Source organism: Thunnus thynnus, chromosome 22 (genome assembly GCF_963924715.1).
Source record: "Thunnus thynnus chromosome 22, fThuThy2.1, whole genome shotgun sequence".
NCBI classification, from domain to species: Eukaryota; Metazoa; Chordata; class Actinopteri; order Scombriformes; family Scombridae; genus Thunnus; species Thunnus thynnus.
The window spans coordinates 235,506-357,745 of NC_089538.1; the positions used below are offsets into that span (position 1 = coordinate 235,506).

General features: G+C 38.7%; 6 protein-coding genes and 1 non-coding gene across 8 annotated transcripts; 5 read left to right on the forward strand and 2 right to left on the reverse strand.

Moving 5' to 3' along the window:
* Positions 1-24,413: 24,413 nt before the first annotated feature.
* sox19b (SRY-box transcription factor 19b) lies at positions 24,414-32,001 on the forward strand. Its single transcript, XM_067580107.1, has 2 exons — positions 24,414-25,518; positions 29,703-32,001. The coding sequence occupies exons 1-2, from the start codon at positions 24,854-24,856 to the stop codon at positions 29,962-29,964; spliced, it is 927 nt and encodes a 308-aa protein (XP_067436208.1). The 5' UTR covers positions 24,414-24,853; the 3' UTR covers positions 29,965-32,001.
* A 14,964-nt stretch (positions 32,002-46,965) lies between these two features.
* Positions 46,966-55,737, reverse strand: mpdu1b (mannose-P-dolichol utilization defect 1b). The gene is made up of 7 exons (XM_067579644.1): positions 55,572-55,737; positions 52,451-52,516; positions 50,646-50,778; positions 50,374-50,459; positions 49,440-49,558; positions 49,051-49,161; positions 46,966-47,623 (listed from the first exon to the last, which is right to left on the reverse strand). Exons 1-7 carry the CDS (start codon positions 55,696-55,698, stop codon positions 47,489-47,491), a joined length of 777 nt encoding a protein of 258 aa, XP_067435745.1. The 5' UTR covers positions 55,699-55,737; the 3' UTR covers positions 46,966-47,488.
* Positions 55,738-57,408: 1,671 nt separating this feature from the next.
* On the forward strand, positions 57,409-62,751 carry mblac1 (metallo-beta-lactamase domain containing 1). Its single transcript, XM_067580014.1, has 2 exons — positions 57,409-58,024; positions 62,084-62,751. Exons 1-2 carry the CDS (start codon positions 57,602-57,604, stop codon positions 62,321-62,323), a joined length of 663 nt encoding a protein of 220 aa, XP_067436115.1. The 5' UTR covers positions 57,409-57,601; the 3' UTR covers positions 62,324-62,751.
* A 10,272-nt stretch (positions 62,752-73,023) lies between these two features.
* tm4sf21b (transmembrane 4 L six family member 21b) lies at positions 73,024-77,296 on the forward strand. The gene is made up of 6 exons (XM_067580258.1): positions 73,024-73,167; positions 73,259-73,455; positions 74,392-74,457; positions 74,804-74,955; positions 75,122-75,308; positions 76,450-77,296. Exons 2-6 carry the CDS (start codon positions 73,264-73,266, stop codon positions 76,450-76,452), a joined length of 600 nt encoding a protein of 199 aa, XP_067436359.1. The 5' UTR covers positions 73,024-73,167; positions 73,259-73,263; the 3' UTR covers positions 76,453-77,296.
* Positions 77,297-79,214: 1,918 nt separating this feature from the next.
* On the reverse strand, positions 79,215-79,286 carry trnaw-cca (transfer RNA tryptophan (anticodon CCA)). Its single transcript has one exon. It is a non-coding gene; the product is annotated as a tRNA-Trp (tRNA).
* Positions 79,287-82,435: 3,149 nt separating this feature from the next.
* si:dkey-3k24.8 (lysophosphatidic acid receptor 6) lies at positions 82,436-87,892 on the forward strand. Of its 2 annotated transcripts, none has more exons than XM_067579526.1 (2): positions 82,436-82,540; positions 85,622-87,890. In XM_067579526.1, the coding sequence occupies exon 2, from the start codon at positions 85,628-85,630 to the stop codon at positions 86,585-86,587; it is 960 nt and encodes a 319-aa protein (XP_067435627.1). In that variant the 5' UTR covers positions 82,436-82,540; positions 85,622-85,627; the 3' UTR covers positions 86,588-87,890. The 2 variants fall into 2 exon arrangements, with proteins under 2 accessions (XP_067435627.1, XP_067435628.1); XM_067579527.1 differs by having other exon boundaries at positions 82,455-82,553; positions 85,622-87,892.
* Positions 87,893-101,491: 13,599 nt separating this feature from the next.
* Positions 101,492-102,653, forward strand: LOC137174917 (uncharacterized). The gene is made up of 2 exons (XM_067580453.1): positions 101,492-102,012; positions 102,129-102,653. Exons 1-2 carry the CDS (start codon positions 101,578-101,580, stop codon positions 102,603-102,605), a joined length of 912 nt encoding a protein of 303 aa, XP_067436554.1. The 5' UTR covers positions 101,492-101,577; the 3' UTR covers positions 102,606-102,653.
* Positions 102,654-122,240: the final 19,587 nt, after the last annotated feature.

Below are 122,240 nucleotides of genomic sequence, written 5' to 3' on the forward strand. Positions count from 1 at the left end.
ATCATTCATTGCCAACAGAGTCAAGTACTCCAAGTATGTTGCAAAAGTGTTGTGGATAAGAACCACTTTCTTACGCTTGCTGAGGTTGATGAGTTCAGCTCTCCATACTTCAGGAGATTGAGACACAGGTACAGGATCATCGCTTGCCTCATCAGCTTGCGTTGCTGTCATCAGCTTGTGTTGACCGGGCTTTATTGGGCACCTTCAAATTAAGTAAGAAATCAAAAGGCTATTGAAAAATCTAAAAGGGATGTTTACTTTCAATATCAGGTTTAGAAGTAATTCCAATAATGTAGGCAAAAGATCATTTGTATACTCATCATTCCAATCAGTTTCCACCATATATTAACACTGTTTACCACAAAGAGCACTTTTTTCAGTTCAATTCAATTTTATTTACATAACACCAAATCGTAACAAAAGTTATCTCAGGGCATTTTTCACATAGAGTAGGTCTAGACCGTATTGTTAAATTTACAGAGACCCAACAATTCCCCCATGAGCAAGCACTTGGTGACAGCGGCAAGGAAAAACTCCCCTTTAACGGGAAGAAACCTCAAGCAGAACCAGGCTCTAGTTGGGCAGCCATTTGCCTTGACCGGCAGAGAGGGGAGAGAAAAAAGGAGGAAGGGGGAGAGGGGAAAATGTTTTATGGTACAATTTATGGTATATACTTTACTGGAACACCATTAGTTGGCCCACAAGAACATGTGTGACATTGTAAATCGGAAATAATTAGGTTGTACATCGGGTTATAATCTAAAGCATTACTAAGTACTTGTCTTAAAAGAGGACCAATTTTGGCTAGCAGGACTGATTTCCTACTCTTTTAATATGTGTCCCCTATACATTTTACTCATGTCCAACTGAAATCATATCTGATCCCCCTTTTTGTAGTCACAAATAATATCAAAATGATTTTGAATGTATTCACTGACTCCACTAGAGGGAGACATTGTTCTTTCTTCATTATGGCATGCTAATTAAGTTAATTGGCAGGGGGATCACAGTCTGAAAGCATCACAAATAGGAGGAAAATCTCCTTCATATCAAATATCATACAGGACAATCAGGAAGCATTTTGATTTGGTAGAACCTTTACATTTAGCATCATGAGAGCAAACAGGAGCCTAGCCTTGGAGCTCCATCCCAAAGTAAACAATCAACCACATTATGAGAATGTCTTCAAACACTAGATAGAGCTCTTCCCCAACATAAACACATATGGTCACAGTCACATATTACCATGGAGAAAAAAATACATAAAAAATGATTTCTTTTCTCCTTTCTGTCACATCAGACAGATCCTTTGTGAAACTTAATGAGTGTTTTTATATTGACAGTTTTTGACGCATTTCCAGAACAGATCTGGTGTTGATCTTGTAACATGCTTATTTTTTGTCCTGTTCCTGTTCTCTTCGTCTTTCAAGTTCATTCACAACGTCAATGTCCTCTTTCACTTTCAAGGAAGTTTATTTTGTGAATGTGGATAACTTAACATTTAACATATTTGTTCAGTTACCCTTTGACATATGTCAGCGTTGTTCATGTTTTATTCTGCCTCATCTTGTATAATTGGGATATTGCTTTCATTTCTTTCACTTGTTAATATGAATCATCCTTTTGATCTTCAGTGGAAAAACTTTATGTTTTTCAACATGATGATGTCTTGTTTAGCATTCCCATCTGTACAACTTTGCTGAATTTGGTTACCATGGAATATTACATTTAAGAGATATGGCAGTTAATAGGTAGTATGGTGGTGTTTCACTAATGGCCACATGGTGGGGCTATTGGTGCCGTGCTTCATTATGCCCTGCACATTCTCATGGAGAATTTGTATACCAAGTTTCATTTTATTAAAGACAACAGAACTGTAGAAATATCATTTTATAATATTACAGTAGCACCCCGAGGGTACAATTGTATCAAATGTTACACAATTGCGCAGCGTGGCTGTATGTACATCATTCCCAAACTTGGTGTCATTCCAGTTAAGTCCATCAATTCAATTCAATTCAATTTAGTTTTTATTTATATATTGCAAAATCATAACATAAGTTATCTCAGGGCACTTTTCACATAGAGCAGGTCTAGACTGTACTCTGAATTTTACAGAAACCGAGCATTCCCCCATGAGCAAGCACTTGGCAACAGCGGCAAGGAAACACTCCCCTTTGACGGGAAGAAACCTCAAGCAGAACTGGGCTCTAGGTGGGCGGCCATCTGCCTTGACTGGTTGGGTTGAGAGAGAAAGAGGGAGGAGGGAGACGGGAGAGGGGAGAAGGGAGAGAGGAGAGAGAGACACAGAGATGCATAACAACATAACAACAATAATAGTAGAAATATGATTAATAATAATAGGCTCTCTCTCAGTCCCCAGCACAAAAGCTGTCCAACTTTTTTGTGTTAAAATAAACTGCTATAAATAAAATATGTGCACACTAAAAAAAAAAAGTATGCTCTTACAGTAGTTACACAAGTGTATTAGAAATCAGCAGTTACAATAAAAGCAAAAATGAAAGTAATAATTGAGTAAAATGAATATCCACTGAAACAAAATTTAATGTAGAAAAAGATTTTCATGTTGTAAGGCTACTTATTCAATGCAGTCCCTCCATAAAAGTATACAAGAATATTACAAATAACAATTCAACACCATAACGTACCTATAAGAGTACCATGGGGCACAGTCAGTACACAGACACACAGTGGCACACTCTCTCTCAGTCCCCTGCAGCAAGTCAGAAAATATGCAAGTGAGGGAAAATCTCCAACAGATTTAACAGAAGTAACAGCCATTTTTGCTGACCAAAACCAGTGGAAAAACTCAAAAACATGTTAGCAATGATCTGTCTTTACATTTCCATACAGTTTAAGCTGGAATAAATTACTTTTAAACGTGCTAGTTACCCAAGGGAAAGAGAGCATCACAACACATCTTATCAGCACAAAAGTTGTCCAACTTTTGCCAGGAATTTCTAGCTACGTCATTCATGGGTCATTTGTTAAATTTTGAGGTTGACAATACACAGAAATTTTAACTTTATGGCAGAGAATATTGCACATAGGTTTTGAGAATGTTCACCAAAATAAAAATAACATGAACAACATATTGACTCGGCCGCAACAGGCATGGTCCAGAGGAGCTAGTGCCAGACCCTGATCCAAAGGACCCTGTAAGACTAGAAAGTACAAAAACTCCGGGGAAGAAGCCAAGTTAGTAACATACATTAATGGTACATGAATAAATACTGATGGAGAGGGGGAGGGGGAGAGAGCTCAGTGGTCCGGCAGTCTAGGCCTACAGCAGCATAACTAAGGGCTGGTCCAAGGCAAGCCTGGCTGGCCCTAACTATAAGCTTTATCAAAAAGTAAAGTTTTAAGCCTCCTCTTTAATGTAGAGAGGGTGTCTGCCCCCCAGACCGAATCTGGAAGATGGTTCCACAGGAGAGTGGCCTGATAGCTGAAGGATCTGCCTCCCATTCTACTTTTGGTGACTCAGGGAACCACAAGTAAGCCTGCATTCTGGGAATGCAGTATTCTAGTGGGATAATAGGGTTTTATGAGCTCTTTAAGATATGATGGTGCCTGACCATTAAGGGCCTTGTAGGTGAGGATTTTAAATTCTATTCTGGATTTTACAGGTAGCCAATGCAGTAAAGCTAAAATGGGAGAAATATGATCTCTCTTCCTAGTTTTGGTCAGTACACGTGCAGCTGCATTCTGGGCCAGCTGGAAAGTCTTTAGAGACTTGTCAGGGCAGCCTGATAATAAGGAATTGCAATAATCCAGCCTAGAAGTAACAAATGCGTAGACTAGTTTTCTGCATCTTTTTGAGGCAGGATGTGCCTGATTTTTGCGATATTACATAGGTGGAAAAAGGCAGTCCTTGAAATTTGTCTCGGTCTGGGGGGCAGACCCCCTCTCTACTTTGAGAGTAGGCTTAAAACTTTGCTTTTTGATAAAGCTTATAGTTAGGGCCAGCCCTTAGTTATGCTGCTTTAGGCCTAGACTGCTGGGGGATTTCTCATAATGCACTGAGCTCCTCTCTCCTCTTCCTCCTCTCCATCTGTATGCATTCATGTACCATTAATGCATGTTACTAACTTGGCTTCTTCCCCGGAGTCTTTGTGCTTTCTCGTCTCACAGGATGAGGTATTTCGACCCCCTGCATTGGGTTCCTGTAAAATCCGGAATCCAGGTTATGGACAGCGTGGCACCATCTAAAAGGGAAATAAACAGGCTTTCCAACAGTATAAGATTTATTGCTAAGAAGCTTTGTTACAACAAAGAAATAATCTACCAAACACAAATTTCCTTACTTTTTGTGCTAAGTTTATATGATATTGTATAATATAGTTAGGTAAAATAAATTTTCAGTTATCAAAAACTGAAAAATAATGTAAAAAGAAAGAAATTTTCAGGGATCAAGTAATAGGTTAACAACATACAGCTTTTCTGCTGCAATGGAAGTAAATAAAACCATGAAAGTTGATTCAAACAATTCCGACGGGTGTCCCAACTTTAGCTGATGACTTCCAAACCCTCTGTCTGTATAAAAGCATGGAGGAAGAAGCATGATGGTCTGGGGCTCTTTTGCTGGATCCAGAGTTCGTGACTTGCAAAGAGTGACTGGCATCCTGGACTAAAAGGACTACCCCAGCATCTTGCAGAGCCATGCAGTACCCTCTGGTCTACACCTAGCTGGTCAGGGGTACATCCTACAGCAAGATAATGATCCAAAAAAACCTCCAGGCTGTCAGAAATACTGTACCTTAGAAGAAAACCAGCAGAGTCATCAAGCTGGTTTGGGATGAACTGAAAAGCAAAGCAACATGAGAGTGCAACATATTTAACTTCTGCAACAGTATCGGGAAGAACTTTCCTGATAATATTTGATTTCCATTGTAGAAATAATGCCTTTTCGGCTGTTATATCTATAAATTTAGATTAAGGTTGATAGAGGACGCACATGCGTTGCCCCACCAGTCACAGGGCTCAGGGTCATTCAGGATCAACAAGCTTAAGAAATTATCGGATTTGAAATCAGTAAATACAGTATATACATATATACATATATACAGTATCTACAGTATGACATAAACAGCAAAAATGAATCTATATTGTGTTCTCTTTCCTAATGGGTGCCATCCCAGGCATGCAATACACACTAATTCACCACTACCCTCTTCCTGAGCCCACTTCAATCTATTACAAGTAAATGGGTGTAAAAGGGGCCCTTAAACCAAACCACAGGATTCATGAGTGATTAGCTGAGATGCCAATCAAGAACCTACACAAGGGAGGCTGTCCCTATTAGTATTTCTCATGCTATCAATAATTATAGTAAGAGAAGCAGAGACTTTAAGCTACTCTGTTCCACTTTTTTCAGAAATTAAGTATTTACATTAGGTTTGATATTAATCATTGCCAGCTCCTGTGGTCCAGCCCAGCGGATGGCAACAACATGACAAAGAAGGAGTAGTCAATGGCAAAATGGTATGGTAGCTGAACTTACAGGCTATTGCCACTTTTTTGCATATTAACATTGCTGTAACTATAACAGAAACAGTAGGCCTTAAAGCAGAAAAGCAGAATATGAGAGCAAAGCTGTGACCTTTCACAGGCGCATCACTGATGGATTTTAGAACTTATTTTGCTGTTTAAGCCTTAATTAGGCACAACTCCGCTTCTTACAGTGAATTCACTGATATTGTTCTTATTAATTATCATTTTGGCAGTATTATTAGAGAATTCTACTTCCTGTTTGTATAAAGTTTGACATTCACAATCATTTAATGACAGAGCATTAAGTTGGGATGCTCATTTAATTCCTATTAGCTCACATGCTGTGAGTTCTGCTGGAAGGAGAGAGTGCTGCTCATATTATTATTGTGGTTTTATGAGGGTTTTTTAACTTTGTTTTCCCCCATGTTTTCCCCCATCACACCACTAGGGGAAAATCATTTTTATAGAGGAGAAAAATCTCATCAACAAATTAAAATAGTTTCTCTCAAAGTTTAACCTATTTTTAACTTATTTTATTTTCTTTGTGCAAAAGAGATGATGATTGAGATAACAAATTCATTACAGTGATGGCGAAAGGCGAAACAAGACGTGTGCTCTCTCTTCATGTTTTATCTTGTGCTGCTGCAGCCTTTACGTTAATCTGACGGTATTCACTTTAGACTTGTACCATGTTCAAAGTGATATGATAATGCTGCTACGTGCTAAGTGCACCAACAACAACATTGCTAACGTGCAAACAGAAGCCCTTACTGCCTGTAGCCCCATTCAGGTAAATAATTGTCACCCACCACTGTCCATATATGTTATCTTATGGATCTGTACACAATCAGATTCACTAGTTTTTGTCATGTTCCTATTGTTTCACAGTAGGATGTAATGCTTATTCACTGATTTTACATGGGAATTTGTCATTGAGTCCAAATATCTTCAGTTAATTTCCTCTGCTTTTAGACAGTCCTCATCTTCAAATTATTAACATAGTTTGGTGATAGGAGGGACGATTTGTGTGAATGTGATTGCAAAAGATGAAAAGTGATCAAAATGATTGAGTTGTGTTAGTCTAAGTTTGGATGGAATTATATTAAATATGAGGCTTGCTAAAGGTATGCAAACGTGTAGCCTACATTACACTTCAGTCCTACAAATATTCCCTCCATTCAAGCCTGTGTTTTCTCTTTCACTGTGATCACCAGCTGCTCCAGTGGATTTGCAGGTGAGAGTTCACCTTTGTTCATCTTTGTCATTCACTTGGGATGTGTACAGTTGGCCAAGTGCTGCACTATGTTTGGAAATTTGGAAACTTATTACTTATTATTGGTGTGTTTCTGATCAATATTTTTTTATTACCCACATCATATACATTATATCAGGTCCCTTTTCAGGGCCGAATTTTGTTGAACAGAAACATAAAGTGACCGTACCACTACTGTTTTAATCTGAGACAAATAACAGAACAAATTCAGGTATAATGCCACTACCAAGTTTAGATTTGATTTGATTATCAATCTAGTAACAGTTCTTAGATTTGTGTTCTCTGTAGGTCTAATAAATGAAGCATAAACCAACTTTCACCATCATTTTTCTTTTCCATTTTAACCTGTGTCATGAATAATAATACAACCAGGGAGAGGAGGTGAGTCTGTAAACACATTTTAATTAAATCAGAATTTTTTATGAGGCTGAAGGAGACAAGATTGAATACTTTGATTTATGTATGTCTCAAATGCCAGTAATATGATTTTAAAGAGTAACTTAACATCAAGCTGAAAAGCAAATGTTTTGCTGTTCCAGCTCTGGTTGAAACTGTCAAGCATGTCTCCCCTCTGACCACACCCAGCACCACCGATGGGGGCGGTAGGGTGTGATCAGAAGTGTGCTCTGTTGCACTGTACCACTGGAGGTCAGCAAAAACAAGTTTTTCGGGAGATGTTCAGGCTTTTTAAAAAATGTGTCTTCTTTCAATGACTTGACATGGTACAGTTTTAACCTTTCCAAAAAGGTAAATCTAACATGTTGTACCATGGATTTGTTCAGTTGCTTTTTCACCCATTGTGTGTGTTATGCACCCTAACACACCCCCAACACACACACACACACACACACACACATTATTTGCTATACTGACCAAGGGAATGAGCCATGTTCCTCAAGGGGATTTGTGTTTTTTAACTGACACCAGTATCTTACACCAGTAAACGATATACATCAGGGCAAGCAGCACAAGCCTTCAAAAGCTTTCCAAATAAACTTCAGTTTTACAAACTCATTTCAAACACTTTTAGACTCTCTGAGTCCAAATGAAGTTAACACAGAAATTAGCCACTCAGCTGAGTGCCCAGGGATGTACATCCAGGGTAACTTCATGGTTAAAGGTGAAGGGGTATTTCTGCACCCAGTAGAACTTACGTCTCTGGGACCCTCACAGTGTTCTATCCTGATATGAAGGTGATTAAAGGCACAATTCCGGTTTATTTCAACATGGTGTATATTTTTCATAAATGTGGCCATTGTACCCCTATGGGTCGTGATAACTTTGCACTCCTCAACTCCATTATTGGGATTTGGGTAAACGAGGACTTACATAAAACAACATATATCGGGGCAAGCTTTCCAAATAATCATTTTAAATGATTTTTACATGAATCATTTAAAATGCTTGTCTCTGAGTCAGACCAAAAGTTAACACGGAAACTAGCTGCCTGTAGCAGCCTTCATGGCTAACTGCATAGGGATCTACTATCTATCCAGGGCAACTTGCCAGTTTACTGAACCATCCTGCAGATGAGGCTGACTTTCAGAATGGTAATACTGTATTCTGAACCATACTTGTTTGAGCTGAAGTACACAGATAGGTGCTATATCAAGTAGAAGAAGAAAAATGAAGAAGGCAACAGGACTGTCAGGAAAGACAACATACCTCAGGGAAACTGGTGGTGTTCCTGCAGTCACTGCTCTCCTGCCAAGTGAGAAGGAAAACTTTTGCTGCAGAGTGGAACTTGTTGATACCAAACTTGGAAAATATAGAATCTAGAATTATCCCAGCTGTGAACTACATCAAACATATTTGCAAGTGCTTATCAACATTCTTGCCCTGGAGACTTATGTTTCACCTCCCCAGAATCATCTGGAGGCCAAGCCGGCTGGACCAAACGCTCAGCTCTCCATTCGGTAAGAAAAAAAACATTACAACAGGTAAAACACTGTGTGAGAGATTATGATATGTACATCTCTATTGTCCAGCGATACTCCATGAAAACTGCACAGTGTCTATTTTGTAATTTTATTCTAGTAATTTGGACTCTTTTACTTCTCTAGAATGAACATGCTAAATGTTTTAGGCTGTACCCACAGCCATGTAAACAAACTGACGTGCAGTTGTAGATCCTAAGCAGTTGACCATGATGGCCATTCCAGGTAGCCAGTTTCTGTGTGTACTTTCAGTTAAACTCAGAGACAAGTGTTTGAAGTGATTCATGTAAAAATCATGTTTATTCAGAAAGCTGTAGAAGGCTTGTGTGGCTTGCCCCAATATACGTTGTCCTGTTTCCCTGAATCTCTAGACTTTCCCAAACCTTAATCATAATCATTACTTGCAAAACCTTTACTTGCCCTTAACCTTAAACCAAGTCTACACCCTAAAATGTAATGATTTACTTATTGAGACTTGCTTTCTGTGCCCAAAAGGGAGGCAAATCCCCACAATGTGACTGTGTTAACAGATTTATGTCCCCACAGCATGAGTAATTCCAGGTACTCACACACACACACACACACACACACACACACACACACACACACACACACACACAAACACATAACATATAAGCTGCATCACATGCATACACATGCTCTGATGGGCCCTGAACAGGCAAGCACAAATAACAAATAAAAACAGTGCTCCCTCCAGCTGTCCATGACATATAACTCCCTGCAGCAACACTTCCAATGACCCACCTGCCAAACACACACAGATACACACCCACCACATCCCAGTTTGGTTAAGTCCTCCTAACCCCCCAGTATCCCAATATGACATCCATCCAGCCTCAAAACATGCTGCATCTCTCTGTGTTTTTGTCCTGCTCTCAGCCTAGGTGGCCCTTCTTCCAAAGGTATTTTCTCTGTGGCCAAGATACCCATGCCCATCCCCCAACTGCCCAACACACATACACATCCCTGTCACCCACTCCACCCCCTGTTGGGTGCTGGATTGGGGGGATTATGCGAGTGGGAGGCTTGTAAAGGGCCTGCCATGGTCTTTCTGTTGTGTGACGGATGGCTGGGAGGCTGAACAGGCCTGTTTTGCATGAGAAGAGAAGCCAGCAGAGGGGAGAATAGAGGTCTATTCAATGAGGCCTGTCACCCAAAACCACCCTCATGCACCGAACCCTCACACCCCACCCCTTCATCATCCATCCCTTCATCCTTTCGTCCCACCTCCTCCTCCTCTTCCCTTGCTCTCCCTCTCTATTTCAGCCTCCTTTTCTTCCCTCATTTTGTGGCTTTCATTTGCCTGTCTTCACTGCTTCTTTTTCACCCTATAATCTACACCCCACCCCCACTCGGCTGCCCTCCTTACTTCTTGATTTCATCCCACTTAATTTCTGTTCATTCAGATTTCCCCTCCTTTCCATCAAGCTGTTTTTTGTACCCCTGTGAGTTCCATAACATTTGAATCCTCTCATTATTTTGCGGGTATTGTGAATGAGAAGCTATAATGGAAATGTCATGGTCAAAGCTCTTTAACACTAAAAGAAGTCATGTGACTTGACTCTGACATGCTGACTGAGTCCACATTTGAGTCAGCAGGAGATATTATGGCATAATTAGCTTAAAGCTGTGTTAAAATATTTTGAGCCACCAGGGGGCAGGAAAACACCAAAACAAGGCAAACATAAAGCACAAGCATGTCATATATGAAGTTGATATTACTAACATATTACATGTCTACTCTCTAATACCCGGTTCTTTAACTGCTAAATGCTGCACTATGTTCACCAGTCTCTCTGCAACACCCTCTCTGCAACAGACAGGATGTACAATGGGTTTATCAAAGCTTTTTTCTTTACCTGAATTGGCTTACGTGGATTGATGAGAGCTGTTGGACTTAAACCTTCCTGTAAATGTGTTAAACCAAACCAATAAGGTCAAAAGAGCTGAAAAGCTCAGCAGAGATGTAGAGTTGGGTGATAATTTTCTGTGATTTCGATACTGTGAAGGACTCATTCGCCCTTTCACATCAGTATTAATATGTGAAGACTGTCAGTACATATCCACTGAAGTCTCAGTTATGTTTTTAAAATGATTATGATCAATCTCAGTGTTTTGAGACATTTTGAAGAAATGAAAGAGACACTGCTAGAAAAAACCCTGAAAACAGTTTATTCTGAGATTGTATCAAAACTCTACAGTCCCTGGCATGTTTCAGGGCCCCTGTCTAACTATAGACCCCCTGAATAGTCATCATATAGCAGTGGCAATGAGAAGAGTGTCTTCATTTGCAGTCCCTAAATTGAGAGGTTCTACATGAATTTTACTTATGGATGGCACAGACGCAGTCACTTCATTCACTTTTTAAATCTCTCAACATGCTGACAGGGTCGGTGAGTAATGTTAGCTGATGTTCTGTTTTTTTGTAATCAGCAGACGTTAAGCCGTCACACACAGATACAGTCATTTGGAGTAGTATAGCCATCCTCAGATGGTTGCTGGCAAGATATTTCCTGCAAATGTTTCTCTTAAGAATCAAAATATTTTTACTGTCATGACAAGGGGATTAATACAGGAAGTTTTACTATTTGCAATCAAAACATTTGTAGCAGTGGCATTATATTGCACATGGAAGTGTATCCATATACTGACTGCATCCTCTGTTATTGTTTAATTTTGGTAAATAACAACAAAATAAGGCAGATTGTAATGATGGAAATGTTATGGGTCCCAAGCGTGAGCATCACAGAAACAAACTGTATTGTAGTTTTTGTGGTCATCTCATTGCACAGATAATCCTTTCATTGTGCATGGCCATGAATTTTAGTGTTTCCTGAAACATAAATTTAAGCGAAGAAAGGACATTATCCCTATATTTATATATTTATAATATTTATCCCTGACAGCATTAATATTTGTTATATTGTTTATCTGTGTTTTTGGATTGCACATGCTTTAGGCAAACCATTTTTCTCTTTCTCAGAGACCTCAGCATCTCTTCTCTCATCCTTTTTATCTGTCTGCTGCATTTGAAGGGGATGAGAGGAGCTTGCGGCCGTGATAACTTTCCAGAGTTGAAAAAAGTAAATGGTGTCAGCTTAATGAGAATAGGAATATAGTGCATACTAGGAGTGTGCCCAAATATAAATACATTATTCGGCAAAGCACAAGTAGTGTTTTTTTTTTTTTTAAATAATATTTGTTACATACAAATATTTTAAAAATTATTTGTTTTCAGGAAGAAAAAAAACATGTCAAATACCAGTGCGTGTCTCTCTCCTCTGCTCCGCTGTTACGTCTATCAGCAGGTCTCAACAAGGGGAGTGACATCCACCTGCTACATCACTCACATTTCCTAATTTGGACATCACTCCCAGAGTTGGGGCTGTTCCTCAGAGATAAAGCCGAGCTACTGACACACGCAAAGTGCTTCCAAGGGACTCTCTATAACCTGTTGTGTCCCCTTATCCTTTCCACAAAGTTAGATTGTAAAAAAAGGCAATACATGAAAAGTGCAAAGAAATAATTGCCTTTGAAGTTCTTCACTATACATTACATGGTGTGCTGTCTGTGTTATGGCTGTATAAATAGGTAGAGGTCTGTCTGCAATGAGGCAATGATAAGAGTTTAAGCTCAGTAGTCTGGGAGACTCCAGTTCGAGATCCAGTGTGGGGACCTCCTTTGTAAGGTAATTTATTCATGAACACTTACTGTAACACTTTAATTTTCTAAAATTAAAAGCATACCAAATATAGGATTTTTAATCCTTGTTCCACATTTATTCAACTACAAATACAAATAATTTTGCTGCCTCAACAAATACAGATATAAATACAAATACCGGGCTCTCTGCACATCCCTAGTACATACATGACGCAAGTGTACTGTTTTTTTTTCTAGCACGTGCAGTTGGTGCACTTTTAGTGCGTATGGTCCCTCACAGACATGGGCAAATGAGGAAATTTACGTCACACTGACCGTCCACCGTTTGGTGAGCTGCTACCTGTTTTTTTTCTTGAGAATGTGGCCAAATTGCTCAGATATCATTTGCACCTGGCTGAGATCTGATTACAGTGCTAGCCAGACAACCTCTGGATGTGATCTAGATGATGCATTCTAATAACAATTTGCACTGGTGCATTTATACCTGCATTAAATAACAAGTCCTCCAAATTAAACAATCAAATATGTGGGTTGACATAAAACTATTACAAATCACTGTTCAAAAATAATGATGTTTTGTGATGTGACAATACTGTGGTTAAGGTCTGGTTAGATTTAGGCACAAAAAACACTTGATTAGGGTTAGGGAAACATCAGGGTTTGGGTTAAAATGATCACTTTGTTAAGGTTAGAGAAACATGTGGTGTGGGTTAAAGTTACTATGTCCTTTAAGTTAGGCAACTTTCATTGTCATGGCTACAATAATAATCACAGGGTTAAAGTTAGGGGATGATTGCAGTTAAGTTTTTTTTAAAAAACTGTCCCAACTTGCAGCTGGAAATGGGAAATGAACAGCGGTCTCCTGTGTCCAAGTCCACCGTTTTATGGGATTTTTTTTTGTTTTAAATCGGCGAGTCCCTCGACTTAAGGAATCCTTAAGCTGTCTTTTAAAAAGGAGGCTTTTAGTTTCAAGTGGTATGTGTAAATCTGGCAGTAATGAGACTGAAAAGGTGGCGCTAGTTAAAAAATAATGATCTGTGTAGGTTGTCCCTCTACCAGCCACCTCAGCTACTGTTGTCATGGCCCATCACAATTTAACAGAAGTTTCAGTTTACCAGTGAGCTCCATCAGCCTCCCCACAAACTAATTTTTAACTCCAGCTAACAGAAATCTGAGGAGTGTTCACATGGACTCTTCCATGTGCAAAAAATAATAAACCTCAATGTGAACTTTGATACTGATTATGTCTAAGACATTTCATGAAGGCAGAAGAGTTATGTTACTCAGCAGGACTGTGTCAAACATTGAAAGCAGTATCAACAAATACTGCAACATTAAAAATGTAATACTAGTTCACTTACTTCCCTGGTCCAAGGCCCTGTAATCATATTCCTACAGTATAATATCCCGACAGTGACTTCGAACAGTCCTGGTAGGTAGCATACATAACATATTTGTATGTAATTGATGACATTAATATTTCTTTAAACATTCCTTATTTATCCCACAGCTTTCCGGTGTAGTGACTCAAAACTGAGTTTATGGTATTTTTGTCTCTCCAGATATCAGGGAACAGATTTATGAGCCAGATTTCTATCACAAGTGATACTGCAGCAGTCAAAGCTAACCAGAGAAGGGGGAATATTTACACCCACATTGGGTTCGACACACCCACCCTAGCAGTTTATACCACAAAAACAGGACAACACATGCACCACTGTGGCATTCCCAACTATTACAGCCAGTTTACTGCGGTGGACCTTGTGACCAAAGACTACATTTAATAGGATAAGAAAAACTCAGATGTAATTTACTGGAAAATATCTTAACACAACCCAAACACTAGCTGGACTGAAGGAAATCCGACACATAACTTTGAATGTATGACATCGCTTGTATAGGAGCGTACATGTGTGACTGTGCGAACAAAAACCCACTTGACAGGAAGGTAAGGAGAGGACTGGAACTGCTGCTGTCTTCACCTCAATTTTCCCAACTGTGACAACCAAGTAGATAATGAAGATTTTATAGCCATCAAACAAACAAACAAACAAACAAGCAAAACAAAACAAAACAAATCAAAACAAAAAAACAGAGAGAGCATGACTCTGATCGAGAGGAAGGTGGAAACCCACTACCATGTTGGCTTTTTCTGTGTCTGATGTGACACACACAAACACATGCAACAAGTGTAAAGATTGAGAGGGGACAGAAGGAGCTGAAAAAACTGCACTGCCATTCTATTCCCTCTGAAACCATAGATGAAGACAGACAGATGAAGAAAAGCAGAGAATGTGAGTGCTGGTGAGTTGTTTTTGAAAGAGGAAAGCCAGGGGAGGGAAGAGGAGGAGGGAGTGGAGGAGGGAGAGGGCTAGGTTTGCAAGGGATTCCACACAGTGTTGTCGTGGAGATGGAAATGGGAGACTGGAGCCTCACAACTTCTAATTAATCACAAACACATGGTCACAAATACACACCTGCAGCATGCACACACAAATCTGCATATTACACTGTCCAACTGACTCTCAAGGAAGCCCACTCTTATACACACTTCTGGTAAGATGCTGCACACACACACACACACACATACACAACACAAATCATGCTTTCATTCTCAGACACAGAAAAACATTATGTACAACCACCAGCCTTCAATCATCACTCACTGTCACACACACACACACACACACACACACACACACACAAATATGTTAGACAGGTAAGATTTCCTAGCACTTGACTGACAAATGCATAAATATGTGTGTGTGTGTGTGTGTGCGTGTGTGACAGTGATCTATCTGGCAGGGTTGTAGTGAGGGCTGAGGCACTGCTTGCTGTACTGGGTTACCACATAGCCTACTAACCAATGTAGGTTTACACTGTACAACTACAGTGTGCCTCTCCTAACAAGTGTAGTTACTAGGGGTGTGCCTGAATAAAAATACGTTATTCTGCAAAGCAAAATTGTTTGTTTTTTTTACAAATATTTATTCTATATAAATATTTTAAAAAAATATTTGTTTTCGAGAAGAAAAAAAAAGTCAAATACCAGTGCACAGGTCAGAAATTTTCCTAGAGTAGGCAAAGTTATAGTTGCAGTGCCAACACACACACACACACACACACACACACACCTCCCATTAACTTTCTAGGTAACGTTATTTCTGCCATGATCTGCTCCTCTCATTATGGTTAGGGGTTTAGCTGCAATAATAATTATGAATACAGTGCTATGAAAAGTCACATTTAACAATCTGCGACAAATACACAATATAACTTTACTTTGCCAACTTAAATGCCTGGTGAACAAGCAAGCTAGATTGCAAATTACGTAACATTAGGCTAATGATGTTAATGTTAAATATTTTCTCAGAGTTGGCAGGTCTGTGTTAATTTTAGTTAATTCAATTCACAATTTCAACTTTCCACATCCACCCCAGTCCATTTACATTTGCAAAGGAGTTAAAAGAACTTGATGAACCAACCAGCTGGAGTGAGGAGGGAAACGAGAGGGATAAAATCGATATTGTATTGCTGTTGACTTGCAGTCTCTTGAAATGACATTACGCATTTGTCAATCATGATCTTCCCTGCTGCTAGATATTTAGGTGAAGACAGGGGGAATGAATCCGGCACTCTGATAGGTGGAACCCTTCTTCTTTTGCTTTTCAGCAGGCTAGACACTGCTGCCTCTTGCTGTTTGACTTGACTACTGCATGTGAACAACTGAACTCATAGGCGTGACCAGTTTTCTGCGTAGTTTAGAGACAAATCGCACCAGCGTACTTTGATGTCAAAATGCATACCTGCTATGCAAGATGTCTACAGGTTGTATCCTCACTCTCAAAGATTGTGAGGTAAACAGTAGACTTACCATGTTTATGTAACAAAGAAATCTACCAGGAATGTGTTTGATTGGCCAATGCAGTATGTTGCTGGATGACACTGCATTGCCTTGTGGTGAACACGAAGAGGGATTCAACTTTTTGCCAAATGACCCTGGGTGGTTTTTGGCTTAAAGCCCACTATATCAGGGCAGTTGTTTCATTTAGCACATTTAAATACACACAAGAAATGAGGATACCCTGAGAAATCAGGTTACACAGGAAATCAGGAATCGTGTTTCTATGCACTGTGCTAACCTGGTTACTGTAAATCAATGTATACCTGTAGCGAGTGACTTATTTTGGAACCATGGCTCCCTGATTTTACTTTACTGATTTTACTGATTTTACATCAGGGCTAATGTTTCCAAACATCGTATAGCCTCTTTTGCAGGTAGATAGTTTTACATAGGTAGGTAGATAGTGAATAATTAATACAATGTTATGAGCAGTGGTGGAATAAGTATTTAGATCCTTTATTTAAGTAAAAGTACCAATATAACATTGTATAAGTATTCCATTACAAGTTTAAGGCATGCATGAAAAATCCTACTTAAGTGAAAGTACCTAAGTATCAGCAGCAAAATGTAGTTTAAGTATTGCAGTAAAAGTAGTGGTTTGGTCCCTCTGATATATTATTATATATGACATATGACATCATTAGATTATTAATACTGAAGCATCAGTGTGTAAGCAGCATGTCATTGTTGTGGGTAGTTTGGAGGTAGTTTGAACTACTTTAGACTTTTACTACTTTTATTTATTTATGTATGTATTTATTTATTTATTTATTTATTTATTGGGACCATGTACAGTGCTAAACACAAATGTTACCATTTGATGTACTGTACCAGAGTTAGCTTATAGCTAATTTTCATCTGCAGTCCCTTAGGCAGGTCACAATTAAAACATATAACAGCACAATAACAAAGAGTACAAAGCAAAAAACACACAGTGCACATAATACAAAATAAAGAGCTACACACAATAGCACATCACATACACTCACAATGACAACTATAAATGACTAATGTAAGCTTGTCAAATTAAAGCAAGATTATTTGCGTTCATTTGAAGACCATGAGATGAAATTTAGAGTCAGTGGTTACAGAGCTGAGCAGTTTTTAGCAGATTTTTTAATTTGGTTTTAACGTACTGGTGAAACTGCAGCTCTTCATACCATCAGGTAGGGCATTCCACTGAGTTGTGGCTTTCACGGATAAAGCTGATTGCCCAAATACAAACGAAATGGTATGGCACAATATTGTATAGAGGTTATTCTGGAGGATCTAATAAAACTTTCTGAGCAAGTATACACAAAGTCACGTAGGGGAGGAGGGGCCAAACCATTTAAATTTTTATAAACTAGGCACAAATTTGAGAATAATCTGAAATTCTCAAAGCTCAGTAAATTGTATTTCTCCAGTACCCTACAGTGATGGATATGCATTGGCTTTTTGTCCAGAGTTTTTAGAGTTTTTTTGTATGAGGACTCAACAGGTCTTATGGCTGTTTCTCCAGCCTGCCCCCAACATGTGATTCAATAAGACATATGGGAAAGAATCATAGCATGCATAAATATCTTGACTGAGTCCAAAGAGAGACAGTTTCTAATATGTTTAAAAGTTGCTAAATTGTTCTTTATGGTTTTAACTGTTTTTTTCTTAAAGTTCAAATTTGGATCCAGTGTCACACCAAGATGTTTAAAATCAGTGACTGTGTCAATCCTTTCAGTTTTTATGAGAATATCAGCATTAGGAGGTTGTACCATGGTTTTAGAGAAAAACATACCCTTTGTCTTGTTTACATTTAGACTCAGACATGATTGATCAAGCCAATGTGTGATCCTTTCCACTGCAATTGTTAGTTTAGCAGCAGCATGTGTGTACACAACAGTGTCATCTGCATACATTTGCAGTTCTACATCATGACACTGTTGAGGGAGATCATTAGTATATAGGCTAAATAATAGGGGACCTATCACTGACCCTTGTGGAACACCCATTGTGCACTTCATGTTACTGAACAGTGCATCACAAACTATAACACATTGTATCCTATTAGATAAATATGAAGACATCCATGCCAGTGCTCTAGATGAGAAGTTAAATCTAGAGAGTTTCAATATTAAAACATCATGATTGACTGTGTCGAATGCTTTACGCAGATCTAAAAATACAGCACCAAATACTCCTCCTTTATCAAGTCTTGATTTAATTTGTTCTATTAAGTGCAAGGTAGCAGTTTTGGTGGAATGATTTGCTCTAAAGACAAATTGCATACAATGTAGACCAAAACTGCTTGTATTAAGAAATGTTGTCGGTTGTTCAATGACAACTTTCTAAGCAACCTCTGACTACTGGAAGTATACTTATTGGTCTGTAGTTACAGGCTTCAAGGCGGTCTCCAGATTTAAAAATAGGCGTGATAATGGCACTTTTCCATTTTCCATCAGGAAAGGAGCTGACAAAAAGACAAGTTAATTAAATAAGCAATGGGGGTTAGTTAAAATATCTTTGTGTGATCTAACAAACATGGTGTCAAATTGGAAAGCATCTCTACTTTTGGAGCTTTTTAAGGAGCTGATGATTTTGTTAACTGTAACTCATTAGTCTCTACCAGCTCGAAAACCTGGCCTGTAGCATCTATAGGAACAATATCCAGTTTCCTTTTCATAAATTTTTTTCCTAACTCAAGTAAAAAAATATTAAAGACAGAAGCAACAATAAGATGATCTTCAATTAAGTTTTCCTGTACTTTGAGTTTAAAATCTCATAAAATTTTGGGTCCCTCCTCATGAGATTATCAATGTTTTTCCAGATCAATTTACTGTTGCCCTTTGCCTCATTCAATATATTGAGATACAAATGTGATTTAGCTTCTCTTAGCTCTTGGATAACTTTGTTCCTTAAACCTTTACAGTGTTTCCCCTAGAATTTTTTTCAGGCCTGGTGGTACGCACCAAAAAAACCCTAAAGAGATGAGGCACACTGAATGGCATGTTTGTGTGGTCAGATCAAAAGGAGAGAATGACTTAATAAGCTGCATTTATTGCATAAAAATAAGCTTGAGCTTCCACCTCCTATCTGCCCCTCTCACTTCTTCCACTTCTGTCAGTCTACCTTCTTCCCCATATGTATTTTTGCTTGGCTCCAGAGTTTTGGAGAAAACTGTAATATATTTGATTATTTGTGTCCTGTGTTAGAGCTTTTTCTCTTTAGGTGGTGCCATTAGCTAACCTGCATCCCATATGTTTGTGGTCTTACAGCAGTGGCACTCACAACACCTCAAAAGTTTCCCAGGCAATGACATAGAAGTGGACTCATGTTTCAGAACAGTGCTGTACAGACGTTCCTAACACAAATGATTATTGATTTCTGAATGAATGGATATTTGGCGTTATTTTTCGCATTAAAGAAATTATTTTTTGGCCCAGTGGGGCCTCTTGTTGGCCCGGTGGCCCTCCAGGCCCCTACAATTGTAGGGGAAACACTGCTTTATAAATTAGCATGTCAGTGTCTCTTCTAGTTTTAATCACCTTAGCCTTAGTCTTAGTTGCCATGGTCCTAAATCTATTTTTAGTCATTTTTCTTGCACATAGGGTTATAATCTGATAAGCTAGTGATTAAATTATTACTTTAAATTATTCTCTGTGGTTTTTAAGTAAATATCAGATCAATTTGTGTACTGGAGCATTTTGCAATCTTAGTTGGGCCTTTTACTAGTTGTTCTAATTGGAATTTCTCTGTGATCATTTTTAGTTTTTACCTCTTAGATTTATCCTCCCAGTTCACATTAAAATAACCCATAAATAATAATTCTTTATTGAGATTGCACTCTTTCAAGACTTCTGTGAGTTGATCATATGAAGTGTCATCTGCAGAAGGAGGCCTATAGACACCTATGATGTTAAAAGACATTTGTTGAGATAACACTATTTTTATCCCAACATATTCTAACGTGTTACCCACATTGTAAACCACATATTCACATCTGATATTGTCTCTCACATCAAAAAGCATCCCCCCCTCCTCTTCCATCAGGTCTGTCTCTTCTAAAACATTGGCATTTGGGCACCGTGAACACACTTGCAGGAGTTGTTTGTTTCAACCATGTTTCAGTCAGACAGAGAGAGTCCAGCTTTGAGTCAGACAGAAGATGAGTTAGCTGATTGCTCTTAGAAGTAATGCTTCTGATGTTAAAATGTCTACTAAATAAACGGTTTCAACTTTGGGTCCCACAAGACTTTTGCATGATTGACAGTTTGGAAGATTTTGAATAACCTCTTGCCTCCTCACTGCAGGGTTTCGACACACAGTGGTGTCAGCAGCAGGTTTGTGAGAGACACTGGACCTATCAAGGTCTCCACAGTCCGGGAGCGAAACGTTATTTATTGAGACATCATCATCATCATCATCATGATCATCATGCCTGGTGTTAACAAAGTTTAGTCTGTTAAGGGAAAAGCCTGGCTCAGAAGGTTGATGCTCACTCATCACTGGTACCAGAGGAGTCCTGGACACACTTGGTCACAAATCAGCACAGAAGTTCTGCAACGCTCCAGGGGTCAATGGTCCAGGATTTCGCTGAATATCTCCAGAGAGCAGGAGCAGCATGAAGAGGAGACCTGCTATTCTCCAAAACAGGGTGGCAGATGACCAGTCCACTGGATCAGTGATTCGCTCTAGTACCTGGGCTTGTCTGTGCCGCAGGACAGAGGAATAGATTGCAAAATATCCCAGTAAGTTATGATGAAAACTCAGTGAAGGAGCGTCAATTGGCAATTGTATTGCATTTATGGACAGTGTACAGTTTTAAACATAAATGTTAACATTTGATGCACTGCACCAGAGTAAGCTTAAAGCTAATTTTCATCTGCAGTCCCTTACAATTAAAACATATAACAGCACAATAACAAACAGTACCATGCAAAAAACACACAGGACACAGTATACAAAATACCACACTACACACAATAGCACATCACATACATCCACAATGTCAACTAGAAATTAATGATGCAAGCTTGTCAAATTAAAGTCACTCGGTGTTCCAGCTGTTTTCCGTCAATGTTGATGTCTTGCTCTGGCAAGACATCAACATTGACATTGACACAGTAGTCCAAAAAGAACTCCATGAAACACAGCCCAGGTCTTTTCACTGATGAAAAACTGCTCTGAACTTTTTTTTGACAGGCATGCTCTGGGGTATGATAAACGGCCGCGGAGGACAGTCCTAGGCAGCAATCCCATGCAGGATCTCTGTGGCCTGAGGGAAGAAGCCCCTCTTAAGTCCCTCAGCACTGGCCTGGTGCACTCGGAACCTCCTCTTGACCTCAGCGGGGGAGAAAAGGCCACCATCAGTTAGGATCCCCAAAAGATCCATGTGGCCAGGACCATTTCCTTTGATGTTGAGCTGGAATATTATTCACAAAAAGTTTACACAAGTGCATAAATTTAGTGAAGCTGACAGAGAGGTGACTGGATAGGTCCAGCATGTGTGGGTTACATTACCAGCAAGGATCCTTTAATTTTTCCTCTTGTTTTCATAAAATAACTCTTCTGTTAGCTTCTTTAGTGCTGTATCTCCTTTGGAATATTGGTAACAGCAGGTAGGTAAGATGATATTTTCTTTTCTGTTCTTGCTGATCAATGTTATGACTTCTTCTTTAGAGTCCTTTCTGAAGATTAGGAGGTTATTTTGAAAAATGTTCCACTTTTTTAGGTCCAAGTGTGAGATGTAATCAGGAGCTCACTCCCAGTGCAGCCGCTCCTCCGGAATTCTGACTTCATCATCTGGTCATTTAAACCATTGGATCACAACCTAGGGGTTGGACCCCTCAAAGGGGTCACCAGATAAAACTGAGGGGTTGTGAGATGACTAAAGGGAGAGGAAAGAAGAAAAAACAAAACTGAGGTTGAACTGTAGAAGCAGTTTATGGCCTTCCACTGGTTGATTTTGCTGCCAATCAAAGGTGTCTGTGCTACTATTGGCTAGTTTTATTGCCTCCGCCTCTGTTTTTTTCTCCTGTGTATGCTCGTTCGTCTCTCTCGGGCAGTTTAACTGAGTGGGGAATGTGCCTTTGTCCCGCTCAGCAAGTGAGAGCCCAGAAGCTCCACCCCACTGTGATGTGATGATGTTTATATCAAACAGTCCCCCATGCACTCAGACGTGGAGCTGAGTGGCTCGCTGTTCCCTGTTTTATTAAATTAATTAAATGTGTCGCGTGTCCAAACAACTTCACACTCTACACTGCATTTCCTTGGGTTCTCAGCAGTATACCCGCCAAGTGTGAAATTGATCAGATGAATGGTTTTCGAGATATTGAAAAGACACAAATACTGACAGACAAACAGACAGACAGACAGAGATTCCTTGTTTTTTAGTAAGATGAACTGCAGTGCCTGTTCAAAATGTGTCTGAGACATCCTGCAGTAAGTGTTGAACGTACATGCCAAGTTTTGTTCACAGTGCACAATTCAATAGTAGAGCTTAAGTCTCTTCAACTTTTTCAAGTCAGTAACATTACAAATGTAATCCCACTTTCGACCACAATGTTTGTTGCAATGGCAGAGTGGTGCTGTCCACATTTCTGCCTGTTGACTATATGGGCCGAAGAAAAAGCAAATCAAAGTTGTTTATGAGGTATTTTTATATATTTCTCAAGAACCGCTCATCCAGACAACTTCACACTTGACATTGCACTTCCTTGAGTCCCCAGACGTGTATATGTTTGTCCTTCACATATCTCGAAAACAGTTGATCCGATCTACTTAATACCTGGCGGATGTATTGCAAACAGAGATCCCTTGCTTTATAAAGAGGGAGCCCAAAAACAGTTTTGCCCTGGAGACCTCAAGGGAGTTAAAATGGCCCTAAACATAAACAACATTTTAAACAACATTTGTTTTTGTGGTACTTTACATTACATTATATATAGGAAGCTTTATGTAACTTAGAGTGAGACTAACTTTTGCTGAGCAGTGGCCTCTGCTGCTGCCACCAGTGACAATCACAGGACACTGGTGCATTTAAATCTGTTGATATCTGAGCGACAAGGGTACTGCACTTCTCTAACAGGGGCAACATATTTTGACACAAGAACAGGATGGAGAACAAAAGCAAGTCTTTTGGCATCTGAGAAGCCTTCAAATTCACAGATCTGTTACTCCAACTGGACCTCCTGGATCACATTTCATTTCTGACTGGTACCTGAGGCAACATACTGATCCTTTGCCAATTGAATTCTTTTCTTCTTACTTCTAATGGCTGTTGCATTTCCTCTGACATGTTTGTTGTGGTCACCTTTCTTCTTCTTTTTATATTTTATAGTGGCTGGCAAAACAATAGAGTGATGCACTGCCGCCACCCACTGCTATTGGTTGTGGCTTGATTTTCTCTCAGTTTACACCTTGTTGCCCAACTACAGGTTAGGAGGTTAGGGTGAATGTTGTACATCATTTTTATTTGAAATCTAACTTTTATTGTTTATGAAAATTTTGCAGTCTGTCAAGGCATTTGCAATAAAATACTATGAAAATATGTAGGGTTTATTAACAGACTTCCTGGAAAATAATCCTATGAAGGATTTCACCAAGTATAAAATTTCTAAATAATTCATTAAACTTTACTTTGAATATATTTTGTTGATGGTTTTTGTGTTATGTGATTTTATTCATATAATAATTACTAATGTTTTGTGTAATTTATTTTACTTTTATATATTTTGTTGTTTTATCCCTTTGCAATTTTAAACGTAAATATATTTATATTTAATATTTTGGTGTTTGTGTGTTTCGCCTGGCAAAAACGGAGTAAATTTAAAACAAGATAGACCTTCAAGTTTGTAGCAGTTTACACGTTCTCTCTCTCTCTCTCTCTCTCTCTCTCTCTCTCTCTCCCTGTGTGTGTGTATGTGTGTGTGTGTGTGTGTTATATACGCACACTTGACGAAGAGAACACTGGTAAAACACTGTTTAAATGTGAACAATCTGTTAAGTAGTCTATTGCTGATTAGAATTGATTATTAAGATTCCTCCCCTCTCTCCACCTCCGACATCACCAAGTATCTCGGGCACCATCGCAGCCTTTTCAGTTGCAAATGCACGCGCACAGGCTGAAGCTTTACGCTCTCCCATTGGTCCCCACCGGGCCGGCTGCACGAGAATAGGGGAAGTTTTGGAGTTAACAGGCAGCTGAGTTCAGTGTCTGAGCTGGCCGTCTGACAAGTGGTTTTCCGCTGAGAATTATAGTACTGAAAACGGGCAGTTGCTGCGTTTCTTCGCTGAATTTTGCATATTTTCTGTAAGTTTCAGTATCGAAGTAATGATTGCCACATTCAGACTTAAAAATTGAAAAAAAAGGTCAAATCGGTCGTCCGCTGCGGTTTGTTTTCTCTCCCGGGTGTGTCGTGAGTAATTAGTTAATTTGGATCACCCGGTGCTCCCGATTAAACCTGTGGAGAAACCTGGCCACAAGTCGCCAGGTGCACGGCGACAAAGGGCTGCTGCGCGCTTCATCGTTTCAACTGTTCTGTAACTCATCTTAACTCTGCCAGATCCAACATGTACAGCATAATGGAACACGAGCTGAAGCCGACCGGCCAGCCACCGTCTCATCAGACCTCCCAAGGAATGTCACCGGTCACCGGCAACATGACCGGGAACATGGGCACCAACGGCAACTCACACCCGAGCTCCAAAACGGCATTAGCACCTGGAGGCGACCCCATGGATAAAGTCAAGCGGCCCATGAACGCTTTCATGGTCTGGTCCAGGGGACAGAGGCGCAAGATGGCTCAAGAAAACCCCAAAATGCACAATTCTGAGATCAGCAAGCGGCTGGGAGCGGAGTGGAAACTTCTGACCGACGCCGAGAAACGGCCCTTCATCGACGAGGCCAAGCGGCTCCGGGCCGTCCACATGAAGGAGTACCCCGACTACAAGTACAAGCCACGCCGCAAGACAAAGCCACTGCTGAAGAAGGACACTCAGGTGGGTAAGTACCCGCTGTCAGCCGGTAACCTGCTGGCGGCTGCGGCTGCGCAAGGCCAAGGTGGAAGTCCGAGGATGGAGAGCTACGGCTGGGGCCCCACCGGTGGGTACGCCGGTATGCAGGGCGAGGCGCTCGGCTACACACAGCAGCTACACCGGTATGACCTGTCAGCTCTCCAGTACCCACCTGCAATGACGGCAGCACAGACGTACATGAACGGAGCCAACTCGTACAGGTGAGCTGCAGCTGTACGGGAACTACAGTGCAGTAAATTAAAGTACATTTTAGGATCACTTTTTGTTTTTACTGTGTCCCATTTTCGCTGTTTAACCAACAAAGGCAGTTTGGTCCGAATGTCCTTGCATTGATTGTTCAGCCTGTCCTCATTTCTCCAGTCAGTGCCAAAATGTATCAAAGTGTGGCCTGCTTTACAAATACTTTGGCCTATAGAAAGAGGATATAATAGATTTATCGTAATTTTTGTGACCCTTTTGTCCATCAAGCAAACCCTTCAGAACTTTCCCACAAGGATCAAAACTATTAAATTTGAGTGAATGGTGGTTTTCATTTCGCCTAATTTATCTGCAGTTTTTTTCCTTGAAGGCCGTTTTTGTTGCCTCCAAAGTAAATAATATCCCAAGAATTAGCCTAACATGCTTAATAAAATGATGAAATTAGGTGCCTCCTGTTTACAGCCTCCCAATAAGGTCTCCAGCACGCGCTGTAGGCCGATTATTGGTTGATTGCTGCGATCAGAAAAAACAGTTTTGTTGAAATGTACAAATTCTGGAATTACTGAACAAAAGGCAAACTGTATTAATCACGTGACTTGACAATAGCTCTCCAAAAAAGATGGATTTGAAGAAGGGAGCGCCTCTCAACGACAATCAGTTGAGGAGAGAGGTCTGCACAGAACACTTTCAAATCAAGTGGAGAGCATGGCAGAGATTAAATATTACGCACACGCATGAATCAGTTTATTTAGAATGAGGCGTTTAATAATTTTTTTTAAAATATGGATTTTTATTTAGATTGATCTTTTATTCTTATTGTAGTGGGTCCATGTCAGCAGTTCCAAACACAAAACAAAGACATAGTTACACTTGCATATACTGTATGCCTCTTCTATTCACATTCACAGAATAGTTGTATTTTCTTTCTTTCTTTTTTTTAACAAGATTGTGACTTGATCATTGGATAGAAAGACTCCCCATTTTATTTGTACTGCCCAAACCCCAGAAATGGTTTTAAATAGTTTTAGCAGCTAAAAAAAGTTAGTTATTTTTAAAATAAAAGTAGTCAACCAATATCATATTTAGATGCCACAACAGTGACAGACAATTAGCTTTATTAGTTGCTGAACTGGATTTGCTTGTCAGACATGAAGAGGGGTGCCTGAATTCTCACAGGGGACTGAGAATTCTGATGTTGATTTAGTGTTTTTTTTGTTTTTTTTTTTAACAATTTCTGAATAAAACTTTCAAACCAACGGACAAAAAACAAACAAGAAAGGAAAAAGTAATGTCAAATGACCTGAAATACACTGACACTGAAACCACTCAACTACTCAATCTTCAGAGTGAGAGATGTAAAATGGACCTGTAAGAGAGCACTTTAAAAATAAGACTTTAATCGGGAAGAAATGTTGAGATAAATTATTCAGTGCCATTGAGCCATTGAAAAACTCTGAGAAACAACAGGCTTCAGTCTGTTGCCTACTTGTTATGAGTGTGGCGTTCTGCTGTGGGCTGGGTCCTGTCTGGAATGTTGATCAGGATGACTTGATGGCAGGCAAGACTGCTCTGTGTGTGGTCCTCTACCCACAATCCCCTGTTCCTGCTAACCCTAAACTTGTGTCCGGATACACTTCTGGGTCTCTGCCTTCTGCCGTAGGTCTACTGCCCCCCAAACTACAGTAGATACAATTGAAAGATAGAACACTTTGACAAATGTTGAAGTGTGAATGATGCTGAACTTTATTCCAATATTTGATCATTTCGAAGTTCCTTTGACTGATTTGCAGTGTTATCATTTCAGACATCTTTGTTCTTACTGTTTTTTTTTCTCCCACAAATAAAAGTATCTTCCACGGAAGCTTACGTTTTAGAAGTCAAAAGTTTAGAGTCATGCTGGAGGCCAAGTCTGTTGATGTCCATCCTGTTCCTTTGTGGCATAGTAAATGGAATCTAACACAGGGAAGTTTGTAGTTAGGAAAAAAGAAACATCTTGTCAACTGACATAAATCTTTATAGGCTGTGAGTTTGAGAAATGGCAAAAATACAACTGATTAAGGGTTTTAAACATTTTCTTCATTATATTGTATAAGTAGGATGTTCTAACTATATAAAACTGGACCCAATTAGACTGGTATAAGATGGTTTAAAATAAGTTACTACTTTTTCAACACTTCAATGACATGCTTTTTGCAGAGAAACCATTTGAACTGAGTGGGATGTTGTCTGCTGGCAAGTTTCTACAGTGACACTTCAGTGCACATTTCCATGACTTCTGGGTGCATTGCACTCTTTCTCCTCATTTGGGATTACTGTCCTGTTGTTGTTTGTGAACTCGTTGCTATGATTGCTAGATGATGGATATTTTTTGCTTGTGTCAATTTTTAGTTCCACATGCAGGCTTGTGTGGATTCAGCATTAACCTCCACAAGGATGAGGAGCTCTGTTAAACTGAATTTGCTTCCAGCTGAATTATCCATAAATCAATTTTTAGCCTCCTGTGCTGGTCAGAATTATAATGGCAGCAGTGCAGCTCCAAATTCTTTGTTCTCCAGAATAGGAGCCCCCATACTGGATTAACTTTTCTTAACATATCCTAGCAAAAGTTTGCTAAGAGTGTTAAATGAGAAATGAATGTTCCCACTGAGACTCAGAATGAGAATTTTTTTTTTTTTTTTTGTGCTCAGGCTGGTGAATAGCAGAGGTGTTTCTGACTGAAGGCTTTCAGAGTTTGTAGGTGGGGTTGTAAACTAGGCCAGTGTTGATCTGTAGACCAAACATACAGTGGTTACTCTCCCTGATCCTGGCTCTGTCTCAACATGCAGGTGCTCATTATGAAAAATCTGTCGTAGTTTGAACACTGGTGTACTCTGACTCATTGCCTCTTGTAACAGTCCAAGCAGTGCAAGTGACAGTAGCAACACCACAATGTAAAATATTGCATTACAGGTAAAGTTTAGCATTGTCTGTATTACTTAAATATTTACACATCAATAAAATATGCTTAAATGTAAAGTCATTAAGAAGTACAAGCCCTCTGAGGTATTTTTGATCATATAAATTATATTTACATATGGAAAAAAGACACCTGCACACTTATTCACACTGCAAGCACCTAATTTATGAGTGTGTTAAGTGTTAATTTAGCTAGGTAAACACCACTAAGTTAATGATTTCTGAAGCTGTTTATGTTTAAAACCATATTCCAGGACCAAAAACCTATGAATAACTCATATTCATCTCTTAAAAATCCTCTAAATTTTAGTGATGGCAGGTTTCGAGACTATTTCAAATGGTTTTGGACTGGCCTACCCTTTTGTTCACTTGCACATGTAATACATGATTGATGCCTCAACTTCTTTAACCTAGAAACAGAGCAGTCACTGCTCAAATGGAAATTAAAGCTACAAAGCTACTTACACGTAATGATGATGATGTAATGTGAACATGGTTTCATTTTGGTAAAAGAGCATCTCTGTTGTGCAGTAAACAAGTAATCTGGAATTGTCCTACTGTCTACTGAACTTGTGCCTATATAACATTTAGATACAATTATTCCCAAGACTGAACTCAAGTAATACGATGATCATTTCCATCAAGTCCCAGTTCATTCATTTTAATGCTGCTGAACACTGATTCTCCTCTTGAAAGGATAACTCCTTTTAAAAGAAAACTTAAAAGTTAAGAAGACATTCAGAATATCAGTTGTTAGAAGTTGGAGCAAAGTTTGGCTTAATTTTTTATTTCCTCAAACGGCAAACTTGTTGTACTCTACAGTTGGAGACACTGAAATTGTGCAGTTTTCCTTTTCAAAGTGTCTAACAGATTACATCACACATGGCCCATTCTCTAATCATCACTGAATTAACATGACAGTCACCCAATTATCATTGGGTTTTTTTCAGTAACCTGATTATTAAATGTGAATGAGAAAGATGTTTTCTTAATCTGGAATCTTAATAAGAGAAGCCCTGTTAACATGGCTACATTTCTGCTACGTTTTTCTTTTTTATTAACTTGCGCATAAAGCGTAAGCATAAAGGACAGGGGCATGAAAACGTTATTGCAACAGTGCATCCTGAAATCAGACATAAACCCATAGTCTGATTTCTCCCAGTAACCAGATGTATTTATATTTTAAACTCTCAGATGAGGCATCTTACTTGTATGTCTTTTGCACCCACAGCCCCATGTCCTACAGTAGCAGTCCCCAGCAGCCGAGCCCTGTGACCATGTCCATGGTGAAAGCAGAACCTGTGTCCCACTCACCTCCGACGGGGACACCAAACCACCATCGGGGTCCTCTGCAGGGTGACCTCAGGGACATGATCAGCATGTACATCCCAGGACCAGGAGGGGATGCCGGTGACCCCACAGCAGCACAGAGGGGCTACAGCAGTGTCCAGCAGCACTACCTCACTGGAACCGTCCCACTCACACACATCTAGAATTGAACTGGGAATCATGGGGGAGGGGAGGGGAGGGGAGGGGTGGGTGAAGAAGTTGGAGTCCAGTGTGGTGGACTTTACTGGCAAAGAGACACAAGATGTGAAGAAAAAATACATTTTGTTCCTGCATTCAGGGCTCTTATAGTTCCACATGTGTCTGCAATTAAAGGCACAAGATCACTACATTTTTTTAATTTTATAAAGCAGTTTTTTCTACCTCTTTGGTGCCACATCTGTTCAGATAAATACCACACACACCTGCCACCACACGTACAGAACTGAGACTTCTTCCTGCCCACCGCCCTCCAGCAGACTTCTCTCCATGAAGGACTGCAGTGAAGACGGGGACAATGTCTGTTTATTGTGTACACATTAGGAAATGTTACTTTGCCTTTTTATATTTTTTAGAAGTTATCCGTAATAACTTAAAATCAAAGACTCCTTAATACCTCCCTAACTTGTGACACTGGCACTCATTACAGTTCCACCATACCCAGTCAGTGCCTGTAGACTGGTTCTGTTATTGGGTTTAGTCTTCCAGTGTTTGACCATACAGCCAGTCCCTGCCATGTACAACCACAGCACAGAGACAAATAAAATGCCAACTTGGTCCATGGATCAGAATCTCTCAGCTAGTGACAGACAAATCACTTGAGCTGAAGTGCTCTGGTTGTTGAATTGTTGTTGCTGTCCTAATGTGTGAGTGGAGCTGGAGAACAGCTGGGTGGGTAAAATGGGAAGGAAATGCACAACTTGAATAACAGAGGTGTTTTTTTTTAAAATGAACTCTTTGTGCCTTGGCTTTGGTTTAGTACTCTTGTATTTTTATATTTTTTTAATTGATGAAAATTTTGGATGACATGGAAAACACCTGTTGGACAATCAGCACTGCATTCACTGGAAATGAACATAAAACACTGGCTTCTATGATCTATGGTGTTGCTTAGAATGTAGAACCAGCCTGGTTCCTTCGTTCTCTATAAAGTGTACAAAATGCTGAACAGTAGGTCTAGTGAAAGTCTCCACACTCTCACCAGATCTCTGGATTTACAACTTTGAGTCTCAGAAGATGTGTGACACTGTTTTTGCTGCCTGTATGTTTTTATTCGCTATAATTAGTTTTAGATTGGACTTTTTTGATGTAAATGTTCAGTTGTGTTGTTCTGGCATTGTCCTGAGTTGCTCTGTGTATTCATTGTCACTTTGCTCTAGGCAATAGGCATTGTATAGGCTGATCATTTAAGTGAATGAAATTTGATATGAAAGGCTGTATTTCAGTTGAGTAGTTTTACTCCAAATAGCACATTAAGACTTGCAAGTTATATCTTCCAAGTACGCTGAACTGACAAAAAGCCTTCCAGGCATGTTTTTAATGGCCTTTCTAAGTGTTTTTACCACCAGCAAAGAGAATATATCAAATTAAATTTTCAGATTATATCTCTAACAAACCTTCCATTTTGTTTCTAAACTTTATTTCAGATAATTTTACCTGTGGATAATTAAATCATTCTATGAAAGAATAAACTACAGTGTTTTTAATCCTAGTTCTCTCAAACCGACAGTACTGTCATTGTCTGTTTTTCTGTCTGGTTACTAGTGCTGCTATGGACCTAAAGGGAGCTTTTTTTGTATATTTTCAACCTACAAAAACTGCGAATGCTGCATGTGGTAGACTATTTACAGTTCTTTAGTTTAAAGCATTCATTACTAACTACTGTAAACACGCACTAGAAACAGATGCCTGACTTATTTTTGAAAAGGGGGGAGAGCAGGTATATTTAAGTAATACGTGAATGTTTACATTGCTACCCGAGTATTTGAAAATTAACTGTTACACTGACTTGTATCTCTATTTTTAGAATGAATTCTCTTTTTGTAAATGCTGCCAGATACTAGAATTACTGTATGTAGCATTCATGTAAATAATGTATACATTTTTAGGCTCTTATACTAAGAGTCTTGATTCCTTTTTGATTAAAAAATCTTTGTTATGGCATTCATGACAATATTAATAAAAAGTACAAATCCTTTTTTTCATTTATGTTGCATGATAAATTTTGTCTGTGTGCTTTTAGTTCAAAGGCAGTATGTATATGATGGAATTAATAGAAATGGAATTAGTGAAGTCTTATTTTGCCCATGAACAGTTCCTTTTATGGAGGCCATTTTTATTCACATGGTGATTAATCAAGATAGTTAAAAGATAATAAAACTTAACACAAAATTGTTGTAGTAAACAGTAGTCTATATAAGAGTAATTCTTCCATCATTGTATCATAGAAATCTATAATGAGACCTTTTACATAAGTATATATCACAAAGAGAAGTCCTCAAACGTTCTGCATTCAAGTAGTACTGACAGCAAAATGGAATTAAAGTATCAAAAGTAAAAGTACTTATTATGCAAAATGGCCCTGGAGGGTTATGTTTATCATATATCATATATATCATATATATCATATATATTGGAATATTATTACTGATTTATTGATATGTACATGTAAGCATTTTAAGGTCGAAGCACAGCTAATTTTAAACACTTATAGCTTATTAGTTTTTTTCAAAATAAATTGCAACTTCATATAAAATCCCAATCTGAAAAGTAACTAATAACTATAGCTGTGAAACGAATCTAGTGGAGTAAAAAGTACAATATTTTCCTCTGAAATGAAATGGAGTAGAATTTACCATAAAGTAAAACTCAAGTAAAATTCAAGTTGCTCAAAATTGTTAACTCTAACATATAATAACATTGGTGCACCACTGATACTATATGTTAGCGAAATATGGACGCATTTAAAGGACAATACTCGTAATTTAGCAAGTTTTATTCAATTCAGTTCATGTATATATATTTTGTAAGCCTCCATTCAACCTTTCATAGTTTTTAATTTAGTTCTCCTATTGTTCTTGGCGGTTAGTTATTTTGTTCATATCTATGGGATATGAAAGCTTAAAATTAGCTTGAGTCCTGTAATTAAACTCGCTTTGAATACCAAGTCTTCATTAATTTGTGTCATAGTTATATTATCATTCTAAGTTAATGCAGAGTAGACTTCCCTCTAGGCAGCAGTAATCAAATTTAAAGAAAACCTTTGCAGATTTGACTTTCACTGTGATGGTTTAAACATTTGTAGCACATAGGCCTATTTAAAGATTTCGAATTTATTTTATATAGGCTATTCTTAAAAAATCTGAAGCTCTACAGCATGATTTGGAAAATGGTCAGCAGTTGTGTAAAATATAGACTGTTATAGGGAGATTAAACATTGGAATTTTCCTCTAAAGCGACACAGTGCTGTAGGCTTACAGTTTATAAATATACGTACTGCTAAGCATTACTTGTTACAGCCTAAATGTTATCATATTACATTAATGTGTTTTATTGATATTATTGCTGATAGATTTACAGTTTATTCTTTTGCTTATTATTTTCAAATAGGCTTTAACCAGTCTTTTTCCAGAAGGGCCAGATGAATAGTGGCCTAATATTTTTTTCTCCTCTGAATTGGAAAATCCAGTTATCTGAATGTCACCAGATGAGTGTTGGTGTTTCTCAGCTGTTGCTTCAAACATGACCTCATTCATCGACATCATTGCAGAATATAAGAATGGCATACCAGCAATCAAAACTGACCTTTTTTTCACTTTTTTCACAGCGTCTTCACAGGCGGAGCCATCAGCGCTGCCTGAGGCCGCTCAGAATAAAACTCCGGACAAAAGTGAACATTAGCGGGAGAACATGGGTGTCTTGCCGGGGTGGCAAGACGTGATGGGTGAGGGTGAATGGTGCCTAGAATGATTTAAAGCTCGATTATTTACTTTCTTATCTTTACCCTCTTTTAAAATTCACTTTCTCCTTTCCCCCCACCTCCCTTTCACTGTCTCCCTCCTCCCCTGCGTCTCTCAACAGAGAAAGCGGGTGGATAGCCCGTTCGTAATTGGCCGTTTCAGAGGCGCATTGTCCGCGGCTTTTCAGGCCGCAGGTGCATATAGTAAAGCCGGAGTCTCCGCTCCTCCCCCGGGCGTCTTTGTTCCCTTTCCCCGCCTCCCCCACTCTCCCGCTGGGCAGAAAATTAGGGCTGCTTTTTGCGGCTTCGTCCTCAAGCTTAACCCTTTCACCGACCGCCGCCTTTCTCATGGAAATGGGACAGAACCCCGCACCGGCTAATCGGTCAGTGAGGGGAGGGGAGGGGATGGGATGGTAGGGAAAGGGGGGAGAGAAAGATGAGGGAACCAGGATCAACAGGGGGAAAAGGATAACGGGGAACAAATGCAGGGAGGTCGGCGAAAATCAATAGCTTCTCAAATTTCCCAAACAGCACATATCCGAATACATTTCATAGGTAGTGCCATATTTTAGTTAGCCTTAGCCAAATGAAGAATTTAGTTGAGTTTTTAGAAAGCCCTGTGAGTTGCAACGGTCAATTGTGTACAGAGAGGTTTCTCGTGATGTAAAGTTTAATAAAATAATAGTGAAACTATTCTAATTTCTTATTTATTTGCTGCATGGGGACCTGTGGAACTCTGGTAAGGACCCCCTGAACTGAAACCGAACCCTCTGAAAGATTCCGAGACGCCCTCAAACCCATCTAAGCCCCCTGAGGATCCCTGGAACCCATGGGACTATCTCAAGGACGCATAGAACCATTTCAGGGACCACTTGGAGCCTTTCAGATTAAACATTGAGAATTAATCTAAATGTTATTCTTAAAGAACATACCTGTATTTTGTTTAAACATACACACACACACACACACACACACACACACACACACACACACACACATATACATACATATGGACCTTGTTAAAATGTACTTATTTAGTCATGCCATGGTTATTGATTAAGATCCCCCCTGAAACATTTATTTCAGTTGTTAAGAATCTCTTACATGTTGATTGGAACCATTGGAACGTATGGCCAAAAAGTGGAGTTTATAGAGCTGTATAAACCAAATCTAAAATTACTTTTTGATCTGTAAAAAAGAAATCTGTAAAAAACTGAGTGAAAAGCATTGGGCATGGTTCATGTAATACTGCTGCAATTCAAACATTCTTAGATAGTACCTAAACATAAGAACATATGGAGCATGTAGAACTTTGCTCTCCAGAAGAGATTAAAAGGTGCTTTTATAACTTTCGATAATTGACAGTGTATTTAAATACATGTTGATTTTGGCAAAGAATCAAAGGAGCATTTTTTGCCCTGTAACTAGCGGAAGTTAGAGCATATATGTGGGTTGTTTTGGCTGCGCTCCATGTGTGGGTGGGGATGGGGTAGGGAGTGGGAGAGGGGTGGGTGTGGAGAAGTGGGTGGAGGGAGTGTCAAAAGAGGGATTTTCTGGTCCAATACATCCCATCACTTAGCAACAAGCAGTGAGGCTTCAACAAGTGGTTGCCATGGATCTGCTGAGAGTGACTTAAAAGTCTCCACAAAGAGCTGTGGTCAGCCTGTGTGTGTGTGTGTGTGTGTGTGTGTGTGTGTGTGTGTGTGTGTGTGTGTGTGTGTGTGTGTGCGTGCGTGTGTGTGTGTGTGTGTGTGAGAGAGAGAGAGATAGAGAGAGAGACAGCGAGAGAGAGAGAATCAGGTGGTGAGTTTTAAGTGCAAATTGACATTCACTTTGCTTACACACAATCTAGTTGTAAGATCCACGTTTTTGCAGAAAATGAATTTGAATCCCAGCTTCTCTCCTGCAAGGTTAATTTACGCTCACTGACTGACAGGTCAAGCTCTCATTCACTGGCTGCTACTGTTGTCTCTCTCTTCAATGAACACTATGACAAGTAAATGGCGGAATTAGGAATTATATCAACACAGACAGGAATGAGTTCGGCAACATTACTCCAGGAAACCACCACTTCATGAGCAGTCATGGAAATGCTGCCTTGATTTTAATATAAAGTACCTGCTCCAGGAGCAGAGCGACAGCCCCTATTTGCATGCATACCAGGGCAAACACCATCGTATATACATGCGTTCCCATGCATTTTGTGCATGTAAGGCAGAGGAGGTTTGCAGATGTATGATCCCTATAGGTCTGTACATACACACAGATGTGTATTTTATCCTCTAATTCTTGCATGTACTCGCATGGTCCCTATATCAACTTGATCCCTCACCATTAGGGACTTATTGACATAATCAACAAAACTGTCTCCTCTCTTGGTTTTTAACAACAACCTGTTCCTTTTCTCCCCCCTGGTGGTTGGAATGATTTTACCCAATCAGAAACAACTATTTTGCATGGTCATGACATAACACTGAGTCAGTGCAGTAATTTTGATGTCAGTCTTGAGTGAAATCAAGACCACCTACTCAGCAAAATAACCCTGGGCACAATATTGACAGAACTGTGAGATTATACACCTCACCAGGAGAACTTGGAGAAAACCAGAGAAAAAATAAAATTCTGATGACCAGCCGATGACCCGGAAACATTTACCTCAGATCATTCTAGTCTAATTTAATTGTAGCATGTACATGTGACCAAATCTAATTGAATGCAACAGCATTCTTTTTTGAGGGGATGATATTTCTGAAATAAATCTAGTCTTGCATTCAGAGATAAATGTCCTTGATGGACAGGTCACCAGTGATTGGACACTTAATGGACACAATGTGGACAGTGTTTTCTGCTCCATCGGTGTCACAAAATGCACTGTTGTGGCGTGATGGGGGTGGAGTCATGGTGGAGCTGAGAAACACACATGTAAATATTTAATTAAAAATGCAACCACATTTAACAATTGCCTTAGTGGTTCACACACACAATACACTCAATTTAAATCCCCTTTGCGTGGACCACTCTTGGGCCATCTAGTGGTAATATCAAGAATGACACTATGAAAGACAGCAAAGCTGGCCTAGAGACAAACTTAGAAAAGACTGTCCTATATGATAGTTAAAAATGAAGAGGAGAGTGTAGATCAGTTACAGTTAGCAGGAAAATAATGTATGACACCTCAAATATGCAGCCAAAAGATAGCAAGTTTTTGGACATTATGTTTTCTTTCTGAAACAATGTAAAGCAAATGTAAAGTTATTTAGCTGTGTATTTAGCTTATCTTCAACTTTACAAAACTATTTTGCACATAGCTTGTTGCACATATGAATGTTAATAGCAGGTGTAGTTGGATGTGCTGTCATTGTCTTTGTGCAAATTACCTAGTGCTTAACCTGACCAGTAAGTTGATGACACTACCCTCCAGTTTATTTTTACTCGTGCATTTGGCAGGTTTTCATTTCAAGCTCTCTTGCTAAGGTGTGTAAATAAGTCATGTTGATATTGTGCCAAGGTGTGTCCACTGAGTAAGAGGTGAAGCAATGAAAAACTATAGAAATAATTTAGGTCTGTTCAAAAGTTAGTTTAACCACTGTTCTGAGTAAGTGCTTAAGGTATATTAAATTGCTCTAACTGTAAACATTGCTGGTGAAATGGATCTCACCACTAATTTAAAAAAAAAAAGGATTACAATTTGAACAAAGCCTCTCTTTCTGCCTGTGATAGGTGGTCATGGATGATAATGCGCTCCTGATATAGAAAATAATGGACTTTTCAGGGTCCTCATTATGTAGGAAGGAGACAGAGCCATTATTTAGACAACACTGATTGCATACAGAATTATTTATTATTGATGCTGTCAGGTGGAACAATGACGGCTTACCAATCATCCGTGTACATCATGCAAGTCCTGAAAGATGCCAAGCAATGATTGGTTAAGGTCCTCAGCCAAATCACAGAAAGAATTTATGACTATGATTGCCTAATCTGACACAGTGACATATGTTGGCACAGAACTGTTCTTGTGCCCTTCATGACAGGCCCATGAGCTACCCCAGATGCTGTTACAGTTTTTCAAACATTTTTAATTGAATTGCAGCCAAAAACTGGAAGTACTTGTAGATGGAGCACCTTGTGATGGGAAAAGATCAGTATCCAATCAGAGTGCAAATCAGAGGTCTTATTAGTATTCACAAACAAATGTCAAGTAACGTAATTTGTAAAACAGAATGCACAAATAAATGCAGAGTGATTTGTATCTGTAAATCTGTATATGTGCTTCTAATTTACCAGTCATATATCATCATTCGTACATCAATATAGCATTTTTAAATTGAAATATATTTGTGAATCTCAACCTATTAGTGTGGATCCCTTTGAGACTGTTGTACCGCACCGTGTGTCACACAAAATCCACAATTGCAGGGAAGACCAAGTGCTTTCCAGTAGATGGTGATAATGCAACATTTATGAATGCCAACTGCTGTTAAATTAAACACAAGAAGAAGAAGAAGAACAAGCCCAAAACCAAGACCAAGATCAAGACCAAGATCAAGACCAAGACTTGTGTGGTTGCCTGCTTGTGAGGTGAAGGGGCAGCAGCAGCATGGCTAACAGTGTTTCCCCCAAGGCAACTTTAATATGAAGGTAGATATGTTGCAAAATGCGAGTTTGTAGACTTCATGTGAGAACTTGTAGAACAAAAATTTTAACTTGTGTTGAAATATATGAAATATTCACACGTATGAGAGCTGAATTCGAAGACAAAATATTTACAAATGTGTAAACTGATATTTAGAGAAATAGAATGACAGCTACAAACTTGTAATCCAACGTTTACTCATATTCATTTATTTTTTTACTTGAGTCCATCTTCCTGTACAACCACAACTCAGTGATTACAACCTCTCGAATTGATCACTGCAACTTCACAACTTCACATCGGCAGTGTGAGTGTGAAGAGATAAACTATCAACCAATATTGAATTCTTTGCCATGTTAACTTGTAGACAAACATTCTGCAGGTTTCTTGTCAACAGATTGATAGTGTCACTTCTGCAAAATTAACTAGCTTTTCTATGGTGTTGTGAGTCAGAACTACATTCTTACCTGCTGATACTGGTTAGATCCTGGTGGCTCTCACTGTGGCAGATGAAGGAATCTGTTCAGCACAGATGATCAGATGTGATCAGATGACAGCAGAAAAACACACCATGGCTGCTTGTAGCTCACTCTAAATACAACACAGAAAAGGCTTTAGTGATCAGTTCACTGAAGGTTTCAGGTCCTAAATTCATATAACCACTACAGCAAATGTAACTGGTAAGGTACAAATGATGATATACGAGTGGTAAATTAGAGGCACAGATACAGATACAGCTTTACAGATACAAATCATTCTGCAATTATTTGTGCATTCTCTTTTGCAAGTTACATTACTTGACATTTGTTTGTGAATACTAATGAGACTGTTTCAATCTCATAACTGTCTCCCTCTCCACTTCTGATTTGGATACTGATCTTTTTCCTATCATAAGGTGCTCAAGTACTTCCAGTTTTGGGGACTGGATAAGACTGTTTTAATCCCACAGCAGTGGACAAGCCTGGTATCCTCTGTCTCTGTCAAAGATGGCCTCTGGTGTCAGTGAATGTCCTCCTTGATCTTTCTTTGAGTTATTTTTTTTGTGAAACTAGTTTGGCTTAGAAAGACCATGCATGGTCATGCTCTGGTTGCATGCAGGTAAACAATCCATGTGGGGGTGAAAGAGCCAGAATGCATTGGCTGAAATGTTGTCTGGACCTAAAACACCTATAAAAAGTATTGATGTTTGTGTACTATGTGGAGAAACGTAAACTGGCTACTTGTGAAACAATCCGGTCACAAACATTGTCTCTCAACTCCAACTCCATTCTCACATATCAAGTTGCTAATCAGACGGTAAACAATGACTGGCACACGGAAGAGGAAGTCTTGGCCCTTAAACATTCGCCATTGCCTCCAGAGGTTAAATTGTCATCAGACGATAGCTGATGGGTTTCGAGATCATGTTAGTCATAACATGATCTAAGTATGGCACTTTGGTTATGTGACAGGTGGTTGTGTATGGGGGATGATGGTACCCTCTGTCTCTGCCAAAAAATGGTCTATGGTGTCAGATGTGACTGTTGTCCTTCTTTCTTTGAGTTGAGATTTTTTGTGAAATTAATTTGGCTTAGAAAGACCATGGTCATACTTTGGCTGCATGCAGGTAAGCAGTCCCTGTGGGGAGTGAGAGAGGCAGAATGCATTGGCTGAAATGTCGTCTGGACCTAAAACACTTAAAAAAGTATTGATGTTTGTTTGTTGTGTGGAGAAACATAAACTGGCTACTTGTGAAACAATCTGATTATAGAGGTCGTCTCTCAACTCCAAGTCCATTCTTGCATCTCAAGTTGCTAATCTGACTATAAATAATGACCGGCGCCTGGATATCCAACAGTGATTGTTAGTAGGATACATGTTGCTAACAGTCATCTCCTATATAACACTTCCACTTTTAGATGTGAGAGACAGTCATTCCATTTCCGCCTGTCATAAACATAGGTCGCATTAGGCATTTGAACAAAACAACCGCTGCTGTTTTTTTTTCTGTTTAGGACAATCTGTAATGCTGAGTGCAGCAAAAGCCTGTTAATATAAAGGATAATGTTTATCTGAATATTTATCTAATCTTAAACAAAAACCCATGTCTTAATAATATCCCTGAGGTGGAAATCGATCAGGTTTTAGAGCTATCTTCATCTTCCTGTCTCTGTGATGACATGTGGCCCTCATGGACTGCACATAAAAATGCACACACCCTCCTCCGTAGGTGGTTGGGTGAGCTACAGTGTTGTTTGCTAGCATGCAAGTGAATGAGTGGGTGGCTGCTGCTTTGGCAGCTTGCCACTTCAGTTGCAATGAGCGTCACCCTAAACACGAGATCTACTGCATTTTTGAGTCAGCATCACGTTATGCAGCTGAACTGTCGGTGGCATGCAATACCTGGGTGGGACTAAGAGGGGGGTGGGGTAGGGAAGCTTGATGAAGACATATGAAAACACACACAAACACACACACACACACACACACAAGCCAGGTCGACTGGTGCTAAAGATATGATAAGGATCATTGTTTTGTCTGAAAACAGTACAAGTCACATCCTCCATTAGAAGAGAGGGAATATGTGCAAACAGCAATCCTCTATTTGAGTAAAGTTTTGCTGAATGATACTGGTGTGAAACTCCTAAATCAATATTAATGTTGTTGAATGGGATTTAAAAGGTCAGTTCACTCAAATAAATGAATAAATACATATTCTATCCTTTCCTCATGGTGTTATTGTTTTCAGTTAGATAGTCTTGGTTTTATTTATCCAGGTTCTGTGATATCTGTCTCTGAGATTTCTGCCTCATTTTCCTCCTCTGCCCAGATCTGTGAGGCTCTGGGCTCAGTCTGTCTTAATGACAGGATTGGCGAAGTGGACCTGCAATAATTGACACCCCTCTGAAGAATATAGTTTTGTGTATATTTTTTTTGAATATACACAGTCCTAAATGTACTGTATTTCCTCTGTTCAAGTAATCACTGGTTCAGAAATGGGAGTTTCCTCACATCAGTCAACTCTCTCTCTGAAACAGACGGACCACCATGGTGGCCAGCAAGGCTGTCAGCAGATACAGGCCTATTGCCACTAACAGAGAGAAGTGTGTTTCCTAGGTCATGAAAGACTTGACTGATAGGTTACTCTAATGTAGTGAAGTGAGAGGATGTATTGTGTGAGTGTGTGTGTGTCTGTGTATGGGGGGGGGTTAAAAGGTTCACAAAATACCACATGCATGTACTTAAACATACAGGCACATACGTTTGTACATTTGTAGGTATGTGTGCATGATTCTTTGAACGTATAACATGCATAATACGTATGTACACACGCATGTGGGGCTGAATATTTCCGGTCAGGAGGTTAGTGGACTGTTTCCTGCCGGCGGTGTGTATTTATTAAATTGTTCAAAAAGATGTTTGATTCCACATCAAATCTGTCACAAAGACTCTCAATACAACTGCTTGTCTGCACTGTGATCAACAGACAACAGTTAAATTAAATATTGGAAACATACTGATACAAGAACAAGGGGTGCACTGGAGCGCAGGTACCAAAAGCATCAGAGTTTGTGGGAAATGTGGTCCCTAATTGGAGAAAAAAGCATTAACTCCTTTCTGCAGTAGCAGTTTTGCACCTGAGTTTACTGTGTGAGATCTCCACCCTTTTGACATAGTTTTTGATAAACAGACCAAAGTATCAGAGTTCATATGACAGTAATACACTGATGCAAACAGTACCTTTTAAACACACATATAGACAATACTAATAAAATAGTAATATAATGGCTATAGAGGCAGAAATATTGTTAAAATAACAAATGACACACAGCCATGCGGGAGCATGGCTGTGTGTTATTTTCAACACTGCATTTCTAGATGCTCTGATAAACAGATTGAGAAATCAAAATATTTGCCACACTTATCATAAACCTTGGTGATAAAGCCTTATAAGCAGATGAAAGGAGTGTCGGCACACTTCATCTTCACTCATGTTTCCATTCTCCCTCACTCCTGACCCCCCCTTGACTCTGGTGTATTTAGCGTGGGTTGTGCAGATACTCTGAGGAGATGGAAAATGCAGCTTGTTGATGATTCTGATATGAACAGCCCACACATAGAAAATATTACAGGTGCAATACAGATCTAAAATCTGTCCCTCAAAGCTGAACAACGGTTACAACTGTTATAGTAGTCAAATTATTAAAAAAAGCTACTCATAGATGCCTCACAAGTCTGAAAAAATGTTAAAATACATCTTCTAAATTTTAGATTGGAAGGTATAACAACTTTTTCCCCCTGTTTAATCATACTAGCAGGTACCTTGGTGCAGTTTAGTGATTGGCAGTGTTCCATGCTCTTTCTTACTACACATTTGGCACATTCCATTTGTAATAATGAACCCCTCTTCTTTTGTTCCCCATTTCTAGTTTCAAGACAGAGTAGATCTGCTTATTCACACATATTGGTTTCAGCAGTTTGAGACATTATATTTTAGTGTGAAGATTGGTCTTCTATTTAGGTGTAATCAACAAATCTTTCAATTAGTACCTTACATGCACACTAGAACCCCTGTTAAGACTTACCTTGTATTTAATCACATTATATGACATGTAATATGCATATAATATATGTAACATAAGAAACCTTGTACGATTATAACATTATCCAGGTTTCTGATGATCTGTGCAGGAGTATATTTGACTTTGACTCAGTCATTTTTGTACTGGTGTTGGTATTGTCAGTATCTGAGTCTGACTTATTGATGTCCTGACCATGTGTTGTGGTTCAGTATTTACACTTGGTCCACAATAACCCTGCATTAAAATGAGTAGAGAATTTAGTTATGTCTAACAGCTTTCTCTTGATGGTTTCCCACAGTAATTTTGTTTAGTTTCCTCTAGTATTACTTATCCATAGAGAGATGATATCAGTGTGGATTTGGAATGAAGATTTAGACTGGATTTAGACAGACTGTTTTCAATATGAACATAACACTGTAGTTTTCAAGCTACAGCAGCACTGTAGAGGCGTACTTCACTAGCAAACTGTCACTGAAATATATGCAAAATGCTGCTCTGCTCACATCGTTGCCAAATCATTAATTGAAACTACTGGCTGCAGCTTTTTTTGTGGCTCAGCAGGTCACTCACTTAAATGCTGTGCAGTAGGCTACCAGTATTTTTAACAGCTGTTATCCCCAGGGCAAACGTGGATTTATAGTCAACACCTATCTATCAGCCTAGATTGGTCCTCATCTGGACATCCTCAATTTAATTTTCATATAGATAATGTAAATAATCTTGCTTTTGGTTTGACATGCTTGCATCGTTTATTTCTGGTTGACATTGTGGGTGTATGTGATGTGCTATTGTGTGTAGCTTTGTATTTTGTATAATGTGTTCTGTGTGCTTTTTGCTTTGCACTGTTTGTTGTGCTGTTGTATGTTTTGATTGTAGGGGACTACAGATGTAAATTAGCTTTGAGCTAATTCTGGTGCAGTGTATCATTCATATTAAAAACCCTACACTGTCCCAATAAATGAATAAATAAATACAATCATATCAAGGCAGAGATCATCATTTATCACATATCATTTAACTAACTATGGGACTCCAACTTAGAACTTATTTTATGATCTGATCTTATGAAAGACAACCTGTAGTCTGTGCCTACTTGCCAGCGCTAGTAGTAGTTAGTGTTTCTAATGAACTGGTAACTCAGTGTACACATCTAAAAACTGATAACTAGTCATGATAACTTCTCAGTTTTAAGAATACAGTAAATGTATGTAGTTAATGTTCCAGATGGAAACAATAACAAGCTTATACTAGAAGATGTATTTTTGGGAGAAAATGGTTTTGGTCACTGCAAGTTTATTTTCAAAGCATTCTAAAATAAACAGAAGCTAATCACTGCCCATAAAGCATTCAAAATTAAACTACAACAATTCTCTTTGGAAAATATTTGACTTTAACATTAATGTTGCTTATGTGTGCTGACACTTGCTAAACTCTGGTACAGTGCATTAACACAGACAGACAGAACAGCAGTGGAGCGTCCTAGTCTGTAGCTGAGTAGGGAAGGACCTCCCAAGATGAAAAGTGGCAGGTGATTGGGCCTAACAAACACACCAATCTCTACCATCTCTGTTCCACAATCAGATATGAGCTGGCCTGCTGCTATTCTGTGCTCCACTCCCACCCCTCACCCCGTTTCTATCTCATTAAAAGCAGTTTCCCTTTCTTTTCTCTTTCCTGAAATGCTGTTGTTGATTTCAGGCAGCCAACTTCCTCTGTCCCTTCCCTGCCGCCTGAAATGCATCTGATAGGATGGTAAAGAAAAGGTTGTTGAACAGAAGATAAAGTGGGGATGCAGGAAATGCAGCACACACTGTTGCATCCACATTGAAGCCCACATCTATATGGTTGTGAACAGTTTTTGTACACATGTGGGTCTTAAATAGACAAGCTTTTTAAGTTTTACTTGGATTTGGTTATTTAATCTGTGACATATGAGGTTTTGTGATCCTGCATATCTTGATTAAAAATCAAAGCTGATTTGTCAAACTAGATTTGTTAGTCATGTGAAAACAAGTTATGATGGCAGAAATGGAAAGTGACAGTTGAATTACTACTCAGTGAGTATAACTTGTATCGCCCAGACTTTTCAACTGTGAGTTGCAGAAGGCATAATGTATGCTGCGTGTGAAAAAAGAGAAAAAGAGAAAATTACAGGACAGAGAACAGTTTCAATTTGTTTATGTAATTATTAGAGTATTGAACTTATATATAGTACCAGTCAAAAGTCTGGACACACTTTCTCATTCAAGTGGATGGTAAAGTGTGTCCAAACTTTCCCAAACTTTTGACTAGTACTGTATAAAAATAACACTAAGTCAAAAACAATTAAAACACCTATGTTTATTTTTTAAATGATCAATTAATGAAATGTCTTGTGATTGCTTGTTAATTTTACTGTATATGTGCTTGTGTTTATTGATTTGTCTATACACCAAAAAACTTGATTAGAAACAATAAACAATAATAAAAAAAAAAAAAATTAACTTTCTGATGCTATCGACTTCACTCTTCCCGTAGATGGCATCAGTATGATTTCACTTCAGTATTAATCCATCCTCAGTATAGCTGGTTTTACTGCTGACACAAAGCCTGGTGACATCACAGTGCACACTATTGTATGTAGTAACAAACTTACATTGCAAAAAACCCACGAGTCCCAATCCTCCCTGCCCCTCGCTGGTTACCTGTGAGTTTTAGAAATGATTTTAAGATTAGCATGGTCGGGCTCCTGCCCATATCTGTGACCTACTCACTCCATATGAGTCTGATTGCTGCTTGAGATCTTTTAGCAGGGCCCTACTAATGGTGTTAAGTGTTTTTCTAGATCCCTGTTAACACTCAGGTAACATTACTGTAGGTAGAAAACCCCCAGTTTTCTCATCGGCTCTGCTTGGAGCTGTACTGAGGTCTATCACAGTTAAGTTTCTATTAATACAAACATTTACTGTCTCTGCTTCACAACTGAAGCTTTCCAATGACCAAGCATCTTAAAGCTTTTGTTGTGAAGCAGTCACAGTTTCCTGTGAGTTGACACTTGTAATCTGCAAAGTAAAGGACACGCCATAGGTCTAAACTCATAAATTTGGAACTTGTTCAGTGTCAGAGCCAGTTCTCACTATTACACCACTCTTCATTTCTCTCAGTGTTATGTTCAAGGATAGGTTCACAATTTTTCAAGCCTCTCTTACAACAATACTACACAAACACTTATGGGTCACCATTGATCTCTTCATGGCCTCTTCATACTGGCTGTGAAGCGATCCCTTCTCAACTTGTTTCCAATGAAAGTGATGGGGGGGAAAATGCATTCATATGTGAATTGAAGCTAATCGAAGCTGAGCCTTCATACTTCTCTCTTTTAGTTACAATCCCTCTGTTGCAGCTCGGTGAACAAACTGCCCGGTAAATGAACGTGATATGACATTGTTTGGTTCAAACTCATTTAGCTCCTGCAATCTTCCACTGGGTGACAAAATGGCGTGGTAGACCCGATGTTTCTGCTGGAAATACACTATATGCTAAACATATAAACGCTTTATAGGGATATGTTGTAATGTAGTTCACTGTTGTGTCAGCAGTGCATTACTTCCTGTCATTCTTACTTTGAGGTGGTTGATTCTATCACACAGATGGTGTGCTCCACCAACACAACACAGGCAGAGGGCAGTGTTGTTTCAGAACCAACATCAGAGGAGGGAGTGAAGGATGACGGGAGATGCTCAACAGCATGAACAGAATGTATTGGGCTTAATGGATGGCATGAAATCCAGATGATGTCCATGATGTCCTAATGACTCTGGTGATCTCCTGACTTTTCCTCTAGCACCATGGTCTTTCCTCTAACATATCCAATGAAATTTCTTAACATCTACTAGAGGGATTGGCAGAATATTTTGTCATGGACAGTCATGGTTCCCAGAGGATGGATTCTAATTTGCATTATATTGTACAAGTTTGCAAATGTCACCCATTAATGTTACCTCTAATACAGACCACATAATATACCATACAGTTACAGAGGCAAGTGAGGAATTATGTTTATGTGAAATGATAAAACAAAAAAAAATCATTTTACATGCATCCACAGCTAACAAAATGATCTGAATGATTAGATATGGACAATCAACAGACAGGTACACAAACTGTTTCAAAACATTTTAACTCGTCATTATGAACACAGCCTGCCTGAGGGAAACTGGATCAAGAGGAATATAATTACAGTGTATTGCACAGCAGCAGTCTGAACCCAGCAGCCCTGCTCAGAGCTATACACCAACAGAACCAGCTAACTGTCAATCATAAAGCCAGAGGGCCTACATGGGACTGATAGAAAACATTACTGAACATCTGATTGGCATGTTACACTCACAGCCTTATGTCAAAGCCAAGTTTTTGTCCAGCAGATTCAATGTCCCACACTTCCTCTGTACATACATTTCAAGTGTCAATTTGTTCTTTCAAGTTTTGAGGACACCTTGTTGGATATGGAAAGAAAAGTGTTGCTTTACGATTGAAATTTAGCGAATGTCCTTTGCCTACTCCTTCTTCTTTTTCTTCTTCTTCTTGCGTTCTGAGGAGCTGTTCCAGTAGTAGAGGACCTGCAGAGCAATGATGCCATTACAGGCGGAGGATATGACATAGGTGAGGGCCATCAGTGCATCTCCAGTTTCCTATAAAAAGGGGAAAAAAAGCTGAAAACCATATACCTGTCTGACATGTCAACAAAAACTGATAAGAAAATAACATGAAAGTTTCAAAGTAATGACACATCGCTGTCAGTCAGCATGTCCTGCTTTCTTTGTGTGGCTTCATTCATGACAGAGAAAGCTACATTAATACTGTTCCCCCTTGCAGTTTTAAGTGATGTAATAATAAACCATGAGTGCCCAATCTAAGTCAGATAGATAAAATGACGTAAATGTTGGCGGAACGTCAGCTGGGGGCAGTTGTTGATGAGGGAGTGTGTGTGCGTTGTATGGCCATGACAGAACAAACCATGCTCAATGTCGATACTGTCTGAAAATAGTTGTGTCTTCAAGAGGAAACACAAGCTACTGGTTTAAACCGCCAGAAAAACAACCATGTTGTACTACATGATGATTAAATGGGAGTAGCAGAAAACACAAGACTGGGACACGTTTCAGCCTCAGCTGTTGTTTAATGTAATGTGAGGTAATAAATGTATCAAGCTTTACTAATTAAAACCTTGTCTGTCCTGCTGACAAGATTGTTTGTTGTCCACAGGCGCATTAGCATCCAAGCTATGCCGCCCCCCCCCCCCCCCCCCCCCTCTCTCTCCCCTCATTTTCTCCTCCTTGTCCTCTCTTTTCTCTCAAGGGGTCTCTTTGCTGGACCATTGGCCGTCCTGGGACTGCTCTGCTTCCCTGGCTGTCGGATCCATTTCCAGAGGTTTTGGACCTGGCTACTCATCCTGCAGGAGATTCTATTCCTTCCCAATGTGATCCGAGGTCCTCATCTTTCTCTCCTTTCTCTCTGTGTGTGTGAATGGTGTGATGTGAGTTTCCTGTGTGTATGTGTAGTCTGTCCTCTTTTCAGGTCTCTAGGGTGATGGAGGTACTTGATGTCCTCCTGATCAGATTCTTTGTATATGTTATCAATCCATCTACAATTTTGTCATTCTGTCTGTTCTGCTCTATTTCTGTAATGTTGCTATCTGGTCTGTTCTGCACACACAACATCTATTGTATGTCTGTCTGTCCTGGGATAGTGATCTCTCCTATTCTGCTGTTCCTCAGCTTTTTTACAATTTTTTTTTGAGAGGGGGGTGGGGGGATCCTTGTCCAAATCAAGGGTGTAAAGACAGAAGCTACTGTATTGCTATACAGACTGTAAAGCCCCCTAAGGCTAATTTGTGATATTGGGCTATACAAATAGCATTGACTTGCCTATCAGGCAAGCGTTTTGTTTGTTAGTCACACAGTCCACACTGGCTGTGCAGTGAAAACAACATGTTAGCAGCAGCTTCAGTCCTTCAGTCCTCAATCAGTGTCCATAGGATGCATTCAGGCAATAATATAACAGCACTGATCAAAATGTCATCAATCATATATTACAGACAGACACACAGGCCTCTTACCTGTAGTGAGGTGAAGATGCGGGCAAGAGATCCAGCAAACAGCAGGAAGACAGAGACCGCAGACAGCTGGCCAGTGTGTCCATTACGAAAGTTAGTGGCTGCCTGGATTAACTGAGACAACCACACACACCGTCAGTCTTCTCTGTGTTGTGTGTGTTTTAGTATGGGCATTATTAACACTTCTTAATGTTGGTTGTTTCCTTTCTTTTTTAAACCTATATTTCTATACATTGTGATGAATCTGCGACATGAAAAAAATTAAACTGAATAAACGTATTAAATTGTATTAAACTTTACTACAAGTTCAAGAATCAACCACACTCATTCTTAAAAAAAAAAAATACAAGCATTATATCAGTGTGTATTAGACTTGTGTTGTCTTTTCCTACCCTGCCAATGATGATGGCTGGCATGTTAGAGGCCTGCATGGTGGTAACTACTGACATGGGAGTGATTGGAGACAACAGAAGAATCAGTAGGCCAAAGTACACAACCAGAAACAGGAGACCTGGGAAAGAAGAAGCAAACACTCAGTGCTGATCTGTCAAACCAATAAGAGATTTCTTTAAGACTGAATCAGTGTTTGTGTTTTTCCATTTTTATTTCACATATTAAACACCCATAACATGAAAACATCATATTAATGTGCTGAGGCACATTTTACATATAATATTTCACAAATAATCATATTTTAGCTACCACTGGATGTGTGTGTATATCTAGTTATTTTCAGTTCAAATTTTCTTACCCAGAGACTACTGGATACATACACCTTTCTGAGGCAGATGAGTATTTGACAACAAACAAGGGAAATCAAAAGCATACTAAAGACTGGCACATCTTCCCCCCCCCCCAACGTTTAGCCATGCTAGTGGCATGTCAGTCTGTCCGCCTGTCCACGTTGTCAGTGGTCCACTTTGGTCCAGAGTGAGCTCTTATCTTAAATATCGGACGGATTGCCATGACACTTCGTACAGACTTTCATGATCCCAAAAGGATGAATGCTACCAACTGATCATCTGACTTTTACTCTAGCACCAGTAGGTTGACAAAATACTTTGGTTTATGACCAAACTGCAAAACTTCCCAAAAGCCCCAGCTGTACTTTGTGTTTAATTAGCTAATTAAAAAATTTTAATATGCTAGCATGACATACTATGGGTGGGTTTTTGATTGATCAGAACTGATTTGTATGACATGGGGGTTATATCATTTAAACACGTGGTACATGGTAATGATGCATATTTTTTTTATCCTGGAAGGCATTTATAGTGTTGCACAGTGACTGAACTGAAAGACTGTTGAATGTGGATGCGATCTAACCTCTGCCTGTTCTCCCTCCGTAGTGCTGAATGAGGAGGCCGATGGTGACAGTCTGCAGCATGAGGAACAGAGCCTCGCCCCAGGCACTAAGATAACATTCAGCGCAGGTTATTAGTTAGGTACTCACATTTTTAAACAAAAAGGTGGAGCGCTTCGTCTAATTCAGCTTACAGTGCTGTTATACATAGATTACAGAAATAAAATAAAATAGATTCCACATGGTGCTCTGTGTACATTTAAACTTGACAGAGTTGATTTGAATATGGGCCGACCTGAAGGGGAACTTGTTGGCGATACTGTAGGCCATCGTTCCTGTGATGGCCAGCAGCTCTAGTATCACAGATTTGAAGCTCAGCCCCTCGGCACTCTTTGCTCCCATCAGCTTTAAGATCTGAGGCAGCTTCACTGTGAACAAGGAAGGAGGAGAGGTGAGATACACGGTGCAGGTTTCATACAATCACAGTAATAAAAAAAACACAGCGTTGAAAGCAAAGATCAAGAGAGAAACGCAGCGGTGAGATAGTTTTGTTCTTTCTCAGGTTGCATCACGGGATGGATTCAAAAACTTGATGAAGTATCAATTAATGACCCTGTTGTTTACACTGATATATTTTCACATCAATTTCCTCATTAGAGAGTGATTTCAGCTGCCGGTTTATAAAATTCAACACGCACAAGCATCGACAGGATGATAGGATGTTAAGTTGGGACTTTTTTCAAGACTGTTCGTCCCTCCACTTTCAGGTGTTATGAGGATAAAGAGGTAACGTCTACGCTACATTATTATGGTCACAGCGGTAATGTCTAAGCCTTCTATAAGATTTTGGACCTTTAAAGCCAATCATAATCAAAACACAGAGGACCGCGAGTAGCCTATAATGGCTGTCAGTTCAGACTACTTTAAATAATTTGACCACCAAATACAACATTGGGTCCTATTTTTTCGTGACGGTGCAACGACCAGTGCAAGCAGCAAACAGACAGTTTCGCATTTTCCTGACCTCGAAATTTGCTTTGCCTGTCTGTCTGTGTGCTATCGCGGTGCCCCGCATTGCATGCACAGTGAAGCTGCCGGAAGAAGACATGCAGAAATGGGCAGCGCAAAGTGATTTTGTGGAAAATGGGTCTTAGATGTCTCAGAACCACGTCTGTTTCTGGAGCAAAGGCACTCCACTGCTACTTGGTGATTTTATCAACAAGAGCAAACGAAATACTTGCTGTAAATGTGCTGCAATAACGGATTAATGCATGAAATATAAATAAGTTATTTCAAGTAAACACTCTCCTACCAAATTCGGCACAGAAAATAACATTTATGGGTTAAAGCATCTATATCGATCTGTGCATGAATGTGGGTGATTCTTACAGTATCTGCTGTCCACAGCTGCTTTATACTGTATGAAAAGCTTCTCCTTCATTTCATTAAATCCCTGCAGCATCTGAAGGCATCAGGACTGATATATGTTGATAAATCCGCAGCCTCTGAGAAGTGCCGCAGCAGAGTGAAGTGCCGTTATGCACAGCCCTTCATTGTGTTTACCTTCATTATGTTGATTGCAACTGACATCAGGCTTCTGCAGAAGAACCACACTCACCTCTACACAGATCAGACATATTACTGTGGTTGCAAAAAGTTTTTTTTACCTCTTATGTCCTGTTGCATTGTAAGGGAAACATTGTTTTGCAGACTGATATGAAAAGAATCTCATTGACAATCTCAAATTGTTTCTTTCACAGATTTTCATAGGTTATTAAACTGATTTTTTTTCTTTGTGCAATCTTTATTTATATTTCTACAATATTACTGAATCATTGGTTAGAATTTCCTCATAAAGAAAAACTACACATTACAAAACTACACTGCATAGTCACCACTTTTTCTGCTGATGATTAGAATAAAACAAATAAAAATGAGAGAAAATCTTATATACTTCTCCCTGACCTAAACTCACTAAAATGTCATTAGTTTTCATTGATTAAACCTTGAGTAGGACAATAATGAAATGACTAAAATGTGCCTAAAATTCTAAATTAGACTAAATGAGGTGTCCAAGTTAGAAAAGGTGAGGTGTTTTACCCAGCACTGATCCCAGAATGATACCGATCCCCAGGCCTTTGCTCAGAACGATCTTCAGACATGGTACTGGAACAAAACAAAAAAAATATGAAGTATAGCTAGCTGGCAATGATTGCATCAATGTATACTCACATCAGTCAGAGAATCTAAAGCAAGAGAAACACGAGTCTGCAAGAAAGAGAGAGGAAGCATGCAGAGAGAAGTGAATCTTTTACATAACTTTATTTGATACTTCTATTCTGTGGCGATGCAGCAACGAGTATGAACTACACTGCATTAGTCTTTCTCTCAATACTTTGACTTACCAACCATGTATGTGGCTCTCAACTTCTTGCCATTGGTTTCTACTGAAGACTTAAGTCTTTAACAATGGCTCACAAATATAAAGTTTCATTTTTAAAAAAAAGCTCTGTAATTTCTATATTTTCTAGAAAATGTAACTCAAACATTTTCTAATAGTTTTTAATACTTTTTGGACAAGAACAACAATTGAGGAGATATATCATGCTTTGAACACATACGGATTCATAATGTTCACCATCTTGAACTCTGGTAAACTTCACATGTAGCTTTTCCATGTGGCTGGAGTACTACTCGATTACATCACCAGTCCACATGCATACAAACACCACTGGTGGTAGAGGTAGATTAGTTATGCTCATATAAGGAAGAGCTGCGCATCAAACCACCAACTGTATAGTCAACGGCTACCCCCGTCCACCAGCCATGTTCAAAAGCCGGACATAGCCACACAAACATTTTCACTCTAGTTACCTAAAGGAGCACACCAGAAACATACTAAGCCAATCAGTGCTGACCTGATCCTTTGTTGTTATTTGATAAATACACAAATTGCTTCTAGTGTTGATCTAGTCCTGGTTTGACTTGTTATCTACAGCAGTTTCTGAAGTCACCTTTTTTCTGTTTTCACAAATACAATTCAAAGAGTTTGACAGAATGTTTAGTCTCTTCAGAGTATGTATGTATGGACAACTTTAAGTGGTATACTAATGGAGATTCAGACAGGAAACATCACCAGATTGTAGTATTTTTTTTTAATTTGAAGTATTTTTGGTCTAGAGTTGCACACTTGCTATCTGATATAACCAGAACTTGTATTCCTAGTTTACCTAATGTTTTACTTCTAAATGATGACTCATTAATTAATGCTACCAAATCTCAGAGAAGACACATACTTTTAGGTCCGACTGCTGCTAAAATGTTGTTAATATTAAGGTGAAAGCCTTGTTTTCCCTTTGCATTTCCCCCTTATTTATTTCCCCAAACTTATTTATTTCTGTATTTTCGTTTTACATTTCTTTATGCATTTCTGCTTCATTATGCAAATGAGGGGGCTGTCATTCAAAGTGTGGGTGAACATTGAAGCAACTGTAGCCCCCTTTTTTAGGTAGTCTGCCAATTTTAGGACAACGCACAAGGAGGACGATCCTAAATATACAGCAAATGCAGCCAAGGAGTTTTTATGACCCAGCAGTGGGATGTTCTTGACTGGCATTGTCATTCACCTGACCTCAGTCCAGCTAAGCAGGTGTGTCACTTGCCAAAAATCAGACCAATAGCAGTTTACAAAAGGTAAATAAAAACAGCCACCTTAAACTAAACTACAAACATCAGGGAACAATTTTATACCAACATGCCTGACATTAAAGAAATGGTTTGTCCCTTCTGTGCATAACACTATTTAAAGAAGATGTTGAATATCTAAGGAACTGAAGTTGTTTACATGGTGTTGAGACATCATTAGATGCTGCTGAGCGATCAGCTGTTACACCTGTTATTTATTAGCTGCTTCATGACACCTCTACCTGCTCCTGAGGATGATTTCAGAGTTACAGAGAAAGCTTGAAACTGCAAATATGCATCTGTCCTTTTTGAGAGTAACTCTTATTTTACATAACAGTGCAATGTCATATATACACTATTATGCTTGAAAATATGGGGAAGGTCAATCATTAATAACTGTTATATAGAATAAACATACTGTTTGATATGAGAGGACCTCAAAGAGACAATCACTCATTACTGCGGCATCTCCCAAAACCTTATAAGGTAGATAAATACAGAAGCAAATTAAAACAGAAATATCCAAAATGTCACATTTTATCAATTAATTTTATTTTATTTATTTTTGATATTATTTTTGGTGAATTTAATAGCAAATTAATTTATTTATTGATTCATTTATTTATTTATAGCAGTTTCAGTCCTCCATTCTAACCAACAGAAGAGAAATACAATCGACACCACTGGAGAAATTAAGATTAATCTATATAACCCGAATTAGGAAATTATGTCTTTGACTACATATCATTGTCATACCATCATCCAGACATGATTTATATTGTTTTTCTGTGGTAGTTTATGGAATTCAGAACTGGTGTTGCAAAGAGGAGACCTTATTGAGCAGTTAATGAATGTCATAATGTACATGGATAGACAAGAACATCATGTTTGTATGCTTATGTTAGCATAATCTATGTCAAGTATTACAGATGTACATAGAGGCTGATGATTTGCTGTTATATTCAATCTAACTTCCAGTCCAAAACGTCACCAAAAAAAAAAATGTATATTACCCCTCAGATTACCCTAAATTAACACAATGTCTGTACATAAACCTGTACCTATGTATGAGTATGTATAACTGACTATGTGTCTCTGTGTGTAGGTATTTATAATCATGTGTATGGTGTGTAAGTGTGTGCCTATGTGTGCTCTATGTAAAGCTTGCTGGATGTACCTGAATGATCCAGAATTTGAGGAGTGACTGCTACTAAAAACCACCGTCTTTCCCTACAACAGTGAACCTCGGTCTCTCGCTGTTGGAGTCCTGCTTTTAACATGCCACGCTTCCGGGATTGACGTTTCCAGTGAACATAATCCAGGCAGCAGTTTCTCTCTCACATAAACCACAGGCCACCATGATGCCCCCATAGCCCAAACTAAACCCTCCTAAAGTGAAAAGTATTTATAATAACTAAAGATTATTATCAGCATAATTTAACCTATGTTACGCTCCACACTGAGGAAGAACCAACATCTCCCGAGTGTCTAAGTGTCACTGAGCTGCTAGTTTTTCCAACTAAAAGGAGCCACTTACCGTCTAAAAAGTTGAAATTGAGGAAAAATTCATCATAACATGATTCTGGCATAAAATACGTCAACAACAGCCCTTTAAATGGATCCATAAATGATGACCCTTTATCCAACGTTATTTTCTCCGCCATTGTGGAGCGCAGATGTGACGTTGCGTCTTCTTCTTCTTCTTGTTTATTGGCGGATCGCAAACCAACGTAAAAGGTGCATACCGCCACCAGTTGCATCGGAGTGTGTCATGACATTAAAGGATAGGTGGGTTTTTGCTGGTGACCTGCTGGTTTTGCTGGATTTGTGCTGGTCTTACTGGTGACCAACTTAGTGTGTTTTGATCCCTGGAGTGCTGCAGAACTTCGATGCTGATTTGTGCCCGAGTGTGTCTGAGACTCCTCTGGTGCCAGTGACGAATGAGCAGCGTGATGTGATCAATGAATAATTTTGAGGAAGAGGTTATTCAAAACCTTCCAAACTGTCAATCATGCAAAAGTCTTATGGGACCCGAAGCTGAAACTGAGTGGGCTATTTGTTGGACATTTTAATGCTAGAAGCATTAATGCAAAGAGCAATCAGTTGACTCATCGTGTGTCTGACTCAAACCTGGACTAGAATATGTTGGGATAAAAATAATGTTATCCAAACAAATGTCTTTTAACATCGTAGGTGTCTATAGGCCCCCTTCTGCAGATGACTATTTCTATGATCAAGTCAAAGAAGTCTGAGTGCAATCTCATCAAAGAATTATTACTTATGGGTGATTTTAATGTGAACTGGGAGGATAAAACAAAGAGGAAAAAACTAAAAATGATCACAAAGAAATTCCAACTAGAACAACTAGTAAAAGGCCCAACTAGGATTGCAAAATGCTCCAGTACATTGACATGCTGCTAACCCCCCTATTGCTCATTTAATTAACTTGTCTTTTAAACACAGCTCCTTTCCTGATGACTAGAAATGTGTCATTGTCACGCCTATTTTTAAATATGGAGACCACCTTGAAGCCAGTAACTACAGATCAGTACTCTCAAAGGTTGCTGAGAAAGTTGTCATTAAACAGCTTACAACATTTCTTAACCTCTTAACATCCACCGGGTCGCCAGCGACAGTAAGCCAGTTGAAAGCGGTAGCATCACACAGTAATGAGTAAAAGCAATTGGCACAATTTGGCTTGTGGAGATAACTGGAGAGGTTCGGGGACACCAGTGACACCAGTGACGCCACAAACTAAAAACTCCCTAGCACCCATAAGGTTAGTCTGGAATTGTATACAGGTTGACAAGATGTAGAAGGTATGTGGTGATTTGCATGGTTCTGGCATAAAGCATGTCCTAATTATTGTTCATTCAAATATGACTCATTGTAAACGATGACCAAAAACACTTTTTTGAGCCTTATTTGAACTGATGTAGTTTTGTTTGTGTTTTATCCAGATGCTAAACAAACACATTTCCAGAAACTAGATGTCACTTGTCAAATGAAGCCTATAAGCTTTTCCATTTGGATGTGCCAAATAGGTGAAAATTCTATAAAAAGGGTGGATGTTGAAGGGTTGATACAAGCAATTTTGGTCTACATTGTATGCAATTTGGCTTTAAAGCAAATGGCTGAACATAAGTATATGTGTATATATACATATATGTATATGTGTGTGTGTGTGTGCATATATATATATATACACACACACACACACACACACACATATGTATGTATGTATTATATGTATGTATTATACATCTACGAGTCAAATCCTGTTGTGACATGTGGTTTGTTCAAGTGGTGTTGCCGTACCTAGCTGTCCAAGATGTCGGACCCTATCGCGCATGCGCTCCTCAAATACTCATGGTTGAGTCAGATGTTTTAGTGACTGACAGTTCTCTTCACACGTCCATGCTGATGTGCGCGTGAGAGTTGGCAAGCCTGGACCTAGATCGTCTTTTTTCCGCATACATGTGAGGAAAGTGAGATTCTGCCTCAGTATACCAGTCGCATTTTCTCGCATTTACCTCTTCATGCAGTTCTGTGAAGTTTGTCGTCGCGATGGAGACAGGCAGTAAAGATTTGTCTGGTCAGCTTCAGAGAGTTCCTCTGTCTGAGTCCCAGCTGGACTTCTCCGGTCAGCCTTACTCCGTGTCCGTCCTCAAAGTCGGATACAGTCTCCCTCAGACCGACGGCACGTTTAGAGCCGACGGGACGATCACTCTCATCACCGGACCCAAAACTATTCTGGTGGACACCGGGGGGCCGTGGGACCGCGACTTTCTCCTAATCACACTGAAGGAGAGGGGTATCGTACCGGGAGACATTAACTTCGTTGTAGGGACTCACGGACATTCAGACCACATCGGGAATCTGAGTCTTTTTCCATCCGCGGTGATAATTGTAGGATATGATATCAGTGAAGGGGACACATACCGTCCTAACAAGCTTGCAGAGGGACAGGCATACTGTCTGGATGAGCATGTAAGTATATCTGTGATTTAATATTTGAGTCCTCATTATTTAAAGGATTTAAAGGAGCAAGTGTGTTCCAGCTTGCAAAAAAGCAAATGCACCCAAAAGGTGGTGTGTTCTCAGATCTCCTTATACAAGCCTGAAAGTCACATCTCAATTCTCTTAAAGGACGGGTCCACAGTTTTTCAAGTCTGTCTTTAAACAGTAGTCAGGTGCCCAAATGAACACTGACACAGGTTTTTCTCGCCGTAACCATTCTTCCTGTTCATACTGACCATTAGAAGATCCCCTCATGATGCACTTACAATGTAGGCTGACGGGGGGCCACAGTTCTAAAATGTATTTAAAAGTTTATCTGAAGGTAATATGAAGCTTCAAGTGAAGAACTGAAGGAATTTTTCCAGTAGACAACAGCTTTTGGGATGTTCTTCTATTTTTTAGTTGTATAAGAGAACAGATTTGAGTCCTCCAGTTTTAGAAAAAATGTAATTTGGCTCAAAATTCCAAATAGATGTAGGTAGGCTTTTTAGAAACTTTAAAAGTATTATTTTGGGTAGTGAAGTCACAAGAGTTAAGCCCTCCTACATCATGAGTTCATAATAACAGACTTTTAATGTCTTATTTTTCCAAATGAAATGAATAAGTAAGTCATCAATTGATTTGCACTTCTTGTATATATTTCTGAAGACGTTATTTTGTTATGTTGTTATATGTGAATACATTGAGAGCCACTAAACCGGAGTCAAATTCCTTGTTTGCGTAAACATGCCAATAAAGATGATTCTGATTCTGTTTCTGATTCTTATCCTTAAATAGAGAGACTGCAGCATATGTAAGCTGTGATACCTTCTGCCTTGTATAACAGTACTCTTTCTTCCTAAAGATAAGTCTCTCTGTATCCACTGAGTATGTTTTTTTTTTTTTTTTAGCCTTTTTATATATTGAATTGAAGTTTGCAGAGCACCAGCATTTTCATTGTTTACAGTAGCAATCCCTAAACTTTATCATTGACTGGTATGCCAGAGACACAGGATTATTCATAGTTTTTGTGGGGTGACAGTTCACCCTTTTTTTAGATTCTAACACAGACTAGAGGCTAAAGAAAATGATTCAGTTACATTGGTTGCAATAGGCATTTTTTAAAAATAAGGTAGAGTCATCAACAAGTTAGGTGATAAGAATTTCTCTATCAGCAATAGAGATTCCTTCAATTTTGCTATTTTAACAAACATAGTAAGGAATTGTGCACATAGAAGAAATAAATATTGCGAGGCTGGACAACTCCGTCTAATGCCCCAGCCTAAATAAAATTGGGCTGAATTGCCTCCTTTTAACCTAATAGAAGAATTACTTTTTGCAAACATTGTCTTAATTGTTTTACAAAAGAAGTCACCAAATCCTTATTTCGTGGGGAAAGAAAAAAAAAACTGTGTTCTATGGAATCAAAAGCTAGAAAGAATATTAAACTATCATCATCAGGACACAGAAATTAATTATCAGTTAAATCTAAGACAAGCCTTAACATGTTAGAAATATGTCTTTTTCTCATGAACCCTGACTGGACTTCATGAATAAATGAATCCAGCACATTTATAAGCCATTTGGCAATTATTGAGGCAAATATTTTATAGTCATTATTTAATAGCGTGATAGGCCACCAAGTATGGATGAAACTATGATTTTTATTGGGTTTAGTGATTAAGCAGATCAATCCTTGTCTAAGAGTAGGGGGATGGGTTTCTTTACTAAAGCCTTATATAAAAACCCCTAACAGAAAAGGAGCAAGCTGTTTAATGAAAGAACAGTTTATTAGTTTTAAGATGCATAATTGCATAGATAATTTCCTTCATGGAGATATGCTTATCACAATATTCCTTATCAACTGGGGTTAATTTGGTTTAGATTCCTGAAGCTAACAGAAAAACCTGTCCGTTTCCTTTTGGCAACTATTATATTTATTTAAATGACCATAAAAATCGGAGCAATATTTGGATATTTTGCTCTGTCATTAGTTGTAAAACCATTCATATCAAGTTGCTGAATGAAATTATTTTTACCATGATATTTGTCTAACCTAAAGAAATAATTTTAAGTTTTGCTCACCTTTTTCAATCCATTGTTTTCTGGATCTTATGAAGGCTCATTTTGCTTTATTCTCATACATTTTATTTAATTTATTTTGCACTAGGGATTCATGATATTGGATTTTTTGCCGATATCCGATATGCCGATATTTCCAACTCATTGTGGCCAATGCCAATACTGATATATAGACATATTTTTTTTCCAGTTGGCTGAGCAGACTATTACACATGCAAGCATAGATTGTACTAAGTATGATCAAGAAAGACAATATATGAGGGAAGACCTTAGGAAGACTGGAGTTCAGGAGCTCAACGTTAAAACTTAAATGAACCTGCCAAGTGGGTGGAGCAGTAGTGTTTTCTTTGAGTTTATTAGACAGACAGGATTAATGTGTAGGATTTAATCTCTGGTCCACACTCTGGAGCAGAAGGTGGTGGTAATGCACCTAATACGCAAGTTGCCAACCGCCGTGGTACATCCTGTCAGCCGAGGTGTTTCCTACCTGTGCAGTCAAACAGCAGTTCCTCAACGGACTGTTTCACCCTGACGGTCCCGGTGCTTCCTTCGCAGGCTCCACTTCACTCAGCTGCCCGTCAGACCCGCTGCTTCTTCCCACTTTCAGTGGACGGTCAGGTCGAGGGAAGCACAGTCAGGCGGCGGGGGACAAGGCGACATATCGGCCTCTCATAATCGTCAGAATTTGCGATGCTGATATTTCATTTTAGAGCTTTTATCGGCCGATACCTATGACGTGCCGATAATATCGTGCATCCCTATTTTGCACTCTTAATAATTCAATCTTTTTGTTTTCAGATAACCTTCCAGGTTTTTGCCTATGGACATTATACTAGAGATAACATTTTCCTCTTTTCCCTGTGTTTTGGCTAAAGCACTGCCATATTTCCTCAATGATTGACTTACCTCAAATTTGCATAACTCTTAATAATAATAAAAAGATTTTTCTAATTTTGCTTTGTATCAGAAATAGGTTATCATTTTAGCAATATCTACTTTAACTTTATCATGTTGTAGATGTGAATTATTTAACTTCCAATAAGGACTGCAATTTGTCTGTAGCAGCTTTTGTGAAAAATGCAAATAATGGTAATATCAAAATACTCTGCATCATTGTACTGATGCATGAGCATCAGAGCTCTTTAAATTTTTCACCATAGAAACAGCTACAGCGTGTAGATTATAGAAATTGATCACTTTTACAAATTGAAAGTATTGTAATGAGACAGTGTGTGTTTTCCTGCTTGATGCTATATAAAATAAACTATGTAGTCAATTTTGCTAGTTTAAATAAGCCTCTAAGGAGGCAGTACATGCAGTGAAATGCAGTTTCCTCCTTGCCAAAAATTGATTGCTTCTCATACTGTACCTTGTCACTGAAGGTTGTTTTTTTTTGCCCCAGATTTATTTCATGTGGGGTCTTTGTTCTACATTATAGAACATTTTACCCCGTTTAGCAGCTAAAACTATTGTATACTGACAGTATAAATACTGATTCCTGTTCCAAAAAAGCGATTTCCTCTTTTATCTTTTGCTCTGTCCAAAATCAATTTCACTCTGTAAGTGTTTATTTGACCACCATTTCAGACACAATCTAATAATTGGAGTGCATTAGTTTGAGGGTTTTTGTTCTCCATGACACCTCCTGGGCTACATATTTTTTTGTATGCTTTCTGTTCAGTGGTGTATTTTTCTTAATTGCAAAGCACAGTCAACATCTTTTCAGAATGTGTTACATGCGTTATTACTCTTAATATTATTGCTACTATAATAGCAATTGTAGTAGCATTGATGTTTTAGAACACATAGAAACAACTAAGAGAATAAAAATATAAAATATATATAACAAAATGTATTTTAACAATGTTATATAACAGTAATTGTGAGAATGTAAAAGAAGAAAGCCTGTGACAGGGCTCAGTAGCTTCATGTGTTCTGCTGGTGAACACGGTTTCCTCTCTCCCACAGGTGTCTGTAATTCCCACTCCTGGCCACACAGCACAAGATGTCAGTGTCCAGGTGAGGGGAACTACAGCGGGCACAGTGCTTGTTGCAGGGGACTTATTTGAGTGCTACTCAGATGAGGAGACCTGGCGGGACCTGAGTGTGAACACTGCAGTGCAGGAGGTCAGCCGCCAGGCAGTGCTGCAGACTGCTGATGTCATTATACCAGGACATGGACTCCCTTTTAGAGTTGTCAGGAACTGAAGAACTGAGTCTGGAGATCAGTGACATATTAACTGGAGCTGCCTGACATAGCATCATCATACTGAGAGTCTGACCGTTTTTACTCCAACCACAGTTTACACAGGGCCATCTTGAGCACACCTTGATGAGTAAACCTTCATACAGAGAATAGCAGCTCTTCAGTTACCAGCTAAGTCATCTGGCTGGTATGTTGGTATGACTCATGACATGTAGTGAACTGACCTGAAGCAAGGTGTGTTCAGCCACTGGCAGTCAACAAAAACAGTTGCTGTTATGTTACTCTGTAAACTACCTCCGTCTCATCATTGTGCTGAATGAATGTCAAAGCAGAAGTCCTCATATTAATGTGAAACTACAGTAAAACTGCTTTTAGTTGTGTGTGTGTATAAAGTAAAATAAAACACAGTCCCTTCTGCTGCCCAAAAATGCTAATGTTGTCTTGAAAGAGATTATTTCTTCATTTAAAGATCCCCTCCAAACATGTTTTAAGATGTACAGTACTGTGCAAAAGTTTTAGGTACCCTAGTTGTTCAGATTCTTATCCATTATGCAATACCATCAGGGAGGTGTCTGATCGGTCCCAAATTTATTCATGACATGACAATGACCCCAAGCATACAGCTAGAGTCATAAAGAACTATTTTCAGCAACAAGAAGAATGATGAGTCCTGCAACAGACTGTATGGTATGGCCCCCACAGAGCCCTGATCTCAACATCATGGAGTCAATCTGGGATTACATGAAGAAGCACCTGAGATGGCCTAAATAATAAGTCCACAGAAGGACATTCTTTCTCCAGGATGGTTACAACAACCTACCTGCAAGTTACCATGAAAAACTGTTAAAGTGTACAGAGGAGAACTGCTGTTGTTTTAAAGGCAAAGCTGCTCACAGCAAATATTGATTTCATTTAGGTTTCTGTTGTTTACTCAACTTTGTAAGAAGTTAATTGATAAATTAAAACAATTTATAGCAATATTTTTGTAAGCATTCTCACTTTACTTTTAGTGCCTAAAACTTTTGCACAGTACTGTATGTAAAATTGTTTTACTTTTAATAATAATTTGTATCTCATGGTTTTTCCACAACAAAAATTCAATTATCTCATTAAAATCCTTAAAATGATATCTGCTTCTTCTCCCTCATTAAAAATTCCAGAATCTATTCATATGCAAATATATTTCATTTCACAAGTTTTCCTGTGGGACACAAAATTTCTCCTACTTCACTGTAAAGTCCATTGTCAGTGTACGTGCACTGGAGGCTTCAAGTTTCCACATCACACTTGTGTCAAGTTGAACATTGGACCAGGATTGGCTCCAAACTAGTTGTGATGTCACAAAACATGCTTGTAGGCCCACCCCTTAAAAATCTAATTTTCACTGAGCACAGATAAACTTTTCACTTTCAGCAGATGAATGTGAAAACAGTCTTCCAGTGTCACACTCTGCAAATATGTAAATCATTCTGCACAGTGAAGCTCACACGTCCAAAAGGAACAAGAAGAAAAACATATTTTTGAGTGGAGAGGGGCTTAAGTGTTTAGTGTTTGGCAAAATAAATGTTTACAGTCACTAAAAGTTGCCTTACTGTTGCACCACAATCAGTCATGAAATGTACTTGAACTTTAAAATTAGTGAGGTACCCTGTATATATAATTGAATAGCTTAAGTAAGAAGTAATTTTTTAATCATTTAAACTAACTGTATTTCACTAACCAAGACCATGGCAACAAGAATTTGGATTTGAAATAGTTTAATTGAGAGTAATGAAAAAGAGCTGAGATATTGAATGATGGATGGGTTTGGGGACTGGAGGAAGGGATTAGTGATGGAGGGAGGAAGGGGTTAGGGTTGAGGGGATGAAGGGTTGAGGGGATGAGGGTCGCGGGATGAAGGGAGGGGGAGGGTCGCTGATGGATGTATGGTAGTTTGTCAATGACCTGACAATGGCAGATGGCGGGAAGGTAGGAAGGAACTAGGTGGGGTCAAGACTGAGTGGGGGAGCTGTCTCATCGGTCCATTGGCTGGATAGAACCCCCAAAAGAACTTCATGCGGAGAGGCGTTTGTGGGAGTTTGTAGGTTAGGTAAAGGGGGAAGACCAGTGGCCGAGAATTTTTTATGGGTGATCTGGGGCTGCAGTCGAATAGTCTTTTTTACTTAGGAAGGTTCCTAACTGAGTGAAATGATCCGGTAGTATCTAAGTGGCAGCCATGATAAGAGATGGTCGAATTCTCTGACTGCTAAGGAAAGGTGCTCCAGTGCTTCCCCTCTAATCTCTTTAAGCACAGGGTACACTTCACCATCCTTTACGAAAGGAAAGGAGATAATTCTGTCCCACAATTCCTTGGGGGAGCAAGCAACACACCATTCACAAATTCAAACTATTAAACCCACATTACACATCCACAGCGGTCCGTGTCCCCTCTATCCAAAGCTGTGTTCAGCTTGTTTGATAACAGAATAAACAAATGTACAAAGCATTATACGTTTTTTGTATGACTTGAAAAAAACAGAATTTTGTGTGCTTTTCGTGTTTTCGTCTTCAAATCAGCATTTGGACTAGAAATTAAATCAAAACCAGAAAACAACTGTTTTTTCACTTTTATTGTCATATCTATATTATCTGCCCCAACTGCATCTCTACAAAAACACTGTTATTGACAATGCTTGCTATAGATAGATGGATAGATAGATAGATAGATAGATAATCAATGAAGTTACGCTGCTGTGCCTCGCACGTAAATGCGCACAGCTTCTGTCTTATTGGGGAAACGCACAAATCGTTTCTGCTTTATTAAATACTTTACGCACCAGGCACAGCAGCCTAACTTTATTATTTAAATCTCCAGACACGCCGTTTCTTCGCACGAAAATCAAAACAATGCAAAACAACAACAAAACAATGCATTGTATATTTGTTTATCCTGTTATCAAACAAGTTGAACAGAGCTTTGGATGGAGGAGACACAGACCCCTAGCCTGTATCAACCAGGACAACTTTAAAGCCCAAACAAGTCAGCATTTCAAGGTGTTTGGGTTTGTATGTGGTGGTTCTTAAACTATTATGTGCATTATAGGCTAATAACAGATTATAATCGGCATATTAACCATAACACAGAAGTCTGTCTTTCAAGAAAAGGGATGTGAGACATTTTTAGTCAGATGATGTTTTTAATTCATCATGTTTGAAACTTAAGAACAACGATTATGTGCAGTAGTAGATTTGTAGGCCTAACATGTTATGTCATACATTTAACATTTATTTTCATACAATAATTGGGATTCAGGAGGGTGAGTGTGAGCAAGCATTCTCAATGTGACAATGTCATTTCAGTTTTGTGACTGGCAGGATATATTCCTTTTTCAAATTCAATTCTGACCTTTGTAATTAAGTTATTTTTCAGCATGTTGTGGATGTTTATATAGCCTGCATGAAACAACACGGTAAGAACGACCGGGGCGAAGTATGTAAGATGCGCTTTTTGTAGTCCATCTTCAGAACGTTGTAGTTTCACCACAGCAGACCTACGTCAATATCATCCACCGTCGCATAATTACGTAGCCCAGTGTAAGTGCAGTCGGAATCTCTCAGCACCGCAGTTGTCTTTTCTTAAATCCTTATGACTCCTCATGACTTTTCCTAAGTCCTTATGCTTGACCATCAAGGTCAAGGAAAAGTGCTTAGGAAAAGACGTTAGGAGGCACTTTTCGACAGCAGCCTGCGATTCCATGTCTGGAAACAGTTGAAGTGGCTCTCATGTGGAAGGAGTGGCCGGAGTATAGTTCTGGAGAAATCCCTGACTTGTGCAAAACTTGGCAGAGATTATGGTGTAACCAGAAACACATAGCAACTCGATGATTTGGTGGTGAAGAACAGGTCTTATGGAGAAACATGGTGGGCTTGTCTCTGGTTTATGTTGGTTTTAATGGGATCGAAAGGGCTCAGATACAAATTTAAATGGAAGAGAAATGTGGAGTAAGAGAGGCCAAGCTGGTCAGTTTTGCTTTGCTTGAGGTTAAATCTGAGGGTGTCTGGGAGTTGCGTCTTTGTCTTGGAAGAATGAATGGAAATATTGGACATTGTTTTGTTGAGATGGATCGTATTTGAGGGAAAAAGCAGTGAACTCTGAGCAGCATAAAACAGGGGAATGCCAGTCAGAATGTAGTTCCTAAGACTTTGTCAATGTAGGAGACGGGTAGCCTGCGTGGAAAGTTCCGATGTAGTGGAGGGGTAAACGTTTCGGCGTAAGATGTGGTTCGGCCTTATGGATCTTTGGATAATATGCTGAAGTGTGAGGCAAGGCTAGATATGGTGCCCCTGAAGACAGTTTTATGGAGAAGTTCATTCAATTGACATAGACCTGTATGGTAGAAGATTTAATCTTTAGAATGGAATGGGCGAACATGATGGAGCAGGAGAGGGTCAGGACGTCGAGTGAAGGGAATAAAAGACTGTGGGAGGCATGGAAAGCTAAAAATAGAGGGACTGGAGTCAGATGGGAATCTGAGTCTGGTGCAGAGGATTTCTTGTTTATTATGGTTGACAACAATGTGGTTGTATGAAGAAGGGTGGCAATGATGATGTGGTATGGTTCGTCGAGAGCAGAGGAGGGTTGGAACAATTCAGGTGGCCGATCAGGGGCAAAGCGCCTATCACTGCTGTAATCATGAAATTCAAATGAGGTTCAGAGTTAGAGCATAGCTGTATGTCATGAGATCATGCAAATGGGGGGGGGGGGGGGATTCTGTCATGTCTTACTGGGACTTTTCCTGTGGTTTTTGGACTCTTTGTGTATTTTGTTCTCTTGAGTTTTCAGTGTTGCATTTATGTTGCCTAGTTTTGTTTTTTTCTCTGTTTCCCTTGTGTGTTCCTCCTGTGTTTATGTGCACCTCCTCTCACCTGCCCTGCATCACCCTGGTGAGTCCAGCCCTGCTCCTAGTGTCCCCAGTTTATCTGCTCCTAGTCTGCCCGTGTATTGTCACCTGTAGCCTGTTTACTTCAGTTTTGAAATATTTTCTCCTTGTGTCTGGTTCACCTTTACTTCCTGTGTTTGATTATCTCGTGTTATTTTACTTGTGTCTCGTTTCCCTCACCTGTTTCTAGTTTGCAATCCCACCCTGTGTATTTATAGTCCTTGAGGAATCCAGCCTTAGAGAGTGCACATTCTCCACTGAGAGAGCTGTCTTCCAAGTTTTACACTTTTTTTGTTTGCTTTGCCATTTGTGAATTTTGTTTTTCAAGCTATTTCTCTGTTTCTGGTAGCTTCCAAAGCTCTCCCAGGCTTGTTAAAGATGATCTATAGTGAAATACCGCCAAAACTTCCAGACATTATTTCTCTAAAAGTAAAAAATACTGTCAGTTGCTTTCATGACAAACCTTCTACTATTCAATTATGAATGGATACCTTTCTGTAAGGTAGCATACCTGTATTAATAAAATTATACAATACCCCTCCATATTGGAGAAGCTCACTTTACCTTTGAACTGCTGATGATTGGTGGTTTAAGTCATCCAGGACAGGAGTGCCATCTCTCACGCTACACTTTCCATCTTGTTTCTTCAGGCTGACCCAAACTGTGCCCTATTGGTATAAGCACTTGCAAGATAGCTCCTCTCTCATGTGTGGCTCCAAAAAGGGGCCCAGTCTCCATATTCTGGATGAGGTGGTTTTTTTCTGAATATGCTGACCCACAGACTCCAAACCTTCCACCAGTTTGCATTGGGACACTGAGCCAGGAGCTATTTCCCCCGACAATGCATGCCAGGGTCACATAACCACCCCCACAATGATAGGGTGGTGATTCTCTGAGATGGGATACGAAAGGAGTCATGTGAAGTGGTCTGGCCACTGACCAGGATGCCTGTTAGACACCTCCCTGTGAAGGTTCTCAGGCAACCCTGTCTCCTAGAAATTGTGTTCATATACAATTAAACTGTTTTCCCAATTATGTTGCATTGACAAACATAACTGCTGCCTGGATTATGTTCACAAGAAGAGGTAAGGTTGGATGAGGGGTGTACAAGATGCAGGACTTTGGCAGCAGAGACCCAGGTTCAAATCCTGAGTCCTGTGAGAGTTCAGGTTTAGACAACAAAAGCACTTTGGTTCAGGTTAGTGAAAGATGGTGATGTGGCTTAAATGTTCATAAACATGCTTCAAAGTCACTGCAGACTTTTTTCTGTATTATATATTATATAAGTCTGAATATACCTATAAAAATATATAATATTGCTGTAATTTCTTCTAGCAGATATTGTACTGCAACATTGGATATTTTTGTGGGAAAAAAAAGAACTAGGTACGTTGCCTGTGAATATTTCACTCATATTCGGTATAAACATTTTCACAACTTGTCAAATACATTAATTAACAATATTTTCTCATTATGTTGAGAGAAAACATAAGTCAGCAGCATTATGTTTCTAGTAAATCATTTTTGCTGTTGCAATTTAGTCGTATATGAACATAATTTCTAGGAGACAGGGTTGTCTCAGGGCATATCCAATAGGGAGGAGACCCCAGAACACACCCATGTAGAGCCTCAAAGCATACCACTGAACTGAGGCAACACAAACAACTAACGTCTTAATTTGGAGTCTGGCGACTTTTAAAGGGTCATTCCACCTAAGTTACAAAAAAAAATCTCAGTGTCTGTTTCTACAAGAGTATAACTTATGTACTATTTCCTCAGAAAAAATAGTTCCAATAAAAAACGTTTACAGTGCTGATAATTCAAAGTGACATGGACATTGTTACATGTTACATTACACAGGTGTTTATGGGTTTTGAAATACTGCTACTGCCATCATGACTAATACTGCTGCAACTCCTTTTGCTATTACTAGTATTTATATTTGACTTGGAAGGATGTGAACAACTGCTGTTGGAATTATTTGTCGAATTTTTAGGATTTATTTCTTTGGTTTTATTTTTTTTATTTTTATTTTATTGGCCCTGTTTTATGACTCTCAGTTTATAAATGGATTGATGGACTTTATATGTAGATCATAGTATACATATAGTCCTATTGTTGTACTCTGTATTCCATTACATGTTTCAAGTTTCTTATCTTGCCACCTACAACCTTTCCTGCACCATCAGCCATCTGAGGAGAGGGATCTCTCTTTGAATTGTCTTTCCCAAGGGTTATCCCATTTTTTCTGTGCTAATTATGATAACGTGCTGCAATATAACTCGAGTGTGTATGATGCACATCCAGAGACACACCCAGATACAAAGTATCAAAGTATCTGGGTGTGTCTCATGTGTGTCAGAATACTATCAGAGTGGTGGTACCAGGTACTAAGAGGAGCCATAAAGCACTAACAACCTCAGTGACTATAAATATATTATATTTCACCAATAAAACCTCATAAACTTCAACTGTCACACTGTTATGTAATCTGATATTAGTCATTTGGGGAAACATTTGATGAGCTGTTGTAAAAGGAACTTAAATAGAGACCATTGTACAAAATATTACAGGTAAGAACTTTGTAGATGTTCCTGTTTGTTACATGAATTCTCATTAACAAAATTATCCTGTAATTCATACTGACGTAGTGCATGTCTTTCAATATTACTTTTGTATGAAGGTTCTGGATGCTCTGTAATTCATATTTGGAGGTGCAAGATAGATAGATAGATAGATAGATAGATAGATAGATAGGTAGATATTGTCAATTAATAAAATAGTAAATAGAATATTATCAGAATGAATCAGAATATCAGAATATATTAAGAGTAAATCAGTAATTTTCAACTTGGAATCTGTGGTACATCCATGAATACTTCTTTTTTTGATGAGTAATAGACCTTTAGTCAGTTAATAACCGACAATGAAGTTGCTGTCAAAGTCTAAACTCCAGAGTCTGTTGATTATTCATTTATTTGGTCTTTTATTGTGTGTAGAAGTTCATTCTTGATCTTGGAAAAAGTAGTGTGACAAAATAATCTTGATTTAAGGTCTATACTTACCAGTTTTCCATCTCGTGGTCTTCCTCTGCAGATGGAGTTTGTCCAGTTGTTATGGTGATGGTTTGTCATCATGGGAAGTATGGAACTTCAGCCAAGTGATAAGAGGTGGTTGTATATGGGTGGTGATGGCAAACAGTGTCTTAGAAACACATTATCTAATGATATATTGCTTGCGCATGGGGGGATTGTTGGGTCTCTGTAAATTAAAGAGTACGGTCTAGACCTGCTGTATGTGAAAAGTGTTCTGAGATGACTTTTGTTGTGATTTGGCGCTATATAAATAAAATTGAATTGAATTGAATTGAATATAGCTACTCTGGATAGCATCACACTGGCCTCGAGCTCCACCGTAAGGAATCTGGGACTTATCTTTGATCAGGATATGTTCTTTAACTCCCACATAAATCAAATTTCAAGGACTGCCTTTTTTCACCTACGTAATATTGCAAAAATCAGGCACATCCTGTCCCAAAAAGATGCAGAAAAACTAGTCCATGCATTTCTTACTTCTAGGCTGGATTATTGTAATTACTTATTATCAGGCTGCCCTAACAAGTCTCTAAAGACTCTCCAGCTGGTCCAGAATGCGGCTGCATGTGTACTGACAAAAACTAGAAAAAGAGATCATATTTCTCCCATTTTAGCTTTGTGGCACTGGCCTCCTTTAAAATCTAGAATAGAATTTAAAATCCTTCTCCTAACTTAAAAAGCCCTTAATGGTCAGGCACCATCATATCTTAAAAAGCTCATAGTACCCTATTACCCCACTAGAACACTGCACTCCCAGAATGCAGGCTTACTGGTGGTTCCTACAGTCTTAAAAAGTAGAATGGGGGCACAGAGCCTTCAGCTATCAGGTTCCTCTCCTGTGGAACCATCCTCCAGATTCGGTCCATGGGGCAGATACCCTCTCTATGTTTAAGAGTAGGCTTAAAACTTTCCTTTTTGATAAAGCTTATAGTTAGATTCGGCCCAGGCTTGCCTTGGACCAACCCCTAGTTATGCTGCTATAGGTCTAGATTGCCGGGGGACTTCCGATGATGCACTGAGCTCCTCTCTCCTCCTCCTCCTCTCCATCAGTATGCATTCATTTACCATTAATGCTTGTTACTAACTTGGCTACTTCCCCAGAGCTTTTTTTTTTGCTCTCTCATCTCTCAGGAAACCCCCGGGATCCAGGCTGAGCCTTCGCGGTCCTGTTGGTGTCCTTGTCCGGCTATTGCTGCTGTTTGTTGTTGCTAGTCACATCTCTATTACACACACACACACTGGAACTTCCAGAAATCTATTGCTACTAATCAGCGTTCTGTGTAATAAATCAAGGCTATTAAAAGAACATGTTGAACAGTGTTTAAAAAACAGCAAAATATTTAATGTACAAAAGAAAGCAAATACATGATTAATTAAAAAACTCCATCCAAGTACAAACCAAAGGATTATCATTAAACATCATCAAAGATAGAAATGGTCAAAATGTTTGGCAGAGGTGGCTATGATTATAATAATTATATTAATATCTCAAAATTAATTAATTTAATGATTCATTAAACAGGAATTCATTACCAAATAAAAATTCCTACATACGTGTATGGAAACAAACATACGATTTTTCATGACAACTTTGCAAAAAGTAGTAGACCATATAGACTTTGATGTGACCACTGCAGTGTTTTTGAGGTTTATTCACCCTTCAGAGCTACAGAGCTAATGTATAGACTGTACAGACATTACCTGTGGCAAACAGCCTCGATATCAGCAAGATTTTTGCTCAAGTTCTAACATTTAAAACAGAGATGTGTCGTCATCTCAGTTTGCAGCCTCTGTCTTCAGAGTTCATTTGTGCCAATTTGTGCCCACTTGCATCTTTCCATGAACTGCATGCTATTGTGCTGCCTTTACAAGTATCCCTTTAACACACCTTAGGTACTTTTAGCCAAGATAATTTCATATAGCCCTAGTCCAAAACTGAACTCAAACTGAAAAAATACATTTTGTGTTAATAAGGGAAAAGTACAAAGATTTTTAATCATGTTAGCAAACCGCAGCAGTCTGTAGTATATTCTGTTCTATTGTTTCTATTCTGTTCTTACAACCCAGTCTCATGACAGTTTGTGAAATAGTCGCAAAATTTAATCTATAGATTTGTGTACATGGACACGAATTTTTCATTTTTTTGTGAAACTCAGCACAGCTTTCAAAGTATGTTTCGTGCCTGCAACATGTTTTTTTATTCTGTCAGTTGGAACTTGGGAGCACAGAAACTGTATTGTTTTTTTCTCATTTGTTAATCATTAATTCATATTCATTCGTTTGTTATTTCAAGTATAACTGCTACATTACTCAACATTTAATCACAAGATTTCATCCTTGTTTTTATTTCTTTATTATAATTTTATCAGTACAGTAGTGATACATGGAAATTATTAATAAATCATTAGTAATAATAATATTGGTAGACAGTAAAGAGAACTGCACTTGCATGAAGCTGTCTGCCATTCGTTTTCGTTCTTAATAACGAGCTGTTCTGTAAGCTCATAAAAAGTTACCTTGGGCAGAAGTCACATGGCTTTTATGGTCTTCATGGAAACACACATACACACACACACACACACACACACACACACACACACACCACATAAAGTCCGGGTCATAAAGGGGGGTTGATAATCAGGCCTTATCTCCTATAACTCCACCTTTCCATCCTCCACCCTCTGAAAGCTCAAATATATATTTAAACACTTCTTCCATTCTCCTCTGACATCCGATGCATTAAGTTGCACTTCTCATGTTATAGCTATTAAAAGCTTTCATATTTTTCATTTTTCCCAAACGTGACAGAAGAAAAGCTCACTGACTGCATCTGTAAGGAGAATCTGAATATTCTGAAGGAGCACTTGGGATTTTAGACATTTTTTAACTTTTTGAACAGCAGTTTTTTTCCTTCTATCTGCAGACATCATGTGTACTGGAACGTGCTCTAAGTATATTGCTGTCCCCCTCTATATCCTGGCTGCAGTGTCAGTCATCTGCAACATTATGCTGTTCTTCCCTGACTTTGAGACAAAGTATGCAGATGCAGACAGGGAAGGAAAGGACCGGATCACTGAGGAGGTCAAATATATGGGAGGCCTGATTGGAGGAGGAATCATGGTGAGTAGATTAGATAATACCTTGTTCGTCATTGCCTTTCAAAAAGCTACATATGACAGTTACAGAAACAATTCATACATGTGGGTTTCTGGTCTTCCACGTATAGGGTTAAGGTTAGGGAGAGCTCATGGTCAGAAATAAAACAAACCAATGTTGCCAGCTGGTAGGAATGAGGATGTGATCAATGTCAAAGACAGACATCAACCATCCACCTCAACCTTCTCCCTAAGGCGTTTTATGGTCATATAACAATATTACCCTGCTGCCATTGTTTTTGAGAGAGTACAGCCATTATTCCAAGCAGCAACTACCACTGCTTGAGGCTGAAGCCAATGTGGAAGTGCCTTAAAGTGCCACGGATGGCAGCTAGCTTTGGTTCAAGCTTTGGTTCAAGGTAGGTAAATGGTAAATGGATTGCATTTATACAGAGCCTTTCTAGTCTTCTGACCACCTAAAACGCTTTTACACTACATGCCACATTCACCTATTCACACGCTTATGGCAGAGGCTGCCATGCAAGGTGCCAACTTGCTCATCAGGAGGAGTCTAATTATTCACACACACTCAAATTTGGGATTCACTATCTTGTCCAAGGACACTTTGACATGTGGACTAGAGGCTAGGGATCAAACCGCTGATCTTCTGGTTAGTGGATGACCCGCTCACATTCAGTTCAGTTCTTTTCTACTCCATCTTATCTTAAATCTTTGCTTGTAGCTCAGGACTGTGTCTACATAATTTTGTATTTCCATTGTACCTGATGCATAATTGAAAACTTTATCTCAAGACTTTTCTCATTGGTCTTCATATTCCTCCTTCATTAGTTTGACCCTGTTTCTGTTTTCCTCCCTACATTAAACATCTCTCTTTCTCTTGTCTCTTTGTTTTCTTATTTCTCGTTGTCCTTCCTTGGCCTCTCTCTGTTTTGGTTTTCAGGTGCTCATTCCTGCCATTCACATTCATCTGACCAGCGCTAACAAGTGCTGTGCCAACCGCTGTGGGGTGAGTGTGTCCTGTATGGGCGCTGTCTAACTGAAATGTTACCACCATTCTCTTGTTGCACTGGAAGGCACAATCCTGTAGGTGCGACAGTAGTTAATACGATACCGTTGATGTAATATATATATATATATATATATATATATATATATATATATATATATATATATATATATGTATATATGTCTTAAAGCTTAAAGCAACACAACTTTATAATTGAGCTACATGAAAAACTCAAATTGCTTCAGAAATACTTGAGACATCAGAAATAACTCCAGTAACTGCAGTGTCAGGGTGGAATGTGTTACTCCTGTTACTACACTTACTCCAATGTGTGTGCTCTGTACAGATGTTCCTGTCCATTGGGTTTGCAGCAGCTGGTGTGGCGGGGGCCGTGTACAGTCTGAGTGTTGCTGCCCTGGGCCTCTCTAATGGACCACTGTGCCAGTGGAGCAATAAAAACAGCCTCATTCCACAGTGGGGGACGCCCTTTGCTAACAGGTACAGACTTCATACATTTTATATTTTTACTTGAAACTGATTTGAGAACTGTATTTATAAAATAACAATAAATACATCACTGTAATGTCCCTTTATTTACATTTGACTTCACTACTCAGCTTTTAACAGACACAACTAATCCCCCTCTAATTTTCCTTCTCTCCAGTAATGGGAGCTACCTGTCAGACAAGGAAATGTGGAAGTGGTGTAAAGCTCCAGAGAATGTGGTTGAATTCAACGTGGGTCTGTTCTCCACCCTGTTAGTTGCAGCGTGCGTGGAGCTTGTCCTCTGTCTCATCCAGATGGTCAATGGACTGTTTGGATGTATCTGCGGCACCTGCTCTGGCAAGGAGGTGAGACAAGAACAGACTTAAGGGTTCAGCATGGTAGAAATAAACTAGTTTGTGCAACGTAAAGCAAAAATATTTCTACCTGTTGTGAAAGGACACATTAGAAGAGTGAAGAACTTTGTCTTTGTAGCTTTGACGCAATGAATCGTACAAATAGGGACAACCAACACATTTTTGGACAGCCTTTCCTCATCCAAAAATGGATATAAAACATGAACCTGTCTTCTGATCAGTCAGTTTTTACATCACAAAGGGCTGCACAATGTTCACATCAGCTCCACTGCAACCTACACTTACTCATAACACACTTCTCTGCATAGATCTGCAGAGATATTTACATGTATTTATTCTCTTTGCAGAACTACAACTTGTTTTAAATATTTACTAATATTTTCCACTCCCCTCATGTATGTTAAAGGGATGGAAAAAATATTAGGAACAGTTTTCAATATTATGCACTCCAGTACACCACCACAACCCACTGTGACCTCAATAATAAATAGAGAGTTTGAAGAATTATCACCTTTCTGACAATGTCAACAACAAAAACTAGAGAAGTAGAATTTACGGCAGAGCTGCTGAATTGGATTGCATTAGATTGCACTGGTGTTCCTAATAAAGTACGTGGTAAATGTATTTGGTGCTATTCGATGAGTGGATCAGTTTTATATATTGCTCAGTGCATCTGTAAATGAACTAACAATGGACTTTATTAACATAAAAGAAAAGAGCATTGTTGTTCCTGGGTGGTTGCACCCTAAAGGACTTCAGCAAGATTTGTTGTAAAAAGTAAAGCCTGTTCCTTTTTTTAGTTTGAATCTTACAGTAAACCTGCAAATGTACTGTGGTCAAAGCTTCTGAAAAATGCTTTTATACCTAAAACTTTATTATGCCCTAAAAAACAACAAAACTCCAAAAGATTGCCGGTTCATTGTTGTGTGTTTAAGGATGCCTGCATAACCCAACCATGTAGGGAGATTTTTCTGTGGCTTGACTGTCTGACTGTGGTCATAGCCAGTTGCTCTTCAGCTGGTAGGGATCCATTGAGAGCTCAGTGATGCTGAGGCCAGGTATTTTCAGTGTGTGTGCTTGAAGTGTAGTCCAGGTGTGTTAACTAACCCTTGTCTCTCTGTCCTCTGAACAGTAAGTTGAACTACAACACATCATGACCACTTGAAGAAGAGATGAAAGGGATCATTATTACCATCAACTCTATCATCATCATTACTATTATCTCTAGCATCACCATTATCATAATCCACTGCACCAAGGGATGATGGGATAGAGTCCCTATTAGGACAGATTATCACCCATTGTTTAGCTGTACTCTGGTTTTCACTTTGTGCCTATATCATCATCATTATCATACATTCTCCAAGAGGAATGACTGGGGTTATCAATCAATATTTCTTTCTTCGGAACTACTGATGTATGCTGTATTTGTGACTGTAAATTTGTATGTTTAAAAATATTTTGTAATAAAGCTCATGAGAACATGAGCTGACATATGTCATTGTTGATGGTCATAGAAGAGATGATATTAAAGAGATGCAGAGGATTAAGTAGAAGGTAAACTTGGATTCACTGAAAACTCTTCTTGAAAATTGCCATGTGAATACGCGTGTGAGAATCCGATATATTCTATTTTTGAAGTTTAATTATTATAATAGATGAACAATAGGTATATCAAACAGATATTCAGTGATGGAAAGTAACAGTTACTGAAGTACTGTAGAAAAGTGTAGTTCTGAGGAACTTGCATTGACAGCTATAGTTAACAGATTGTACATCTAACTATAAAGGAAGGAATCTCTCTATGTCTGTCTGTATATGTGTTTTTCACGTATCTTGACAACCATTCATCCGATCGACTTGGTTCCTTGGCAGGTATATTGCCAAGGAACCAAGTGCAGTGTTGAGTGTAAAGCTCTTTGGATGAGGGGTTCTCAAGTATAAAAAATATATTAAAAAATATCAATATATAAAAAATACCTCATAAACAATGTTGCTTCTGCTTCTTCTTCTGTCAGTGGAGTTAAGAAGTGGACAGACGGACGCACCACTCTGCCATTGCAACTCACACTGTGGTTGGAGGTGGGATTACATCTGTAGTGATAATACCTACCATAGAGAATGAATTGAAAAAGTTCATAGAGTTAAGCTCTCCTTTTCCCATTCTTCAAGCACAGAAACTTGGTATGTATGTTCAAGACATAGTGCAAAATGTCTCAGGCATGTTTTGAATGAGAACTGCAGTTCATCTGAACAACTTCAGCTCTGCTCAAAATTGTAGTCTCCTGATAGTCTGCTTGAGAGGCGTTTAGGCACTGTTCTTTCTAGGTATCGAACAGGAACATTATGAATGGACACTGCATTAGTTCAAAATAAATTACCATCTTATAAAATATGATGCATTATTACAGATGTAATTAACCAAATGAAGTAGGCTAGGTAAAATTAGCACCACTTCATTCAGCTACAACACAAAAATAATAAAACAACCCTTCAATATAATATACATTGTTTGATTAGAGTAGATTCTGCCATTAACCAATACATATATAAATCCCTGTGCCAAATATACACAAAACTAGAACAAAAGATTCAATCCAGCATGGGACATGGACATATACAGACAAACAAAGAAAAAGTAGTAGTAAAAAATGAAATAAAATTAAAACCAGTAGTGTAAAGTACCTAAACATTTAGTCAGGTGCTATACTACAATTGTGAGGTACTTGTACTTTACTTTAGCATTTCCATTTGATGCTACTTTATACTTCCACTTCACTACATTTCAGAGGGAAATATTGTACTTTCTGCTCCACTACATTTATTAGACAGCTGTAGTTACTTTTCAGATTAAAATTTTGCATAAAATAACAATGAAAAGATTATAAATCACACTGCATTGTTAAAGATGAAACCAGTGGTTCCCAAACTTTTTGGCTTTTGGCCCTTTACAAAAAAATTAAGATTAAGACCCTTAGATTAAGATTAGGATTAAGATTAATTCTTTATTGTCATTTCTCAGCACTCACATAAATTGAAACAGAATTTGTCCTCTGCATTTGACCCAATTTATACACTTGGAATAGGTGGCAGCTGCAGTGTAGTGCCTGGAGACCAACTCCAGTTCTTTAGCCAGTGCTTTGGTACGGACAGGAGTATTAAACCTAACGTATATGTCTTTGATGTGAAATCAGTGTGCAGTTGTTTCTCTTTGTTGTGTTTCGGATGTCTATGAGTTGTTTGCAGTTCCACCAAAGAGACAGTTCCCCTCATGTGATTTCAAATTAAACTGTTTGAGGCCCAAAGAGGTAAAACTTAAAATAATATTTCACAAAACAAAGATTATAGAAAAGGTCTTAAAAATTAAGTCAAAATTATGTAGCAGAACTATCTATAATCTTAAATGCCTTCAGATTTATCTTGTGACCCTTACGAAGTGGTTCAAACTAGCTCCACCTTGAGCAGCTACCACAATAAAATGCTGCTAATGCATTGCTATACATAACTGCTGAGCCTCTGCTACATTAAAGACTTTAAATGATTTTGTTACATGCAGATTTCATTATCATAGAATAAATTCTAGTTATCATAGAATAAATTCTGAGATATTCATCTGTGCCCTTTCCATTTCCTTAAATAAAACATTTTACATCAGTTTTACTAATATAATATAATAATATAATATAGTGTGAATATGTCCAAGTATCAAGTAACCTCATGTACATGCTGACCTCAGAGATGAGTGACTGTCGTAATACCAATAATTGATTCGTCATAATATACTAATTTGCCATTAAAATAGTGCAAACAAGCTTTCTTGGCCGTAAAAGGGTAAAAGTGGTAAAAAGTATCCACAATGCCCGTTGCAATTACTACATCGGGAACTAGAAAAACAAATGACCCCGACGTGATTTGAACACGCAACCTTCTGATCTGGAGTCAGACGCGCTACCGTTGCGCCACGAGGTCCATCACACCGCTGATGAAACGATCATTCAAATAGATTACTGACAGCTCTATCTTGGTAGTTTCTACAGGTACTGCGTTATTTGTGTTCGACAACTCACTCGCCTTTTTCCAAATAACGTAAATATGCTGTCATATCTGTGCCATTACATTACAGTGGCCGCTGCTGTTTTCAGTCACTAGGGTAGGTAACGTTAATTATTAGCCGCCAGAGGGCCCTCTCTAACAAGATACAGACTAATCTAAATATCAAACAGACAGTAAATCCGCCACGTAATTATTACTGACCTTAAATTATTTCTGACGCCTTCAAAATCAAGAATACAATGACTCACATAATTACAAGTCCACAGCCTACACCTGGCAATGACTGTCATGGTCCATAGAAACTTGTCTGCAGCAGCTACAGCCTGATGTGTGTGTGTTACAGTAATCACTCACATTAGACCTGCGGTGTTTATAGCTTATGCATATGATTGGGCTAAACACTGTAGTTTTCTCATTTTTACAAAGCAGTAGACCACTACTGTCTCCTTTCATTGGGTCATGTATGACTTTGACCTGTCTCTGTTCATGAGAATTCACTGAATCACACTTGTCTTAATTTGATATTCCCTAAATATCTAAAAAAAAAAGAAAAGAAAAAAAAAAAAGATAAAAGTTGTATTATTGAAATTCACATAGAACCTGTGTTGTGGAATCTGCTTGTAGGACACTGAAGTTTCCCACTTTGGAGGACAATAGGTGACCTGAGTATAAGTAAATAAATAGATGCTGAAATAAATAATTAAATACATATATAAATAAAGAAATAAATACATTTTGGTAATGAAAAAGGGCATAAATGAATGTCTTGAATTAATTTATGTTCATGAATATTTCTACATTTCCATACATCCACTTATATTTATTATTTTGCTCTCAAATTGGTATAAACGCTCTTGAGTAAAGATAGGGAAATAGCTCCATAGTATGTGCTATAACAGCACAGTGTACAGCACTCCAAAGTTACAGTGGAGAGCAGTATGTAAATTACCTACCTATTTTCCTCTCAGAAAGTCCAGATTATAGAAGCTACTGTGAAGCGGCTCAGATTCAGCTGCACTCTTTGCCCAGCTTCCCTCATTGACATCCCATGGACAGGACATGGTCAACTAGAGTCACATGAAACTCACCAGAAACTGTTTCTCTCGTTGCCCTTTCCCTCCCCCTCCCCCTTCCCCTTCCCCTTCCCCTTCCCCTTCCCCTTCCTCTTCCTCTTTCACTTCCACTTCCACCTCCACCTCCACCTCCACCTCCACCTCCACCTCCTGTGCCCTCTTTCTCTATCTTTGTGTCTTTGTGGATCCATTGTTCCAAAACAAGGAAACTGACCCATGGCTCTTTTATCTATCTATCCTGAGGTTCTGATTGGAGAGTAAACAATTTTGACACTTAGTGTTTCCACCTGGGGAATTGTGTATTAATTGGGTTCCAGCTGTGATGACTTGAGTTGATGATATTGAATACCAGTGCTTTCTAAATGAGCACATGGTACAGCCAGTGATATGTGAAGGGATTTGCGTGTAGAGTTTTTCACAAAAAGTTAAACAAATCTGAATCATGTGTGAAGACAGGGGGGGTTATAGATTTGGGAAATGGGTCTGTCTTTTGGTAGATGGTGTCATGGTTTGGGATGTTTATAAGGCCCAGTTACAGTGTGTACGCGATTGAGAAAAATTGTAAGTAATAACACCTAAGGCCTTTACACACCAGGGTGTGATGAATAGCCTTCGCAATTAACAGCTGTCTGTGCAAATTACACTTTGGGATTGTTGATGCTTTTATTTACTGTGTGAAAACTCAGAAAAATCGACCTCATTCCAAAAAAAACCTTATGTCGCTTTTTTGACACATAATATTCATGTTCTGTGTGAAAGTACTTATGACAAAAACAACAGTTTGAAAAAATATATTGACACGAAAAAAACGCCCCTGGTGTGCAAAGGACTTAACGCAAGTCAGTAAGGGAAAGTTTTGTGAACCTAAAGACACAACACTCAAGCTAACTGGCTAAGATTTAGCGTTAGCTAATCCCTATTGCTTTATTTAGTAATCAGCCATGAGTTTGCTGTTAGTAACTCATGCACTTCTGCCTTTTGTCTCACAGTAACATTACATGGGCTTGTTCTTTGCAAAGTGAAGAAGAAAATACACATTTGGGTAGAGACTTGATAATCAAGTGACATCTGGGAACAACCCCTTGATCAACAAGATGCCAACTGTGTGTCTTTCCTGCCTTTGACCCCTGCTGATTTGACCTTTTTGATCTTGTCCTCCTGAGCCACAGCCTGTAGCCTTTAGTGAACTATACTAATTTTATGTAGAAATGTAAATTTTGTATATATGTAATTTTGTATAAAATATTAAGTTCTTAAATGTTTGACTGTGATAACCAGTGACATAACTGAACAGAGGAGGTCTGTCAGGACCTTCAGGGCCTACCATTTTTGATGTGTGTAATTTTTAATTAATAAAATATTACAAATGAGTAATTTATAATGTTATTGTTAAAATAATGGTGCTTTGGTTTTGACTCCCTAATTTATACTGTATGTTGATTACAAAGCTTTTTCAAGAAAACTGGCTGATTTTAATTTTTACATATTTGTTGGTTGAGTACTTAATGAGGATGTTCTTACCAGCTCAAAATCCAATCCAATCCTTTTTCATTACCAAAATGTATTCATTTTTCATAATCATAAAATGTTTAATTATTTATTTCTGCATTTATTTATTTATACTTCAGTCATTTTCCATCCTTCATACATCTCTCCTCTCATGAATTTGCATTATTTCAACATTTGGAAAGATGTGGACATTTTTCTTTGCCTAATTTGTTTCATTCTTCTGGTCTTGGTCTAGAGATGGTCTTAGACCTGTTTGGGCTGGATCTGGTGTCAAGATGAAATTGCTGAAATAAATAAGATCTTTTTTTAAAGTAAAAATTGACAAGGACATAAATTGTGAAGATGAAGATATAAGCTGAATCTATATTGTCATAATTATGTAAGCCACATTTTCACATTAGCAGGACTACAGAAAGTAGTGGATACATAAAGACTAACATTGCGAGAGAGAGATCTTAAGATTTGTCAACTTCCTGTGCTGAGTCTCACACACCTAGAGTGTGACAGGCAGATCAGTTTGTCATATGCTGGGGTGACAGACACACATTCCTCTGCCTGGATCTTCTCCTCTTGTGCTACATACAACAGGTAAAGTCACACTGTGAGTGCATTTCTACATTTGTATACTGTATGAATGTGCTGCATGTCTCATTCCATTTCACAGTACATACAAATCTGTCAAAAAGGAAAAAGGCATGTGCTGATGGAAATGACTCATGTGGGTACATGTATGGGTGTTTACTCTACTGTATGAGAACCATAAAGTTGTAAAAATTAATATTTAGAGATTAAGTCTAGACGTGAGAGCAGAGGAGTTATTAGTTACAAACAAATAAAATAACAATAAAAACCTTGAAGGCAAATTAAGGCAAATAAGAGATTAATCTCTTTTTTCTTTTAAATGTGTTGCTTATAAAACCTGCAAAAGTTTAACAACCAAAGATATAATTCAGTAGTGAAAATATCATGTAGGCCTAAAATGCAAATTTTGTTTGGTTAAATACATTTGACACTCTGTGTACAGGAATAGTGATAAAGATAATTTTGTCAATTTGTTGCTGAGTGAATTAATGCAAGTAACAGAACTGAGTTCTGCTTTCCCCCGGGAGCTGCAGGCTGAGATAAGAAACCATGTTCCTCTTCAATACATGATGAATGCACTTGGATCACACTGAAAAAATACATTAAAAAATAATAGTTTTTGTCAGGACTTAAGACAAATGACTCAAGGATGTGGCTTCTGTGAGGTATATTAAGCAGCAGATCACATCATTAGCTGCTTGCTTTCATAGAGTAGAGTCGTTCCGGAACTTAGGCGAGGTTCAGCTTAAAAACCGCAGTCCCGCAGTGTGATATATGTTCCGAATATGTGTTTATGTGCAGCTTGTTGTTCTTCCTGTTTAAAATGTTTTAAATAGAGACATCGGCACATAAAAGGTACTACTTATAATGCAGTAGGCACAGTTTGTTTGCCTCTTTGTTTTCTGAAATGAAAATCGTTACACATTTTGACACCTTTCACTAGCTTCTCTTGTTCAGTCACTATGTATATTAAGAAAGCCATTTTTAGTTCAAACAACACATCAACTTGACTACAAGTTGATGGACTACAGTATGTTCACCATTGTATGTCTGTGCATGCACTGGGTGGACAAACCATCTCCCTTCCATATTACCATGAAAAACTGTGTTAAAGTGAACCGAAGAGAACTGCTGCTGTTTTAAAGGCAAGCTGCTCACAGCAAATATTGATTTCATTTAGGTTTCTGCTGTTTACTCAACTTTGTAAGAAGTTAATTGATAAATTAAAACAATTTATAGCAATATTTTTGTAATCATTCTCACTTTACTTTTAGTGCCTAAAACTTTTGCACAGTACTGTATATCTGGGACAACTTGCTTGTCAGTTTGTTTACATATGAGGCTGTGGATAGCTCAGTGCCTCATCACTTAGAAGATGAAATAAAATGGTTCATGCCTGCAAGTTTCCAAATTGCAAGGATGAAATGACAAGGTACAAACTGTGCAGTTTTCATGGGCAACCACTGGACAATACTGTAATTACTTATTACATTTTATGTGTTGTAATCGCATTTGTCTTACCATGTGGAGCTGAAGTCTGGCAGCAACAGGTCCCACCCTGCAGAATTTTTTTTCTTCTTATCTCATCAGGAGAGCAATGCAGTAACAACAGCAGTTTCTCAGAGGTAACTGTTACTGTATGTTAACTTTCCTGACAGTGCTGTTGCCCTTCTGCCTCCTTTATTTCCTCTATGTGTTCCTCTATGTGGCTCAACTAAATATGGTTGGCCAGTCAAAGTGAAACTCACGATTGTCCTCATAATAATCCATGGGACAATTCGTCAGCCTCATACATGTAAACAAACTGTGGTGGTTAGGTTTGCCGGAGGTGGTTAGGTGGTGGTTAGGTTTGCCGGTAAGCTGCCCCATATATAGATCTCTATGCAGTTAGCTATGATGGCTGCCACAGGCAGTTAGTTTATGTGTTCACTTTCGTCCAGACTCAAACAAACTTTGGAAGCAATTCAAGTCCAAATTCTGTTTATTTGGAAAGATGTAAGTGGCTCAGCCATGAATGTATAAAGAGAACTAGATACAGCATTGAAGGGGGGGCCCAAACATTCCATGAAAGTTGCTCAATGGTGCATGAAGCCAAAAAAGTCACTTCCCGTTGCCCCAATGAAAAAATACTGTGCATGCTCTCTGGGCCAATGTGCCAAGACCGAATGGATCAAATTCTGATAGTGAAACGAGTCCTTTCTCAATGGTTGTGACGCTCAAAAAAATGTATCCACTGATTTACATACACCTCTTTCACATATAAGTCTATGGGAAAAGGTCTTTTTGGGCCAATGTGCATAATGTTATGGACCCAGAAGTTGTACATGGTTAGACAATTTGGCAATTATGTCGATTTCGCTCCAAAGCCCAGTGCTGTCCCTGGGGGCTTAGGCTCAGCAGCTTGCCTGGATATATGTTGTTTTGTGTGATAAACATTTTGTGAATCCCCCGAATCTCTATAATGGAGCTGGAGAGAGCAAAGTTAGTATGACACATAGAGCTGCAATTTTCCTTTAAAAGAGCTCAGAGCAGGCAGAGTCCTTTCATAATATGCTGTAAGACTGATCCACCACACATGTTGCCATCATGATTTAATACCTGCAGTGTCATCTTTCTTTAGCTTGTTAAGCTTCACTGGCTGACTTGCTGGTCTTACTTCTTGCAGAGGTGATAATAGCAGCCAATCTAAATGGAGAGAGTCCATTTTCATATGCCTTGTCTACAGCTCATTCTGCAAACTGACTGTTAGATGGAGCATCATCCTTCCCCTCTGTGAATGACAAAATAGGTGATCTGTCAGTGCCTTCCAAAATCACCTCATATGGCCCAAAAATGATTCATATTAATGTTTTCTGATCCAACCTCTGTGTCTAGTTAGGTTTAGGTGATTGTAACTACTTGGTTAAGGTTAGGAAATGAGACATGAACCACAGTCTCAATTGGCCACAGTTGACTCAACCATCCACCCTGACCTCCTTCCTGAGATGCTTGTGATTTTATAACATGACACCACATCTGTCTTTGCTGCTTATAGAGGAAGTTCTTAGACGTTTTCCTAACTAATCTTGTCTTTCTTCTGTCTCTCAGGTCATTATGTCCATCAACACCACCACTGACTGCCACAATGACAGTACAAGCCACATCAGCATCTTCGCCGTGTGCACGTACTCCTTCATCTTCATCACGGGTCTCATTTTTAATCTCATATCACTGGTGGTTTTCTTCAGACACACCAAATCCCGATCACAAACCACTGTCTACATGACCAACCTGGCATTGGCAGATGTACTGCTCATCCTTACGTTGCCCATGAGGATCTACTACCATCTGGGATTTGCTAACCTCTCTCAGGTGCTGTGTGATGTCATCGGTCTGGTCCTGAAGGCCAACATGTATGGGAGCATCTTTCTCCTTACTTGCATTTGCTTTGACCGCTGCATGGCTGTGACCTTCCCTATGTCAAACTGTGTCCAGCAAGGGAGGAAGAAAGCGCCGCTGGTTTGCCTCGGAATATGGATGCTCACTTTTGGTGCCAGCCTGCCCATCTACCTCTCCAAGCACAGACAAGTTTCCAATGAGACGCATTGTTTTGATAACTTTCCAGTCTATGCCATACAGCCACTGGTGGTTATACCCACACTCTTTGTGGGGTTTGCGATCCCTTTAGTAGTTATGCTAATCTGCTCTTGGGGTTTGGTCCGTGCTGTGCAGAAAAGTACTGTGGCCCAGACCAACCTAGTGGACAGCAGGAAGATCAAGAGAATGATTGCTGCCAGCCTCTTCATTTTCCTACTCAGCTTCCTCCCATACCATGCCATCCTGGGCCTCCTCTCTCTGTACAGAGACAAAATATCATGCCCCATGCTAGCTGCATACCGCTACAGCCTGATGGTGGCATGTCTCAACACAGTACTCGACCCCATTACGTATTATTTCACCACAGACACCTTCAAGGGGAAGGTAAGCCTAAGCACTGTTCAGAGGATGTTCCCCTTGAATAGTCAAAGTTCTCTACAGGCAAACAGCAGGAGCAGAATGCCTAACAACAGCTAAAGGACTGTTGAAGCGCCAATTATTACCCATCAGCGGACTCTTTGTATCAACAGGTTTTTCACATCCCCTTCCAGTATAAACATTCTGAACAGCTATAAATTCTTTAGATGCTTCGTATGAGCTAGCTTGTTAAAAGCATACACTGGCTGTCATGCATTTTATGTAACAGGAAGAGAAGATCAAGAAGATTAAGAAGCATCAGTACCACTAAATCTATTGAAAATTGAAATCTGCCAACTTGATTGACAGGTGGAACTGAGCAACACATTTCACCAGAGCCCACAACAGTTACATCTGGAACCCAGTGAAAAGGGTTCAGTAAAGAAGCCTTATCTTTTACCCTATAACTATCTATTACTATATATCAATTTATACAGTATTGATTGTTTGTGTAAATCTGTTTGTATTTTTATTGCAATGCATTTTTCATGGAAGTCCATCTAAGGATAAATGTTGCTTAGCCAATAAATGCTATGATATGTAGCAGTGAATATTCTGTGTCTTTTCCTATAAAAAATAAAAAATAAAAAAATAAATAACACTGGCTACATGAATTATGAAAGAATGCACACTTTGGGCCAAATCCACAAAAGGATTGCGTGGCTTTTGTGGCCACTAAACCTGTGAAAATAAGACAAAAAGACAGCATGTAATTCACAAAACCTGCAGAGGGTAAAATGCATCGCATATTGTGCTGCCAAGGAAATAGCGACATGATGCGCCTGTTCCATTTGCATGTATGTAAATTAGGTAATATTCATACATTTGGTGCAAAATTAGCCCCTTTCTATGTAAATAAGCCTTGCTGCAAAAACAGTCTAATTAAGAAAGACCAGCGCTAATTGCCACACACAACTAGGGTGGAGTTATTAGCATCTTCAGATAATTAGTGCTAACCACACTCACTCCTCACTCACTCTCTCTATTTCTCCCTCTCTTCAAATCTTCATCCATACAGTAAGGAGCTGCTTTATTGCAAACAATTGCACCATATAAACCTGGAGTCTGTGTGTAACAGTTTACCTGTGTCGATATGTAGCAAAATACAGAACATTAATTACCGTTAGATCCTGACTGATCCAGTGTTAATAAAGTTACTGCTGCTGTGCCATGTGCATAAATGCAGACAGTCTCTTTCTCAGTTTGGAGACTCACTTATTGTTTCAGCTGCTGTGTGATGCTGCAGCCAGCTGTGACACACAGCCAGCTGTGGGCAACAAACAGAACATCAATGCTGATGTTTCTTTGAAATCCTGGGTACAATCAGTGACACTTGAACAACATTATTGTAAGATTCAGACATTAATCTAACATGTCTCAGACCTGGCTGAGTCACATTAATAGCTGTGTTTTGACATTAGGGGTGTGCCCGAATACAAATACATTATTCGGCAAAGCACAAATACTGGGTTTTATACAAATATTTGTTTCATACAAATATTTTAAAAATTATTTGTTTTTGGGAAGAAAAAAAACCAAACATGTCAAATACCAGTTCTCAGGTCAGTCACATCGTTATCTCAGTCTCTCTCCTCTGCTCCACTGTTACATCTATCAGGAGTAAATCCCAAGGGACTCTCCATAACCTGTTCTTCCCCCTCTGCTAATTAAAGATATGCAGTTTGAGGCTGCTGTGCTCTCTGCAGTTTTCATTATGGACCAATCTGTGTGCTGAAATATGGAGAAAAGCCTGAAACACTGGAAACAACTCCACTTACTCAATCAGATGCAAAACAAGGGAAAAATTGCACTCAGCTGCAAAACTTTATGGGCGTGTTTGCACCGGCAAAATCTTTTGTGAATACGACCTTAGAATGGGCAGTTTGTGGGTGCAAATGCTGCGCAATTGATGGTGCTATTAGTGGAGGCAATCCATTCTTTGTGGATTTGGCCCTTTGTGTTGCACTAAAAAGTCCTACCATCCATCCCTTGCATTGTGACATGACTGAGTAACAATGCTTGGAAAAATAAGTGCCACAAAACTTTCACACTATGAGAACTATTTTCTTTAGTGAATTGTCTTGAAGTAATTTAAAAAATAACCATAACACTGCTGTTGACCATGCTGTAAAGTCTGAATAAACAGTTCTTGTGAATACATGACTTTTTACTACACTCAAGCTTTAGGTGATGCATCAAACTGAGCAGGAAATACGCTCTCTTGAGATGTATGTTGTTGTATGCTGTCTACACTTACCATTACTATGTTTAAAGGTGCTATACAAATAAACTTGTCTTGCCCTTTAGTAACGGTACACATACTGTATATATAAAGATTCTTAGTCAACCAGCATATGGGAAGTGAAAGTGAAAGCAGCACACCAGCTGTGAAAGGCCACAATGTTAGCATGTTAACAAGCAATCCAGAGGAACAGTATTATTGTAACCATGACAATGAAGGTCTCCTAACCCCAAGGAAGTAGTCCTTTTAACCAGAACCATGATGTTTCCCTAAATCTGGTTTTTGGTTGGTTAAAAGTGGTTTTTGTAACCAACTAAACCTTAACCACAGCATCACATCTTAAAACATGTTGGCAGCATGGTGGCCTTTCTGTGCAGAGTTTGCACGTTCTCCCTATGTTTGTGTGGGTTTAGGGTTAATACTCCTGTCAGTGCCCCTGAATAAGGCAACAGCAAAAGAACTAGAGTTGGTCCACGGGTGCTGTGCTGCGGTAGCCCACTGCTCCGAGTGTTCATGGCAGAAACTGGCAGCTAATCAACACATTGCATCTCATTTAAGTGATTTCAGGGACAGTTATATGCTTGAACAATTTTTTTGACAAAACAGACTAACAGCACGTTTGGTTTTAGTTCTGGTCTCTGTATGACAACAGGTAGCTTGATCAACAGCCAGCTGCTCAAACATTAAGAGAGTGAAATCTTATCTTACTTTTAAAAAGCAAGCGAATAAGGGTGATTCCCAAAATGTCAAACTGTTCCTTTAAGCAACTTATTATCAGTTTTAAAAAAGAATTAATAATTAAAGTGATTCTAACTAATTAGCACAGAGAGACTTTGCATCATTTTATTTGAACAATTGAATTTTATGTAACTCAGAGTCATAATAAACTTAGCACAAAAAGTAAGGAAATTTGTGTTTGGTAGATTATTTCTTTGTTGAAACAATGCTTTTTTGCAATAAATCTTATATAATTGGAAAGCCTGTTTATTTCCCTTTTAAATGGTGCCACATTTGTAAGGAACATGCATTTGTGGGATGAGCAGCAGAAGTTGTGCCCATGAAAAATTTGCCAAATCTTCTCTGCCAATGCCAAACCTGTTTGTATCTAATGATCATGAGAGGACAGTTTAGGTCTAGAATAGAAAACCCTAACAAGAAAACAAAGTTGTTGTGTCAAGGTTAAAAAATGCCATCAGATATTTAAATCTGTATCTGTAATAACTTTTTTTTTGGCACTTGAGTGTCCATATGTTGAATTTGTTAAACAGTTCCCTATTTCCACATCGAGCAGTAACAGAGCAACATTAGTATTCATTTGGAGTGGTGTGGTGGAGTCCAACGTTCAATCCCATTTTAGCTCTGGTTTGGTCTCCACCAACTCCTGAGGGAAATATCTGGCTCTTTAGCTGTGAAATGCTCCATGATATTCACCAGCTAGTCGCTAACTGTGTCTGTCTGCTGTTTGGGGAACTGTACAAATGGTGATAATTTTCAGTGGGTTACCCTGTGAGCAACAACTTTCACATACAGTACAGGTAATTATGAGAACCATTTCTAATACAGAGTTGAAAGTGTTGCCGATCTGTCAAATTTGTCAAATTTTGCACAAAATGACTATATGGACACACCAGTGTTGTAGTTGAGTCACTAAATCTCTAGGCCGAGTCAAGTTTTGAGTCAACTAGTGTCTTGTGATTAAAGGAACAGGAAAAGCTCTTGTGTCATTGCAACCAGTGTTTTTCTGCTTCTGTCTGCGTGGTTTTGAGAGACAGATGTATATGATGGAGAAGTACATGTTGCACTGGCGTCTGTGGTTTCCTGTGTATGTTGCATATTTGCATGCTTGTATATGTGAGTGACCTCAGAAAGTAAAGAAATGCCCAGACATAAAGGCTCCATGGACGCCACACTTGTAAGTTCCCAGAGTTCAGAGGCTATTTACAAGGCAGATATTTATAAATAAATTGTTTTTTATGTACTGTGCTCGCCTCTGCAAGGATCATTTCTCTCTGTGTGTGTGTGTGTGTGTGTTTGTCTGTGTGTAAAAGTGATTCCAAATACGAATTAAAACTGTGAAATCTGCTATCTCTAATAGAGAATCATGAATATAGTTGATGGTGTTGGTCACTCTGTAGCTGTGTTCCACACTGAACAAAGGTTTACCTTTAAAAAGTGTCTAAGTCCTCCTCCACTCAAAAATGTGTTTTGCTTATTGGATGTTTGAGCTTCACTGTGGAGAATGGTATATGTGCAGACAGTAAGTATTTAGACAGTTCTACATTTCTTCAGCACATTCAATTTCAAATAAATATGGATATTACATTAAAGTACCAAGTCTCAGCTTTAATTTGAGCAGGTTTGCATCAATATAGAAAGAACTGTGTGGGAGACATAGCCCTTTTAACATATAGTGCCCTTCACTTCAGACACCTTCAGCTCTTGCTTGTTTTGGGGTTTCTCTGCCTTTAGCCTGGTCTTCAGAAGGTGGAATGCAGCTCAGTGGGATTGAGATCATGGGATTGACTTGGCCAGTCCAGGATATTCCACCTCCTCACCCTGAAAAGCTCTTTGGTTGCTTTGGCCATATGTTTATGATTAGAATTTTAGAATTTAGAATTTATTTTCTGGTCTGCATATAAAAATCATTTATTCATATTTTATACATACATAAACACATGAGAAAAAAAGAGACAGATACTTAAATAGAGAAGTTCAAAACAGCACAATAACCCAACTTAAAGTTTTTCTTTTTCTGCAGTCTGAAAGAAAGGTGTATACTGAAGCTGCAGTTTATAATGCCTACCATTTTAACACACATTATGTTTAATCTCGAAAGGTAACTTCAAACAACAAAAACAAAATAATCAAAACAAAACCTATCAATGACAACTTACATATAAATTGGTTAAATATTCTATCCAAATGTTTGTTCAAATTGACTAGAACTTCATCAATAGGTTATTATTATTTTCATGTAGACTACACATGTATGTTAACAGTTAAATTTCTTTGATATACTAGCCTATGCAAAATACAGACATGGTCAAAAAAAAATTAATTTTCTCTGTATTAAGTTGAAACTGACGTATGGTATCAATCATTCCTTATTTCACATTGAATATAACTGAAACTTTGCTTTTGATTTACAGCTGGACATATTATTTAAAAGGGGCCATATTATGAAAAACTCACCTCCAACTGCAAGTTTCAGCTCTTTCCACAGATGTTCAATGGGATTCAGGACCCATAGCAGCCCACTTTCGAATGGTCCGATGTTTTCTTTTTATCCACTCTGGGTGCTTTTTGATTTATGTTTGGGGTCATTAGCCTGCTGGAAGACCCATGACCTGCTACTATGACACAGCTTTCTGGCACTAGGCTGTATGTTTCACTCCAAAATGCCTTGATAGTCTTCTGATTTCATTGTGCCCTGCACAGATTCAATGCAACCAGTACTTGATGCAGCAAAACAACCCCAAAACATCACTGAGCCTCCTCCATGTTTCACAGTAGGCATGGTGTTCTTTTCTTTGAAGGCTTCATTTTTTCTTTTGTAAGTATAGGGTTGGTGTGATTTACCAAAAAGCTCCAATTTTGTTTCATCTGTCCAAAGCACATTCTCCCAGAAGGATTGTGGCTTGTCAACATGCACTTTGGCAAAGTCCAGTCTGGCTTTATTGTGTCTCCCTCTTAGAAGTGGGGTCTTCCTGGGTCTTCTACTATGGAGCCCATTTTCATTCAGACAGTGACAGATGGTGTGACTTGAAACCATTGTACCTTAACTTGAAGATCAGCTTGCATCTGTATTGAAGTTTTCCTTGGTTCTTTCTTGACCATTCAGGCAATCCTTCTGTTCAATCTCGGGCCGAATTTCCTCTTGCGATCATGTCCAGAGATGTTGGCTACAGTTCCATGGGACTTAAACTTCTTAATTATATTGGCAACAGTGGTCACAGGAACATCAAGCTCTTTTGAGATGGTCTTGTACGTTGACCATGCTTGGCTATTACCTTTTTTCTAATCTTTTCAAACCACACCCACTTACAGTTTTCCTCCTGCTTTCCATGTTCAATGTGATGCACACAGTGGCACAAAACAGCAGAGTGGGTGATTTTCTCCTTCTAAACTGGCTGCATGACTGATTAAAAGATTGAAAACACCTGTGATACTAATTAAAACAATAGTCTGCTTAAAGTATCACTACAAGTAATTTCTTACAACTTCTAAAGGGTACCAATAATTTTGTCCAGGCTATTTTAGAATGTCTTTGTAGAATAAGCATGAATTCAGTTTTTGTTACAACTTTTTTGTTTTGTTCCACCGCAAACCAAACATAGACATGCATTGACAATAATATATCTTTTAATTTCAACACTGTTCAGGGTGAATGGTGCATTATTTTAAGTCTATACATCCAAGATTTGGTAATTCAAGTCATACATATATGCAATAAACAACGCACTTTTAAACAACTTTGGAACTTCAGAAACAACTATTTTTCAAAAATCGATAAGAAATTCATATTTTTTTTCATTTCATAAACACTGTAACACTTGAATCAACAACATCATTACTACATGATAACATGCCCATAACTATTACTGTCAAAAAATAAATAAATAAGCTGTTCTTGACTTCTAAGTGAGCATTATTTAACACCAATAAGCAGAAGCAGCAGAAGAAAAAGGATCGAGTCCTCTAGTCTCTACTTGCAAGCAAGTATTGCTGTATGTAGAAATTTCACAGGTGTTGACTCACTTCCTCCCATTTCATAGACCACTTTTTGGGTCCCATGCAGGAGCACACTGCTTTGGGGTAGTTAATGTCAAAGATATAAAATGCCTTGAAGCACACATCAACTGCCCCAAGCAGTGTGCTTTGCTCCAAAGCCTGCCCCCCCAGAATGACAAATGCCTGAGAGGAGCACTGGTAGTCATCATCCAGTGTCAGGATGTAGGAGTATGGCCTCAACACCTAAGTCTATTGGAGGTATTCCAGGTAATCAACCTAAGAAAGAAAGAAAGCAAGCATGAAAGAAAGACAGAAAAAGAGAAATAAAACAAAGTAAAGATTATGTTGAATAGCAATGGGGTGTAACAATATCAATACTGAATAAAGACAATTAAATATGATCAGCGATAAAACAATTTACTCCACAGCTGACAACAATGTGTGATAATGCTAACATGAAAAAAAACATACAAAAAAAAAAACAAGCTAAACTGACAAACAGTGAAGGGTAGCTACTCCAACTGCTCTACGCATGATTGTTGACCTCTCAAAATAAACTCTTTTCCCCCCCCACACCCGCTTGATGACAACACTGTGGGAAGACAATTTTATAAGCATCAATATGATGTGGATTGGCATACCTGTGATTTGGTTATATAGTAGCCAAATATAATAAAAACCTATGCTAATACTGATATTTGCAAAGTGTGCTGTACAACAAAAAACTATTTTATCCAGCGTCATTTCTTCTACAGGAAATGGGAGTTTCCCTTCCTGCCTTGCCAGGTGCAGGATCTTCTCTGCATATATAGGCAGCCATGTTTCAAAAAGTTTTGGTGCTGTCTTTCCATGCAAACCAAGAAAGTCCTGCACAATCTAAAGAATTGAAAACATTTTTCAAAAGGAATTCAATGTGGCAGCTGCCATACTAATATAAGATGGTTATAAATAATGCATCACTGTTATATGTAAAATTATTTTGCACTAGACACATATCATGCCTGGAGACGTTAGATATGGGAACTCTTGGAGGATCCCACATATAATTATTTCCCCTTATCAACTGTGCCCTGTACAGGGCTGCATCTATGCCTCCACCTGGCTGAGGGGCTGAGAATTGTGTCTCAACCATTCTTTTAGCTGTTTGGCTCCCTCTTCAGATATGGTAGATTCTGTAAAAACACATGTAAGAATATTGTCAATAACTGTATGAGTCTTTTGCTTTACCAAAGTATTTTTCACTTCAACTATTAACTGGTATGTATGACCTTTCAGGCTTGCTATCTTTTTGCCTTTGCAGCCTGCTCACAGATCTCAGCCTCTTTCTAATGTTCCTAAGCCTTTCTTTGAGGAATCCAGTGGCTGGATGGTGGTTCCGGCCTTGTATATGTATAATTTCTTGCCATTTCCTGGCAAGAAATTAAAATCTTTTGTGATAGAGATGGGGTGGATTCTGATTGTTTTTGTCTTTCCTATTTTCTACTTTACACAAAATGTGTGAGAAGCCCCCTTACCTTAAAAGGCACTATAAAGGACACTATTAATTACATTTATCAAACACATTCACATCATACTCAGAAAATGCAAATTTTTCTAGTTAGCATCCATTCCTCTATGGAGTTTTTTTTTAAAAACTACTCACACTACCACTGCCTGATGTGTCTTTCAAGCAGGGAAATGTCTGAACTAAAGATGAAGCCAAGGCATTTTTGTCTCAAAGGTAGGTAGGAACTTACATATACTGGAACTACATGTAGTACCAATGGTATCATCTGATCCACTGGTGCTGCTTGTTCCTCCATGGGGGGTGGAAGTGTGGCAGTTTGTGGGACATCAGGGCTTACTACATACTACCTATGTGGGGCAGTAGGTGGCACAGCATTTTGAATCTATGCAGAAAAGCCAAGTTAATATATATTGAGCTGCTTTCTCTATATCAGGGCTGTTAACTAATTTTTTCACCATCCTCCCAGAACTGTCCCAAAATACAATCTAAGCCATCCTGAATTTAAAATCTTTATTTTTCCACATTATCTTTAGTATAAATATTTGAAGTGACCTTTAACATAAATACAAATTCATACAAATGATTAGATGATAAATCAACCTTTTGTGTGTTTTCAAAAAGTGATTTTTGTTTTTACAAAAGAAAAGACTTGAAGGATGAAGACTAACTCGTTAACTTTAGCACACTTAGCAGCACAAGCTTTAGCTTCATTTTTGCATAACAGTAGGAAGTGGTTTTCACTCGTATGTGACTTAGGTGCAAAAGTATATACAAACCCTTTCTTTTACTTTGCTTTTCCCATACAAGAGGAGGAAGCCCTGCTTCTTGAGTAGCAGAGCCCAGAAGAGACCACAAAGTTGAGAAAGCGCAGCTTTGTAGATGCGTGAATTTGGAGGGGCGGTCTCATCTGCAATGTGTCAACTGTCACGAGAGCTGACCCAACTGCTAAACCGACAGCTGGGTTACACAAAAACTGCCCAACTCCCTGGAAGTAATCCAGAAAAATGGCCCAATAGGCTCAGCCCCGCATTTGGGTAGATAAAATAACCCAGCATTTTTTTGTGTGTATAAGTGATTTTGTTTACTATTCTTATTGCTTTCTGTTAGTTTGTTCAAATCAAACCAACTCTTTTGCATTTCCAGTTCTTTTTCCACTGTGTCCAAAAGTTGTTCCAAATTATTACCACAACAAAATGAATTTGTATCATCTGCAAATAATATAGTTTTTAAACCTCACATATATTGTCATGCTAATTGGTGAAATCAGCTCCAATACGTTTTGATGCATTGTCTGAATGTGAGCACACAGAATGCTCCTCTGTACTGCTGTATTCATACTGTTGCTTCTGTCAGCAGTGACATCATCAATAAAGGCCAGTGTGTCAGTTCCACTGGCAGCCATACATGCCCAAGCCATAACAGAACCACCATGTCTGACAGATGAGGTGTTATGCTTTGGCTCCTGAGCTGTTCCTTTTTTTCTCCACACTTTCCTCTTTCCATCATTTTTATAGAGATTGATTTTTGCTTCATCAGTCCATAGAACTTTGTTCCACAACAAAGTTTCTATGTTTCTATGATTGTTGTTCTTCTGTCCCCCCTCCCCCTTTCCCTCTCTCTTTCTCTCTCTCTCAACCCAACCGGTCAAAGCAGATGGCCGCCCACCAAGAGCCGGGTTCCGCTTGAGGTTTCTACCCGTTAAAGGGGAGTTTTTCCTTACCGCTGTGCTTGCTCATGGGGGAATTGTTGGGTCTCTGTAAATTAAAGAGTACGGTCTTGACCTGCCCTATGTGAAAAGTGCCTTGAGATGACTTTTGTTGTGATATGGCGCTATATAAATAAAAATTGATTGATTGATTGATTGATTGATATGTTTTGTGAACTGCAGTCTGCCTTCCTGTTTTTGAAGATTGCCAGGGGTTTGAATCTTGAATCCTCTGAAGTTCTGGTCATCAAGTCTTCTATTGATCTTTGACTTTTCTCTTCACCATGCAAATTATTTCTGCTCATCCATAAGACTTGTGCTCCTCAGTCCACCAGCTCATTTGACATTTTCTAGTTTTCCTGTATTCACCTACTGAAATACAGAGCCTGAAGAATAAATCGTGTAACTGGGCAAATACTTACTGTCTGGACTATATTTGCAGAGTTTGACACTGGAGGAGGTTTTTCACACTCATCTGCTTTAAGAGGAAAGTTTTACCTTGACTCACTGAAAATCTGATTTTAAGGCTTATATGATTTATGACTTTTAACAATTTTAATGCAAACATTCAAGTAACCATGGAGATTTTCAAGTTTCGATATGAGTAACATAGCAGCAAATGTTACTCATATCGAAACACTAAGAGGACTGGAATCTTCTTCTGGTTTCATCAGTAACGGTTAAAAAACATCTGTAAAAATACTGGACCTGGTTACATTTTTTGTAGTAATTCTTTACACACACTCCAGAGGAGTGTATGGATTGTGCAGTTCACAAAAACAAACATACCAGAGTCATAGTTGTAAAATTCCATCAGTAGGTTGAAACCTACTGACAGGAAGATAATGTCAAAATCACTTCTTCAGCTTCAGGCAGATACAGGAATCACACCACATGGGTTGACCAATAACTGATCTGTTTTTAATACCTAAAGTAGATTGAGCTGCTCATCTGAGGTGCACAAAGGCAACTCAAACAGCCTCACCATTCTGAATCTGCACAAAGGGGCCCTCTCTGTGGGACCCTCAAAAATCTTGGGGCCCTAGGCTTGAGCCTCAAAATGTAAAAAAAGAAATCCATATATCAGCCCAATGTGTTCAATTAAAAAAAAATAAAAAAAAATAAATAAATAATTCGATTTGTGTCAAAGCTTCTGAGTGGGACCAATTATCAATATGATTGATTTCTTTGCAATGTTACTAATTAAAATTACGTTTTAATGATTACGCAGTTAGTTTTGGCACTGAATGAAATATTGAAAAATAAATTAGGCTACAGCAAAGTTTATTTTCTATTTACTATTCAATGAAATCAACTAGTTAACTTCACCTGTAAAGCCCTCTTATATCTGGTCAACCCATCCTAACCTGTTTGTCTCAGATTTCTTGACCCACCCTCCCTTTCCTTCATCCATTCATCTTCTTACCTCATCCCTACCCACATCCCTTCATACTGTCTTCCCTCCTCCCCTCATCCCTTCCTATTAAATCTGGTGCATACCTCTTCCACGTCTCATTCTAGGTAACGTCTGGGAGCCTGTAATCAGCTCGGGAGGAAACATGTGTAACAGGGTTGGAAATAACCCCTATTATGAATTTCTACAAAATAGTTTTGCCTGTTTTGTATGTACATCATAGACTGTATATAAAGATGTACATAGTTTAAAGCCACCTGGTGGATTGGTGGCAACTACATAGATAGTGTTCCACTCTGCGAACCGTACATGCCTCAGTGTAGCAGTGGTGTACTCCCTCTTGTGTTGTGTTAAGGATGACACGCACACAGTCACTTCTCAGCTCTGTCCCAGATTTATTCTGGTAACAAACACAGTGGCATTAGCTCTCCACAGCCAACTCTCACAGCAGCAGTCGCGCTATTCAGCCAGTTTGCATAACTGATGGAATATTGTCACGTAAAAGTGTTCAGTCCGGGAGTCTTATCAACATGTAAAGTTTGGTGCAGACTGGAGCATGTACAATAAAGTTATAGCAACTTCCTCTGTCATGGCGAAGCATCAAATCTCAACGGTGTAAGGATGACAATTTTCTGCAGGGTGAGACATGTCTGTCTTGCTCACACCTGTGTCATCAAAATGCATGCATGTTTCACTGTAATTTCGATTAATAATTTGAAAACTTTTGATGAGCTTGTGTGTAAAAGAAATTCACTTCCTAGTTTTCATCAAGTTTATTTTTAGAAAAGTAAAGACTTTTAACCCACATGATCTGGTCAAAATTTGATTGACATGTTTACTGTCAGGTGTGTAGAGACAATAAGTAACTGCAGCTGGACACAGAAAAATACTCATATATTTGAAGGGAGGGTGTGAGTGAACCACTAGGTGCTTGGGCCTTAATAAAGGAAAAACTGCAGTACAGAGCTACAAAATTTAGTTATGATTTTATTTTTCTACTGCACTTTATCTCTTAACAGTCACCCTCACTCCATTTTTTCCCTTCCCCTCATAGGTCATCCCCACTACTGATTATACATATAGCCTAAGACCTACAATTATTGTAAAATAAATTATCATAACCCCAAACTTCATACAAAGTTTGTATATAATGTACTGTAAGTATATAGACCTTTCTGCTATATCCTATAAATTGAGCTACATTCAACTGTCACACCCATCCCCCGCCTTTCTTCCCTCCTTCTCCCTGTCAGATTAAGAGCAGTATTTCAGAGCAGTCTTCTAGTGGAAAGTGGAGAGCAATAAAGTTTTTACAAACAGTTAATTATATTGTTGCATGCAAATTAGATGCTCCAGAGGAACATTCCCAGACGTGAGGCAGAGGTCTGATTTTTTTATGCCTATATATGTAAGTAATTTGGTGTTTTATACATCCTGATCTGAGAGTATGTTTATTAGGCGTCATTACCAAACAAGTTACCATTTGAGTATTTTAATTCATTAATGGGAAATTTCACTTTATTTACATATATTCAGTGTACATTGTATGCTAGCTAACCAGTTAGCTTAGCAAGTCTAAAACTTAGCTAACATTTTCTGCAAAGAGTGAAAATTGTCATTACCATCACGTGTCATTACCATCACACAAGTGACTGTGATGGTAATGACAATCAGTGATGGTAATGACAATTTATCTGTTTATTACCTTATAACTAGAATATACTAGCTTAATTTACTATTTACTACTTTACTATGATACATAATTGAACAGTGACCAACCATAATTTACATTTTTGTTTGAAGATGTCAACATGGCCCCAGCTAAACCAGCTCAATGGTCAAAAAAATACAGAGACAAAATCAAGGACGATCCTGAGAAATATCAGCAATATCTTGAAAGAGAAAAAGAGAGATACAAAAAAAGAAAAGAGACAGGAAAATTGAAAGCCTTATCACAATTATCAAAGCGGGAACAAAGATGCAGGAGACATCAGTGGAAAGTTAACCAAAGAAACAAAAGGGCCAGTGATAAGAACAGAGGGAAGATACAAAGTTATATAACTGAAACCCCCCCCCCCCCATATCGCCTATAAGTCAGGAAGAACATGAGAATGAAGTGCCCATTCTTGAAGCTTCACCTGATGTTTCTGACAGTTCTCATCATAAAACCCCAAGTCATATGAGAGGATGGAAAAAAGTGAGAGCAAATAGGGCAAAAGCTTACCGTGACCTTGCTGAGTACCATCTGCAGCCTGAACATGCTCTGACAAAGGTTGAGAAGTATAAAAAGAGATATCAAAGGCTCTCCGAGAAGCTGAAAATTTCAGAATCTCCCAAAATGAAATTAAAGCAACAGATGCAGCTAAAACCGAAGGCCCTTCGAAGAACACTACTGTTTCAGAATGTAGTGCTTTCTCAGCTGAGAAAAAAATATAAGGATTCTGGCACAAAAGAAAAACAAGTAGTGTCAAAGATTCTGGCTTTGAAGATTCTAAAGAAGTACCACTTGGTGAAAGAAGTGCAAAACCAACTTGGTTTCTCAGCCAAGATGATGCGGAAAAACAGCGAACGGCCTGTTGGTCTTCACTTTCATAGGAAACCCTACAAAAACATAATCAGTGTGGATACCACTGAGAGAATTAAGATATTCTTGGAACGAGACGATAACAGCAGAGCAACAACAAGGAAAAGGGAGACACTCACCCGACAGAAGGTGAAAAAGCAGAAGCGTTTTCTAAATGACACACTTCACAACCTTTATCTGAAGTTCAAAATGGAAATTCCGCTGTTGAAGCTGTCATATACAGAGTTTTTCAAAAACCGACCTTTTTGGGTTGTGACACCTACTTCACGCGACAGAGATACCTGCTTATGCAAAATACATGCCAATGTGCAGTTTATGGCTGACAAGCTAGCGTATCATAGAGTGATACAAAGCAAAAACCCTGACAGGATGATGGAGACCTTATGCTGTGAAAAGCCAACAAAAGAATGTGCATACAGAGAGTGTAACGTCTGCAAAGCAAAAGAGCTGCAAACTGGTGAATTTGATCCTGGCTTACAGACCTATTGGTTTAACTGGAAAAATAACGTTGAAGAATGTGAGAAGACAAACAAAGATGGAACAAAACACAAGTTCAATGTACACTTAACAAAGGAGCGGATATATGGTACCCTTCAATCTCTTTTGGAAGACTATACAACTGCTTTAAAAGAGAGGTTTGCAAGACATGTCTTCAACATCCGCCATCAGTACTCCACGCTGAGTCGTCTGAAAGAAAATGTTGGGCAGAGTGAGATTATTCTTCAAGTGGATTTTGCTGAGAATTATCTTTGCAAATCTGAGAATCAAGCCGTACATTTTGGCGACTCACACAAGCAAGCATCCCTTCACACTGGAGTTGCCTACACAGGAAAAGGGATATCGTCATTGTGTTCGGTTTCCTCATCAATGAGGCATGATCCTTCAGCTATATGGGCACATCTCTCTCCTGTGCTCTCCCACTTGAAGGAACAGAACCCCTCTGCAACAACCCTGCATGTCATAAGTGACGGCCCTACAACCCAGTACCGATCCAAGAAGAATTTTTATTTACTCTCCACAATGCCCTTTAGGTTTGGGTTCAACAGGGTGACCTGGAACTTTTTGGAGGCCGGGCATGGCAAAGGGCCTGCGGATGGAGTTGGGGCAGCAATAAAACGAAATGCTGATGCTATTGTTGCCCGTGGAATAGATATACCAAGTGGTGAGATCCTCTTCGATGTCCTGTCGAAGGAGCAATCAAAGATCAAGCTCTTCCATGTCACTGAAGAAGACATTTCAGCAAAGGATGCCTTGCTACCAAATCAACTGGAAACAGTTCATGGAACAATGAAAATACATCAGGTGGAGGTGGAGTATTTTATATATTATATTATAATATTTATTTATTAAATTAGTCTATATGTACTCTGTGAATGTAGCATATTCAGTAACACCCAATTGTTTTACTTTTTGTTCAGATTTTCACCAACAATCCAGGTCACATCAAGTGGCGAGTACTCAGCTGTTTCTGTTCAGCTCCAGAGGAGTGCAAGTGCTATGGCCCGCAGACAGTGGCCATTCAGCGAGATGAGCCAACTACAAGCCAGGAAGGATCACCCCTGGATCTGCAGCCACCTGAGATGGACATACAGCCATCAACACTTGTCCCCATTTCAGAGATCACAGATCAACTGATAGGACAATGGTGTGCCATTCAATATGACCAAGATGTGTATCCAGGCATCATTCAGGATGTAGATGCAGCAGGTTGTACCCTTGTGAAAACAATGAGCATCATTGGCAAGAACCGTTTCTTTTGGCCTATGAAAGATGATGTCCTGTGGTATCAGCCACATGATCTGCTTGGTCTTGTCCCAGAGCCCCAGCCTGTCACAGAAAGGCACATGAGGCTACCAGAGAATGTGTGGGAGATGTTGTGCTCCCTCAGAGAATGAAACAAACTTGTGTCTAAGGTTTATATTGGTAGCACACTCTAAACTGTCAAAATAGCTTTTTACAAAATGATATTTGAGTGCTGTTAATTAAAAAAAGTGCTAAAAAATAAAGCCAGACACTTTGCAGATGATGAGTTTTTATATTGTTATGTGCATTTTCTTTTTGCTAGTGTGTAAAATCAATTGGTTACTTATGTGGTTGTTGCAGTCACAGAATGTGATATATGTTTTTTACTGACTTAAATACTATTTTTCTTACTCTACTGTATTTCGTACTAGTATTTGTCTTTCAATGACATTGTTCTGATGATTTGTATAAGCTGGTTGATAATCACCGGCAGGTCCCTGACTGTTGTTTAATATGGGTCATGCCACTGTTGCTGTGCATGAATTAAAATGCTACACACTTATTTGAGAGTGCTGAAAACTTTATTTTCCATTTTATCATTTTTGGATTGGCACCCATCATATGGGACATTTGAGTTGAGCATGCCAATTCTCTTGTTTGATCCTTTTTTATGTCAGAAATGAGCCAGCCGGCCCAAAGAAGATATTACATAAGCAATGCTGTGGTAGTTTACCAAGTGATTCATTTTAATGGAAGGTTAAGTGTTCAAAAGGTGTTCTTTTTAAAAAGTAGTATTTTCTTTATCTTTCATTAGTTGTAAAAACAACAAAAAACACCAGTGTTAATTTTTATGTCATTACCAAAACATGTTGTCATTACCGGAATACATTGTCATTACCGTCACAAGACATTTTTTTTTATAGAAAATGTTACTTTTTTGTTAACTTGGGTTTTACCTCAATCATTGTGGTAATGTTTAAAAGTCTAAATTTGCATTTTCTGAAAAAATATACATTGCAATTCAAATATTCTGATTGTTACGCAATATTTCATTGTTGAGACAAGGCAATATATTAAAAAGTTTGTGAGAACATGTTGTTAAAATGTATTTTAAATGTACTTACAAATATTTAGAACATAATTCTTAAAGAGCATGTTTTGTACTTACTGGAATGATTGTGAAAACTTTGCTTGTCAAATCATTTTGTATTAAAATCACTGTTTTGTTTTTGTGATGGTAATGACATTTTGCTGTGACAACTTTGAAAAAAGCATCATAATATCAAAATTATCATGAAGTACAATCAAAGCTATGCTAAGATCTTTGTTCCAGACCAATTGATAAACCTTTTGAAATAGAAAAAACAGAGATTAAAGAACAAAAATTCATAAAAACTGATTTTAATCCCACTGCTTTGGTTGTTAAACTGCCACATTCACACAGATATGAAGAGTCAGTCTGACAGTCGTGCTGTCAGCTTTGTGATGTTTTATGTGAGCAGCCCACTTTCAGAAATGGACAGCAATATTAAATCTCAACATTTTTGAAAGGAGTTCTGCACACAAGTTGCACGGTCATCCAATCCTCAATCAGCGACTTCATCGTGAAGTGCGGACACAAACACCATCTCTATTACAAGGACCTTTCGAGTTCAACAACATGATTGAAAATGTGAGGGCTTCTTACTTTGTCAACCTAACATATATCACCAGTAGGACACTTGGGTCTTCTGACCAGGGCTTACTGGTTATCCCTGGCGCTCAACTAAAAAGAAAAGGTCATTGTGCCTTTGAAAAGCAGTGTGTGCGTGTTTTTAATGTCTTTCTATTGCACATATTTTATTGTTTTCTTTCTTGACTGCTTTTTATGGTCTTCTTTTAAAAATTATTTTATTCCTTCATTCTCTTGTAAAGCATGGTGACTTTGATCTGTAAAAGTGCTATACTAATCAAACTTTACTTACTTTCTATTAAAGACTGCGAAAGTCAAAGAATAATCATGCTCACAACTCTTTGAAAAAATGCACTTATCATAGCTACTGCTGAAGACAATCAGAATGAGCTGAATGTTGGGCCGTATTAACAGTGATGCATTTGCTGATAAACGTCATAAAAAACACTTGAAGGTGATGCAGTCACTTGCTGATAAATGTACCAAAATATATTTGAATTGTGATGTGTTTGCTTACTTAGGAACTTCATATACTGTCCTCCTCCTTAAAGTGAGGCGACCGCAATTAGACAGCTAGCCAACTCCATTTGCAAGTCAGGATGTAGCCATCAAGCTCCAGAAATGAAATGGAGTGAAACTGAAAGAATAAAATTTGCAAAATTACAGTAATGTTTGCTATTCAGAGGTATGTAGAGCACAAACATGATCAGCTCTGTACTAGATTTTGCGAAATGATAATCAATAAAAGGATTAAAAACCAAACACTGATTAGACAGCTTCCTAATCACAGCACTAGCGAGGATGAGGGCTAAATGCTAAATATCAATATCTAACCACTGAATGAATCAAAATGCTGATTTAAATTCTAGCATAGAAACAATACCTTCAAAAGTTAAAAGTTTCATGAATACACATTGTTGAACTGCTTATTGATAGATTCTAACTTACAGGCAATGCTTCATATGGGACACAACGGGATGGCAGTTTATGAACTTCTTCACTCTGGATGGGCTAAAAACTACCCTCCTGGGGCCTATATGAGCTTTCTTTTTCTACTTCTTGTCTACCTAGAATTTTGTCCTAATAGGCTAAACAATTCAACAGAAATGCAGTAGAGGGCACCAAACACCTCACTAATGCCTGGAGGACAGCACACAGAGAAATACATTTGAAGTGTGTATTGATTTCTAATTGATGAACATACTGAAATGCTTTGAATGGTGATGCATTGACTTACTGAAATGCATCTATGAACTGAAATATGTTTCCACAGTGATGCGTTCTCGCACTGTTTTACAAATTGAAGTGCATTTGACAGTGATATGGCAAGTTGAGGTAAGGGTTGCTTTTATAGCCTACTTATGGAGAGCCGCTGAATGGTGATGCATTCACTTACTGATGTACAAACAGAATTTGACAGTGATGCATTCACTTTCAGAAATCAACATGGCATAATCAACTAGATTATTTAACTAAAGAAAACTCACTCTGCTACAGTTGTTGAAACTGCAAGAGCATGCAGACTAATGGTGACAGCAAACTAACAACAAAAATGGAGCAAGGAAGCATCTTTCCTCTCAAATGATCTTTGGCTGGGCCAACTCTGTAATCATACTTCAGTCTTCAATCAATCAATCTTGAGTCGTCTGATGATGTGATCAGTCTTTCCCATCTTTCTCATCATTTCCATAGGACGTGAACATGACATGACATGGATTTTTTTTTTATTTTTATTTTTTTACAATATCTCACACCACATGACCAAGAGAGGCCCTAGTGCCTGATATTTCACTGTTGTTTGACGTAATTCACTATCTTGTCAAGCCATAACGTATTACTACATTTTACTGTCAGCATTCGGTATTATTCTTTTTAGATTTTCAAGTAGAAGATAATGTTTTAGCTGTACAACTCTTCAGTGTCAGGCTAACTGTCATAGCCTGCCACTGTGTGTCCTTCAGAGCCACAGAGAGGCTTGAGGGACACATCCTATTTTTAAACAGAACACCACATACACACATTCAAAAAAGCAAGTTGACAATAAATGTCATGGGCCTTAGGTTATCATGTCTCATCTCTCATTCATCAGTGCATACTCTCACTGTGTTTACAATGTATATTTATCGCTCTTAGCTTTATGTACAGTGTGATTTTTCAAGGACAGAATGCTTTCTGCAAAAGACTTCAGTTTTTCTCTGGGAATTACAGGGTAAAATTTTCCAATATGTTTTGGCAATCAGCACCTTTAAGGATGTATGCCCCAGCGTGACACACACACAGCCACCTACACATGGCACATTTGCCCAGCTCCATCTAGATATGACATCCCCATAAAAAAATCAAGTCACATATTTAGGAATAGTAACAACTAAAGACTGTAGATGTCCCTCCAACTTACCTCCTATCATTGCTGAAACCAAAAAGAGGCTTAAGTTATGGCTACAAAGACATGTATCACTAAGGGGTAGAATTCAGCTCTCTAAAGCCAAAGGCCGCTCTTGACTTACTTATGCAGCACTGTCTTTTTGTATAGATAATCTGACTTAGAAAAACTGATAAAATGTTTTTGATTTTGTATGGAGGAAGGTCTACCATAAAAAAAAATCTGTTGTGATGAATACAGGAGAATGTGGTGGTTTAAATTTCCTTCATTTTGCATCCCTGAATAACACATTTAAAATAAATTGTCTGAAGCACTTCCTAAATGACTCAAATTTTGTTTGTTTTTAATAGGCAAACTAAAGTTCCTCTTAATGGTTCCACTTATTTCATTTGGAAAAGGAACATTCTTTACAAAAAAAGTCTATTCTTAGAGAATTGGTTTCAAAAAAATATTTGCTGGTTGGCCAGCTGCTTAAGCTGAATGGTGAGCTATATTCAAATTCCTTATATGTGTAAGCATACTTGGCCAATGAAGATGATTCTGATTCTTATATAACTATTCAGTATGTTTTGCAGCTTATGCTGTTCCAATATCTCCTAAAGAGTTCTCTGTTTTTATATGTCATTTTCTCTGGAGTGGTTATTTTGCTGAAAGACACTGACTTTAATTTTACTCTTAACTCACAACACTTATGACAACAGCCCGTGTATCTGTTTTGGTCTTGCATCCATACTGAAAACATTGGGTCTGATGTTCTCAACTTTATTCAAATGTAAGTTTAGAATGACTTTCATTTTCTTTTGAAGATGTTCTTTGTTATATTTGATTACCAAAAGTAATCAAAATTGAGCTGCAGCTCAATTTTAATGTAATTAAGTCTTCCAAAAATGTTAAAGCTATGAAAACTGTACTTTTATTTACAACTCTTCTGAAAGATTTGTGTTAATGTTTATTTATTTAAAATATATTATTTACTGTTTGTTTATTTATGCTGTTCCTTTTGCCCTGTCTTAATGTATTTCACTACTCTGGTATTCATGTCATGTAATCAAAGTGTGCACTATATGTAGGCTACAACACTTTACTATACCGGAGCTCAAACTGCAACATAAACATCAAGCCGTGTGGTCTGGTGTGAGTTGTAAGACAGGAATGGATACCCACAGAATTTTAAATCTTGATTAAAATGATTAATTAAAATTATGTTTTTCACTAATTATGAGTAGATAAAAATCCTGCTGCAGCTTTCAGCAATCAGTTCAGTACATTAATATATCCACTGATATTAAAATGGATGTAATGAAAAATATTTGCTTAAAGGTCATACTGGGACTAAAGTGGCATGATAAAGGTATATTTTTTTATATATATTACACTATATATTTAATCAGTATTCTTGAAAACAAAACAGTCTATTTAAATTCAATACACTGAACAGAGACTCTCAAATGTATGTTAAAGAAAATGGCACATTACAAGTTTGCTAAAATTCTTTGAATCTTTGAAAGAGGCAAGAATGTTTGACAGTAGGCCACAGCAGAGGCACAAGAGAGGAAGGGAGGTTAAAGTGCCGGACTGGAGGAGGCACTGTGAGCCGAAGGAAAGGAAGGAAGGAAGGAAGGAAGGAGGGAGGGAAGGAAGGGGGGATAAGACGGAGGACAGGAGAGATTCATGGTTTCAGATGACTGCTCTGCTCTGCACGTGCTGGAGACCAGGGCTGGAGGCTGGATGGGGAATGACCGCTTTTTGTCACCGACAGTTCACGCTATGACGTTTTTATTAGTGTCCGGGAGTTGAGCCACAAGCCGGGAACTTCTACAGACTTTAACCTCCGTCTGCTCCTGGAATTCTGCTGGAAAACTATCGGTCCAACAGGAGGAGCCCAACAAAGAACGCAGGGAGTTTGTTTACAATTACACTACTGTGATTTCTTCCGACACAGTCCACGTCGACGACATTTTGAAACAGAAGGTGAATATCTATTTAATACATTAGGATTAAGCAGTTATGCAGGGGAACATGGTCGGGGCGTCAAGCTAGAGGAAGCAAGAAAAACACCGGTAAGTTTCCTTTCAACATAAAAGCAAAAAAAAGGTATGTATAGCGTAGACAATATAACCAAAAAACGTCTTTGTTCCTTATACATTTTGACATTACGGCCCAAACGCTTTCCCACAGTGGGCTTTTCCATTTGAAAAAAAGTCTTAATGGCCTGCCAAGTGCAACATTCAACATACTACAACACTGAACAGAGGCTAACAAATTTTTAAAATAACATAGCAATCGAATTTTAACGTGAAATATTACATTCACAAATGAAAGATAATTAGCATAATAATAAAACAATGCAATGTGTCATCCATTTGCATAAAATATAGCCTAATACATCGTTTGATGTAGCCTACAGCTTAAAGGAATCGCTCACGGTTGTAATTGAAAAATTGATTATATTATACCGTCAAGATACATCGGGACCGTCACCTGCTCTTGACATTCCCTGCAGATGCAGCAGCCGTTTCGCTTCATTTATTGGGATATATATATATATATATACAGGGCGAGATAAGAGTTTTGGAAGCTATGGCCGAATGTTCCCCATTTCGTTTTGCTTAACAGAAGTTTGGGCTCTTAATTCGTACCTGCTACTTCAAATCTGTTATTAATTCGCGTTAGATCACATTGTCTCCTGATTGAGACACGCAACTTTGAAGTTAGATTATTATTTCTTTTCTGTTTTTGCAAACGCCTGTTGAGCTGATTTATAATCCTCACTGCCCTGTTCGTGTCTTGCTGTAATAATTCCCAAGTAGCCTACACCGAGCACTTGTCGGCTTATTCTCCAGGCATTTGGTTCAACAGTTGGGGGTAATCTTGTTTGACTGATCCTGCAGTATTAACCCGGTCTTACTGGGCCAGGTTAAAACTAGTACACCAATGAGGCACCGGAGGGGTAGGCTACAACAGGAATGGATCATATGTTCGCATTGTCATTAGGAAGTTTCACAGTTCTGTCACTGTTTCCCTGATTCTTCTGTTAAACATGGTGTATACAGGCAATGAACTGTCTCAAAAACATTAACAACAACTACGTAATACATTTCATATGAGACATATTTTCACATGTATAAATCAAATTCATTTCTAGAGATGTTTTTTGAGTTTGAAGTCACAAATATCAAACATGGCAACCAAAACAAGTCATACTAAAGTGCAAACCTTTAAAAAAAAATTTAAAAAAATCCTTTAGCTCAGTAGGCTATAATATTGCTTTTTCCAGTAGTCTAACTTAGAATTTTGAATATAACTCTTAACTTCTAACTCCATATACTATCAACATTGTATTCTTTTTAAGGTAAATGGTAAATGGACTGCACTTATATAGCGCCTCTCTAGTCTTCTGACCATTCAAAGCGCTTTCACACTACAAGAAATTCTCACACACATTCACACATCGTCAGCGGCGCAGCCATTGGGAGCCATTGGGGGTTCAGTATCTTGCCCAAGGACACTTCGACGTGAACCGGGAATCAAACCGCCAATCTTCCGATTAGTGGACGACTCTGTCCACCCGCTCTAACTCCTGAGCCACAGCCACCACCAGATATTAATTATTTTAACAGAAAAAAATAGTCTGCAACTGAAAAATCATCATCAATATTTTACAGAAATTCATTTTTCTAGAAAATCTAAGGCGATGTTTCAACTGATATATGTTTTGTTTTTGTGTGTGTGTTTTTTTTTTAATTAATTTATTTTTTTTTACAAAATAATGGTTATGATCTGTACACTCATGCATTTAAAGTGAATGAAAATATACAGTATTATTCCCTTTTAGTTGATGGTCACACTTGACATATTCAGGCTTGTTAAAAAGAAACTGTGGAAAAACTGCATGTGAATTTAAAAATGCATTTCTAAGAGATTTTTTTTATCTTCTTGAAAGTCCTGACCCACATCATATTTAGTTGTAACAATGGTTTGGGTACAGTATTTCAGTATGCCTGCAGATAAGTGATCCAAACCATCCCATTTTCTCTTTTCACACATAGCTAAAGCTACATTTTAATGTAGGTTGCCACCAGATTTAATGCCAAAGCAGTTAGAATTGTTTGTAGGCTGACACTGATCAGAGAGAAAATGTATCAGATTATTGTCAAATTTTAATTCACCACTAACATGAGTGTTTTGTAATATTTGAGTGAGAAGACATGACAATACCATTATGGTATATCTACATAATAATTGTTTCCAATGCCAACAACTGAGGGCAATCAAATAGGAGGTGTGTGATCATTATAAAACATTTTCTGCCCAGGCCCTGTCCCTTTTGCAGCTACCTCTTTGTATCAGAGAAGACACTTCTAAACAACACCTTGTAATGCTTCACTAAGTCTTTTCATCTCTTTTAGAAGGAACTTTACACTAAATGCATGATGATGTCACACACACACACACACACACACACACACACACACACACACACACACACACACATTCTGTAACATACTCTATAGCTGTAGTAGTTGTGCCACTAGGTGGTGCTGTTTGATAACATTGACTGAATGCTGTGCTGTATGTGTTGTGCACTATGGCTCTTGTGTAATGATAGCTTTATTCTACCAACTCATACATGGATACCAGTGGTGGAAAGAACTAAGTATATTTACTCAAGTACTGTACTTAAGTACAATTTTGAGGTGCTTGTACTTTACTTGAGTATTCCCATGTGATGCTACTTTAAATTTCCACTCCACTATATTTCAGAGGGAAATGTTGTACTTTCTATTCCATTACATTTATTTGATAGCTTTAGTTATTTTTCAGATTGAATTTTGACACAATTGATAATATAAGAAGCTTTTAAAATACAACACATTGTTAAAGATGAAACCAGTGGTTTCCAACCTCTGACATCTTACAAAAAGCAGTGTGTAGTCGTGGTCACATTTCACATGTCTATGAATTGTTAACAGCTCCACCAAATAGTGATTTTTCCCTCTAAACTTCTCACATGGTTTCATTTCAATAAATGTTCAAATGATCCAATATTTCACCAACAATCAAAGATTAGAGAAGAAGTCCAAAAACTTCAAACAGATTTGTGTATCAGAACTTTGTTTTTTCTTCTTTCCTCTCCCATTAATCATCTCCCCCCTAGGTTGGGAACCACTGGACTACTTCCTGGTGTGAAAGCTATCATTCAAAGTGTTGTGTGGATTGAATGATAACAGAGACAGTTTGAAAACATTTTGATTGACATTAACAACTAATAAATTGACACACTCTGTATGTGTATTATGTGAACTTTGAAGGAAGAGATCTCCTAAACGATCAAAAGTTGCTGTCACCAGAATACAAAGTCTTTTTTCTTTACTAAGAATGACAGACTGATTGGAAGAGAATTAATGGCTAACAACAGTACTTATTTGTAATACTCATTTGTAATACTTATTACACTTAATACACGTCATTTAGCTGTTTGCAAATGATGTCATATGAAATATGAGCCCAATTGGCCAGTTTATAGTGCTGTAATGAAGGCCCAAAAATTCAATTTTGGAAAGGCCACGCCCCTCAGACCGAAAGTCCAATTAACTGTCCACAGGTCCAGCTCAATGTGCTCTACAGAAAAGCCTCTTGGACCATAAAAGTCCACCATGATGGAGTTTTTGCCAATTTGCATAATGTGAAAAACAGTAATGTGACATCTACTTTTTTTTGACTCAATAAACACCAAATTTGGTATACAGCCTTTGGGAACTGAGATACACATTTCTATGATAAATGAGCAAGATCAGTTGAAAAACATGGCCACCATCAATCAAAATATCTTTGCAAAGGGTGGAGCTTAGCAAATATTGGCCATAGCTCATTAACCATTTGTCCAATCATCATAAATCTTGGTAGGTAATTTCAGTCTTTGATTGGGAATAGGTCTACCAAAGCATTTTGAGCCCGACCCATAGGGGTCATCACAAATGCCACAAACATGTTTCTGAAAACCCCATGGACAGAATTTCACCAAAATTGGTGTGCATGCTCTGGGGGAAAGTATTAACCAAATTCTGAAGCGCCATATTGATCAGTGCAAGTGGGTGTGGCCTATCACATATTTGCTCATAACTGAAGATGCCTTTGAGCAGTCCTGATTAAACTCACTATAGACATCCTATGCTAACTCATGAACATACACAAAGGGGGAATAAATTGCGGATGAATGGCGTAACTTTGAGTGTGCATTAATTGAAATCCTGCAGACTTTCTGATGGTGAAACAAATGTGTGATTGGTCTCACTCCTTCCTTAAACTAGCTGAATTGACTTTGCTCATCTTTGTAAAGCCTGAAACCTGCTCATTGCTGCTCACAGCTTTAATTTCGGCTGATTGAGCTGCTTCCCTCTGTTGAGTGCAGAAAGGATTGAACCCACGAATTGCTGCTTGTGGCTGTATTTACAACTTTAAAATCCTTAAAATTGCATCCACTCCTTCTTCATTAAAAATTCTAGAATCTACAAATATGAAAATATTTCATTTCAGAAGTTGAACTACTGCACACAAGATGTCTCCTACTTCACTGTAAAGTCCATTCTCAGTGTATGTGCACTGGAGGCTTCAAGTTTCCACATCACACTTGTGAGTTGCATATTGGACCAGGATTGGCTTCCAAACTAGTTGTGATGTTTGAGTGGAGGGGGACTTAAAATATATGCAACATTTTGTATAAAGCACATAGTAGACCCACAATGCATTTTTTGCACCTACATAACACAGTATAAATGATGCATTATAACAGATGCTATTAACCATCACAATATATTATTATATTATATCATCCCTTACCTGAATGATGCATCATATGGACTTCATATAAAGTATAAAACTTTGTGTAGCATTCTGACATGGAATGACATGATGTGTAACAACACTTGTAGGGGAGCTGAGCACTGGCTCCCCTGACTATTTTTATTTATTTATTTATTTATTTATTTTTATTGGTGATACTGTTGACAAGACATAGTGGAAAGGAAAAAAAAAAAGACAAATCAAGCAAATAGACAAACAAACAAAAATAATGACAAACAACAGCAATGACAGCATCATATTACAATTAAAAAGATAGTAAATGTAGAAAGCAACTAAGCAATATGGATTGATTGTGGGAAAGGGGAAGGGGGGGTGAGTGAATGAAAGTGAGAAAAGAAGAGAGAGAGAGGAGGGGAGGAAAGAAAAAGTGAGAGCGTCAATAATTATTATAATAATAATGATAATAATAACAATACAACAATGTAATGTAATAATGATAATAGTCTTCTTTGATAGTATACTGTGGTGGCGGTAGCGGCAGAGGCAGCCACAATAACAGTAAAATGGGTTAAATAATTAGCTATGGCTCCCCTGACTAGACCTCTACTTCTCAGAAAGTTTGTCATGTGTGTTTTACAGTGTTACGCTGTATTACTGTGCTTTCTGACCACATGCTGTGTGAAGCTGGTTTCTATGTCTAAATCAAAGGACAGACTGGATGTTATAACACCTTGTGTCTGTTGCTGATATCGATCACTCCAGCTGTGAAGAAACAGTAAGCCTCTCTCTCTCCTCTCCTGATTCTTCTGTCCATGGTTACATGTTCATCATGACACATGTATCACCTCTACACCACTGAGTTGACCAGGAGTGAGGTTATTCTTGGAAGTTAAATTGAATTAAAAACAGATTTTATCTTGATTGAGCAAACGTGTTTGTTTACTTTGTGAGGCAGCTGGACTTGCAAGATCACAAGATCGTGCGAGAATCCATCTTGTCAGGCTGCAAGTTACGCGTTTGCATCCGAACCACCGATGGTTCGGTCCAATCAGCATCTTATGACAATTTTTGCCTCACAAGGTAAGATGGTCATAGACGGTGATAGAAAGATGGTTCATCCAATAACCTAATGACTTTTCAGATAGTTTTGTGTAACAAACCATCTGGTGCATCAAGTTAGTTGTTTGTTAAACTTCATGAAAATGTGATTCAGTGCTGCCATGTTATATTGCAATTTTTTACATGTTGGTTTCAGTGTATATAGCACAGTACCCAATCCCAAGTACTTTTTTAGTAACCAATCAAGTATTAATTCTACAGCATGCTCTGACACATGGTAACATCATTCAGTGAGGGCTGTTAATTTGGATTCAGTTGAAAAGCAGGGGAGTGGGAATGTGGGATTATGTTGAACTGCCAGTGTTTGGGAAGTTTCTGTTCCAAAACAGAGTTGGTGCTAGAAAGGGAGTTTAAAAAGACTGAAATGTAGGCTAGAGGTTATACACATAGTTTAAAAACTGTGCTTGTTTTCTTTTATTTATAGGGAGATACTAGAGGCAGGGTGTCAGGTAAGAGGAGTATAAGGGAGTATGGAAGAGTAGCAACGGATTGCTGCTGTGAAAACTTTACACAGTTCAATCAATCAATCAATCTTTATTTATATAGTGCCATATCACAACAGAAGTCATCTCAAGGCACTTTTCACATAGAGCAGGTCAAGACCGTACTCTTTAATTTACAGAGACCCAACAATTCCCCCATGAGCAAGCACTTGGCGACAGCGGTAAGGAAAAACTCCCCTTTAACGGGTAGAAACCTCAAGCAGACCCCGGCTCTTGGTGGGCGGCCATCTGCTTTGACCGGTTGGGTTGAGAGAGAGAAAGAGAGAGAGAAAGGGGGAGGGGGGACAGAAGAAAAACAGTCACAACAACAACAACAACAAGCACAAGCAGCAACAGCCAGGGAAGGATGCCATCAGGACTGTGAAGGACCGCGAAGGTTCGGCCCGGGAGTCAGGTTTTTCTGTGAGATGAGAAAGCACAAAAAACTCCGGGGAAGAAGCAAAGTTAGTGACATGCATTGATGTTACATGAATGCATACAGATGGAGAGGAGGAGGAGGGGAGAGGAGCTCAGTGCATCATGGGAAGTCCCCCAGTAGTCTAGGCCTATAGCAGCATAACTAAGGGCTGATCCAAGGCGAGCCTGGTCGGCCCTAACTATAAGCTTTATCAAAAAGGAAAGTTTTAAGCCTTCTCTTAAACATAGAGAGGGTGTCTGCACCCCGGACTGAATCCGGTAGATGGTTCCATAGAAGAGGAGCCTGAGGAGTTGTGAAATCTTGGCTCACAGCTGTGCAGTGTCCTTGCATCTGATAAGCCTTCAAACTGTAATTTCTGGTTCATAATTCATCATCTCACTGGTACCTATAGCAACACAGCAAGTGCAGCCCGTTCATGTTTTTGACATGGTGCCATTGTCTGATCTAGGCCATAAAGGTGAGGTGGGGGAGGAAGAGAAGGAGGAGGCTGGTCAGGAGCAGCTGGTGCTGCGCTCCTTAGCAAAGGCACCAGTTAACCGATTAGAGGCTTAACTTCTAAATTTAGAATCAGAGCTGTCCTGATTGACACACACTAACTCTCCATCAGTACTGATGAGACATTAAAATTATACACATAAAAGACATAAAATTATTAGAACTTCTTAGCTCACTTTCCATTGATGTGAACCTAATAATACAGTGGACCAAACACGTACTTTCACCTCTACATATTAAAGGATTCACTTTCTGTGAGTTTGTGATGGATCATATGTGTCTCTGGTGCTTCCATGCAGTGCATACACCCTAAAGCTTTAAGGTTCACACATTTTCAAGTCTGTCATTAAACAATAACCTGGTCCCATTTGTAGACTTCATGAAACAGGTTTTGTGTTCTGTAATCATTCTTCATGTTCATACTGGCCATTAAGAGATCCCTTCCTATATGCACTTCCAGATATGTGAAGAACACAGCCTGTATTCCAAATATTTATCTGAAGCAGTCAAGTTTTCAAATCAAGTATCTTCCAAAGTTAGTCTTTTCTGTATAAAATGACTCTTTATGTTTACTGGCCAGTGTTTCCTTGTTGAGCAGAGGAAGGAAGCAGGAACTTCATAACTTTGGAGGATATCCATTTGATTTGTGTTATGACCTGGCTCAAGTGGCCACAAGGAGACACACTATGTTAAAGAGCTAACAAATGATAATTTATTAAATCAAATTCACAAATTAATTAAATATCCAATGTATGGGGTGTGAATGTCAGCAGGATCAGTGCGAGGTGCATGATGAATGAGTGGAGAGTGTGTATGTGTGTAGGTGTTGGACAGTGAGTGCATAGAAGCCCAATTAGAAATTAGAAATAAGCAAAGCAACATAACTAAACCCAAACTGAAACTGGAGGGGAGAGCAGAGGGCTGCAAACAACCGCAGCAGCTGCACGCAGTCAGAGGAAGGAGAGAGAGGGTGCTTTTCAATACATTAATTCTATGCTTCCTCGCGTCCTCTCTCCTCCGTGACCCAGAAACCGATCTCCCTCCGCCATCACTGGAAGGATCTTCCAGTTTCTTAAACGCACCTGTAGGAGACGAGGAGCAAGGAGAGAGGTGGCTCCTGGAGGAGCTTAGAGCGAGGAAACACAGGTGTATCCTATGCGGAAGTGTTTTAACGGACAGCAACACCTCTTTGATTCAAAGTGTGTATTGATTAGTCAGCTGATCTGACGGGAGAGTAACCAGTCAGACTGTTATTGCAATACAGCAGATCAGGAAAACTACCTGTAGAGAACGAATGAAAGCACAACAGCAGCTGCTCATAGCCTATTTATAAAATACACATTACTGAATCATGAATCAATCATAAAAACACTACTATTTTTTTCATGTGCCAAAAGGCTTCTCATTTCTTCTTCTCCGTTTCAGTGCGCCTCAGCTTCTTCAGGAACATATGACACTGCACAGCTGCGTCTCCTATAAAATCATCCTGAGCCTAAAAGCACGTCGGACTTTCATAAACTAAATAAGCAACATTTTATTTAAACATATTCTGCAGGCTACAGCTGTTTCTATTGTCCCTTTATGTCAGTTCTGTTCTTTCAGTAATTAACAGTTTTAAATGTTCTGTTTGTGTCTTATTCTGTGACAGCCAGATGATGATGATGATGATAAAACATTGGAGCAGTTATCAGGGGTTTTCCTTCCAGCTATCAATATGTGGAAATTATTAAGTAACAGGGAAAAGTCTTCATTAATTGTACTTGGATTTAAAATGCAAACTATAGAGTTTAAACCTTAACTTAGTGATTTCTACCACTGATTTATTCATATTTGACATTTAGGGTGAGGTGTGTCATGACAACTCGTCGTCTCGTCAACATGATGCTGGATTGAGCGAGGACGTCCCGTTTCATCAATTAAATTCGTCCATCCTTGTGTCTCTTCCTCGCATCTCTCTCTCTCATCCTCGCACCATTCACAAATTCAAACGATTAAACCCACATTACACATCCACAGCGGTCCGTGTCCCCTCCGTCCAAAGCTGTGTTCAGCTTGTTTGATAACAGAATAAACAAATGTACAAAGCGTTATATGTTTTTCGTATGAATTTAAAAAAAACAGAAATTCGTGTGCTTTTCGTGTTTTCGTCTTCAAATCAGCATTTGGACTAGAAATTAAATCAAAACCAGAAAACAACTGTTTTTTCACTTTTATTGTTTACTTTATATTATCTGCCCCAACTGCATCTCTACAAAAATACTGTCATTTACTATGCTTGCTATAGATAAATAGATAGATAGATAGATAATCAATGAAGTTACGCAGCTGTGCCTCGCGCGTAAATGCGCACAGCTTCTGTCTTATTGGGGAAACGCACTAATCGTTTAAAATACTTGCAGGGATCACCTCACATTAAGAGAGACGCTGTGCACATTTACGCACCAGGCACAGCAGCCTAACTTTATTATTTAAATCTCCAGACACGCCGTTTCTTCATACGAAAATCTGCAACAAAACAATGCATTGTATATTTGTTTATCCTGTTATCAAACAAGTTGAACAGAGATTTGGATGGAGGAGACACAGACCCCTAGCCTGTATCAACCAGGACAACTTTAAAGCCCAAACAAGTCAACATTTCAAGGTGTTTGGGTTTGTATGTGGTGGTTCTTAAACTATTATTTGCATTATAGGCTAATAACAGATTATAATCGGCATAACACAGAAGTCTGGCTTTCAAGGGAAAGGGATGTAAGACGTAAGATGTTTTTAGTCAGATGATGTTTTTAATTCATCATGTTTGAAACTAAAGAAGCATGTAAGATGCGCTTTTTGTAGTCCATCTTCAGAACATTGTAGTTTCACCACAGCAGAACCACGTCAATATCATCCGCCGTCGCATAATTACGTAGCCCAGTGTAGTTCATAGTTCTTATGATTTCTCCTTCACATCTTTCCTTGACCTCGTGACTTTTTCCATCGAAGTCAAGGAAAAGTGGTTAGGAAAAGACGATAGGAGGGACTTTTCGACCGCAGCCCCAGTCTCTTATTTCTGCTCCGAGGAGCGAGGATCGAAGAGCGAGAAGGGATCTCTGAGGAGCGAGGAAACATAAAAGCAGCAACATGAAAGAAGTCTTTTACCAGCCGACACGCCCCCTTAGGCTATTGGATATCAGTTATTGATTGGACGCTGCAGATGATTGGACTGATCTGATACATCACAACATCACTGCAGTTTTATACCGACTTGGAGACAGATTACAGTTTAAACTCAAGTGTATCACTCCCAAGTTTTATGTTTTATTTGTACGTCACTTTGGATAAAAGTGTCTGCTAAATGAAATTGTAAATTGTAATTGTTTTCTGATTCATCATCTAATTAAAAAAATCTGTTAATTGTCGATCTGATCAACAAAAGATCCATCAAATTCCTTCATTTATTAGAAAGATTTTTCTTTTCATGATCTGTTATTTCCTCCGGTAAACTGTTCCTTCCTGACAGACAGACTCTTCCTGACTTTAATTGTATCCATAATAACAGTAAAACACATTTATATTTTACATCATTTATCGTCATTTCCATTCAGTCACATGTGAGGCTGGAAATTCCTGAGCGTTGACGTTTGATATGAGTTTCATCATTTCCATTTTTCCTGAAACATTTAGCCAAATACATATTTTCCAGTGTTCAAAGACACCATGATCATATTCTTGGTTACTGAATAATGAATTCACAATCAGAATATCAAAAAAACATAGATACAAATAATCAATAAATAGTATAAATACATTCTGCAAGTGGAAATGGTTCCTGTGCCTCTGAGTAGGACACAGTGTAAATACTGAATGCAGGTTTTTATTTATGTTTGTTTTTATGTAGGTGTTTGTGAAACAGGTAACAGGCTGCAGAGAGGAAATAGCTGCTGCAGTGATAACTGTGCACCTTTATTAGTATTAACACAGTGCACATGTGTACAGACATAAACTCCATATGATCCAGATGTTTCTACGGCTGTTAAAGCCGACTGACAGCTGATCCAGCCGTGATCGGCTGGTGCCATCATCAGAAACGGACGTAGCTTCATGTGGCGTTTCAGAGGAAAGCATGTCTCATGTCTCTAAAAACACATTTCCTCGTTTCCTCTCTCCTCGCTTGGTTTCCTTGCGTCTCTCTATGCATCCATGGTGGGAGGGACTAAGACACAAGGAAAAGACGCAAGTGAGGGAAACGTGGATGCAATTTAAGAGACTTGGATGCAACCCAGGACACCATCTCACTCAGACTGCTGAAGCCTCATATTAGCTCCAGATAAACAGTGGATGTACTTACACACAGCTGTAGATTTGGTCACGATCACTAATGTTGCAAGTGTATTAGGGAGGGATCTTTTAATGGTCAGTTTGAACAGGAGGCCTGATCATGACAAACAAACACTGTTTCAATGTGCATATGGCCACCTGACTGTTTTCAGACCGTCTTAAAAAATTATAAATGGTGGAAAGTAACTAAGTACATTTACTCAAGTACTGTATTTGCACTTTTGAGGTACTTGTACTTTGAGTTTTTCCATTTGATGCTACTTTATACTTCCACTCCACTACATTTCAGAGGGAAATATTGTACTTTCTACTCCACTACATTTATTTGACAACTTTAGTTACTTTCCAGATGAAGATTTGAAACAATGGATAATATAACAAGCTTTTAAAATACTACACATTATTAAAGATGAAACCAGTGGTTTCCAACCTTTTTGGCCCTCGATGTCTTACAAAAAGCAGTGTGCAGTCGGGGTCACATTTCACATGTCTATGAGTTGTTAACAGCTCCACCAAACAGTGATTTTTACCTCTAAACTTCTCACATGGTTTCATTTCAATAAATGTGAGAAACACTATTGATCATTGATTTCCGAATGAATGGATATTTGGCATTATTTTTGGCATTCAAAAAAATATTTTTTTGGCCTGGTGGAGGTTCTCATTAGCCTGGTGGCCCACCAGGCCTGAACAATTATAAGTTTCTACAGCTGTTAAAGCCGACTAACAGCTGATCCAGGTTCCATCAAAATGTTACATTAAAAATATAATTTATGGACATATTCTGAATTTCACTACTTTTAGGACTACTTTTGGCATGAAGTCCAGGCTTTGGATTGCCAACTGAAGAACATTCACATAATTTTCCAGAAGCCACTGTTATTATGTGGTTTAACACAAGGCAAGTCAGTTTTTTATATGTAGCCCATAATCACAAATTTGTCTCAGATGGTTCTGCAGTCTGTACAATATGTGACATCCTGCATCCTTAGAACCTCCAATCTTCACCACAACCTGCACCTGTGTGCATTCTCTAGCTCTCTGTATTCAGTTCCGTTCTTCATTGTCTTAACTCTGACCTGCTGCTGGGACACTTGCCCCTGAACATGATGCTGTCAGCAGCATGCTTCACTGGAGGATGGCATTAGCAGGTGATAAGTGGCACTGGATTGTATCTCATCAGACCAAAGATTTTTTTTTTTTTTATAATACAAGGCGCATTAAGCTCAAGGCAAACTCTCATGTTCCTTTTACCAAGCAGTGTAGCATGTAGTCACTCTACCTTGAAGGTATCTTTCAGCACATTCTTCTGGGTTCCAATTTTTCCAATCTGTCTTAAAACAACAGTCAGGTACCCAAATGAACAATGAAACACGTTTTTCTTGCTGTAATCATTCCTCCTGTTCATACTGACCATTAGAAGACCCCTTCATAATTTACTATCAGTGTAAGTGATGGGCGCCAAATCCACAGTCTTTCTGTGCAAAAGTGTAATTTTTTAAGTTTATCTGACGCTAATATGAAGCTTCAGAGTCAAATCAAGTAGAAATCTTTCAATGTTACAGTCTTTTTAGCGCCAAAGTCCCTCTTTTTGTCACTATACTGCCACTGCAGCTCAACAGGGAAACACTGTCCGAGGAAACACAAAGAGGGAATTTTGTGCTAAAAAGATGGTAAATGTGGCACATATCCACTTGATATGAATAACTCAGACTGCTGAAGCCTTGTATAAGATTCAGATCAACTTTTAAATGCATTTTTGCACATTTTTGCACTGTGGATTTTGGCCCCCATCACTTACACTGAAAGCACATTTGAAGGGGATCTTTTAATAGCCAATATGAACAGGAGCAATGATTACAGTGAGGAAAACCTTTCAGTGTTATGGACATATGGACACCTGACTGTTATTTTAAGGCAGACTTAAGATTTTTTGAATCTATCCTTTTTTTCATAATAATCAAAGAAATATGCCAATTAAGACATGTAATTTCTTTATGTTGACTTATACTAACTCGTATAGCCACTTCGATCATAGCTATACAAGTTGTTGACATCCTCATTATTTGTCCT

Excerpts from the sequence above, each read along its gene's own strand:
- LOC137174917 (XM_067580453.1), top strand. The coding sequence starts at position 101,578 with ATGAGGCATGATCCTTCAGCTATATGGGCACATCTCTCTCCTGTGCTC. Across the intron at positions 102,013-102,128 it reads GAACAATGAAAATACATCAG|ATTTTCACCAACAATCCAGG; the intron begins GTGGAGGTGGAG and ends CTTTTTGTTCAG.
- si:dkey-3k24.8 (XM_067579526.1), top strand. The coding sequence starts at position 85,628 with ATGTCCATCAACACCACCACTGACTGCCACAATGACAGTACAAGCCAC.
- sox19b (XM_067580107.1), top strand. The coding sequence starts at position 24,854 with ATGTACAGCATAATGGAACACGAGCTGAAGCCGACCGGCCAGCCACCG. Across the intron at positions 25,519-29,702 it reads AACGGAGCCAACTCGTACAG|CCCCATGTCCTACAGTAGCA; the intron begins GTGAGCTGCAGC and ends TTGCACCCACAG.
- mblac1 (XM_067580014.1), top strand. The coding sequence starts at position 57,602 with ATGGAGACAGGCAGTAAAGATTTGTCTGGTCAGCTTCAGAGAGTTCCT. Across the intron at positions 58,025-62,083 it reads CATACTGTCTGGATGAGCAT|GTGTCTGTAATTCCCACTCC; the intron begins GTAAGTATATCT and ends TCTCTCCCACAG.
- mpdu1b (XM_067579644.1), bottom strand. The coding sequence starts at position 55,698 with ATGGCGGAGAAAATAACGTTGGATAAAGGGTCATCATTTATGGATCCA. Across the intron at positions 50,460-50,645 it reads GCCAACAAGTTCCCCTTCAG|TGCCTGGGGCGAGGCTCTGT; the intron begins GTCGGCCCATAT and ends ATGTTATCTTAG. Across the intron at positions 47,624-49,050 it reads GCATCTTCACCTCACTACAG|GAAACTGGAGATGCACTGAT; the intron begins GTAAGAGGCCTG and ends CCCTTTTTATAG.
- tm4sf21b (XM_067580258.1), top strand. The coding sequence starts at position 73,264 with ATGTGTACTGGAACGTGCTCTAAGTATATTGCTGTCCCCCTCTATATC. Across the intron at positions 73,456-74,391 it reads TGATTGGAGGAGGAATCATG|GTGCTCATTCCTGCCATTCA; the intron begins GTGAGTAGATTA and ends TTTGGTTTTCAG. Across the intron at positions 74,458-74,803 it reads GCTGTGCCAACCGCTGTGGG|ATGTTCCTGTCCATTGGGTT; the intron begins GTGAGTGTGTCC and ends TGCTCTGTACAG.